At 41.4% G+C, this 127,500-nt stretch overlaps 6 protein-coding genes and 2 long non-coding RNA genes across 10 annotated transcripts in view; 4 read left to right on the plus strand and 4 right to left on the minus strand.

Annotated features, from left to right (window-relative positions):
* Positions 1 to 613: 613 nt before the first annotated feature.
* On the minus strand, positions 614 to 1,657 carry LOC138949105 (histone H1-delta-like). Its single transcript, XM_070320853.1, has one exon. It carries the CDS (start codon positions 1,325 to 1,327, stop codon positions 797 to 799), a length of 531 nt encoding a protein of 176 aa, XP_070176954.1. The 5' UTR covers positions 1,328 to 1,657; the 3' UTR covers positions 614 to 796.
* A 6,555-nt stretch (positions 1,658 to 8,212) lies between these two features.
* LOC138949106 (N(G),N(G)-dimethylarginine dimethylaminohydrolase 1-like) lies at positions 8,213 to 33,669 on the minus strand. Of its 3 annotated transcripts, none has more exons than XR_011450164.1 (6): positions 33,287 to 33,647; positions 29,965 to 30,067; positions 23,209 to 23,408; positions 20,952 to 21,083; positions 8,727 to 15,317; positions 8,213 to 8,525 (listed from the first exon to the last, which is right to left on the minus strand). XR_011450164.1 is itself a non-coding variant. In XM_070320855.1 (6 exons), exons 1-5 carry the CDS (start codon positions 33,566 to 33,568, stop codon positions 18,494 to 18,496), a joined length of 864 nt encoding a protein of 287 aa, XP_070176956.1. In that variant the 5' UTR covers positions 33,569 to 33,669; the 3' UTR covers positions 15,179 to 15,317; position 18,493. The 3 variants fall into 3 exon arrangements, 2 of the variants coding, with proteins under 2 accessions (XP_070176955.1, XP_070176956.1); XM_070320855.1 differs by lacking the exon at positions 8,213 to 8,525 and adding an exon at positions 18,493 to 18,640 and having other exon boundaries at positions 15,179 to 15,317; positions 33,287 to 33,669; XM_070320854.1 differs by having other exon boundaries at positions 8,213 to 15,317.
* Positions 33,670 to 49,763: 16,094 nt separating this feature from the next.
* Positions 49,764 to 57,668, plus strand: LOC138948099 (microfibril-associated glycoprotein 4-like). The gene is made up of 4 exons (XM_070319623.1): positions 49,764 to 50,155; positions 50,681 to 50,846; positions 52,205 to 52,296; positions 55,943 to 57,668. Exons 1-4 carry the CDS (start codon positions 49,823 to 49,825, stop codon positions 56,495 to 56,497), a joined length of 1,146 nt encoding a protein of 381 aa, XP_070175724.1. The 5' UTR covers positions 49,764 to 49,822; the 3' UTR covers positions 56,498 to 57,668.
* Positions 57,669 to 59,581: 1,913 nt separating this feature from the next.
* On the plus strand, positions 59,582 to 64,467 carry LOC138948100 (uncharacterized). Its single transcript, XR_011449883.1, has 4 exons — positions 59,582 to 60,019; positions 61,346 to 61,556; positions 63,405 to 63,539; positions 63,917 to 64,467. It is a non-coding gene; the product is annotated as an uncharacterized lncRNA (long non-coding RNA).
* A 4,389-nt stretch (positions 64,468 to 68,856) lies between these two features.
* On the minus strand, positions 68,857 to 74,554 carry LOC138947997 (palmitoyltransferase ZDHHC12-A-like). Its single transcript, XM_070319525.1, has 3 exons — positions 74,517 to 74,554; positions 73,886 to 74,166; positions 68,857 to 68,921 (listed from the first exon to the last, which is right to left on the minus strand). The coding sequence occupies exons 1-3, from the start codon at positions 74,552 to 74,554 to the stop codon at positions 68,857 to 68,859; spliced, it is 384 nt and encodes a 127-aa protein (XP_070175626.1).
* Positions 74,555 to 78,276: 3,722 nt separating this feature from the next.
* Positions 78,277 to 90,627, plus strand: LOC138948101 (microfibril-associated glycoprotein 4-like). Its single transcript, XM_070319625.1, has 4 exons — positions 78,277 to 78,808; positions 84,442 to 84,607; positions 85,922 to 86,013; positions 88,890 to 90,627. Exons 1-4 carry the CDS (start codon positions 78,482 to 78,484, stop codon positions 89,442 to 89,444), a joined length of 1,140 nt encoding a protein of 379 aa, XP_070175726.1. The 5' UTR covers positions 78,277 to 78,481; the 3' UTR covers positions 89,445 to 90,627.
* A 1,995-nt stretch (positions 90,628 to 92,622) lies between these two features.
* Positions 92,623 to 100,004, plus strand: LOC138948102 (uncharacterized). Its single transcript, XR_011449884.1, has 4 exons — positions 92,623 to 92,911; positions 94,194 to 94,404; positions 95,079 to 95,213; positions 99,178 to 100,004. It is a non-coding gene; the product is annotated as an uncharacterized lncRNA (long non-coding RNA).
* A 9,862-nt stretch (positions 100,005 to 109,866) lies between these two features.
* The window catches only part of LOC138949108 (palmitoyltransferase ZDHHC12-A-like), a 17,703-nt gene continuing 69 nt past the window's right edge, over positions 109,867 to 127,500 (minus strand). Inside the window, exons 1-5 of the mRNA XM_070320856.1 lie at positions 127,008 to 127,500; positions 125,014 to 125,156; positions 123,822 to 123,956; positions 123,244 to 123,410; positions 109,867 to 116,896 (exon numbers count right to left, since the gene is read on the minus strand). The exon at positions 127,008 to 127,500 is cut by the window's right edge and continues 69 nt beyond it. Of these exons, the coding sequence (XP_070176957.1) occupies positions 116,572 to 116,896; positions 123,244 to 123,410; positions 123,822 to 123,956; positions 125,014 to 125,156; positions 127,008 to 127,119 (882 nt within the window). The 5' untranslated portion in view covers positions 127,120 to 127,500 and the 3' untranslated portion in view covers positions 109,867 to 116,571. The remainder of the gene's footprint in view (positions 116,897 to 123,243; positions 123,411 to 123,821; positions 123,957 to 125,013; positions 125,157 to 127,007) is intronic.

The raw sequence follows: 127,500 nt of genomic DNA on the forward strand, positions 1-127,500 counted from the left end.
GTAGTTTTTAGTTTTTGTTTACTTTTGCCAGTTTGCCAGTTCGTTTTTGGAACTTTGCAAAGCAGTGTCGTGTCGTCTGTTTAGGTCTGGGGAAACGCCAATGAAAAGAGCCGAAGAATCCCCGAGCGTTTCTATTGGGTTTGCTTTTGATTTAATTATCCACGTATAACCTGCTTCCTGCAACTATGGTAACCTGGAATTTATTGCATGGGGAACATGAGATTTATTTCCCAGGTGTTTGTGAATGAAAACTCGTGAAAATGATGACAAGGACCTATGTCGAGATTGAAGTTGATTCCAGTTGATTGGATGTTTCTGTCTGCATCTCTAGCTAAAGTTGGATTCACTTTGTACATGATATGTCAGTGAGAGAACCTTGAGAGACACAGAAGAGAGAGGACGTGTGTTGTTGTGAGATCCACTAACTGACAAGATGTAGTCAACTTTGTATTGTGGCTTGTGCCACCCGGCTTCGGTCGGGTAGGCGAAGGTGAGGAGGGAAGCGAACACAGGAATAAAGTATGCCATGCCAGTATTCTGCTGTTGTCACAATGTCATCTGTTGTGTCCGTGAGTGAAAGTCCAGTGAGTCCGTAACACATCAGAGAAACAAAACATCAGTTTTCCCGAACCTTTCACAACATAACACGTATCAGTAATGGCAACGAGAGTTCCATGTCTTTTGTGAAAATGAGGGTAGTCCTAATTATAAATAGGACCTTGAATACTGAGAAGTGTCGACAAAAAGCCGACCAGCAAAAACCCAATTATTTCTTTGCTGTTTCTTGGCAGCGGCCTTATTGGGCCTTGGTGGGCTTGGTGGCCTTCTTGGCAGGAGACTTTGCTTTCTTAGGCTTGGCAGCCTTCTTGGCAGGAGACTTGGCCTTCTTGGGCTTGGCAGCCTTCTTGGCGGGAGACTTGGCAGCCTTCTTAGCAGGAGACTTGGCAGCCTTCTTAGCAGCGGGCTTCTTGACGACCTGAGGCTTCTTTGCCTTAGCGGGCTTCTTGGCGGCGACCTTCTTTTCGCCCAGACGGAAGGATCCAGCTGCTCCGGTTCCCTTAACCTGCTTGAGAGTACCAGCCTTGACGCCAGCCTTCAGACCGGTCTTGACACGGGCGTTGATCACCTCGTTGCCGACCTTGTAGTTGGCCATGATGTACTTGAGGATGGCCTGACCAGAGGAACCACCACGCTCCTTCAGGGCGCCGACAGCGGCAGCGATCATAGCGATGTACTTGGGATGGTCTGCGGGTTTTGCTTGCTTCCTGGCCTTGGCGGCCTTCTTGGCGGGGCTCTTGGCCGGAGCGGCAGCGGCGACGTCAGACATGATGATGATAGAGAAGTAGCGGTGAACTGAAATGCGGAGCGGTGTATTGACTAGCGAGCGACCTGAGCGAATGGTACCAAAATTGCATCCCCGAGAGAGAGAGAGAAAATGTAAGTTTTACGCCCTCACGGCAAAGCCATTAGGGGCATGTTACACGGGAAAACCCGGCTTTGTATGAAAATAAAAAAATAAAAATGCAGGGGGGGGGGGGGGTTGTAGACAGCTGGCTGCCGGCTGCTAGAGGAGACCTGAAATGGGCTAGGGACCGGGTTGGGTCGTCTTGGGTCAGTGCTGAAATGGTTACTTTATTGGCTGTTGGCCGAACGGACACCCGAGCTTCATATGCATCCCCCCCCCCCCCCCCCCCCCCCCCTTATTTATAGACAACGCGCGGGCTGCATTGAAAGCGGCACACAGCCGCAGCTGAATCGCCCCTCGCACGGCCTCCTCGAGCCTATTTTGTGTTTGTTGACACTTGTTTTCTTGCTCGCGCTACTCACCAGAGCATCAAATCATATAAACATTGCATATGTCCAGAAACTCCTGATAACAACCTTTAATTTGATATAATTTTTGAGTCCGAATTCGCTCTCTGCGCAGAGAAATCAGCAAAAAACGTCTCATCACTCAACCCTCAGAAACAACTTCATGACACTAAATCGTTCCAAAATACACAAAATCCGCAGGTTAATGATTATAAAATATGTTCATAAAATAAAATGACGTTTAGTTTACCCACTCATATAATTTTATTCCTTTGATCGCATAATTTTAAGTCCGTATGATAAGCTTTCTGACCTGACTAAAATAAAACACAAATCTCATCCTCGGCGGTTTTGAGCCGATTTCCTCTTTATTCTTACTATTTTTTCAGTTTCCATTTTCTTCGCTTTACGTGAGGATATTGCATTAAAAATGAACTGTGATATGAAAATGAATACGTCCCTTTCAAGTACATCAATTTAAAATGTACTTGTTGAAATAAAAGCTTGTTTTACAACGATCAAAATATTGCTGCTTTTCTCTCGCAACGATCCATTTTCCCTCGAATCTTTGTGATCCAGGATTACAAAATATTTTCCCTTCTACAGCATAATCATCGAACATTTGTATATCCATTAAAGAACAAAACACATTGAGAATTTGATGTTCATTCTAAATCACTGGTTATTTCGGGTATAGAAAATACGTGATCTTGTGAAGAAGGTTTGTTTTTTGGCTATGGTAACCGGAATTTGACTAAATAGTGTTTGGGAAAACGGCGTGAACAATTCTGGTCAAATTGCTCGGATCTTTTACAACGGATGTTTGGTACTTAAACATTTTCCTTCAGATATAGTATGGTGGTCTGCGTGTATTTAATAGTACATTTACTTTCAGGGAATAGGTTAAAAAGGGGCAAATTGCGAAAAATATTTGGTGTTTGGTTCGAATGCAAAATGGCGATCAGGATTTTCAACGTCAACATTTCTGGCGCGTCCAGGCTATACTTAATCTATTTTCACGGACCCTTCAAGATTCAAACTTATTATTGGCATATACATGTACATGGACAATTCTTAAAGGCACAGTAAGCCTCCCGTAAACCATCACAGATACTGTCAGGCTTTTACACACAGTACAAACACCCTTCCATTTGAACACTCACCAAACGGGAACATCCTAGGTGCCCTCCGTAAAGAGCGAGCAATTTTCAAAGAATTTATTTTTGCGTGGTTTATCTTACCCTTGAGCCATCGTGAACCCGTGTGATCAAGTTTCCCTTTTTCACAATGTAGTCGTCAGTTAGTAATTTGAATGCGACTCGCTGTGAGCTTATCTGCAATAGCACGTTATTGAGTACCTCTGACTATGCACGAAACAAACGGCTGTGGTTCACAAGAACTCTAGCGATGGCTTTTGACTGTTCCGAGGAACTGGCGATAGGTACATGTATAAACCGTCGTCTGCTACGAGAACCACGACCTTGCGTGACCCTGCTTCCGGGCTTTTCTTTTTTCAAACTTTCAAAACTTCGAATTGTACTGATCTTGTCTTGATGAAAAAAGAATTCTTTTATGATTTAAGAATGTTTGTGTAACAAGCTGTCAAGTTATTATTTAGATTTTAAAAGTTAGGTCTAGCGCCAAAACGCACCACGGTCCGATTGTCTCTGACACTCTCTCCGCAAAATTAATTCTTTGAAAATTGCTCGCTCTTTACGTAGGGCACCTAGAATGTTCCCGTTTGGTGAGCGTTCAAATGGAAGGGTGTTTGTACTGTGTGTAAAAGCCTGACAGTATCTGTATCTTAAGACAAAGAAAGAATTGGTGGGACTGGGATATACCCTAATGATAGGAAGTGGAACGGACACGCACCACGGCGGCCGTTTATAGCTGTCAGAATTTGTATTTTCTGAATATGTGCTTAGGGCACCAATATATAGCACTTAGCAGATATTATAAACACAAGATATCCGCTTGTGTGTGTTAAATTAGGCAAAATAATTCATTGGATGTGTTTGCTTTGATAAAATCAGCCGGAGGTAAAAGTCCGGTGACTGCGTCGAAAATATAGGTCACTGCATGTGTGTGTTGTGGTGTAGGCAGCGATGGACGTGGCATTTAAAAAAAACCATTTTTTTTTTATCCTATTGGGGTATTTATTTTCAATTCTTTCGGCACAGTTTGCTGTCAAATCATACTGGTTTTGATTGCTATCAGGTGTCATCCATTCGATCGTTGCTCATGATTTGTCAGTCTTTCGTCACAGTGCCAGTCCCTCTTTCTGTCCGTTATTTCCGTTAACACTTTCTCTTACTGAACTAAGAAAGTTCTCGTCGCGATATAACCTTCGTGGTTGAAAACGACGTTAAACACCAAATAAAGAAAGAAAGAACTAAGAAAGTTTTCTGGATCAAACTCGGTATTCATATCAACAATTATGAGAGGAAATCCTTAGAGCATCATGCTGAAGTGTTCCCCGACAGTTTTCATTGAGAAAATATGTCCTTCTTTCAAACGTTCAACAGTGCTTTAAAAAGGTTCATTACACACACACACACACACACACACACACACACTAAAACGCAGCGTCGTTTATCAGGCTTTACGATCGATCGCATTGACATTGGCATTGACTAAACACACGTTCGACTTGGATGTTACCAAGTGGAAAATAATTGCGGTACATGTATTAATTTTCACGCCGGTACCTCCGCTGCACACCAAAAATAGCCGGGGCCCCTTGCTGTGCACCGGGGCCGAGCCACGTGAGGTGAGTTTCTGCACTAAATCTTCTCTGTTTTCTCCAAAATGACATATCATCACGTAACTGGCGTTTGTACTTCGACCTAAGGTGTTATAGCATCCCATCATCGATTTTATTCTTTCCCTCGATTCAATTGTGAACTCTGAGCTTCGATTGTTTATGCTTTTTAAGTGAATTATGTGTAAATATTGACTTTCCACAATTATTACGGAAAATCAAGCTTATCAAACAAGCTGCAGAGAATTGGAATGTAATTATTGGTTATTTGTTGACATCTGGCTCAAGTGGTGTCCACTAACTTCACGCGGTTGAATCATATTTCTTGAATCTCTACTGTCACTGAACGATTTTGTTGCTGCGCACCGGGGCCATGTCTCTATTGTGAGGGCTGAGCACCGGGGCCATGTCTCTATTGTGAGGGCTGAGCACCGGGGCACTTATGTGCTGCGCACCGGGGCCAGTGATGTATGTGTAAATTCGGACCTTCCACAGTTATTACGGAAAATCAAGCTTATCAAACAAGCTGCAGAGAATTGGAATATAATTATTGGTTATTTGTTGACATATGGCTCAAGTGGTGTAATATAAATTCATGCGGTTGAGTCATATTTCTTGAATCTCTAGCGTCATTGAACGATTTTGTTGCTGCGCACCGGGCTATGTCTCTGTTTTGAGGGCTGTATACTGACCTGGGCACTAATTTGCTGCGCATATGGGCCAGTACTACCGTGAGGGAATAATTTATAAAGTATTGTCTGTCTCAGATCTATACACACACACATACACACACACACACACACACACACACACACACACACACACACACACACACACACACACACACACACAAAAGGTATAATAACGCTGACGTTCGGTCGTTTTTAAAAATGGGTTTGTTCTGCTTTGCAGGTGAACAAATGGATCAGTTTAGATGTTACTACTGCAAATTCAAATTTCGAGAGTTCAGGACGTTATTTGACACATTGTCGATGTGCATTCGAATGAACCATTGAAGATTCGTTTTTTGTCGCTGAATGAAGTGACTGGAAAGAGTACCTATTTCAGAAAAGACTTTGGCGTTCTTCCATTTATTCAATAAAAATCAGAAATAAAGAAATCCGCAGAAATCCACCCAAATTCGGATCAACGTAGGCCTCCTAAAGTTTGGCAACTTCTGTCCCCAACTGTAGCCATAGTTTGGCAACAAAGGATCCTTCTTTATCGGGAAGAAAATTTCTCAAGACGATCTCAGTATTCGTTCGTGGGATAAGCTTACCTCCAACTTCGCTGGGAATAAACCTGCGGGCACCTTTACCTGCCCGCGCATGTGTATTGCAAACAATGAGAACAAGAACTACAAGAACTCTCAGCTGGAAGAAAATGTTCCATTTTTATGTACTGTTTTAATGGACAATAAAGTGCTATTATTGTTATTGTTATTGAACTACGAGAAGAGTAGACGATGTTCTCAATAAAGCAATAGATGATTGCCACATACTGGGGAAGGGCTTATAGGTGGCTTCTTGATTGCATAATAACCGTCCTCAGGGGCGGACCTAGGGGGGGGTTCCTGGGTGCCCGGAACCCCCCCCCCCCATCCGTTTTTTTTGTGTATTTTTTTTTGTAAGTAAAAGCGCTTGTGCTTTCCTTCCTTCCAAATGCAACATGCTTGAAACTGACGAGAAACTCAAAGGCTAACCCCCCTCCGAATTATTTTTGAAATGATTAGTTATACTGAAATAGTAGTTCATATAAAATAGCACATTGCCTTCTCAAAGTCAAAGGTGCACATATTTGTACACGCATATTTACTGAATAGATACCTTGTTATCTTCCAGGAGAGGCCTCCGATTGACCTAAAAAAATAAAATTCCTTCAGCATCTGGGGGGCTTCACCCCCCAGACCCCCCACCAGGGCTTTGCCCCTGGACCCCACCGGGGCCTGAGCGGCCCCTGGACCCCTGCTCCAATTTGGAACCCCCCCCCCCTTATTCACAACTAGGTCCGCCCCTGGTCCTCTTCAAGCATGTTCAAATATTTATATTTTATTGACAGTCGTGCTTGAAGAGGGCTGTCATTATTCAATCAATTTTGTAAGGGACAGGCCTATAGACCTTGCGGAACCAAGGTCCCTGCAGGTAACAATGTGAAGAAAAACTGAATAGCTAGCAGACGACAGCTAATGTTGTGTCCCCTCGGGACAAGCTGACAAACTGGATCTGGATCTGGATAGGTTACGTTGCAGGAGCCAGTGGTGGCTATCGTCGCAACGGGTGAGAGAGCGCAGCATAAAAGGTGTTAAAATGTTTAAAAGTCTTGCTATACATGCCCTTCCAGGTTGGTGATGTCAACCGATGGAATATGGGCAGTGTTAAAATCTGGATAAAAACACCGAGTTTCGTAAAGCCTTTGCTTAGCCTGAGTAGACTCTCCACAACTCTATTCTGTTTTGGAACTCTCTACCCTGCATGTGCTTTATGGTCTATTTGTCAATGGTATCTTTGTGTGTGCGCGTGCGTGCGTGCGTGTGTGTGTGTGTATGTGTGTGTGTGTGTGTACTTTTAACATTGTACGCTAAGTTTTGCTTAGTGCTTGGGATCTTGGTGTTATGTCTCAGTTAAATGTATGCTTTGTATGCTTGTTGATTTGTGCTAGTTTATTCTATAATTAATTTGTAAAGCGCCTGGAGCCAATTGATGGGACTCGCGCTATAGAAAAGTTATTTATTATTATTATTATTATTATTATTATTATTATTATTATTATGTGAATGCGCTGGCAGTTGCTGAGGGCGCCACAGGGTCTTTCAGGTGGTTCCACTCAGCTGGCGTCCTAACAAAAAATGAGTTCCTGTACGATTCCGATCTACTGTCTGGAATTTTGAAGGGCCTCGAGTTGTTATAGGCTTGTTTTTCAACTGGATTATCTGATGTACACCCGTGGAACTTTGTTGGTCTGATTTTCCGCTTGTTCTTGTCCGCGGGGGTGAGAAAACTTTCTGGGGGTATTTCTTAAGTACGGTCGCAATCGAAAACAGTATGCTACACACTTTGAAGGAGCATGATAACACGTTTATTACTGGCCGCGGTGCGCAGCATCAATTGCACAAATAGTGCCCCGGTGCGCAGCCCAGTGTCACCGTACTTTTGTCGCGCGTGAATTCAGTAAATTCCCCATTGTAAGGAACCGACGGCATATAGCAATTAAACGTTCGTATTCGTACACACACACTCACACACACACACAAAGAACATAAAAAAAATAAAAAACAAGCAAAAACGAGACGCACAAAACCTGCAGGACACGAATTCAAAGCGTGGTCTAATGAGACAAAGCAAGTGGGGGAGACACACACATGCACATAACCACTCCTTCACACACACACATGCACATAACCACTCCTTCACACACACACATGCACATAACCACTCCTTCACACACACATAACCACTCCTTCACACACACACATGCACATAACCACTCCTTCACACACACAGTCACACGTACACTCACACAAGCTAGCATATAATCATTCACACAAGCATGACATGCGCACAAATCACACACACATTCACACACGTGCCCAAGCAAGCACACACACACACACACACACACACACACACACACACACACACCTTTTGACTTTTGTGGTTAACGCTTTTATTAAAAAATACAGTTTTATAGCATTTTAGATATAAATCTAATATAGAGATAAGATTATAAAAGTAACAATATTATTAACATATCATGTTATTGACGGTGGAATGTGCACTAATGCTAAAACAACCACAAAAATGTTACACCCATATCCCAAAAATGTGCTTGAAAATAACCTGAAAAACCCAACATAACTTTCAAGCAAACCACCAAATTCACAACAAGAACTTTTTAACCTGCATTACACGAAACTTGTGATAGAAGCTTGCAAAACTTCATATTTCTAGTTCTACTTTAAGGATGTTTGAAAGATGATAGAAGCACACATATAGTAAATAATAGTTTTAAAAATGAGAAATAAACAACTTCCAGTAAAAACACATTGATTTTGACATGCACAAACGAAAGTAGAATGGTTGTAGTTTTGTAAAAAGTAGAAAACGAAAAATCATGAAAAATCGTAATTTTTGTGTTTGACAATGGTGTCTCCTACCCTTAAACAAAATTCTTAAGATGTTCAGGTTTATCCATGTATGAAACGTTCAGCATCAAACACGCTTTGGACAGTTACTGTTTCCAGTGAACTCGAAAGGATATCCTATTGACCCAAAACTCCTTTGATCTTTGCTCCTTCAAAGCTGGAATATTACTTCCTAAGTTTTACTCTATTTAAGGACATCCTGAAACTTCATTGCATACAAGAATGGAGAGAAAAAAATCAGTAACAAAGCCATAGCTTACAAAGTATACTTCATCTACTGTGCAAGTCTAACTCACACAAAAACACTACACAGGCAAAGTAACACAAAACGCTGAAATGTGAACTTGGAAAATCCTTTTTAACCTAGGATAACTCATGATTTAAACTACTAGCAGAAGGAAAAAGTACAACTATAATCTCAAAATTCAACTAACATTAAAAAAAAATTGTAAATCAATGTATTTGACAGGAAAATGAACTGGTGGCAAGAATATAACAAGCAATACAGTAACTTGAGCTGAAAAGATGCAACTAGTAAGCAACATACATAGGAACAACTGACACACTTAACAAGCAAAGCCTTTCATAGTATTGAAAAATTACCAATTGGCATGTGATAAGGGTCGCTTGAAAGTATATTTAAGCTTCTATAAAAGATAAACACACTTTAAATATTCCAGCCAAAAAATCACTATGACGCTAAAATTCGCAATAGCCTTGCTGATCCAAAAATACTGTGGTGAAATGCATGGTTTACTTAAAACCAAACAGGTATGGCAGTGATGACTTTCAAAGCAAAGCATGCAAACCCTTCCTGACTAATCAAAAACGACATTTCTTATTGGTGTGCAGTCATACTGAGAGTCTGTCATGTTTTCTTTATTTGGTCCACTCAAAACAAACTAACAATTGTTCTCTGTCCACCAAAACGAACTAGCATTAGAATTGAGAGAAAAAATCTGACACAAGTTATTTAACAAGCAAAAAGGTAAGAGACTCTACATCTAGGTATAATTTAGTTTAGGCAGTGAATTATTTACAACAAGATTATTTGAACAAAAGAGAACCACAGAACCACTTTGCAAGAACAATGCATTACCAAAGAATGAGAGATAAAACTAAGCTTCTGTATGGAAAGCTTCATTTCAAGAATGTGTGTGACTTTTTAGATTGTAAATTGTTCAGAGCAGCAGATGAACTCAAAATGCTACTATTCATTCTAGCAGAATAATTTTGAAGATGTCATTTTTCTGTTTAACTGAGCTACCGAAAAAGACAATTCTTTGGCTCAATACCAGATGCTGCAGAACACACATTTAGAAGACACAACAACACAAAAAATAAATGAGAAAAAAATAAAACTGCAATACATAGGTGGCAAAGAAAACAAAGAAAAATAAATCACCAGAATAAAAAATTCGCTATTAAAAAAGAAAACGGCCGCATTAGGCCAAATGTCCTGCACAACAGGGAAAATGGAAAGGTGCGTAGCATTGACATAGACATTCAGATTTTACCAGATTTTGTTCTGTGTACACCAAGTCAAACATCAGAAACATGGGGAAAACACAGCGAGACAGAAAAGCAAACGTAGAATGGTTCCACCCAGCCAAGCCACAGCTCCAGTGGAACCCCCCCTTTTTAAGACCTTGCTTTTCAGATTTTCAGTCCATAATTTCTGTAAATGTACCCCCATTTTGAGACTCCTCCTTTATAATACATGTTCTTTCTTTCTTTCTTTGGTGTTTAACGTCGTTTTCAACCACGAAGGTTATATCGCGACGGGGGAAGGGGGGAGATGGGATAGAGCCACTTGTCAATTGTTTCTTGTTCACAAAAGCACTAATCAACAAGAAGAGCAAACGCTCGATCGAGTCACTTTCGCAGTTCTGAATATTATATGAGGCATCAGATGGACAGGAAGAAATTGCTATTCACAACACAATGAGTCACGTTCACATAAAATTTGAGCCCGGTCACTTTTATAGTTTCCGAGAAAAGCCCAACGTTAAGTTGTGTGTTGCCGAACAGAAAAGGCTAGTTATCTCCCTTGTTTTTCTGATAACGTTCGTAAAAGGCTACAGATGTAAATACTTTGATGTAAAGAATAATCCTACAAAGTTTCAATCACATCCGATGAACTTTGTCAAAGATATAAAATGTCTAATTTTTCCTTTGACGCTGAAACCATCGTTAAAGTGTAGAGGTCATTGGAGGTCACGACTAAACAAAATATGAGCCCGATCGCTTTGATAGTTTCCGAGAAAAGTCCAACGTTAAGGTGGTGTCTACGGACGGCCGGCCGGACGGACAGACTAACACTGACCGATTACATAGAGTCACTTTTTCTCAAGTGACTCAAAAAATTGCTCCAGGGGCTTGCAACGTAGTACAATATATGACCTTACTGGGAGAATGCAAGTTTCCAGTACAAAGGACTTAACATTTCTTACATACTGCTTGACTAAAATCTTTACAAAAATTCACTATATTCTATACAAGAAACACTTAACAAGGGTAAAAGGAGAAACAGAATCCGTTAGTCGCCTCTTACGACATTTTGGGGAGCATCGGGTAAATTCTTTCTCGTCCCAACCAATATGGGACTCCCCCTAACCCGCGGGGGGTGTACAGTACCTGATTTGTTGAGGTCTTAAAAGGGGGGTTCCACTGAACACTCCCATACAATGGTACAGTGTGTATTTCAAAAAGCAGCTACAACACAAACATTGAACACTTGTGACTCAGTTTATCTGTGCTTAAAGGAAGCGGGAGATAGTGAAACTAAAGAAGAAAGCTACCCAGTGATAAGGGCATCACCAAACACACTGACCTGCCCATTCTGGATAACCTTCACGATCTAATCAAAGAATTAATTGTGATAGATGTCATGACCACCGCTACATTAACGCGAGCAACATCATGACACACAAATGTCTGGCATAAAAATGGATGGAACCAGGGATGGACAAGTACGGCAGGAAGAAACTGAGCCAACGCTTCCAAATACATCTCCTGACTATGAAATAAGAAGCGCCACAAAGACGGTAAGCTGAGCAAGACGACAATAGAACGAGGCGTTTTGAGACGGACTGAGAAAAGATAATGTTGGGAAGGAACAACAAGCCAGTCGAGGCGCTTTTACAAAGAATATACTCCTGAGTATTAATCAGCAATCAGATATGGGTCTGAACATTGCATATTCTTCAAGGATGTATCAAACAGAAGCTAAGTCACAAACTAACCCTAGGATGTACAGTCTCTACTCAAGAGTGACCACAACGGCAATATTAATTCACATTGCAGCTATCCACTTTGTCATTTCACAATTAACAACAATAACAGGAACAAATCATTGTCACGTTTTTGGAAGATGAAGAAAAGAGGTTCAACACACAGTCACTATATACTCCGGAAAAATTCATACTTCCTCGATGAACTTAATGAAGGTCACATAATTAACACTGAAGCATCATCATTCTTGTTGTCCATATAACATTCTGATTCAAATAGTCTTGGGTGAATGAAAGATGTAAGAAACGTACTGTTTGAAATAGCCCTGGCAGCCTAAAAAACCACTTCATTCAAGTGCAGTGAAATATCCTCTCTGTAAAACTAAAAGTGGGTGCACAATTTGAAGAGTAACAATTCACAGGCTGTACATACATATCCTCAGTAAGCACCAAAGATTTTTAACTGAGAACAATTTATCATTTTTAAAGTGTATCTGTAAAACGTGCAACAGTATGAGATGCACAGTGCAGCAATATCTGTCTGACAAGTTGTCCATGGGACCAACAGTCAGGGACAAACAGCCTGGGCAATCATCAAACATCTCATTTTAAATCTTAAAGAAAGGGCTTCATCGATTAGAACATTTTTTAAATAATGATTTTATGGTATACACATTTCTCTTTAAGTGGGCTAAATCAGCCTTTGGTTATCAGGTACCATATGTCCTAGCTGTTGTCCACAGCACATAAATCATTCAAATCAAACTGAACGAGAATATCTGTCAATAGGGAGCACATATTTTTGTACAAAGGACAAATAAATAAGTGCATTGAGTTCGTTTGTGCAGTTGGTTCAATAAAATTCTGGCATAAAGTGACTGAGAGTGTTTTCTGAGACTTTGTTTGTTTGTTTGTTTGTTTGCTTAACGCCCAGACGACCACTAAGGGCCATATCAGGGCGGTGCTGCTTTGACATATAACGTGCACCACACACAAGACAGAAGTCGCAGCACAGGCTTCATGTCTCACCCAGTCACATTATTCTGACACCGGACCAACCAGTCCTAGCACTAACCTCATAATGCCAGACGCCAGGCGGAGCAGCCACTAGATTGCCAATTTTAAAGTCTTAGGTATGACCCGGCCGGGGTTCGAACCCACGACCTCTCGATCACGGGGCGGACGCCTTACCACTAGGCCAACCGTGCCGGTTTTTCTGAGACTAATGATTGAATTGCTTTGATATTTAAATTGTAATGCCCACAGATGAAATTGCATAACAGTTGACCCTTCAAAAGGATACCTTTCTTTAAACTGCTCTAGTTCTTCAGCATGTTAAAGATAACTAATTAAAAAATATATTGCTGATTCTATGTTTTGCCTATTCAAAAATATCTGCTAAGTTCTTTTTTTTTCGATTACAACACATTATAATCTTAATGCAGACAGAAACATTTCAATTTCATTGTATTCCACTTCTGACATAAGCTCGAGGAAATTAGCATAACATTTTGAAAAAAACACTACAGCAAAAAACTAATATTTCGACTAAAAAGCAGCAAATATAAAGCGTTTGTCCAACCGCTAGCAATGGAATGTTACGAATCAAACGCCAGACCTTATCTCAGATGAACGAGAACTTATGCTTCACATTTTGAAGTAACTAAACGTGACATTAGCATGAAAAACATCAGTTAACCGAAATTCACTGTCACATTTGGCACAGAGGCTGGAGTACTTTCAGCTTGCATAGTGAAGTGAGGGTCACTTACATACGAATCGCATCACAGTTCTAGAGTGTCTTCTGTTGATGCACAAGGGGGGATAACTTCCTGCTGTCAATTGATCGAAAACATTCAGTCATCTTAAATTTTGGATGAGATTCAAATGATTACGATATGACACACATTTTCATGATACAGTCATATTCTGCTAATCTACAAGTACATTCTTTTTCCATTCATTCCTCTGGAAGGTTCGTTCTAGCCAAAAGCAGCACCTGAAATGTTAATAGCTGGTTCCTTCCTCGCTGACTTGTGGAAAAATAGCATGGACAATAGACGATTTTCGGAAATAACTCTGTCCATTAGGTATGGGCTGTGGAAGAGTGACCTTTTCTTGCAAAAACTTGTACAAACATTTGATGGGCCAATCATTAGCAAGGGGTGAGTCAGAAACACGTGCATGCTTACACGTGTTTCTGACACAGCCCTCGATAGTGACTGGCATCTCCAATGTTTTGCAAGAAAAGGTCACTCTCCCACTACCCATTCAAACTCAACAGACTTATTTTCGGAATGACTCTATTAGAGAGGGTGCCATACCAATAAGAGCCGCTGAAGTTTGCAGGCCGAAACTGGAGTCAAAACTGTGATAAGAAGGCTGCCAAACCAACTACGCTGCTCAATTTGTAGCTGCTAATATTTGAGTACTTGACAGTGCTGGCGTCAGCATTGTTGATTTGTGGACAAGAGATAATGGAAGGGTTAGAAACAAAGCTGCTGAATTTGAAACTGCCAGTATTTGACTCCTTACATATGCTGGCTTCAGCACTGCCGATTAATGAATAAGTGATACTGAAAGGGCGCTGATCCCAGCAGAGCTGCTAATATAATTTGCTTCTCAAAATGTGCTGGCTTCAGCCGTGTTGCCTCACGAACAAAACATGCATTTAGAGTGTGAAATCTGTCATATTCTGGCCCCATGATTACTGGTTTGAGAGAAAAGCGTAGCTAAGAAGTGCTACGCCAAGCTAGTATTTGAGTCCCAGCAATGTTGCTTCATTGACAAAAAGTACTTGCACAGTGTGAATCTATTAACATTTTTGCCACATGATTACCGGTTTGAGAAGGGAAAAAAGGTGTAGCTAAAGAGTGCTACGCCAAGCTAGTATTTGAGTCCCAGCAATGTTGCTTCATTGACAAAAAGTACTTGAAGAGTGTGAATCTTTTAACATTTTTGCCACATGATTACCGGTTTGAGAAGGGAAAAAAGGTGTAGCTAAAGAGTGCTACGCCAAGCTAATATTTGACTCCCAGCAATGTTGCCCCACTGACAAGGCGTATTTGCCAAGAGTGAATCTTTTAAACATTCTGGCACCGCCGTTACTGGCTTGAGAGAAAAATGCAGTGGAGGCAAGCTGCGCCAAGCAGAGCTGCTGAAAGTGAAGTGAGAGAGGGGGGCGGGGAAGTTAGTAGTTGAGCCACGTGGTGTGCTGGCCCAGGTCGGCATTGGTGATGTCGGAAGAGAGCATCTTGGGGGCGCGCTGGATGTTGATGGGGATGATCAGAGAGCTGATGGTGCCCCCCACCTTGGTCAGCTCCGTCATGGCGATGTGGTGGCGGGTGTAGGGGATCTTCTCGTCAAGTTTCTGCACACACGACACAGGAAATTAGCGTGGAGTCACTTTTTGTGACTTTTCGGAAGAAGTCCATCATTTTCTCAAAAAAATGTTGGCACTAGGAGAACAAAAATTCAGCATAAATGTGTCTTTTTATACTTTTTTGCCTCAAAGTACATCAAAATACTTGCCCCCAAAATGTGCAGTCAGTCAGTTTTAGGTTTTTGAACCAGAAATCCATCATTATCTAAAACAATTTGGCACCAGGTAACAAAATGTTTTTAGCATAAATGTGTTTTTGTATGCTTTTTTGCTTCAAAGTACATGAAAATATTGCCCAAAAATGTGCAAAGAGTCATTTTTAGTTTTCTGTGCCAACTCTCCCAGTAAATACCTGTATACAAAGCATTACCTGCGTTTACCTGAATTGACAACGTACAGTGTGCCCTTGTTGTATTAATGAAACCAGTATTTAACCACACACACACATTGCTTGTTGTTTTTCTTCTTCTTCAATTGTTAATTACTGAACGGTTTATTGCCCATTAAAGCAAGTCACCCCGGACGTCTGTGGACATCCTACAGGGAACAAAAAGATTAATACATTTAAGTCTGCACAAACAATATTTGCAAAAATTATTCAGTCTTGATAACTTTCTGCATACACAACACAGATTAGCTTCCCTCATTCTTGGCAAACTACTGATACAAAGAAGTACAGACACCACTTTACTTCATAAGTCAAAATGTGTCCAGTCGCCCGTCCTCTAAGCCCCCCAAAAAAGTCTGTTTACGGTAACATAGGCAAAAAAAATAGGGTCGGTAGGTCGGGATTTTTTTTCCCCAAAAAAACATATTTTTAATTAAGTTATTTTGCCAAAAAACAAAGACTTTTTTTTCTTTTTTTCCCCCAAATGCCCAAAAAAAAATCTAGGGTCGCGCGAAAAAATAGGGTCGGTCGGGATACCGTAAACAGACTATTTTGGGGGGGGGGGCCTAAAGAGCGCAGGAAGTCCGAGACAATCAGGCATTAAAACTGGGGCACAATGTATGTTTGGAGACTTTATGAGGGTCTAACATGAAAAGGGGCGAGTCTTAAATCTGAAAGGTTCTACTTTTAAAAGGGAGATTCCACTGTATGGCAGTTTGGACAGCAAAATGTGTCAAATCTGTTTTTATCATGTTCAAGGAAAAAATTGAAATACTAGTAGTATTCACTGGAAAAGTTAATGAAAAACACACACACACACACACAGAAAGCGAGATGTATTTGTAAAGACGAAAGATTTTAGTGTAAATGCCTCCTTCCACCAGCTAATCATAGAAACTACCTAACAACAGCAGGGCCTCACATCCACGTCGGACATCGGACATATGAGGATATTTTTTTCAAATGTCCTATACATTTTTCATGCAGGAGGACAAATGTCCTATTGTTTTTGTCACAAAGTGGTCAATGTCCGATTATTCTATCATTTGATCTGGACATCGTCAGTACTTCTCAATTTACAGTAGTTTGAATGCTAATTTATCGATGTATTGCGAAGCGATGTGTAGCAGACGAAATTAGACACTTTGTGCCTCTAGTACCAAAGAGTTTCCAAGGCTCGCAACTCGGAATGCTCGAAGCCAGTTGAGAGTTGCCTCCCTTCGCGCTTTCCCCGAAAATAACAAACATGCCGCCTAAACGAAAACTGATCCCAGAAAAGGAACAGAAGAAATTACACTTCAAGTCCCTTCCCTCATCATCTGTCAGTAGCACGGAAACTGAGCTTCCTCCAGCCCCAGAGCAGTTAGAGCCCGATCGCCCAGGTGAGAATGTCGATCACGATAGTCAAGCATCGGAGCCGAAGAAAGACACTACCCCCTCCCTCACCCCCACACGTAACTTCGTCTCAAGCTTGATGCGTGTGTACCTGGAGGGGTAAAAAAAAGCAGGGTTCGACACTAGCGGGGGCGGGGGGCGGAACACCCCAGAGTTTTGTGTTCCGCCCCAAACATTGCCGAAGCTTGGGGCCCACTCCGCCCCAGGATAAATTCCAACAATGACAAACCGAAAATTCTAATGCCAGAGCCAATCACTAAAAATCGCCAGTCAAAGTCGTCACTGAAATTTGCGTTACGATCAATGCCGCAGTCAAGAAAAAAAACCATTGAAATCGTCGAAGGACAATGCCGCAAGGGAAATAACTCCCAGATTGCGCTCTTTAGCGTGAGAGATAAGTATCGCCTTCAAATGCCAAACGCAAAATGTGGCGACACATCCCTGGTGTAAAAAGACATGGAAATGAATATGAAGAACAGGGTGGAGAGAAACGAAAAAAGGAGACCGATGCAGCCAAAAGCGCTGTCGTAATTTCAATGTCAAATGGTTGAAAGAATTTCCCTGGCTTCAGTACGATGAAGAAAAACCGACAATGCATTGCCGCACGTGAATACTGAGAGTGGGCCCCAGATTTTTGTTTTCCGCCCCAGCAATTTCCATCTCTGGGGCCAGTGTGGCCCCAGGCCAAATAAGTTAGTGTCGACCCCTGGGATGACATTCACAAGTCACAGTGGGTGGTGAAGGTTGTTGAAAAGTGGACATCCACGAGGAAGCGAATGCTTTTTAAATAGCAAAAGAAAGGAACCAGCACAGTAGTTGAAGTTGAGACAGAAACACTGCACTGACTCGATGTAATTTATTTTATATTTTCTGTTACCTTTTTGCCAAGAAAAGTTGTTTTTTTTACCCTCGTGCCAAGAAACTAGTCAAGTTTAATTATATTTACGTTTTGTTACGGGAAAAAAATGTCCTATTGATTTGTTTTTGTTCAGGACAAATGTCCTATCACTTTTACATTGGCCAGGACATTTGTCCTATGCTACCTCTCATGGATGTGAGGCCCTGCAACAGTGCACAACAGTACACAGCAAAAAAACAAAGTACTGTTGTGCTGTGCTGTTGCAAAGTACCGTACATGTATAACTGTAGCATACAACAATAAAACGAACAAGAAAGGTACATTTTTGGTATGTTTAATCCAGGACAAAACAACACGCAAATTGTCCTGAATTAAACTTCCCCGAAATTTGACGTTTTTTTTTTTTTTTGGGGGGGGGGGGGGGGGGGGATTCTTCATTTGGAATATAAGCATCTATATGTTATGGATTTTAACATACGCCACCATCCTGTTGTTTCCGCCCATGCAGGGTATGCACTCACACTAAGGCAAGGAGGAGATGATGTGCTTGTAATGCTTCAGCTTGAGGAAGGGCAGCACCATCCGTGATATGGCGCGACCGTTGGCCGAAAGGTGGTTGACCTGCATCTCGTGACGCTTGAGGTCAGGGTCAGCAGCTTTCATCAGTTCCTTGAAGGACCATCGTTGGATGAACAAACGATTTATTCAAAACTCCAGCATTTTTCTCTCATTTAGTTGCAGCCATTCTTTGAGGCAGAGGATGTATCCATGCTCTGGTCTTTTCAGTCAAGGTCGCATTTTCCAGCATGCCAGGAGTCAAGGTCGCAAGGTCACAGGCAATGTAGGCCAAAGGGTCACAGGAAATGCAAGCATGCCAACTGTTATGGAGCTGATCATGCTTCTGAGTCTTTTGATTAATTATTTGCTCTTAACGAAGTGGACAGCCGTTCAGAGAACACAAGCAGGCCAACTACTCCAAGTTTGTCCTTGACCCTTCAGCACTTGAAAGTCAGTCTTGAAACTCTTCAGACTGAAGAGGAGGTTTTATTTACATCAGAAGAGGATAGAAAACATGCAAGGCCGACTTGAGTTGTTTGGGCTGCATAAATCATGCTCAGTGTTTGAGGCCTGCGGAGTAGGACTTCCTCTCAGTGCACAGGGTAAAGCAAGCAGCACATGTCATTCTGGGAGCTAAAAGTTATGTAGGCCTACTCATGAACTACAGTGTCAATTGTCTTGTATTATATAAAAACAAAAAGCATTTATGCAAATCATCAACTTTCCAGGTGGGTTTTTTTTTCTCCATTTAAACGTAGTAGAAGATAACCAGACACAGAAAAAGCACAGTTCCTCGTACTTCACAGTCCTCTTCACATGAGTCTAGGAGAAAAGGCTTCCTCACAGTTCAAAATACAAGGTTCATGCAGGAAAAGATAGCATTCCAGGCTTATCAAGGAACGACTCCATTCTTACAGTCAATCAATCAATGAGGCTTATATCGCGCATATTCCGTGGGTACAGTTCTAGGCGCTCAGCAGTGATGCCGTGTGAGATGAAATTTTATACGGCCAGTAATTGCAGCCATTTCGGCGCATATTTACCTTTCACGGCCTATTATTCCAAGTCACACGGGTATAGGTAGACAATTATTAACTGTGCCAAAGCAATTTTGCCAGGAAAGACCCTTTTGTCAATCGTGGGATCTTTAACGTGCACACCCAATGTAGTGTACACGGGGGGGAGTTCGGACACCGAAGAGAGTCTGCACACAAAGTTGACTCTGAAATAAATTTCCGCCGAACCTGGGATCGAACTCACGCTGACAGCGGCCAACTGAATACAAATCCAGCGCGCTACCAACTGAGCTATATCCCCGCCTGTCATGACCGCACGCAACGGACGCAAGCAGAGGACAGCATTCCTGCTCTTAGTTACAGGCAATCAAGCTACTTCAAAAAAATCATCAAAATGAGAAACTTTGAGCTAACAGCTCAGCAATGGTTAAAATGTACATATTCAAGTAAAAAGTTCTACAGCCAAAACTCGAATAACAAGAAGAAAGTACAATTCAGTGTATCATTTCCAAACTTATACATGCCCCAGAGAGTTTTAACCTTTCTTTTTTAACAGTAGCACTATTGATAATGTACAAGAAAGTCTACTTATCAGCATCAGCAAGGACAATAGGTTGAAATTTGAACAAACACATTTTAACAAACAAGAGAAGCAAACTTTATAGAAACATGTTATGATAGGTGCACAGCTATGGGAAACTAATTTCACTAATAGGAAGAATTGAAACAGGCAGCTTGCGCTCAACTTCAAACAGGGGTAATACTAATCATGCCTGATATTTATAATATTGCAGAATCGAGGTATTTACAAATATGCTTCACAAACATAGGCAATACTATATATATACACAAATAACCAAAATTCACTAAAATTGCTGTTAAATAACACATTTGAAACTAAGGTTAAAAACAAAATATGATCAGCCAACTTACAGAACAAAATGAAGTTCTCACATAATTATATAAGGGAAACTACCTACACTCGGACAACAGAACTAATGATTGCATCACAATCAACATGTGACAACCATGCTCAAAGGAAACACCACTCAAACGGTCCCCCCCCCCCCCCCCCCCCCCTTATTTTTTCAGGATAAATAATGAAACTCACACATAAGGGGAAGCTACCCACACTCGCACAATAAATCAAACTAACAAAGGCATGAAATGTGACAACCATACTCATAGGAAACACCGCTCAAAGGTGGCGGACATGGTGAATAAGACAGACAGACACTGACTAACTGACTTCAACACACACACAAACAGGACCGTTCACTGTTCCACACTCACCCCATAGCTGTGGTCACCCATCTCATAGCGGACATGGTGGATCAGACAGACAGACACTGACTAACTGACTTCAACACACACACAAACAGGACCGTTCACTGTTCAACACTCACCCCATAGCTGTGGTCACCCATCTCATTGCGGACATGGTGGATCAGGCGGCCATTGACGTACAGCATGTCCACGGCACGCCGGGAGTCCAGCTGCATCACTTTGTACTGGCAGCTGGCAACTTCCTGCATTTTCTGTGAAAGAAATTAACAAAGAGAGTTCAGTTTAATCGTACTTCGTGAGCATTTTAAGAATAACAAGAGGCGAAGCCTTCAAGGCTCACGTAAGAAATCGACAAACAGTAACACAAACTCAATCACTCCGTCACACATACACACACACAGTAAGCATAAGTGATACGGTGCAAGAGTGCGAGACACTAGATCTAGATCTGTCTGTCTGTAGCCTACTTACGGGGACACGACTGCCAGATGGCCAGATCGACACTGCGCTTTCGACAGCGCTTCCTCGCGCAGACACTGGAAACACGCTGTGCTTTTTACACTCTTCTTTTTATATTTAGTCAAGTTTTGACTAAATATTTTAACATCGAGGGGGAATCGAAACGAGGGTCGTGGTGTATGTGCGTGTGTCTGTGTGTGTGTCTGTGTGTGTGTCTGTGTGTGTGTGTAGAGCGATTCAGACTAAACTACTGGACCGATCTTTATGAAATTTGACATGAGAGTTCCTGGGTATGAAATCCCCGAACGTTTTTTTCATTTTTTTGATAAATGTCTTTGATGACGTCATATCCGGCTTTTCGTGAAAGTTGAGGCGGCACTGTCACGCCCTCATTTTTCAACCAAATTGGTTGAAATTTTGGTCAAGTACTCTTCGACGAAGCCCGGGGTTTGGTATTGCATTTCAGCTTGGTGGCTTAAAAATTAATTAATGACTTTGGTCATTAAAAATCTGAAAATTGTAAAAAAAATTAAAAATTTATAAAACGATCCAAATTTACGTTTATCTTATTCTCCATCATTTGCTGATTCAAAAAACATATAAATATGTTATATTCGGATTAAAAACAAGCTCTGAAAATTAAATATATAAAAATTATTATCAAAATTTTTTTTTCGAAATCAATTTAAAAACACTTTCATCTTATTCCTTGTCGGTTCCTGATTCCAAAAATATATAGATATGATATGTTTAGATTAAAAACACGCTCAGAAAGTTAAAACGAAGAGAGGTACAGAAAAGCGTGCTATGCAGCATAGCGTAACCACTACCCCGCTCTTCTTGTCAATTTCACTGCCTATGCCGTGAGCGGTGGACCACGAGTATACGGTCTTGCTGCGTTGCATTGCGTTCAGTTTCATTCTGTGAGTTCGACAGCTACTTGACTAAATATTGTATTTTCGCCTTACGCGACTTGTTTCTTTTTTCATGGGCTCAAACTCCCACGTTCACTCATGTTTTTGCACAAGTGGATTTTTACGTGTATGGCCGTTTTTACCCCGCCATTCAGGCAGCATACACTGATTTTGGGGGAAGCATGCTGGGTATTTTCATGTTTCTATAACCCACCGAACTTTGACATGGATTACAGGATCTTTTTCTGAAAATGCACTCACAAATAAAGAAAATCGGTTAATTAGGCAATACGTTTGCGTGCTTCGCGGAGACGAGATGGGCCCATCTCAGTCTTCAGGTTTAGGTTGGCGAAGTCTTAATTGGTATATGTAGTCTCAGTGTTCAATCAATCAATATGAGGCTTATATCGCGCGTATTCCGTGGGTACAGTTCTAAGCGCAGGGATTTTTTTTCTCTTTTTTTTTAATGCAATTTATATCGCGCACATATTCAAGGCGCAGGGATTTATTTATGCCGTGTGAGATGGAATTTTTTTACACAATACATCACGCATTCACATCGGCCAGCAGATTGCAGCCATTTCGGCGCATATCCTACTTTTCACGCCCTATTATTCCAAGTCACACGGGTATTTTGGTGGACATTTTTATCTATGCCTATACAATTTTGCCAGGAAAGACCCTTTTGTCAATCGTGGGATCTTTAACGTGCACACCCCAATGTAGTGTACACGAAGGGACCTCGGTTTTTCGTCTCATCCGAAAGACTAGCACTTGAACCCACCACCTAGGTTAGGAAAGGGAGGAGAAAATTTCTAACGCCCTGACCCAGGGTTGAACTCGCAACCTCTTGCTTCCGAGCGCAAGTGAGTTACCACTCGGCCACCCAGTCCAAGTGTTGGCTGTTTATTAGTGTTAATCTTCTAGTTTCAGGCTGACAGATTGACTAAATGTTTTTATATCGCTTCAAGCGACTAGTCTAATTTTACTGATCTACCCATACCTTGAGGATAAGAGTACAGTCAGTTCCTGGGGCCACAGCCATGATCTCGCGTCCAGCCATGGAAAAGCCGTCCTTCAGGTGTTCAAGCTCAGAGCCCTTGATGTCCAGCAAGGACACTACATGGTCAGAGAAAGCGTCTGCTACTGCCTTGGCTCCTTGCGAGTTTGTTCTCTTGCCCACTCCAACAAAAATCTCTTTGCCTGCAAGAAACAGATGGAGTTTAAATTTAAATCATTGCTCTTTCCTTCTACATCATTCTTACTCTCTCTTTCCATCTCACTCTCTCACACACACAACACACACTGACCTTTTAAAAACTGATTCACCAATGTTGTAGCACTGATTTTGCTTCAGTATGATTCAAAGAAAACTGAAAAACAGATACACTCAAAACAGTCCCGCTAAACACAGCTTTGAAATGTTTCAAATTACATGTCAATCCCAAATTGACAACATCTGGCCACAACTAGCATTAGTATTAGTAATACATATCAATCAATGCCTTTAGGCCAACAAAAAAAAGTTGTATGTTTCTGGTCACCCGACCCTACCTAGTTTTTTCCCGCCGACCCTAAACTTTTTTTTATTGCATTAATGTAAAAAAATAAAATTAAAAAAATAAAAAAGCGTAAAAACGAAAGTAACAGACGGCAGACGACACAAGGGGGATAACCCCGCATCCCTTTTGTCTCATTTGTTTTGTAATGTGTTGTCTTTCTCTTTGTATAGTAAGTCCAGTCTCTGTGCGTCACTGAATAGTTATTTTCTACCCTGACCCAAAAACAAGAACAAAAACAAAAACAATCCCTACCTACCTACCCTATTTTTTGTAGCCATGTTACCAGAAGCATACATGTACCACTTTTGGGGGGGGAGGGGGGGGGGGGCCTTAGAGTTTATTCCCCCACCAAGGATGAAAGCTGAGAGTTATGTAAAACATGAAAATCAGGCATGCAGTTTTGATTGTATAATTTCAGTGGTTTTAAACATTTTTCCTTCCTGCATTTGTGGAAAATCAGGAAACTAGACAGTAAACGATCGTTCAAATTACAAATTCCTGGTATTCTAATTGAAACATTTATCCTGGATAATGCTTCTTATAACTAAAGACTAATTCTCTGTTCATTTACAACACTACTACACTAAACTAATTTTGTTTTTTTAAGATCAAACAACCATGAAAATAGGTATCAACATTACAGGGATGGCCCGATCGCCAGGGGCGAGTAAAAAATCCGCCGGGCTAGCAGAAACCGCCTCGCAATTCACCCGGTTGGCCAGTGAAAATTCTTGTCCAAACTCCAATGCAACACGTTTGGTTGTAATATATATTGAATTTCAAAGCCATATATATGACTAAGTGCCAAAAGGTGCTCACAGAACAGAAGACGACTTTGTTTTACAATAAAAATGTTTCTAAAAACGTGTGTCTGCTGAAAATTGGTGTGTGTGTGGATGAATGTGCGAAGAGATAGTGGACATAATTTCGTGTGTCTGACTTAAACGGTTTTGAAGTTATCTTTGTTTAAAGTCAAAAATAACGCCAAAACCGGCCATCTGAAAACGGACATCGTGATACCTCGTGTTTTGAATATGCCACAGAAAAATAACAAGAAGCACAAATGCCTTGCATTTCGTTTGATTGAATGCTTGAAACATAGCTTAACAGACGAGACCAAACGTCAAATCTAAATCTTGAGAGAATTTTTTTTTTTCGATAACCGAATTTTAAGGTGTCGCACGCAAGATGTGTCGTCATCACGGCATACATTTTTCAATCGCAGATATTTACTAAATTTCTTTTTCAAAAACTCTGGAATTGATGTCGACACGTCAAGCGATAACGGTGTATCAAACTGCTGTCTTTCAAGTAATCCAGCAAAGACTGCAGAACTTTTGAACAGCAATTTTGAAAACGATCTGAAAATGTCGTCATATCTTGCATGCAACATAATGTTCGGTAATTAATGGTTATTTTCTTTTAAAAACAAAACTTACATGTACAAGGATCTACTTCATCTAGGGAACCATGTGACACATTCTGTGTTCAAAATTTGTGAAGAAATCACGAACCATGAATGCGCTACCAAGTGTTGAAATTATGTTGTCAACATCTTTTGAGATCTTGCGTGCGACACCATCTTGCGTTCAACATAAAATGTCACTAGCTTATCGAGTTTAATGGGAAAACTAACTATTTGTTGTCTTAGTTTAATCTTCTTAATTATAAGCGTAATAAAACAGAACTTCCAAGATAAATTTTAATTGAGATTAGCGAAAGAGCGGGTACGCAAGTCGACCTTAAAGCAACAAAATAAAAACACGAGCGTTTGTCGTGATGTCTTGCGTGCAACACGTTCTCAAAAAAGAATTTTTTTTTTTTCTCAGACTTTTTAAAGTTAAAACCTTGCAACTTCACATACATTTGGGCCTAATCGCCCCCATGCATGGTAAAAGTCTTGTTGACCCTTGTGAAATTTCAAGGTCACGGCTGGGTCACATGGAGATCAAAAAACGGAAGAAAAATATTTTTTCAGAGATTTTTGAAGCTAGAACCTTGAAACTTCAAACAACGCTTTTGCTTAATCATCATTCGACAAGAAAATTTCAGGTTGATCTTTGAGAAATTTGAAGGTCATAGCAAGGTCTCGTGTTGGTAAAAAAAAACCCACGGAAATTAACCCTTTTCTCAGAATTATTGAAAGCAAGAACCCTAAAGTTCACACACTTTTGGGCTTAATAGCCTCCATACACGGTGGAAGTCTGGTTGACCTTTGTCTAATGTCAAGGTCACGTATGGGCCAATAATTTTTTTTTAAATTATCACTTTTTTCCGTTGTTTTTAAAGGGAGAGCCTTCGAACATCATAAACGCCGTAGCTCAATGATTCTCTGACACAAAGAAGTTCAGAAAGATCCTTGTCAAATGTGAAGGTCACAGCAGGGTCTCGTACGGGTAAAAAAACAAACAAACAGACAATAATCCTTTTCACAGCTTTGTGGTAAGCTAGAAACTTGAAACTTTACACACATTCAGGGCTTGATAACGTTTTGACACGGTGAAAGTCTGGTTGACCCTTGTCAAATCTCAAGGTCACAGCCGTGTCGCTCATGGGTTAAACAAGAAGGGCAAAGCCCATACAACTCACATGCTTGACCTTGACCTTTACATGACCTTGACCTTCAGGGTCAAGGTCAAATAACTAAACCTAGCAATGACATCATACACTAAGAACTGCTTTACACATTTTTCCTACCAAAATACATGTGACCTTGACCCAAGGTCAAGGTCATCCAAGGTCATGCAACACAAAGCTGTTAATTCAAGACATAGGAAGTACAATGGTGCTTATTGGCTCTTTCTACCATGAGATATGGTCACTTTTAGTGGCTCACTACCTTATTTTGGTCACATTTCATAAGGGTCAAAGTGACCTTGACCTTGATCATATGTGACCAAATGTGTCTCATGATGAAAGCATAACATGTGCCCCACATAATTTTTAAGTTTGAAACAGTTATCTTCCATAGTTCAGGGTCAAGGTCACTTCAAAATATGTATACAATCCAACTTTGAAGAGCTCCTGTGACCTTGACCTTGAAGCAAGGTAAACCAAACTGGTATCAAAAGATGGGGCTTACTTTGCCCTATATATCATATATAGGTGAGGTATTGAATCTCAAAAACTTCAGAGAAAATGGGAAAAATGTGAAAAATAGCTGTTTTTTAAACATTTATGGCCCCTGCGACCTTGACCTTGAAGCAAGGTCAAGATGCTATGTATGTTTTTTGGGGCCTTGTCATCATACACCATCTTGCCAAATTTGGTACTGATAGACTGAATAGTGTCCAAGAAATATCCAACGTTAAAGTTTTCCGGACGGACGGACGTCCAGACGACTCGGGTGAGTACATAGACTCACTTTTGCTTCGCATGTGAGTCAAAAACCAGACTGTTATCCATTTCTGCTTTATTTCTAAAGTTAGAACCTTGAAACTTCATACAACGCAATCGATCAATTATCCTTCGACATGGAGAAGATCAAGTCGATCCTCAACAAAATTCAAGGTCACGACTGGTTCTCCTGACTGTATAAAACGGCATTTTTTTTCTCAGACACTTGTGAAGCTAGAACTTTGAATCTTCACGCATATTCGGGGCTAAATAGCTTTCTGACATGTTGGAAGTCTGGTTGACCCTTGTAGAATTCAAGATCACAGCTGGGTTGCGTATGGGTGGCATTGCTTTTGAAGCTGGAGAAATTGAACTTGGTATAACACATTTGCTTGATAATTCTCCGAGATGGAAATTAAAGCTTAAGTTGAGTCTTGTAAAATTTGAAGGTCGCAACAGGGTCGAGTTGGGATCATCAAAATGGAAAATTATCAATTTATTGACCATTTGTACATCTAGAACTTTGAAAATTCACACCAGTTGGGTGCTAAAAAGCCAGCCTTCAGGCATGGTAGAAGTATACTTGACCCTTGTCAAATTTCAAGGTCACAGCTCGGTCGCGTATGGCTTAGGCCAAAAAAAAAAAATTGTCTGTTTAGGGTAACATGACCAAAAAAAGTAGGGTCGGTAGGTAGGTAAAGTTTTTTTTTTTGGTTTTTTTTTTGTGTAAATGCTATGTTGGCTGAACATTCACTTCTTATATTTGATGAATACATGTTTCAAAACTAACGTATAAATAAAACAGAGAGAAAGGGAGAGAAAGAAACGCCAAATGTCTCTTTTTAGCATTTTTACCTCTTTTTTTTTTTCTTTTTTTTTTTTGAAATCAAAAAAAAGTTTTTGGGTCGGCGCCAAATCGATAGGGTCGGTCGGGTTACCCTAAACAGACAATTTTTTTTTTTTGGCCTTAACAAGGATAACAAATGATTTTCTGCATTGCCTTTAAAGCAATAGCCTTGGCACTTCGCACAACGCCTTTGCTTAATGATTCTTCAAATGTTTCTCGTCAAATTTCAAGGTCACAGCGGGGTCAAGTTGAGGCACAAATAATGCGAAGTTATGAAATTACCAAACTTATTGTAAGCTAGAGAGTTGAAACTTCATCGATGACCTTTACACGTGACTACAGTATGGGTGATGATACTCAAATTACAAAGTCACAGCTATTGGGGTCGAGTGCAGGCCAGAAAGTTAATTCCTTTTAAGCTTCAAAACGTGGCTACGTTATAGTCACTAGCTCGTATTTATATTTCTGAGGCTAGAACTTAAACACATGTGCATCTTTGTAGATCTAGAGCTTGAGCTCTTTCAAACATGACCCAAATCTGGTTGACCAAAGTCAAATTTCAGGGTCACAACAGGGTCAATTTGGGATCTTAAAATGGAAAATTATCAATGTTTTGAACATTTTTAAAACTACAGTTTACACTTTAACAATTTCTAGGATTGGATGCCCCTTCTGACGTGACCAAAGTCTGGTTGACGTTTGTGAAATGACACATTTATATTTTTGACCTCAACAAGACCTTGCTGTGACCTTGATGCTTGGCGTTTTCATAAAGACTTTATAAAGACTAGACAGTGTAAAGGACAGCATACTCTAGAAATGTGTGTATTTTCACAGCTCGTGCTATAAACGCATTGACGAAATGAAAATATTCCAAATTTTGAACCAAACCTGACCCCGCTATGACCTTGAAATTGACAAAGATTAACCAGGTCACTTTCTTTTTAAATGGCATCAACATTCTAAAAGTATGTAAAGTTGGCTAAAGTGTAATGTTTCTAGCTTTAAAACATGTAAGACAACGAACATTTTCCAATTTGGAAAGCAACTTTACACCTTACTGTGACCTTTGAATTTGATGAGGTTTAATGCGACCTGCGCCACACAAGGGGGTCATTAAACCTTGGAAGTGTGCCAAGTTTCAAAGCCCTAGCTTCAAAAACATGCGAGAAATCCTCAATGACAAATCTTTATGTTTGACCTCAAAGCAACCCTGCTGTGACCTTGACCTTTTCAACCTAAACTGTAATCGCGTGTAGAGGTCATCATACACTAAAAATGTCTGTATTCTCAAAGTTTGTGCTATAAACGCGCTGAATAAATTGACACTTCCAAATTTTGAACCAGATGTGACCCCACTTTGACCTTGACATTTTTAGAAAGATTAACCAGGTGGTCACTTTTGTTAAGATTTCATAAAAATTCTGAAAGTATGTAAAGTATGTAAAGTCTAACTGATCTAGCTTTAAAACATGTAAGGCGTACAACGACAATTGTCCAGTTTGGAAAGGAAATTTAACCTAGCTGTGACCTTGAAATTCAATGTGGTTTAATGTGATCTGTACCATATCTGGGGGTCACCATACTTTGGTAGTGTGCCAAGTTTCAAAGCCCTAGCTTCAGAAACGTGCGAGATAACCTGAATGCTACGTCTCAGTGCCATGTGTGTTGAATAATATAACGAACACAATTCCCGTTATTTGTGAAATAATGTGAGTGCATTTGTCTTTTCTTTTTATAATTGGGTTCCAACATCTGTTGTCTTAACAAAAATCACAATATCAGTCTTGTTGGTCAACTTTTATTTTTTAGCCCCTTTGTCCGCTTTTCGTGCGCACCTTTTGGCACTTAGTCATAAACACTGCAGATGCAGCAACTGTGGTATGCACTTGGCCAGCGACATTTCTGGCAGGCTAGTGACTTTCTTGAAGTTACTTGCCAGCCCGGCGAGTTAACATTTTCAGATTTGGTCATCCCTGCATTAAAAACTGAAAAACATTTGAATTTGACAAACCTGTGAAAAGAACATCTCCACCGTCGAGCGTGGCTTTGGCGTCACCCACTTCTTTCACAATCAGTCGCATGTCCTGCTTCAACACTCGTCTGATCTCACCAACCTGAAAAATGGAAAAGTAAGTATAACTATATAACTGTCACTTTCTTATTAAGGCCAACAAAAAAAAATTGTCTGTTTAGGGTAACATGACCAAAAAAAGTAGGGTCGGTAGGTAGGTAGGTTTTTTGTTTTTTGTTGTTGTTTTTTTTGTAAATGCTATGTTGGCTGAACATTCATTTCTTATATTTGATGAATACATGTTTCAAAACTAACGTATAAATAAAACAGAGAGAAAGAAACGCCAAATGTCTCTTTTTAGCATTTTTACCTCTTTTTTTTTCTTTTTTTTTTTTGAAATCAAAAAAAAGTTTTTGGGTCGGCGCCAAATCGATAGGGTTGGTCGGGTTACCCTAAACAGACAATTTTTTTTTTTTGGCCTAAAATCAGATCAATTTCCAGAAAGCAAGCACACATTTCATTGAAACTCATTCATTTAAGATCACAGGAAGGTGAAGAGCAGACTGATCAGACCCTATTTCTCAGCCGTGAGAATCGCAAGATATTGCAAGGAAAGCTAGGAAGAAGCGTTTCTTGTGGACCGCTTACTGAGAGGAAGGCTGGGATCTGGTGACAGTAGACAAGCATCCCTCTGATCTGAGTAGATCACAGCGGCTAATCCCATCGGCTGTTCACCGACAACAGTAGACAAATCTTTCGGTATCAACCAATCCGGTTTACTTCTTGTCTGGCTGGCACAAAACCATTTCATGTATACGCCCGTGTTGACTTGCCAAGCAAAACAAAACGTCAAGAAACGGGCGCTTGTCTGACATTGAGAAGGAGACATGACCAGTATGTTAGTATTGTTACATTACATTTACAGTGTTAATACTAATAGACCGATCTTCAAAATGTGTGAAGTCTAAAGGTATCACTATCAGGCATGGGAATTGAAAATTGTAAAAAAAGGCTGAAAATTGTTAACTGAAGACGCGAAGCGTCAAGTCGACGGCGCAAAGCGCCTAGTCTTACTAGGGGGGTCCGGGGGCATGCCCCCCCGAAAAAAAATTTCTCCAAAGAACCCAGATGGTGCAATCTGGTGTCATCTGAGCTCCAAGTTTGCCATTAAATTCTGTTTTTAGAATCAGAGTTTTTAGTACCAATTTTTGATTTTTTGAAGAAAAAAAATATACATGTATTATATGGTTGAAATTTGTAAAAAAATTGATCTGTTGAGACAAACAGGAAAATGTAACTTGTAACACAATCTGGTTTACTTTCAAACATAAAAGTTACAAAGGCTCACCAATAAGAATTGCCTACTTAAGTTACTTTCCCATGATCTCTTACAATGAGTTTTAAAAAAAAGTATAAAAAAAAAGAAGAAGAAAATAAGGCTCAACGCATAGATTTTTCTTCGATTTGTGGGTTAGCGGTTTGGGTACCAGACCAGCTCCAACCCTTGCTTAAATTTGGTAAATATAGTTCGAAGATTACGAATACGATCAGCACAGTGACATTCGAATGGAGAAAAACTGAAACAGATGCGCAAAGTTCAGATCTAGAGCGGTGTTCTTCGCTTGACTTGAGCCAAAATCTGTTCTTCTTCTGCCGTATAAAATCGAAGGAAAATCAAACAATTCAGGAGCACTGTGCCTTACTTGAGCAGAAAAAAAACCACCTGGCAAACGTTGATTGTCCTTGAGAGAAGAGCACGTTTCAATGTGCTTTTTCCTGCGGAGATGGTCAGTAACAGTTAGTAGGTGTTGCAGACGATGCACCATGCTGAACCACGAACATCAATTTTTCTAAATCGGGTGCCGACGCGCTGTTTGTCTCTATTCACTTCCACAACAGCCGATACCCACTCCCATTTCCATTTGTTCGCGCATCCAGTGTCATCGAATCTTTGACCACGTTTTATAACACGCGCGATCGACATTTTCACTGGTACACTGCGTTCAATGCTGTCGCGTGCCCGCGAATCCTATAGCGTGCCCGCGAATCAACAGCGAGCTGTTTCACTCAAAGTTCAAGTAACTGAGGCGGGCGGTAGCAGTGCGTGAACAAAGTTTTCGCGGGCTTTTGCGCTAAGGCAAAAGTAACCGGTGCTTTTTTTGTGTGCCTCCCCCCTTTATTTTTTCGGCGGACATTTTTGCTTTTCCGGCGGAACAAACAAACATTTTGGCGGACAATTCCCATGCCTGCACTATCAAGCCTAGCTTCAGCAACAAAACACAGGGTTTAATATTCTGATGGAAAACTGAAGATGTAGAAAATAGTCTTCTGTATTCAGAAGAACAAATTCCCTGGCCTGTTTTTAGGATACACTGACATTTATGACTATGAGCAGGAAATAAATGCAATTGTACAGTTGTAGATTTGTGTTCACCTATTTGTCACTGATTTTGGCGAAAGGGCTTTGCTTTATATCTCCCTGACATAGTTGCGATACATGGCACATGCTCAAGTTAAAATGCTTAAACCTCCCAGTCCATCCCCTTCCCAGACCTGACAAAACACATTGGTACTTACTTACAAACACCCATGGCATTGACTCAGCCTAAAACATACTGATCCAGATTAAACAGTCAGTGTTAATTACCACTACCACACTAAACATTCAATGTAATTTCTTCTTCTTCAGCGTTCGACGATGGCTGTGTCTAGATTCTTTGGCCCGTGATGTTGACGAAGTGGGCTGTATTCAATGTAATAAACATGGGTGCAACCTGGAAAATTCCAAAAACCGGCAAAAGTTGGGGTCCAGCTTTTTTAGTATTTAAATTTAAATGCCAAAAAAAACCTCTCCTGGAACAAAAACATCGGCAGCCGATGAAACCAAAAACCGGCTGCCGGCATGTAGCCGGCAGAGTTGCACCCATGAATCAATGAAATCATCAAATGTGACTAATAGTAATACAAATTATAAGTAATACTAATACTGTAATAGTAATACTAATACGAGTAATAGCACTTTCTCTACAAAACTTAAGTGTAACTGTAAGACCATCATCTATTTCACTCTGACTGTCAGCTGCCATTCTAAATATTCCAATTAAATCGACAGAGAGGTGAGAATTGTCACCACAAAAAGACAATTCGCCGTTGACTGCTCTCAACGCACCTAAAAATGTCATCTGTGTCAACTGCCACTGCACCGCCAAACCACCACACCCGGAAATAACACTTTATCTCGTTGATTTCACTTCTAACTCAAATCTTATTTCTTGTACAAAGCAAAGAAGCCTTGATGTTAAAAGATGATCCGTGCATTTACCTCTCCTTGTCTGGTAGAGTCACCGGGACGAGTGATGAGAGCCGTACCACCAATGACAACTGCACAGTCCTCCACGAAACAGCAGTCCGGGTAGTTCTCATCCTCCTGAAGTTCGATCAGATTCACGTCGCAGTTTTTCAACACTTCTCGGATCGTTTCGTACTCTTCCCGGGCCTTCTCTATGTCCACTTCACCGCAATCTTTTGGGCGGATAGACCTTGCAGCAAACGACTGGGGTATGCGGCAGATGATAGCATAGTTGAAATGGAAGGGGCTCGCCATTTTGCAAAAGTTTCAATGACCTAAAATCGCGTCACGCTGAGAGTTGTCCCGATTCTGATAGAGTTACCTCTCTTAGACCAGGTCGATTTTTGTCTGCTCTGTAAAAAAGACTTCAATTTGTCTAATTCACTTCACTAATAACTCTCGCATTCCACACGCATACTGAAAAAAATATGCGCCGATCAATTTGCTTTTTCGCTTGCGTGATCTAATTCAATGGATTGAATAGTGACCGGGAGCTGGAGATAGGGACACTGACGCCGCATACCGAAGTTATTATTCATCAGCCATTCATTTCCCTGTGTGACATGGGAGTGACTCTCCCACGCAAGTGCTTTGTGCCCGCGACAGAAACATGTTTAAGACTTAATTTAGGGACATCAGAACAAGCCAAACGCGAGCCGCAATGTACGTGTGCCCGAGTCAGTGTGTGTGTGTGTGTGTGTGTGTGTGTGGATGTGGATGTGGATGTGTGACAGTCAGTGTGGCCGTGTGTGTGTTTGTGTGTAGAGCAATTCCAGGAAAATGAGAAACATGCATGATTACATGGAATTTTTCTCTAGTACAGATAATACCCCGACATGTTGTTTTTTCTTTCTTTTTCGATAGAATGTCTGTGATGATGTCCGGTGTCCGACATAAGCTCGACTGAACGACAAAACGGCCTCGAACGACAAAACCTCGAATGGACATAAGCTCGATGCGACAAAAGCTCGACGCGACATAAGCTCGAACGACAGAAGCTCGACCGGACAAATGCTCGACGCGATACTAGCTCGATGCGACACAAAGATCATATTTCTCAGTCAACTTTGTCAGTGTGCAGACTCTGCTCGGTGTCCGAACACCCCCAGAATACAGGACCAAGTGCGCAAAAAGATCCTGTAATCCATGTCAGAAGATTCGTCCAAATGATGGTTAAAAACAACCTCAGTGCAGCGAACGGAAGCTGAAAACTAAAGGTACATACAGTTCAAACAATCATTCAACTGTATTTATTTGACCTTACACAGACTGTAGGAAGAGGCAAACCGTCTCAGTTGAACAATATTTTTCCCCAGGAAGCGACTCCAAGAACACAGAAGACTCGAAGGTGAGTGACGTACCTTGTAGTCTTGACCCAGCATACTTCCTCCGAAAGCGGCGTATGGCTGCCTAAATGGCGGGGTAAAAACGGTCATACACGTAAAAGCCGTGGGAGTTTCAGCCCATGAACGAACAAACAGACACAAGATCGAATGGACATAAGCTCGACGCGACAAAAGATCGAACGATGACACACACACATGTTGCTAATCTTGTATAGAGCGATGCTGTCAAAACTGCTTAGATGACGTCATATATGGCTGGTTTTTTTAGTGTTTTGATATTATAGTTTCGAGCGACAGATTGACTAAATTGTTTGATATCCGCCGGGCCGAACGCGTTGTTTGGTTTGGCTGCTGTTGTTGTTGTTGTTGTTGACAGTTGTACGGTTGTTGTTGTTGTTGTTGTTGTTGTTGTTGTAAGTACGCTGCTAGATTACACTCACACTCGGCTGCGTCTGCAGGTGACCCGTCTGCAGTTTTACTAGATATTACTCGTCCTCGGCATTTGTCCTTTGATTGTGTGCACTTCCAGTAGATCGTCACTTGTCTTTCTTTGCATCAAAATTGAGAGGACTTGGAAAGGACAGCACGTACGTACGTTTCGCCCTGCAGTCCGGACTCCGTGACGAACAGCGAACAACACGAAGAAGAAGTTTTTTTGACATTTCTAAGACACCCCAAGAATACATTGTATTTAAGTGAACCCGTCCAAACATAACATAGGCTTTCCATTTTGTGTCTTGGTTACCTCCATGGCGCAGGGAATGTGTGAAGCCGATACGCGACTGGAAATAACAACTCAATTCCGACTGTGCGTGATAGTTTCGATAATTCAAATTCTATCACAGTGGTCACACTGTTGACTCGGAGAAACTTTTTTTTCTGAATTGATACTCACAGCAAGCAAACACACAGTCGTCAATTTGCCCGTGCCGCCGGCGTGCCGCTTACCTAACTTTTTCCAGATAAACAGTCATTCCCAATTAAAACAATAACAATGACAAATCTAAACCCCGACACGATCGTCCCCCTTCTTTTTTCTCTCTTCGTTCTTCTCTCTCTCTCTCTCTCTCTCTCTCTCTCTCTCTCTCTCTCTCTCTCTCTCTCTCTCTCTCTCTCTCTTTCTCTTTCTGTCTCTCTGTCTCCCTGTCTGTCACTCTCTCTCTCTCTCTTTCTCTCTCTCTCTCTCTCTCTCTCTCTCTCTCTCTCTCTCTCTCTCTCTCTCTCTCTCGCAGACAGATTAAAAAATTTTTTTTTTAAAAACAGACAGGCTAAATAACACTGAGAAGGACACGCACAGACACGCCAGTTCGATCTTTTGTTGCGTCGAGCTTTCGTCGTGTCGAGCTTTTGTCGCATCGAGCTTTTGTCGCGTCGAGCATTTGTACTTGCATGTCCGGTCAAACTTCTGTCGTTCGAGACGCTTATGTCGCGTCGAGCTTTTGTCGCATCGAGCTTTTGTCATTCGAGCATTTGTCGTTCGAGGTTTTGTCGTTCGAGTATTTGTCGTTCGAGCTTATGTCATGTACCCGATGATGTCATATCCGGATTTTTGCCAAAGTTGAGGTCGAACTGTGGTGACCTCATGTTTTAAGGATATTCAATGAAACTTTAGTCAAACATTCTTTGACTCTGTGTGGACAATGGTATTGCATTTCACCTCTGAAGCTTAAAAATGTATTGACAAGTTTATTCATTAAAGTTGTCATTAAAATTGTATTATAGGCCTACGCCTCATAAATTCTTAATCCAAAAATGTATAGGTACGATATGTTTACTCTGAAAATGTCATCAGAATGAAACAAAAATCGTTTCATGCAAATTAGGTCTTTTTTGTGTGCAGTTCGCGCGTGTAAGGATTGGTAGGTGTAATATTGCTTGCCTGTCGGTCTGTCTTCCTCTCTGTGTTTTTGTGTTTGCGTATGTGTCATCCTATATCTGTTTGGCCTTGATTCACTGAACCTAGTTCAGTTTCGAGATTTACTTTTTACAAAAACACACACAGGTATTCCAAACTGAAGATGTAATTGGAATTGAACATGAACAGAAATGTAATGCCTAAAGAAAAGGTTTAGCACAAAATCAGTGGCTTCTGCAATAGGTGGTTAGCCTTTTTATCATCTTCATCCATACTTTTCTCTTTTCAGTCTTTTCGGCCTTTATCTTTCCTTTTTCTTTTCTTTATCTTTCCTTTATCTTTTCCTTTATCTTTTCCTTTATCTTTTCCTTTATCTTTTCCTTTATCTTTTCCTTTATCTTTTCCTTTTTCTTTCCTTTATCTTTTCCTTTATCTTTCCTTTATCTTTCCTTTATCTTTCCTTTATCTTTTCCTTTATCTTTTCCTTTATCTTTTCCTTTATCTTTTCCTTTATCTTTTCCTTTTTCTTTCCTTTATCTTTTCCTTTATCTTTTCCTTTATCTTTTCCTTTATCTTTCCTTTATCTTTTCCTTTATCTTTCCTTTATCTTTCCTTTATCTTTTCCTTTATCTTTCCTTTATCTTTTCCTTTATCTTTCCTTTATCTTTTCCTTTATCTTTCCTTTATCTTTTCCTTTATCTTTTCCTTTATCTTTCCTTTATCTTTTCCTTTATCTTTTCCTTTATCTTTTCCTTTATCTTTTCCTTTATCTTTTCCTTTATCTTTTCCTTTATCTTTTCCTTTATCTTTTCCTTTATCTTTCCTTTATCTTTTCCTTTATCTTTTCCTTTATCTTTCCTTTATCTTTTCCTTTATCTTTTCCTTTATCTTTCCTTTATCTTTTCCTTTATCTTTTCCTTTATCTTTCCTTTATCTTTTCCTTTATCTTTCCTTTATCTTTCCTTTATCTTTTCCTTTATCTTTCCTTTATCTTTTCCTTTATCTTTCCTTTATCTTTTCCTTTATCTTTCCTTTATCTTTTCCTTTATCTTTTCCTTTATCTTTCCTTTATCTTTTCCTTTATCTTTTCCTTTATCTTTTCCTTTATCTTTTCCTTTATCTTTTCCTTTATCTTTCCTTTATCTTTCCTTTATCTTTCCTTTATCTTTTCCTTTATCTTTTCCTTTATCTTTCCTTTATCTTTCCTTTATCTTTTCCTTTATCTTTTCCTTTATCTTTCCTTTATCTTTCCTTTATCTTTTCCTTTATCTTTTCCTTTATCTTTCCTTTATCTTTCCTTTATCTTTCATTTATCTTTTCCTTTATCTTTCCTTTATCTTTTCCTTTATCTTTCCTTTATCTTTCCTTTATCTTTCATTTATCTTTCCTTTATCTTTTCCTTTTTCTTTCCTTTATCTTTCCTTTATCTTTCCTTTATCTTTTCCTTTATCTTTCCTTTATCTTTCCTTTATCTTTCCTTTATCTTTCCTTTATCTTTTCCTTTATCTTTCCTTTATCTTTTCCTTTATCTTTCCTTTATCTTTCCTTTATCTTTCCTTTATCTTTTCCTTTATCTTTTCCTTTATCTTTCATTTATCTTTTCCTTTATCTTTTCCTTTATCTTTCCTTTATCTTTCCTTTATCTTTCCTTTATCTTTCCTTTATCTTTTCCTTTATCTTTTCCTTTATCTTTTCCTTTATCTTTCCTTTATCTTTTCCTTTATCTTTTCCTTTATCTTTCCTTTATCTTTCCTTTATCTTTCCTTTATCTTTCCTTTATCTTTTCCTTTATCTTTCCTTTATCTTTCCTTTATCTTTTCCTTTATCTTTTCCTTTATCTTTTCCTTTATCTTTTCCTTTATCTTTTCCTTTATCTTTCATTTATCTTTCATTTATCTTTTCCTTTATCTTTCCTTTATCTTTTCCTTTATCTTTCCTTTATCTTTCCTTTCTGTTCTTAACTTTCCTTTATCTTTCCTTTATCTTTTCCTTTATCTTTCCTTTATCTTTCCTTTCTGTTCTTAACTTTCCTTTATCTTTCCTTTATCTTTTCCTTTATCTTTCCTTTATCTTTCCTTTCTGTTCTTAACTTTCCTTTATCTTTCCTTTATCTTTTCCTTTATCTTTCCTTTATCTTTCCTTTCTGTTCTTAACTTTCCTTTATCTTTCCTTTATCTTTTCCTTTATCTTTCCTTTATCTTTCCTTTCTGTTCTTAACTTTCCTTTATCTTTCCTTTATCTTTTCCTTTATCTTTCCTTTATCTTTTCCTTTATCTTTTCCTTTATCTTTTCCTTTTTCTTTCCTTTATCTTTTCCTTTATCTTTTCCTTTATCTTTTCCTTTATCTTTTCCTTTATCTTTTCCTTTCTGTTCTTAGTTTCCTTTATCTTTTCCTTTATCTTTCCTTTATCTTTTCCTTTATCTTTTCCTTTATCTTTCCTTTATCTTTTCCTTTATCTTTCCTTTCTGTTCTTAACTTTCCTTTAACTTTCATTCAGCCTGAAAAATCGTAAAGTGTGCGTGTAACAAGCATGCTAGCAATCAATAGTGCTGTCTAGGCAATACTTTAAATCCTGCTAACTCTTTGTGAAAAGTGTGCCGCTGGGCAATATGTGGCGATGCATCAAAAAAGTATTTTAAATGGCGAAGATTTCCGACATCCTGGTAAATATTTAGGAAAATGCCATAGTGAAAACAGATGAGTACACAAATCACTATTTTGATGTAAGTGCGAACACACATGACAGCGTTCGAGATGCTGCTGGAAAGACTAAAGAGTTAGGTCTAAAGCATGTCGTTGTCGGCACTGAAGTACCCGGGAGACATTTACTTCTGACCCCCCCCCCCCCTCCCCCACCCCTTTCAACTTCTCAACACTATCTTCAGGCTATCAATTGTTCTACGTTCTTTAGTGGCAGGAATTTTAAAGGCACAGTAAGCCTCCCGTAAACCATCACAGATACGGTCAGGCTTTTACACACAGTACAAACACCCTTTCATTTAAACACTCACCGATTGAGAACATCCCAGGTGCCCTCCGTAAAGAGCGAACAATTTTCAAAGAATTTATTTTTGCGTGGTTTATCTTACCCCTGAGCCATCGTGAACCCGTGTGATCCAGTTTCCCTTTTTCACAATGTAGTCGTCAGTTAGTCATTTGAATGCGACTCGATGTCAGCTTATCTACAATAGCACGTTTTTATGCACGAAACAAACGGCTGTGGTTCACAAGAACTCTAGCGATGGCTTTTGACTGTTGAGAGGAACGGCGATATGCACTAAACCGTCGTCTGCTACGACCCTTGCGTGACCCTGTTTCCGGGCTTTTCTTTTTTTCAAACTTTCACAACTTCGAATTGTACTGAGCTTGTCTTGATGAAAAAAGAATTCTTTTATGATTAAAGAATGTTTGTGTAACAAGCTGTCAATTTATTATTTAGATTTTAAAAGTTAGGTCTAGCGCAAAAACGCACCACGGTCCAAAAACATTCTGATAATCATCGATCCACGGCTATCGCCAGTTTACATCGACAGAATGAGACCCGAAGGGAAGTAACTCATTTTTGACCTGAGTTCAGGATGGGTCCAACAAGTGTTCGAGACAATCTGCAAAATTAATTCTTTAAAAATTGCTCGCTCTTTACGTAAGGCACCTAGGATGTTCCCGTTTGGTGAGCGTTCAAATGGAAGGGTGTTTGTACTGTGTGTAAAAGCCTGACAGTATCTGTGATGGTTTACGGGAGGCTTACTGTCCGGGAATATTCATAACAGCCGTCCAGCACCAAAACGAGGCGCCATTGTTGTTAAAGACCAAGTCCACGAAAATAAATTCTTTGAAAATTTCTCACGCTCGACAGAAAGCAGCCAGGATGTTCCCGTTCGGTGAGCGTTCAAATGGAAGTATGCTTGTACTGTATGTAGACGCTCGGGGAGCTCTGTGATGGTTTACGGGAGGCTTACTGTGCCTCTAAGTAGTCTGCATTTAGTAATTCAGGTGTGAGAAAAGCGCACTACGATATAAACAAAGAAAATCGGGTTTGCAAAAGAATTATCTTTTGTTTTGTCTAACCACGGGCTACTCCATATATGTGCACCACTTGTATGGTGATCACGGAGTGGCTATTCAATCTCTACTTACGTTGACAGCTCCGGCTAACAACCAGTTCTGTTTGGTCAATAGAATGGGAATTCAGTTCCTGTCAGATTTGAGTGAGGCACTCAACTGATGTCAATCAATCAATCAATATGAGGCTTATATCGCGCGTATTCCGTGGGTACAGTTCTAAGCGCAGGAATTTTTTTATTTTTTTATTTTTTTATTTTATGCAATTTATATCGCGCACATATTCAAGGCGCAGGGATTTATTTATGCCGTGTGAGATGGAATTTTTTTTTTACACAATACATCACGCATTCACATCGGCCAGCAGATCGCAGCCATTTCGGCGCATATCCTACTTTTCACGGCCTATTATTCCAAGTCACACGGGTATTTTGGTGGACATTTTTTATCTATGCCTATACAATTTTGCCAGGAAAGACCCTTTTGTCAATCGTGGGATCTTTAACGTGCACACCCCAATGTAGTGTACACGAAGGGACCTCGGTTTTTCGTCTCATCCGAAAGACTAGCACTTGAACCCACCACCTAGGTTAGGAAAGGGGGGAGAAAATTGCTAACGCCCTGACAAGTTGTTGCCAAGTTTTATATATTCCAATAAAACCCCGTGAGGGTACATGGAAAATTAAAAAACACAATAAAAACACATTTCATTCAACACCAAATAAAAGGAACTAAAACAAAAAGAAATCAGACTATGTACAGAAAAGGGAGTTGAGGGGTGAGGGAGAGCAAAAACAATACAAGAAACAATTCAACAATAATAATAATAAATAATAATAATAATAATAATAATAATAATGATAATAATAATACAAAAAATAATAAAACATTACAAGTGCAAAGTGATTACATACATTTCTTTACTATGGGAAATGGGGGGAAGGGAGAGGGGGGGGTGATGGGTGGGTTAACATAAGGACAAAAATACTATTACAAACAACACAAAACAGATAACGGAGTATAAAGCTAAAACAGTAAAAGAGAATTAAATTTTACTCGCTTCTCAAACAGTCCATGACAAGTGTCATGAACTTTGCGAGTTTTAGCAATAAACTCTTTTTTGTAGTGGAAAAAAGCTCTCTGAATTTAACTGAATTGGGGCGGACATAATAATAGCACCGTAACAACTGTTTTCTATAATTGATAAAGAAAGGACATACAAAAATATAATGGAACTCGTCCCCAAGGTCACCTGATGAACATTTGTGACAGATTCTGTCTTGTCTGGGAATACCAAGAGTCCTACCTTTTTGTATAGGCAATTTATGATTCAGAGTTCTAAATTTTAAAACAGCGTTTGCTAAATTAACCGGCAGGATGGACAAGTACTTTTCAAACTCAAAATTCTCTTTATACATTCTATAATTATAATAAAACTCATTGTTATTTATTTCTGAATGCCAGGTTTGGACAAATTGGTCTTGTAGCCTATTTTTCATCAGTGCTTTGAAAGTATTAAAATAACCACCATCCGTTACATTATTGATAGTTTGATTGTGCCAAAAATCACTAAAGCCTAACTCATTTAGAACGCCATGGACAGAAAGCAAAAATTTTGACTTGTATACACCAGATTCATACATTTTAAACAAAAAACGATATGTCACACAAGAAAGTTTGTCAGAACCATTAGAAAATGCAAGTTTGTACCAAAAATTCAACATACGACATTTCGCTTGAATACTTACAGGGAACTGACCTAATTCACCCAAAACCATGTTTGTTGGTGTTGATTTGCCAACTTTCAAAATCATCTTAAAAAATCGTATCTGTAATTTGTTAGCTAAATCAGACATGTAAGGGCACCATACTTCAGAACCGTAAAGTAAAATAGGGACCACAGTTTTTTCAAAGAGGTCAATTTGAACATCAAGAGGCAAAAACAGTTTTCTAGTTTTACATAATAAAGCAAACATGGCCTTGGAGGCACGGTCATACAAATTCTTCTGTGCAACAGTAAATTTACCATTGTAGCTAAATTTAATACCCAGGTATTGAAAATCATACACAATATCATGTTTCCGACCATTGAATGTAAATGTCGGAACTGTTCTTACTTTCCCTCTTGAGAAAATCATTACTTTTGTTTTAGTTACATTCAATTTCAAAAACCAATCTTTACAATATCTGTCCATAATATCTAGAGCCAGGGTCGAACTCGCAACCTCTCGCTTCCGAGCGCAAGTGCGTTACCACTCGGCCACCCAGTCTTCAATGTGATGTGAGATGCATACCAATTGGCTCTTTGTTGTGAAATAAATATTCAAGCTCTGGTTAAAGGTACCGTTCGCCCAGTGTAAGCGATCGCGATGTATATGTGCTACAGTAATAGACACATGGTTGAATCCAGTGGGCTGTGATTGGATCGTCTCATAATTATAGCCCTATTTCAAGACGATCTTTGCAATGTTTTGCACTGAATCAGCAAACTTCCTGTTTCTTACACAACGCCCATTTTATGTAATGTTGACTCGAGACATTAAGTTACTTATCTAAAACATCTATTCGCGGACTCTTTTCTAAAATTATCCTTGCTCTCTCAGTATCTATATACACACTCTCCATTGCTATCATGTAAGCTTGCTGAAGCTCGCATTTCTCATGATACGCTAACTTTGACCAATATTTTAAGTACTTATCCACTTCGACTCGGTATAAGTACGAACAGGCTCGGCATGTAACCTCTATACATATACACCATCTCAGATCTACCAGGAATTGCCTTGGGATAAGAGCATCATGACGCATGCCCCAAAATAAACAGCCTGAGTGGGAATGTTTTACAAAACTAATTTGGCAGATGCATAGGTGTCCCCAAGGAAATCAATTCAGAGAAGAAGAAACAAGTCGCGTATGGTGAAATTACTACATTTAGTCAAGCTGTGGAACTCACAGAATGAAAGTGAACGTAGTCCGCCGCTAGTGCAAAAGGCAGTGAAAGTGACGAGCCTGTTTGGCGCGGTAGCGGTTGCGCTGTGCTTCATAGCACGGTTTGCTGTACCTCTCTTCGTTTTAACTTTCTGAGCGTGTTTTTAATCCAAACATATCATATCTATATGTTTTTGGAATCAGGAACCGACAAGGAATAAGATGAAAGTGTTTTTAAATTGATTTCAAAAATTTAATTTTGATCATAATTTTTATATTTTTAATTTTCAGAGCTTGTTTTTAATCCAAATATAACATATTTATATGTTTTTGGAATCAGCAAATGATGGAAAATAAGATGAACGTAAATTTGGATCGTTTTATAAAAAAAATATTTTTTTTTACAATTTTCAGATTTTTAATGACCAAAGTCATTATTTAGTTTTTAAGCCACCAAGCTGAAATGCAATACCAAAGCCCGGGCTTCATCGAACATTACTTGACCAAAATTTCAACCAATTTGGTTGAAAAATGAGGGCGTGACAGTGCCGCCTCAACTTTCACGAAAAGCCGGATATCAAAAAAAATGAAAAAAACGTCTGGGGATATCATACCCAGGAACTCTCATGTCAAATTTCATAAAGATCGGTCCAGTAGTTTAGTCTGAATCGCTCTACACACACACACACAGACACACACACACACACACACGCACGCACATACACCACGACCCTCGTCTCGATTCCCCCCTCTACGTTAATACATTTAGTCAAAACTTGACTAAATGTAAAAAGCCACTCTGCACAGGAAGCACTTATTATGTTGAATGTTGGTATGCGTCTTAGTGGAACGATGTTATCACTATACGTAAAAGCCTAGACATAATAATTTGGTTGTGGCTACATCCACGGGTCCGTGCCTCGAGTCCCCATGCTATATCCACGGCACTGGCTCGGAACCACTCGGAATCGTTCGGATTTACTCGGCAGTTTAGTCGTAGCCTCGCCATAGCTGGCACAGTTGGTGCCATATTGTTGAGATGGAAGCGGAGGAAGAAACGATTAGTCAATTTAGTGTCGGCGAAACGTTCAACTCTTTTGACATCCTACAAACCAAACTGAAAGCCTTTGAGGAGCGCACTCATGTACAGCTTTTAAAACGTTCTTGGAGATCGACAACACTCACTTTAAATAGAAAGCGTTACTTTGAGCAAGCGACACATGCATCACACTGTATCAAAAATCACCGCAAACTAGGAAAATGCAAATCCCGAATAAACATGGAAGTTTAGCTAACGAGGTTCGTATTAAGGAGGGGAAAGTGCTGCTGATCGATCTTTGGACGCTGTATACCACTCATGAAGTTTAACTTTTGATTAAACGTGGAATTTTGACTTTGATATCTGACAGCTGACGTCCTAGTCATGTCAGTGAAGAACCGAAGGCAGGAAAATGTTGGGCGAGAGTAGCGTCCCTTGAGTCAGTGCCGTGGATATAGCACCGGGACTCGAGGCACGGACCCGTGGATGTAGCCACAACCTAATAATTTGGTGGTGGTGAACATAATCCTTTACACGAGGAGCAGGGCCGGACCTGGGCCGGGGAGGGGGGGGGGGGTTGCCTGGGTTCCGGACCAGCGCCCCCCCCCCCCCCCCCATCCACCCACCCACCGCCAAATGTACCTCGTTGGAGACAATTTGGTTTCCAGACACGCGGATCGACCCAAATATTATCATTAAAATGTAAACTTTTCTCACCGTCAGGGGGGCTGACCCCCTCACAAGGCTTCGCCCCTGTACCCCACAATTTGTAAGGGGCTTGAGCGGCTCCCGGACCCCTGCCTAATTTTCAATCAATCAATATGAGGCTTATATCGCGCGTATTCCGTGGGTACAGTTCTAAGCGCAGGGATTTTTTTGATTTTTTAATTATTATTTTATGCAATTTATATCGCGCACATATTCAAGGCGCAGGGATTTATTTATGCCGTGTGAGATGGAATATTTTACACAATACATCACGCATTTACATCGGCCAGCAGATCGCAGCCATTTCGGCGCATATCCTACTTTTCACGGCCTATCATTCCAAGTCACACGGGTATTTGGTGGACATTTTTAGCTATGCCTATACAATTTTGCCAGGAAAGACCCTTTTGTCAATCGTGGGATCTTTAACGTGCACCCCCAATGTAGTGTACACGAAGGGACCTCGGTTTTTCGTCTCATCCGAAAGACTAGCACTTGAACCCAGCACCTATAGTTAAGAAAGGGGGGAGAAAATAGCGGCCTGACCCAGGGTCGAACACGCAACCTCTCGATTCCGAGCGCAAGTGCGTTACCACTCGGCCACCCAGACCCAATTTTTGGACCTGCCTCCTCCCCCCCTCCCCCACCCCCCACCTCTATTATACTTGATCCAGCCCTTAAGAGGAGGATACCTTTAAAGTTTTTGTCCTTCACGGACAGAGCTTGGAAAAAGGAGCGTCACACTCACAGGAGTAAAATTCGGCGTCCGCAACTGCTGTGGATACAGAGGACTCGTCTATCATGTACAGGGGTAGCACTGCGCAGCCTTCCTCATCTAAATGTTGTTAGGGGAACGGCGCCTGATGTGGACCTGTTCCCAACATGGACTACCTCCTGTTCTGACAAACTAATGGTGCTAGAGCGCTCAAGACAATTTCATTCACCACATTCACCCGCTCTAATAACAGTTGCGGACGCACAAACCTCAATATCGTTTGGCATTTTCTCTTATTTTGTCCCTTTCTTTTTTACATTTAGTCAAGTTTTGACTAAATCTTTTAACATAGACGGGAATCGAGACGAGGGTTGTGGTGGTTGTGGTGTGTGTATGTGTGTGTGTGTGTGTGTGTGTGTGTGTGTGTGTGTGTGTGTGTGTGTGTGTGTGTGTGTGTGTGTGTGCGCGCGCGTGCAGAACGATTCCAAGACAACTACAGGACCGATATTAATGAAACTTCACATGAGAGCTCCTGGGTATGATATCCCCGGACCATATTTTCCTTTTTTTGATAAATATTATTGATGACGTCATAACCGGCTTTTTGTGAAAGTTGACTTGGCACCCTCATTTTTCGATCAAATTGATTGAAATTTTAGTCAACTATATAGTCTATGACTCAGTCCGGACTATGGGATTGCATTTCAGCTATGAAGCTTAAACAATAATAAATTAGTTTGGTCAAATCTCAAAATTGTAATTAAAATTAATATATATATATTAGTAATCAACCCAAAAAAGATTTCATCTTATTCTTTATTATCTCCTGAATCCAAAAATATGTAGATATGCCATGTTCACTCTGAATATGTACTTAAAATTACTGAAAATATATTAATTAGTCAAAATTATGATTACATTACAATTAAAATGTGAGTAATCGATCCAAACTAATTTTCATCTTATTCTGTATCATTTCGTGGATTTTTCTGTATTTGATTTGTTTTAAATGTCTATCAAAATTAATTCGGTCTCACTATGCCCAACGATAAGATAAGATAAGATATATATTTTGTATATCGTCCTGTGAGGTTACCCTCATGGAAATTCGGGCTGCTCAGTTTCTCACTAACGGATATATACCTGAAGAGAGAACAACTACCAACCACAAAATGAAACTTATCCCCCCCTCTGCTTCTTTCTCTCTGTAAACTTGTAGGGCTAGTTATTTTTCGGTAACTTACCCAACAACCAAAATCACTTACCCAACAACGGGCCTGAATCCTCGATAGCTCATGGGTAGAGACTGTACACATTGTGGATCTACTTTTTGCGACTCAAAAGTTCAGAACACTCTAATGTACAAAATATACATTTCTGGAGCAAACAATACAACCATACCGTATTTAAACCAGCAACTACAGACTTGAACACATGAATCTCCATATAAAATCCATGAGTTTGGTTGTTTTCTGAATTCAGATCTGCCGTGCACAATCGTTTATCGCTAGCAAGATTCCAAGGAAAAGTAACTCTCATACTTTGTCTAGCGACACGAGTAGTTCCCCTTCCAGATTTCGGCTGCACCGACAAGACTGCAATCCGACGGTCAGTTTTCAACAATATTTCATTTTATAAACAGATCACACGCAATCAATTGCAAACATTTAATCAACGTAAAGAACATGCAGCGGTTTCATACACTATTTTGCCCCAGAAAACTAAACTTCATACAGTTTTTAACGTTGGAACACGGGTGTAAAACTTCGTCTGCTAGTCACATTCGAAGAAAGAACATTTCCTGAGCGATACCAAAACATGAACAGAACACACACTATCTGCCTTTACCGCCACAGCAGAATGACAACATAACTGTGTACTTGATTTTAGTTCAAAACATGGAAACTGACAAGAAGTGTTAACAAAATTGAATGATTTGCACGGAACTATACAACCGCGCATTAATCGATCGCCTGCGCAGGTAGACTGGTTGGGTGAATATGATTCGATCAAACTTTCGCACAAAAACTCCTCTTTTCTTTGAATAACTGAAGAAAGGAGGGATAAAGAGGTTACATACCTCGTCTCAGTGATTATCAAAAATAATGGTCTCAGTTCGCGGTCATGAAAAAGCTCGCTGAAGCTCGCATTTTTCATGATCCGCTAACTTCGACCATTATTTTTGATAATCACTGAGACTCGGCATGTAACCTCTACTTATCCCCCCCTCTGCTTCTTTCTCTCTGTAAACTTGTAGGGCTAGTTATTTTTCGGTAACTTACCCAACAACCAAAATCACTTACCCAACAACGGGCCTGAATCCTCGATAGCTCATGGGTAGAGACTGTACACATTGTGGATCTACCTTTTGCGACTCAAAAGTTCAGAACACTCTAATGTACAAAATAGACATTTCTGGAGCAAACAATACAACCATACCGTATTTAAACCAGCAACTACAGACTTGAACACATGAATCTCCATATAAAATCCATGAGTTTGGTTGTTTTCTGAATTCAGATCTGCCGTGCACACTCGTTTATCGCTAGCAAGATTCCAAGGAAAAGTAACTCTCATACTTTGTCTAGCGACACGAGTAGTTCCCCTTCCAGATTTCGGCTGCATCCGTCGACAAGACTGCAATCCGACGGTCAGTTTTCAACAATATTTCATTTTATAAACAGATCACACGCAATCAATTGCAAACATTTAATCAACGTAAAGAACATGCAGCGGTTTCATACACTATTTTGCCCCAGAAAACTAAACTTCATACAGTTTTTAACGTTGGAACACGGGTGTAAAACTTCGTCTGCTAGTCACATTCGAAGAAAGAACATTTCCTGAGCGATACCAAAACATGAACAGAACACACACTATCTGCCTTTACCGCCACAGCATAATGACAACATAACTGTGTACTTGATTTTAGTTCAAAACATGGAAACTGACAAGAAGTGTTAACAAAATTGAATGATTTGCACGGAACTATACAACCGCGCATTAATCGATCGCCTGCGCAGGTAGACTGGTTGGGTGAATATGATTCGATCAAACTTTCGCACAAAAACTCCTCTTTTCTTTGAATAACTGAAGAAAGGAGGGATAAAGAGGTTACATACCTCGTCTCAGTGATTATCAAAAATAATGGTCTCAGTTCGCGGTCATGAAAAAGCTCGCTGAAGCTCGCATTTTTCATGATCCGCTAACTTCGACCATTATTTTTGATAATCACTGAGACTCGGCATGTAACCTCTACTTCTTCGCAAGAAAACAAGCTAGTTATCAGCATGAAACAAAAAGTGGTCCATATTAGGAGCCCTTCCCCTATAATGCACTGTTACTGTTAGGCATTGAATCGTCTCGCTCGCGCAGTGTGGAGCCGATGGTGCTTCACACTCTGCAGTCGTCCGTTTTGCTGCCAGCAGTCTTTTTCAGGGGTGTCAGATAAAACGCTGTTGAAGGCTTAATCGTCGAAGTTTTGTGTACTGTGTATATTTTCTTTCTCTCTGAAATGTCTTAATGTTTTGAGTAGACATTGTTCCCTGCAAGATTAACATCAGTTTTACCTCGGCGTTAACAAAGGTAGAAGCTTTCAGCATTCGCTGGACAAAAATCGGGTAATTACCCGAAGAAACGTCCAAAGAATGTCTTCACAATGTGCATTATATTTCACCGTGTGTGTGCCTTTGTTTGTTTCTCTGTTTGCTTGGCCGATTGTTTGGTAGTTTGCTTGGTTGTTTTGTCCTTTGCTTGGTTGTTTGTTTTTAAGTAAGTAATTAGGTTGTTTGTTTGTTTCTTTGTTCACAGAGAATTCCCTTTTTAAGCCCAAGGTGCTGAAGAACGTAAAACAAAATGCATCAGCGACACAAACTTGTATCTGCCATGTTATGGATAACGTTTGGACTTGCCAGTGGGAGACTATTCGCATCTGCTGAAACGAAAGAAGAGCAGTACACGATTTGCCCAGAACGTTTGGTTGGCAACGATAAGTTGCGCACCCTGTTTGGCCGTTCGCCGTTGGACTGCATTCAGATGTGTACCTTGGCAGAGCATTGTTCTGGTGTGAGCATCTGTCACAGTGGACATCACGAACAAGTGACGTGTAGCCTGTCTGAGGATGTTCAGACTGCAGAGTGCGATGACCTTAATTCCGTAGCATCTCCATCCTGCCATTTTGTGAAAAAAGTAAGTTGGCTAAGTACTGAAGTTGTTTTTGTCTTTCGAGCATAACGGTCACTAGCAGGAACATTGACGGAATAGGAAGGAGATGGCATTGTATATCAGTATGAGGGAGGTATATAAGGAAGATTGGAAATATGGCTTCATGGTTGTCATTTGTACAAAGCCGAAACAACCAGAAAATAGGATGATTATGATGTTGAGGCCCTTGCTGTACTTCATGGTGTGTGTATGCGTACGGTTTGTCCCTGCCTTCAATGTATTTTCCCAATCTAATTAACTAAATGCCTCCTTGTTTTTATTTATCTAAGATGAGTTCAGACTTGTATCAGCATTCCTAAGCAAAACCATCTAACACTGACTTTGATTGCATCAGTTTCCGGTTTTGATAGGCAAGTGTCATAAGGTTTTTCCAACAGATTCATTCAATATTCAGAGCGGCGAGTAGACTTATTTGCCTCCGTATTTTTCTGTCGGTAAAAATCAATGTAATTCAAGTAGCAAATAGCAAACAAATGTAGCATTTTTCAGGACAGCAGGCTCGCAGAAGTGATGACAGAGGCTGAGGAGACAACTCTGGCCACACAGGAAGCGACCACAACCGAAATTGCATGTCAAAATGGCGGAACACCGAATGGAGAAAAGTGTGACTGTCCTGTGCACTATGGAGGGAGGACTTGTAATCGCCTTATAAGAGGTACTTGCCAGCAAATAAGTCACACACAAAATAGTTAGACAGACAGACAGCAAGTCGCGTAAAGCGATATTAAAACATTTGATCAATCTGTCGGCCTAAACATCAATACTGAATTAAAAAGTCTTCACCGAGACTGATTCCTGGGAAACCGAAACTCGTCGACCGAGACAGCGCAGCCTAGGTGTCACGTACACCGGGGACTTACATAAAACAGATTTTTGTTATTTTTGAGCTTAAATATAAATTTAAGCAGAACATATCAAACTATTTTTGGAATCAGAAATAATTGAAGCATCAAAGGAAACTAATTTTTGCGTGTGTTATTGCAATTTTGATTTAAAGCAAAGTTTTGATTAGCAATTTAATTGACTAGTTTTTAAGCTTTCAAGCTATAATGCAATCTCAAAGTTCGGAACGGGTCAAAGAATGTTTGACTAAATTTCAATCAATTTGAGAATTTACATGTAAAGTGTTATGAAAATGTGTGCTATAGTTTTCTAGGAATTGTTCACACACACACACACACACACACACACACACACACACACACACACACACACCATCACCCTCATCTCGATTCCTATTTAACAGAAAAGATCATGGCTCGATCCGCAGGACATACCACTACGAGAATGCTGCATCTCTTCTCTGTCAAACAATCTTGTACGCTAGCTAGGTTTACTTGTCGGTTAATCCCCACTTAACTCACTTAGGCCTGTCCTTAACTGGACAAAGTCGACAACGCGAAGTATACTTCGCGAAGCTGGCCGCACGAAGCTTTAGCACTGAGAGTTTGGTAAAAACACGTCGCCTTTTCACTATTCTTTCTTTCTTATTACAATTTTCAATATTTATTTGGGTAGTTTTTTTACCATCTGCCTGCATTCACATTTTGTTTCTATCTTTGTCAAATGTATACAACACCCCGTGTTTTCCAGTGAGTCTGCGCGTTGGTTCAGCTGCTGCTGCTGGTTGTTGTTGTTGTTGTTGTTGTTGTTGTTGTTGTTGTTGTTGTTGTTGTTGTTGTTGTTGTTGTTGTTGTTGTTGTTGTTGTGGCTGCTGCTGCCGCTGCTGCTGTTTTCGTTTCCAACTGGCTCGTGAAATATGAAGAAAGTCGATAGTAGTTTTCACTTTTTTTGTGTGGTCAAAGATAACATTTTCAGTGTCTAGACTGAATTGATTCCTAAGGTGCTTCATTCATTGGTTGATTGATTCATTGATTGTTTCTTTCGTTCGTTCATTAATTCATTCGTTCATTCATTGACATACCAACCAACAAAACGATCGATCGACTGAATCACTTATTGATCGTCAACATGCGAATAAACTAATTTGGGTTTCTCTCCTGCAACGTGCAGATTGCTCAGAGCCATTTCAGAATGGACACACGAACAGCGACTACGACGGTATATACGCCATCCAGCCAGCCACAGCACCGAGTCCAATTGAGGTAACTTACACAGCATCCTCCGCAAATCAATGTGATTGTTGTTCTAACACAGATAAATACAAATATATAGCTATTCTGATGGACACGTGGGGGAATTCGGGGGCTGTGATTGGATGGTCTCTTCCGATCAGTCAAAGCATAATGCTACGGAAGTCGGCCATTTTTGCCAATATCCAAAAGCATATTGGCAATAACAAAGACGCATGGTTCCGGTTTACCCATCTGTACCACACGATGTTTTAATCGACAACAGCATACACTGACAACTTGAAATTCTTCTCGGGAATGTTTTTCAGCTTTACAAATGTCGATAGCATACCCCTTTCTGCTAACTTCCCGATGAAACAGGACTAAATCAATTATTTTCTGTCCCTAAACACCACAAAATGCCCAAAGTCGAAAGATGTAGTACAAACAGGGGAGTAAAACGGAACAGCCGTTTTTGTGTGCCTGTGTCAGTTGCCGACTGACACAAACTTTCGCATTCGGCTTTTCTTATCTCGTAACTCCACACTAAATACCCCACTTCCCCTCTGAAGTATTGATGTACAACCCATGGCACTAACATTCATGTAGTCGTTTATAACTGAGGTTGAAAAATTCGCTTCATGACGAGACAAGTATAAATGCCATTCACCCAAACTGAAAACTTCGCTGCCGTCTGCTCGCGATTAGCTATTCTCTTCTCCTCCCCTTGTTGCATCCTAGTTCTTCAGTTGTTTCTAGTTTTCCGTTTATGTTGTGTTTTGGTCTTCTTCATAAGTAGTCTTGTTCAAAATTAAAAAAACTCAAACTTCTTTTTGTTGTATTCGAATGAACTAATAAAAAGCTTTTTAACAGCTGTGTTGTCAAATCGAGTTTCTTTTCCAAAGTCAGTGTGGCGCCTGCGCAAAACAAATGCGCATAAGAAACGGCGTCTGCTATCAAAACCTGAGATCAATTAACGCATCGACGCAAAAACTGTCATTTTGTAAGTTTGGAACAACAAATCAAGGTCAGAACAGCTATATAATCGCTATTGTGTTTTCAGCGTAGCAATAGGGTCCGATATTTAGACGAGACAAGTATAATGCGACTCGTCTTCGACTCGTCGGCATTATACTTGTCTCGTCTAAATATCGGACCCTCGTCTTCGACTCGTCGGCATTATACTTGTCTCGTCTAAATATCGGACCCTATTGCTACGCTGAAAACACAATAGCTGTTAATGATGATGTGATGTAGCCTATGACTGTACGTTATTGTCCTGAACTATTTAAAACGGTCAAATGTTGTCATGCCTGAAGATGCCCAAAACATTCTGATCTACGGTTTTTGCATGTTAGTTTTTTTCAACCTTTTGTCACGTAGGGGATGAGCCCCTTATATGGATGGACCACTTTTTGTCTCATGCTGATAACTAGTATGTTTTCTCGCGAAGAAGTTTCATATTGTGTCTGGTAGTTTTTATCTCTTTAGCTAACCGTTAGGCCTAATTAGAGCGAAGGAGCTTTGATAGAAGACATTCAGCAAAATTTAAATACAGGAACATTCACAGCTGGTCCATATTAGGAGTCTGAGCGCATAATTTGAACCAGTGAAGAGGCCTTCACGAATCACTGTTAAAAGCTCCGTATACTTCAACATAAGACGATACAACTGTGTGTGAAAGTAAGACTAATTCAAATATGCTGTTTCGGTTCGATGAGAACATTATTTGAAGCACAACAGGAGACTAAAGAAATGTATTAAAAACAGAGAGAAAATAAATAAAATTAATGATCAACTTTCATGAAAAATGACAATTTGGTATATTTTTTGCAAGGTTGAGGGCTAGTTATATGTTAGTTTCAGCCAGCTTCGTAATACATGACAGAAACCAGTCTTTATCTTTTATTTTCTTCTATTAATTTGTTGAAGGTGGTCCATATTAGGGGACAAACACATACTTTGAGATTTTGCTATTACCGTTAGCTACCTTCTAAGCGCCCAGTATCGAGCAAACTCCCACTTCTACTTTGGGTCAAAAACTGTGTATATGGTCTTGCACCTTGTAAACGTCCCCCCCCCCCCACACACACACACCCACCCACACACACATACACACATTTGTTCTAATGGCGTGTAAAATTTTTTTTTCACAAAATACAGATATCATTCGAGGATGCTGCAATGAAGTCATACCGTTAAGTTCATACTTTTGCCATCACAGACTCTGGATAGCCATACCAAAAGTGGAAGAAGGTGATTAGAGACTCATCCAAGGTTTAAGACGTCGACCTTGGGGGATTTAAAGATATCGATCAAGTGTTTTTCAAATACGCTGTGTTTAAGACGTATCTTACACACCACCCTCCAACCCCCCCCCCCCATCACCCCCAACCTACCCCCACCGAATTTGCTAGATGACTTTGATCAGGACAAATGCATTGGCTCTAATTATGATAATTATGTCAGTGTGTGCAAGTTTATTATTATTGCGCTGCTGCTCGTAACGCTGGGTATACCGCGAAGCAGATCTTGAGTCATTATTTTCATTTGCGATTTGAGCTTTTTTTCTAAACCTATGACACAAATGGATTGTTGTGGTTATTTTCCATGTTCCATTCTTGCGAGGCACTTTGCACACACACAAAAGCGTCTGTGTCACAGAGAAAGAGAGGGTATAGACATTTTAGCACAGAAAAAAATCCTACTATCATTCATCAATCAATCAATCAATCAATCAATGAGGCTTATATCGCGCATATTCCGTGGGTACAGTTCTAGGCGCTCTGTAGTGATGCCGTGTGAGATGAAATTTTATACGGCCAGTAGATTGCAGCCATTTCGGCGCATATTTACCTTTCGCGGCCTATTATTCCAAGTCACACGGGTATAGGTAGACAATTATTAACTGTGCCTAAGCAATTTTGCCAGGAAAGACCCTTTTGTCAATCGTGGGATCTTTAACGTGCACACCCAATGTAGTGTACACGGGGGGAGGGTTCGGACACCGAAGAGAGTCTGCACACAAAGTTGACTCTGAAATAAATTTCCGCCGAACCTGGGATCGAACTCACGCTGACAGCGGCCAACTGAATACAAATCCAGCGCGCTACCAACTGAGCTATATCCTCGCCCAATTCATACAAGTCATCAAATACCGCTCATTTTCATGAGGAACAGATTCTGCACTGGGTAAAGTACCTAGTAAACGCCCATCCCCTACTTTTGAGCGAAATTGGTGCATAAGGGGGTGGGCGCTTACAGGGTTGTTTACGGGTATTTTTATGTTTGCGCTAGAAACTGACTCGGGGCCAACACTGCCAAAATGTAACACATACGTACAGTCTTAGTAACTCTTAGCTGTCATAGATAGCTATTTTTAAGTGATAACAGGTTTGCCTCTGGACAGAAACTTGTCCGTTTTATAAAGCGGCAAGTTTAGAGTGAATGCTGCCAAAATTCTTTATTAAAAAAAACACTAAAAAAACCCACAGTTTTGTAGTTTGTGTGTCTCCAACTGTTTTGACATGTGCCCGTTATTCAGAGAGGGTAAATGCAGCGAATGAAATTATTTTTAGCACTCTAGCACCGTAAGTTTGTCACTTTGCACATTATTAGGAGCCAGTCCATATTAGGGGCACTTCCCCTCAACTCCTAGCTGTTATTCTTATACATGCAGGTCAAGTGCCAGTTTCGAGCCGGAGGCGAGACATGGCCACTTAGAAGACGTGGATCCACAAACTTCTGTCAGGACTGGGCCACTTGCAAGGCGCCCTACAATATGCAGGATCTCCTTAGTCCTCATCCTGAATATTTCATTGGCCTTGAAAACCTGCACCATCTCTTGAGTCAGGCGGAGTACAAACTGCGCGTCTACATGCTGATGATGAACGGTACTGGATATGTTTCCAAAACGATGCACTACACCAACTTTTCTGTGGATGCGGAATCCTCATCATTCGCCGTGACCCACGATGGCTTCGACTGTACAAATTGCGACGCCGATGATGCGTTTTCAGGTTCCCTTCCGGTAGTGTTTGTTTCCGGCGGACATGACGTCAACGGATGTTCTGCCCAACGTGGTGGTAAAAGCGGTTGGTTCGGAAGCAATTGTAAAGGTTCAGATCTCTTTTCCAACGGCTTGTTTTACTGGCCGGTTAACGGCACGGACACTGACGTTCGTCTGATCGAATTTGCTGTTACTCGGGTGTCAACGTCATTTTACGACGATTAGACAAAAATATGGAGTAGGGTCCGCAGCGAAGTCGGTAGCGCGCTGGCTTTCAAGTGTAACCAGTCGGGGGAGGGGGGGGGGGGGGTGATTGCTTGGTATTTTCTTGCTTCCAGTATAACCCGCTGAACTCTGACATGGATTACAGGATCTTTTCCGTGCGCACTTGGTCTTGTGCTTGCATGTACGCACGAAGGGGAATAAGGCACAAGCAGGTTTGCACATAAGTTGACCTGGGAGATCGAAAAAATCGCCACTCTTAACCCACCAGGCGCGACCAGGAGTGGAATGGAATGCTCAACCTTCTGCAAAGGGGTACGGCGTTTTATCCACTGGGTCATTGTGTCCGTCCATCAATGCATACAAATTCATCCCGTCGCGATATAACCTTGAATGGTTGAAAACGACGTTAAAGACCAAATAAAGAAAGAAAGATACAAATTCATACACAAAGACCACCGTTAGCGTTTAAAGACATCGAGTTTCAAGCGAAAACCTTTGGACCTGGCACGCACACCATCAAGGACGGTTTCAACCACCTCATAGGGGAGACAAAAACACTGGTGTGGCACGCAAAACTCTCACAATAAAAATCCTAGCAACGCAGAAGAAGGGGGAATGGACTTCAGTAATAAGATCAAAAGTGCGAGAAGGTTTGAAGTTGTTGTCTTTCACGATAATCGTTTCTCTTTGAAGAGAAGACGACCGCTGTGAGCGTGAATTAGCTGATAGCCGTGCGATTTAATTTTATGTTTCTGTGTTTTTATTTCTGCATTGAAGAAATTCAAAAGAGGACGATTGTTTTGCTCCTGTCTTTGTCTTCTTTTCTCTTTTTTGTTGTTGTTGCTTTTTTTGTGTTTTTGGTGCTGCTACCAACACCATTATAATTATGATCACAGAAGACCATGAATGATAGGGCTGGATCTAGGAGGAGGAGGGATCCTGGGTTCCGGACGCCTCTCCCTCTCATATTGTACAGTACACATGGTTTAAAAAGTTGTTTGATTGTTATGTCAGTTTTCTTTTAGTTGTCACTTTTTGTTTTTAATGTTGGTGAGGTTTTGTTGAGGCACGTACATCTCTGTGCTTTTTTCTGCTTTCAAGCTAATAAGCGAAATTTCCCAAGGTTTACACTTTGCTGGTTTTCACTTGACCAATTCTACAAATAAAGGAGGATTTGTGTATGTATGTGTGTGTGTGTGTGTGTGTGTGTTTGTGTGTGTGTGTGTGTGTGTGTGTGTGTGTGTGTGTGTGTGTGTGTGTTTATCTGTCTGTGTGTCTGTGTGTCTGTCTGTCTGGCCGTCTGTTTCGTCAAAACAAAAGTTTTTCAAGTCAGAAAAGACAGGTTCATTGATCTCGCATTACATATGGGTTTTCTTTTCTTTCTTTTTTTAAAATTTTATCAAATATATATATATATATCTACAGTATATGTGAAATTGCGTGCTTCATCACTGCAATCTTGAAGCATTATTATTGCAGCCAATCTAGGTAATTGTCCGAATCGATCAACATTATCTCTGGCATATGAAATGGCCATTGTAAACTTGAAAGTAAGCTCACAAAGCTTCACTGAAGTCGAACCATCTTCTCCGGTAACCTGGATTGTTCAACCCATGCAATCAGTCAGTCGGGCTCTTAGGCAACAAAAAAAATCTGATTCCCCAACCGAACCTATTTTTTCCTCCCGACTCTAGAACTCGATTTTGGAGACTTTAAAATGAAAGTTACTCTTCTCGGACATCCAGGGGGCACAGCTCGCACTATTTCTGACATCCAGGGGGCACAGCTCGCACTATTTCTGACATCCAGGGGGCACAGCTCGCACTATTTCTGACATTCAGGGGGCACAGCTCGCACTATTTCTGACATCCAGGGGGCACAGCTCGCACTATTTCTGACATCCAGGGGGCACAGCTCGCACTATTTCTGACATCCAGGGGGCACAGCTCGCACTATTTCTGACATCCAGGGGGCACAGCTCGCACTATTTCTGACATCCAGGGGGCACAGCTCGCACTATTTCTGACATCCAGGGGGCACAGCTCGCACTATTTCTGACATCCAGGGGGCACAGCTCGCACTATTTCTGACATCCAGGGGGCACAGCTCGCACTATTTCTGACATCCAGGAGGCACAGCTCGCACTATTTCAGACATCCAGGGGGCACAGCTCGCACTATTTCTGACATCCAGGGGGCACAGCTCGCACTATTTCTGACATCCAGAGGGCACAGCTCGCACTATTTCTGGCCTATAAGAAAACACATGCGCCTGTCAATTATTTGTTTTTTTAAACTCCATTCCAACAAAAAGTAACCGATTTTTTGTTGTTGTCATTATTGTATTTGTTGGGTCTTTTCATCGGAAACAAACATTTGGCCTTATCGAATGCGAATAGACGATGTTCGGATATAACTGTCTGGTTTGTATGGGTTTGGTAAAGAGTTAATACCCTTGCTTTTTCGGGTGGAAATAAATCCACAGGTGCTCCTTGTCCACGTGTTTCCGACACACCCTTCGCTAGTGATTGGCCCGTGCAATGTTTGTCCCCCTAAAACCAAGGGTATTCACTCTTTCCCCACCCCATACAAAGCCGACAGAGTTATTTCCGAAAATCGTCTATTAATGCCCGGACAGATCTTTTGTGGTGTGTCAAAGATCCCCGGGAAGCACAGTACAGTACCTTTAAGGGTCTAAAGTGAACGTGACATAGTTTTCCCAAGGGTTCAGCAGCGCTTATTGATCAGAAAATCCTTTTTTTTTTATTTTTTTAAATTTTTTTTATCTATCATTATCTTAGTGATATGACCATACAAGAATGAAACAATGGGTCAACCATATCTATTTTGGCTTTAGAGCTTGGTTCAATTAAGATTATCAGACATAAGCCTACACATGCGAACACACAGACACACCCACACACACACACACACACAAACGCACGCACGCACACACACATACACACACACACACACAAACGCACGCACGCACACACACACACACAAACACACACAAACGCACGCACGCACACACACAGACACACACACAAACACACACACACACACACACGCACACACACATAAACATAACTGAAAAGCTAATAAAATAAAGCCTAAGTGACTAATTGAATCTCTAAATAGACAAACCAACAAAATATGAATAACTAGCTAACTGTCCGATATCAGCGGCAATTATTTGCCTCACTGTTTCGAAGAGACACAACTCTTCCGGACCCAATAACAACCTTCCGAACATCGTCTGTTTCCAGGCCGTTATTGTTGCGAATATATGTACATCCAAAGGTATAATTTAGCCTACTTCTGTGCCAAGTACAAACATTTGACCGTTAGAAGCTAACCCCGTGGTGCACGTGTGTGACCCAGGTGACAGTGGGCAGCTTGCTGGACGGGGATAACGTGCAGAACCGCTTCTCCCCAAGCACAGCCTGGGTCAAGGTCATCAAGACAACCACCGGCACTGAAGTTCTGGACGGGACGCACCGCCGCCAAACTCCTGGAGAATGTGAGTATGCCAAACCTGTTTACCCACAAAACTTGGTTTAACAATTTTAATCAGATAATTGCAATTATCAATGCCGAATACAATCAATGAAATAAATGGAGCACAACAAGCTGAGCTTCTAAGCGTACTCATACAAGCAATATAACATCTGTTTTGGCGGACATAATTATAGAACGTATATCGAAAGGGTAATAGGATTTGTTAAAGGGGAAAAGTAGGAAGAAATAATATCAACCGACAAATATAAAAGCAACAACAGCAAAAGCAGCATGACATTAACAACACGCACATTAACACACACACACACACACACACACACACACACACACACACACACACACACACACACACACACACTCACACACAAAACGACACAAAACAAACACACACACACGCACTCACACACACAACACACACAACACACACACACACACGCACCAACACACACACACACACACACACACACACACACACACACACACACCAGGGGCGGATTAGGGGGGGTTACAGGGGTTCCGGAAAACACCCCCCCCCCTCCCCCGGCTGTCAAAAAAATTAAAAAATTAATACTAACTTTAAAAAAAATAATGAGTGGCTGCTGACACCAGTTGATCATGTTTAAAATCAAGGATAAGCCATAAATTGTTCATAAAATAGCTAAAACTCTTCAGCTTCTGGGGGGCAAAGCCATCCAGACCCCCCAACGGGGCCTTGTCCATGTACCCCACAAGGGGTCCACCCCTGGACCCCAGGTTGTAAACCCCCCCCCCCCCCCTCTGGCTTAACTGCTCCGCCCCTGCACACACACACACAACTTTACAGAGTGATGGGCGTCAAGTCAAAAATATCGTAATACTTCAAAATGGTAAGAGTAAACAAGTCTTGAATATGCTTATATATCTGAGAGGATAGTGGAGAAGAGGTAAGGGACGTACGTGAGAAGGGGTTGAGGGAAAAGTTGCTTCCGTGTGTGTGAAGGGCTTGAGGGAAAAGTTGCTGTGTGAATGTCCATGCCGAAAGTTATGCAATACTATTATTAGGGCCTTTAATGGACAATGTAGATTTGTCCCTTTCCATCCGTTGTGTGTGTGTGTGTGTGTGTGTGTGTGTGTGTGTGTGTGTGTGTGTGTGTGTGTGTGCGTGCGTGCGTGCGCCCGTGCGTACGTGCGTGCGTGCGTCCGTGCGTGCGTCCGTGCGTGCGTGTATCTGCCTTAAATCTGTCTGTGTAGAAGAAGCTTGTGCGATTTAGGTCCTAAGTAAGTCTGTAGCTTTATTTGTACATGTCCCTGACTACGTTTTGTACATTTCCCTTAATTTTTAATTCAGGCCACAAGCGAAACCGCTGTATGGACGGAGAAAGAGGGCGAGCTCTCATTTGACACAGAAGTTTATGACGAAGCTCGCCAGGCGGCGGTGTTGACCAAAGAGGATAAATTTGACATCGCTTTTTCCACTGACAGCGATGACGCAGGTGTCACCGTGACGTGTCATCTGGCTGACAAGATGACGTCAAAACCATACCCTGACTCCCTTTGTGGTAACTCAGTATGCTGTCTTGCTTTTTTTTTTTTTTTTTAACTGAACTGAACTGTTGTTGTTTCCTTAGTACATCAAAACTCAGTGTTGAATCGCATTTTTTGGATAGACTTAATTTTGCACAGCGTCAATAGGGGAAGGGCTCCTAATATGGACCACTTTTTGTTTCATGCTGATAACTAGCTTGTTTTCTTGCGAAGAAGTTTCATTTTGTGTTTGGTAGTCCTTCTCTCTTAGGTTAATCGTAAGGCCTACTTGGAGTAAAATAGCTTTGATAGATATTCAGCAAAAATTAAATGCAGAAAAAAATCACAAATGTGACCCTCCACCACGAAATGAGTCGCATGTCACCTCGCGCGGTTCTGCGCTAGGCTTAATATAAGTCCGGGGAGTGTCTGGTAACAGTGTGAGGGTCACCTTAGTCACGGGCTTATAACTCAAACAGTTTTCGCTCTTTTCTGAAACGGGTTTCACCACTGGATAGAGCATAAAACACTCGTTAGGAAAATGTAAAACTATGAAAATCATGCAAAAGTGACATGTGACTCATTCCGTGGTGGAGGGTCACAAATGGTCCATATTAGGCGCCCAGGCTCCTAATATGGACCAGTGAAGCGGCCTTCACGAATCACTGTCAAAAGCCCCCTATACTTCAAAATAACATGATACAACTTAGTGTGCAAGTCAGACTAATTCAAATATGCTTTAGATTTATCTGTTTCGGGTTGATGAGACCATTATTTGAAGCACACCAGGAAACTAAAGAAGCATATCAAAAACAGAGTAAAAATAAGTGAAATTATCAACTTCCACAAAAAGAAGACGATTTGATATTTTTGTTTGAAATCTCGAGGGCTAGTTATAGATTATTTTCAGCAAGCTTCCTAATGAATTAATGATAATAGCCTTTAGCTTTTATTTTCTTCGATTTGTTGAAGGTGGTCCATATTAGGGGACTCACACATACTTTGAGATTTTGCTATTATTTTTTGTTTGCAGTAGAAACTCGGGGTCAAAACTGCTAACATGTAACAAATACGGTCTTAGCTGTCATATATAACAATTTTTGTGTGATAAAAGCTTTGGCTGTGGACAGAAACGAGTCCGTTTTAGGCGTCAAATTTAAAGTGAACGCTGCCAAAAGTAAAAAAAGAGTAAAAGCCTAACAGTTTTGAGGTTTGTGTTTCTGCAACTGTTTTGACATGTGCAAATTATCCAGAGAGGGTGAATACAGCGAATGAAATTGTTTTAGCGCTCTAGCGCTGTTAGTTTGTCAGATCAAGAGGTGGTCCATATTAGGAGCCGGTCCATATTAGGAGCCCTTCCCCTAATTAGGCTTGTTGAAGTGTCGCTATTTAGCCATTGTCAGTACTCTGGGCGACCATAGCATGTCTGGGGTAGACAGAAAAAAAGCATACTATGATATGAATGATTAAAAAGTGCACTGGCCGTTCAAATAGTTTTCATTTTTATCAGTTTAACGAGAAACTGCTGTTTCGTCACAGCAACTCCTTTGCCGCAAACCGTGCTGCGTGTGTGTGTGTGTGTGTTCGTGTTTTCGCGCGCGCGTGTGTGTGTGTGGGGGGGTGTGTTTGTAGGTGTGCGTGTGCGTGTAGGTGCGTGCGTGCGTGCGTGCATTTTGTATTGCAAAAAAATACAACAACGATAGATCTACTACGCTGTTCTATACTTCCAAAGGTAAAACGGGATGAGAATATTTCATTTTCATTTCATTTTCATTACCTTATTGTTCCATCGCTTTCAACAAGCCTTGATCAAGATGTAAGTTTCTCACAAAAATGGGTTGTATGAGCGAGCTGTTAGTCACTGTCATTTCGTCATCCGCTAGGTGATGGAAGCAAAGGCCGAGTGCTGCCGGCCAGACGTCAGTCCCTGTTCGGTATCGGCCATGATGACGACTGAGGAGACACGGCTCCAGAACTCTCACTCACGACATCCTTACCGACAGAAGGGCCAAACAGAGGTCAGTTGCATAATTATAAGTTTGTACAGGCTACGTACCATGAGTAACGTCCCAAAATGGAGAGACTGACAAAACGACCGTTTTCGTGAAATTGTTTGACCTTTTTGTGCTTATATTTTCAGTGGGTCTGTTAAGCGTTATTTACTTTGGGACTATGTTTTTTTTCCTTCCAGTCTATCCCTTAATTCCTTTCCTCTTCCTGTACCGACCCTTCACCATCCCCAACCCTCGCCCTCAACCCAACGTCACCTCGCTTTGCCCAATTGAGTTGCCCATATGCTAGTGACTTCTCTTTTTCAAACGTACACGCATATCTTTGTTCTTTCTAGTTTTTTGTTTGTACACTTCTCAAGCACGTGTATAAATGTCTTTTACAGCAAAGTGTGTAACGGTGTGGCCAGGAGATTCCAGGGTTGTAAGGAGAAAACTGCTGACGCAGCAAGAGTGTGCAGCCCCCTCTTCGGGTCACGCAGTCTGGCCAAATGCGTCATTGGGAGCGAAGATGACGTCAGACACTTTGACGATTGTGTGGCGTCAGTTTGCGACCCCCGGCAGCGCCATCAGCACGTGCTACAGCCTGAAGACAACCATGCAGACAAAATGCGCACAAGAGCTGGCTCGCATTCCTCGACTAGGCTGTTACTGAGTGAAACTTTGTTCCACGTCATAAAAAGAACTGGGTATGGAGCAAAATGAATTGTGAATGAGCTTGTTTGACACTCCCCCATGTGTTCTTGTGGAGAAGCAGAGCAGGACACGGCCCACATCCTACGAGACTGCATGAACCACCAGGTGCTGAGAGAGGAAATCTGGCCATTGCCGGAGTCCCTGCACAACAAGCTGTACGGGCCAGTGGCTGCGCTGCAGAGGACCACTAATTATATCTCAAGATCTGGACTCCAAGTGTGATCGGTGATCGAAAAGAAGAAGAAGCTTGCATATTTCGATCTCTTACTTTCTTCGCATGCATACACTTACACCCGCACACATGTTCACACATGTACACACACACACTGGCCCACTTATTCAGTTCCACAGGTTTGCATTCCAAGCGATTTTGCCTGCACATAGACTTAGGTCTATATATGCATGTGCATGCATTCATGCACATGCTTGCTCAATATGCAGGAAGCTTTCAAACAGATGCCAATGTCTGAATTCAAGTGCATTGATCTTCTATTATATAAGTGTTTGGGCCTTATCTCAGTTAAACAAAGTGTTCATTTCTTTGGGTGGTGTGATTGTATGTCTTATTCAGAAGAGTATAGCTTAGCAAATCATAAAGACATCGATACTAAGACAACTACTGGACTCACACTGAAATATGAAACATTTCTTTTAAACACTTTACATCTACCTCGCGCATAAAGAGCAGCACATCTTGCTTATTATATGCAGTATTAAAGTCGTCAACAAGCCTCATGTTGTTTTTGTCGTGTATTCATGTTTTAATCTTTGGATGAGAAACAGACCAAGAGAAAGAGAAAGAGAAAAAGAAACAGAGAGAGAGAGAAAGAGAGAGAGAGTGTGTGTGTGTGTGTGTGTGTGTGTGTGTGTGTGTGTGTGTGTGTTCCAGTGAAGGTAAAGAACTATTTCGCACAGACATGTAAAAAATTGAAAATTAAATATTTGTATATGAACAGCATCTGGGAGGTACAGATATCACACACACACACACACACACACACACACACACACACACACACACACTGAGACGTTTCATTCATAATGATATTTGGAACACCGTTTTTTCATTGCACGAGAACACAAGTCAGAACGAAAACTGTGTTTTTCTTTTGGGTTTGTTTGGGGGTTTTTCACACACAAAATGGCAAGATACAAATACTGACAATGATGCAACACCCTTTAAATGGTTTCATGAAAACAGCTTGGGTTCATCTCAAAGCAGTAGATTTTGATCAAGCAATTCAGACTATACACATGATTTATTTTCTTCCCCATCCCCACCACCCCCCTTACAACGATGTTCACCATCATCACCTTGCTTACTTCCTCATAGATTTAAAAAAAAAAAAATTCAACTGAAAAAAAAAAATTGTGTAAAAGTGTAAAGCAGAGGAAAGTGATAGAATGGCCACTTATAAACAGTATAATTTTGCTGAATCTGACCGACAGTCAAAACACTCAGTAAGATGAATGACGGAAGACTGCTCTTCCAACATGTTATACAGTTCTTAGGTACAGAAATCAGCCAGGGTGTAGATTTAAGGTATGAGTCCAAGTGACAAGACACCTATGTGGAGGACACACACACACTAAACAAAGCCACATTTGACATGTAACAATGCAGTCGTCGCAAAACACACAAAACGCCACATTTGACATGTAACAATGCAGTCGTCGCAAAACACACAAAACAACGCCACATTTGACATGTAACAATGCAGTCGTCGCAAAACAAACAAAACAACGCCACATTTGACATGTACAGGGGTGGGACTCTCTTGTGATGAAAAGAGGAAATCCCTTTTTTCTAGGGGGGTTCGGGGGCATTTTTTTTCAAATGGTACATTAAAATCTGTGCAATCTGGTGCATTCTGAAAGTAAAATCGTACTTGTTTGGATCAGGTAAAAAAGACATTCTCCTCGCTCCCCCCCCCCCCCCCCCCCTAAAAAAAACACACTAAAACAATCCCAACCAAACAACAACAAAAAACTTTCACACAACAATGGTAACAGTGTAATGGTGCATATTTACGTAATGAACCATGTATCCATAATCCAATACTGGCAATAGTATGATCCAAGTGACGCCCCAATACATTGAAGCTCAAAATTACTGTTAGTTAGCAGGAGTTTTTAGTCAGCACAATTTAACTCTCAAGCCTCCAGTGTTCTGTTCCATCTTTACTTCTCTCCATATCATTCAGTCAACAAGTTATAGATACTGTGATGAATTCTCCAATAAGTTCTTTAGCAACCTTCTCCCCTGTCCAATCCCATCTCCACTTGTTTTTCAAACTTTCATCCAATGTTGAACATTTGCTTCGTTCGACAATGTCTTTGCGGTGCGCCATTTTGTTTCGCAAACCGGAAAAGGCAAAGGCGAAGACTGTACCAAAGACGATTCCGAACTGTTTGAGAAATAAATGCCGTTTGAGAATAAAATCGTTAAATATCATTTGACGCGGAAAAATAGATTACTCCAGCGGAATTCGTAAGTTGTGTCCACGGAAATCCGCAGATTCGCGGAAGAGTCCCACCCCTGCATGTAACAATGCAGTCATTGCAAAACACACAAAACAACGCCACATTTGACATGTAACAATGCAGTCATCGCAAAACACACAAAACAACAACCCATTTGACATGTAACAATGCAGTCATAAAACAACGCCACATTTAACATGTAACAATGCAGTCATCGCAAAACACACAAAACAACGCCACATTTGACATGTAACAATGCAGTCATCGCAAAACACACAAAACAACGCCACATTTGACATGTAACAATGCAGTCATCGCAAAACACACAAAACAACGCCACATTTGACATGTAACAATGCAGTCATCGCAAAACACACAAAACAACGTCACATTTAACATGTAACAATGCAGTCATCGCAAAACACACAAAACAACGCCACATTTGACATGTAACAATGCAGTCATCGCAAAACACACAAAACAACGCCACATTTGACATGTAACAATGCAGTCATCGCAAAAACACACAAAACAATGCCACATTTGACATGTAACAATGCAGTCATCGCAAAACACACAAAACAACGCCACATTTGACATGTAACAATGCAGTCATCGCAAAACACACAAAACAAAGCCACATTTGACATGTAACAATGCAGTCATCGCAAAAACACATTGAACACAAAGCAAAATCTGAACAAAAAATCGTACATAATGCCCTCATTGGTCTATCTGCAGAGAGGTATAGAGCAGAGATTATGAACACAAACACAACAAAATAAAGACATTCCCTGGCTTCTTTGATAGTTCAGCCACAGTGGTACCTGCAATGTAAGGCCCCTCCAAGGAGAGGACGCCTCCCAAAAAAGGACACCTTCAATTTTCCCTTTCTGTCACCTTGACCAAAATATACCTGTCATGACAGGTCACCTGCAATGTAGGGACACTTTTACCTGGTCCCAAGGGTGTCCTTTCATCGCAGGCACCACTGTTCGTATTTCAATTCTTTCTTTATTTGGTGTTTAACGTCGTTTTCAACCACGAAGGTTATATCGCGACGGCGTATTTCAATCAGTTCTTCAATAAAACCACAATATACTAGCACTGGAAGCATGAACAACATCAGCAAAAACTGAGCGTGGAATACACAAAAGAGAATCCTTTCATTGCAGGCATCACAGTATTTCAATCAGTTCTTCAATAAAACCACAATATACTAGCACTGGAAGCATTAACAACATCAGCAAAAACTGAGCGTGGGATACACAAAAGAGAATCCTTTCCTTGCAGGCACCACTGTATTTCAATCAGTTCTTCAATAAAACCACAATATACTAGCACTGGAAGCATGAACAACATCAGCAAAAACTGAGCGTGGAATACACAAAAGAGAATCCTTTCCTTGCAGGCACCACTGTATTTCAATCAGTTCTTCAATAAAACCACAATATACTAGCACTGGAAGCATGAACAACATCAGCAAAAACTGAGCGCGGAATACACAAAAGAGAATCCTTTCCTTGCAGGCACCACTGTATTTCAATCAGTTCTTCAATAAAACCACAATATACTAGCACTGGAAGCATGAACAACATCAGATGGGATAGAGCCACTTGTTAATTGTTTCTTGTTCACAAAAGCACTAATCAAAAAATTGCTCCAGGGGCTTGCAACGTAGTACAATATAATTATGACCTTACTGGGAGAATGCAAGTTTCCAGTACAAAGGACTTAACATTTCTTACATACTGCTTGACTAAAATCTTTACAAACATTGACTATATTCTATACAAGAAACACTTAACAAGGGTAAAAGGAGAAACAGAACCGTTAGTCGCCTCTGCTGGGTGGCATCGGGTAAATTCTTTCTCGTCCCAACCAATATGGGACTCCCCCTAACCCGCAGGGGGCATTTTAAGACCTGATTTTCTCAGATTTTCGGAGGTCTTAAAAGGGGGGTTCCACTGTACAGTCGACTCCGGTTAATCGGCCACTTTTGGGACTGACTGAACTATGGTCGATTATCCGAAGTGGCCGATTATCCGAACATCGCATCGGGAAGTTCCTCAGAACAAAAATGTTGGATGTTGGAAGTTACTTATGGTAGCGGAAAGCGGAAGTTTCGTGCATTGGCATACGTGCTCTACATGTCTCCAAAGAATGTGTCCAGTGTCGTCTGCTTCTGTTTGGCACTGGCACGTTTCCTCACTGCAGCACAGACAACGTTGTGGTTAACACATAACTATGAAGAAATGATTCGGTCCCAGGGAAAATTGGCCGATTATCCGGAATTGAAACTTTAACAACAACAAATCATTGAGCAGCACAGATCATGGTCTGAATGACACATTCAGTGAAAATTATTAGATATAAACAATACAAATAAAAATCAGAAACAAACTTAAAATGGTTACTCTACCTTCAGATTTCTTCTTTGTATGCACACACACACACACTCACACACATACAAATGAGTATAAAAGGCATTTCTACAAATCACAGTGAGGTCAAAATGAAAACCATGATTAAAAAGGTAAATTTTGATATGGTTGAATGAAAAAAATATCAATTTGAAACAAAAATGTTTCTGTTAATGGAATGAATTAGCCACAAAAAAAGACAATATGTGTTCCCGAAAGGTGCACAGATGATTGAACAGGTACACAGGCCTACATTTTGTTTTGGTTCCAGTCCAAAATCATGGAAAATACAGTGAGTGGTGGAGGTACATTGTAGTTTTTATTTATTTTTTTTATTTGTAGGAACAGAAGTCAACCATGAACTTATGAAGATAAAATTGTTTAAAAAAAAGTTTCACAAAAACATCTCGTGACAAGATAAAACTGCTCAGCAACAATGGCAGCAATAAAACAAAATTATCTCTATTCACAACAAAAAATAAACCACCTATATAGAAACCTTAGTGAAAATCAGGTGACAGTGACCCCCCCCTCCCCCTCCCCCAACACACACACACACTTTTAAGACTTCACTTTATACTCACTAGGGATTGACACCCAAATAACAACAAGTGCTGTCTGAAACAACAATAAAACAAAGAGCTTCAACTGACTTTAAGCAGACATTAGGTTCATAACGCAATCCAAAAAGTTTCAAGTGAAAGCATAGCTATGCTGTTATACTTCATTCTTTCAACAAATACATTTTTTGGTCCACCACCACAACTACAAGATAGCAAATGGTTTTGATTTGTTTACGACTTGTCCATTCAATTTGTGCAAATCAAGTCCTAAAAATCATCTGACAATCTTTTCAGAGAGTGAAATATAACTGTCCTTGGTGCTGGAAAGCAAGATCCAGCAAAAGTTACAGAATCCCATCGAATAATACAACCTGCACTAACTCAAACATAAACAGCCATCACTCTGGAAAAAAACCTATTTGTTCAACACTCTTATCCCAATCACTCACTGTAACACCACATTTCATTGGTGCCATTGACTTGAGCGGCAGGCACAGACTACTGATAAGCATTATGTCAGTGCGAGACATCCACATGCTAAACATGAAATGTTATACAGTGAAACCCCCCTAAGACACCCCCCCCCCCCCCATTAAAGACTTCCCCCCCTTTTAAGACTTTGCTTTTTTAGATTTTCTGTTCATAAGCTCAGTGAATTTAGCGGATAGTGCTTTTAGTTATGCGCTATAGAAATCTCCTTAATAAATAAATAAATTTACCTCCATTTTAAGACTCCCTACTTTTTAAAACCTAACCTTCTCAGATTTTTGAAGGTCTTAAAGGGGGTTCCACTGTGGTTCTTTAAAGAGAATGCATGACCGGCAAGCTTTGGTTAGTACATGGGTTGTCCAAATAAACATTGTGTCTATTGAATTCTAAACCCAAAATCAACTGAATTGTTATTACAATTATTTAGCTTAGCCATGAAAATAAGGGGAATCACATGTCATTAAACATGACGAGCATATAATAACTTTCAACAGTGATGCACCTTCATTAAAGCCTGTCCTTAATTGGACTAAGTCGACTTAGCATAACTCACTTCACAAAGCTTCCGGAACGAGAATTCATCCCTTAATTGAACTACTTTCAGCATAGCTTCGCAAAGTCCAAGGGAATGCACTCTGCTCACGGCAGAGAATAGATTTATCTTTTCTTGTCTTGGCGTCTCCAGCCCTTTCAGCCAGAATGTGCATGTTTGACTGCTAACTGACGTAAGATTAATTGTAACACAAAGTTCTTTGTTCTATTTTGGCCAGTCGACACGACATGGGCATGTCATGTGAGCACTGGGATTTTGAGTTTTATTCAACATGTCAAAGTGTCGCAGTATGAAATAATACCGGTAGGTGGTTAGTTTACGCACTTAGGGTCAACCAAAGCCGATATACACGTCCTGCATTTCGCTTTGAGTGTGATTTCTGCGTTCATCTTGAATCAAAAACCACTCTTCTGACAAAAAGAACTTCGTTGCGACTACAGCGAAGCTTCGCATGTCAAAACTCGCGAAGCGAAGTAGGGGTCAAAGTACTTCGCCGTAGCTGCGGGTTTTCGGTACAAAGACTTCGCGAAGCTTCGCCAAGTCGACTTCGTGCTCAATTAAGGACGGACTTTAAGGTAATTCGATCTGAGCTGTACAATTAGTGAAATCCAGAACATACATTGCTCCATTAAGCCACAATGAAAGTGTTTAGTGTTCATCGTTCCATGTTGAACAATCACAGATCCTGCCCATCAGACATCAGGTTATAACAGTCAAACAATGAGGAGCACTTGGACCCAGTAAATCAAAAGCTTTTTGCTTCTACTTCCTGTAAGCTTTCAGCTTCACACACAAGCTTCATACCCAAAATATGACATTTTGATCAGTTCATACTCAATGCATCCAATCAGAGACATAGATATGTATGTATTCCCCTGATCCAATGTACGATAACATATTTTGTTTCTACTTTTTGTCAACTTTCTGTTTCAAACACAAACACTGTACCATGCTTGAACGTATCATCTTTACAGTTCACAATTTATGTATACTGTACATCCCATGTACCATAAAATACCAATTTGTTTCTGCATATATGTGCTACATATATGTGAACGTCTTGTCAGCTTTCAGTTTTAAACAGAAATATAGTACTTTGAAGGCATGACAACCCTTTCAACTCAGAGCACTCTAGTCTACACATGCACATCCAACATACCGTTTCCTCAAAATCCAATATAAACTTTGTTCATCAAATACACTTACAAGTCAATGGGATTTCATTTCAAAAGTGCAACAACAACAAGCCAACAAGCACATATAAATTACATGAAAAAGGTGAAACATAAATGACGGAAAGTTACAGTGATGAAGGGATGAAGATTATTATTGCACTGAGCTTTGTTGTCTTATCTACAAGTGTCAGTAAGATACTGTATTTGTTCGTTCATTCATTAATTGTTTGTTTGTTTGTGAGTAACAGTCGCCCGAAATCAGCTGTTCTCTGTTCCTCAATAATTATGCATGTTTATATACTTCTTTCCTTTTTACATTTAGTTAAGTTTTGACTAAATGTTTTAACATAGAGGGGGAATCGAGATGAGGGTCGTGGTGTGTGTGTGTGTGTGTGTGTGTGTGTGTGGGGTGGTGGATGGTTAGGGGGCAAGTGTGTGTGTGTGTGTGTGTGTGTGTGTGTGTGTGTGTGTGTGTGTGTGTGTGTGTGTGGCGATTCAGAGAAAACTACTGGACCGATTTTCATAAAACCTGACATGAGAGTTCCTGAGTATAATATCCCAACCCATTTTTTTTTTTTTCATAAATGTCTTTGATGACGTCATATCCGGCTTTTTGTGAAAGTTGAGGCAGCAGTGTCACGCTTTCATTTTTCAACCAAACTGGTTGACATTTTGGTCAAGTAATCTTCGACAAAGCATGGACTTTGGTATTGCATTTCAGCTTGGAGGCTTAAAAATTAATTAATGAGTTTGCTCATTAAAGTTGTCATTAAAATCGATTTTTAGCAAACAGATTTATTGCGTTGTATTCCCCATCTTCTCCTGAATTCAAAAATATATAGATATGTCATGTTTATTCTAAAAATATGCTCAGAATGAAACAAAATGGGTTCAGTAAGTACGTAACGGACGCGTGCTTCGCGGAGGCGAGCGTGACCCGTCTCAGTCTTCGGTATGGTTAGACGAGACTACATTCTTGACTAAATGTCTTTATATCGCTTCACGCGACTTGTTTGTTTGTGTGTTTGTTCTTTCCCCAAAAACTAAATTCAAAGCAATTTTTATTTTTTTAAAAAAAGGAGCACACACAATCCGCTGCCTTTCTCCGAACAAGTGATTTTTTTTCTTCAACCAAGGCTGAATGCAACATGTTGAAATCACTCTTATCTCTCAGGCAACCCACTCACACAATAACAACAGACACACACTGGTACCTGCAATGCAAGGCTCCTCTGATGAGAGTACACCTTCAAACACAGGACACACTTTGTTCCCTACCAAAATACACCTGTCATGTAAGGACACCTTCATTGCATGGACACTTGTTACTGGACTCAAGGGTCACCTGTCATCACAGATACCTCTGTAAAAACTTTCAGGAAACGGAAAAATACAAAAACAGACAGACTGATAACGTTCCAAAATTCAGAATAAAAAAAACCAAGAATGGTAGGTAATTGGAACGTTTAGTATTGACAAATCATTCCTAATAATTATGGAGTTTGTTTGTTTGTTCGTTCATGGGCTGAAACTCCCACGGCTTTTACGTGTATGACCGTTTTTACCCCGCCATTTAGGCAGCCATGCGCCGCTTTCGGGGGAGCATGCTGGGTATTTTCGTGTTTCTATAACCCACCGAACTCTGACATGGATTACAGGATCTTTTTCGTGCGCACTTGGTCTTGTGCTTGCGTGTACACACGGGGGTGTTCGGACACCGAGGAGAGTCTGCATACAAAGTTGACTCTGAGAAATAAATCTCTCGCCGAACGTGGGGACGAACTCACGCTGACAGCGGCCAACTGGATACAAATCCAGCGCGCTACCGACTGAGCTACATCCCCGTCGCAATTATGGAGTAAATGTAAAGTTTTATTTTGTCAATAACAAACGTTCCAATTACCTACCATTCTTGCTTTTTCATTCTTTCAGGCCACGGATCCATTCATTTCAGCATGATTGGCATACACACCCTCCCACTTGCGAGTGCGACAAGAACAGAGGAAGTAGTAAATATTTTTGCACAAGCCCTCGTTAAAAGGGTTGTAATCCTCATCCAGGTACCTCAGGTACGTGATGCGCTCGCGGGAGGCGGCTTCCCAGGTGGTCATTCCTCGCAGCATCAGGAAGGTGTGAAATCCCAGAAGACCGACGACGACGAAGCCGCTGATGATGAGAACGAGGAGGTCGATGAGAAGGAGGATGTTGGCTTTAAACCAGTCCCCCCACAATGGTTTCCACGCTATGCCGTGCCTACAGAGAAAAAATAAAAATAAAACACGTCAGGAAAGAATATGGTTGGAAGAAGCACACGCAGCATACACTTCTTTTATTCAATGAAAGCCCCCTACACAGGCGCGACATCCTAGTAGTTAGGGGGTGGGTGGAGATTTGTTCAATCGTCTAGGTCAACTTATGTGCAGACCTGTTGATGCCGTATCCATGGTAGCACAAGACCAAGTTCATACAAAAAAAGATCCTGTAGTCGATGTCAGACTTTGATGGGTTATCGAAACACAAAAATACAGAGCATACTTGATCTGAAAACAAAGTATGACTGCGTTTATAGCGGGGGGGAAATGGCTATTCACTTAAACACTGACAAGTGCAAACATGAGTGCATGTGGGAGATGCGAACCATGACTGTAGAAGAAGAATGAAAGCCAAAGATACAGGACTCCATGGAATAACTCAACAGGTATTCAATTTCTGTGCAACATTCATTTCCACCATCACTGAACATACACATACAACAAAAACAAAACATCTTGAGAGGAAAAATAGTCCACATCCACGTACAAATACCAACTTTTGAACTAACCTACAAGTTCAAGGAATGGAACACTTTAAAATCTATAACTTGCAGAATAGTTAGTAGTTAAACACAATCTATAGTCTGTTCCATCTCCATCACTTTTCAAAACACATGCATTGACATTAGGCAACAAAAAAAAAAGGTCTGTTTACGGTAACCCGACCGACCCTAGTTTTTAGGCCCAACCCTAATCTTTTTTTTGGATCGTCTGAAAAAAAACCAAAAAACCGCATCCAAAATAGAGCTGTTTGCGCTCAAACAGCAGACGACAGAAGGGAGGTAAGCTCAAAGTACTGTTTATAGTTATGTTGGGCAAAAACAGGGATTGATGAGAAGAACTGAACTGTGAAACATCATAGAAAGACAAAAAAAACAAGAAGGGCAAAGCCCATACGACTCACATGCTTGACCTTGACCTTTACATGACCTTGACCTTCAGGGTCAAGGTCAAATAACTAAACCTAGCAATGACATCATACACTAAGAACTGCTTTACACATTTTTCCCAGATCAATAACGTGTTAACTTGTGGTAAAAGCGATTGCGGTATAACTACTTTTATGTCTTTAGAGCAGCGTTCCATCATTTCAGAAGGATATAGAAAACACAAGTATGTACCGCTTCTGTAACAGTTTACACGTGTATTGGCCCCGACGATTCAAACTTGGAAACTAGAAAACATATTTTAACACGCTTGGATTCGAACAATTTGGGAACATTCTTTGACAGTGAAGAAAACAACAGTTCAAAATTAGCAAATGTCTTTGACAGCTTCGTCTGAAAGTGGAACCTCTTCTATGTCCCACTTAAAAAAATCAACATCAAAACATGGTCATTCATCCTTACCGTACGCGTAATATTATTTTGTTGACTTTTTGTGTTTTTGTGTGTGTTTGTGTGTGTGTGTGTGTGTGTGTGTGTGTGTGGTGGAGGTGGTCAATTTAACGGGCAAACGGCATCCCTTTGCCATACAATAAACCCACATAAGCCGGTACACAACTGAATGTAGAACTACGTGAGCATTCATATTTGTCGTAGTGAGCTTATTCTGTATAGCTCTTACTAGTCTGGATTGAGATGTAAGTTTCGTTGTGTAATCAATAGCATAAAATGTGAGCACGCGTCAATTGCTTGCTTTCAATGTAGTTTCTTTTGCCTTTCTGTCAACAAAGTAAAGCATAATGGATATTGCTTTGTTTTTGTGTCAGTGTGTGTATGTACGTGTTTACGTGTGTGTGTGTGTGTGTGTGTGTGTGTGTGTGTGTGTGTGTGTGTGTGTGTGTGTGTGTGTGTGTGTATGGGTGTGTGTGTGTGTGTGAGTGTGTGTGTGTGTGTGTGTGTGTGTGTGCAAGTTCGTGCGCGTCTATGTGTGTGCGTGTGATTGTACGTGCGATTATGTCTGTGTGTATGTGTGCTGAATGTGTCTCTTCTGCTCAAACACACACACATACACACACACACATACACACACACATACACACACACATACACACACACACACTCTATCTCACCACACACATACGCACACATACACACACACGTCACAGACACACACACACACACACACGCACACTCACATACACACACGTACTCTCACAAACACACACATACACGTACACACACACACACACACACATCAACAAACACACACACACACACACACACATCAACAAACACACACATACACACACACACACCTCACACCTACACACACACACACACACACACACACACACACACACACACACACACACACACACACAAACAATTAAGCCTCATAATTTGTAAACACAATAATGCATCTTTTGTTCGTGTTTCAAAGCATCGTTGTTTCCTTTGTGAACACAACGGCCGGTGAACGGTGTGGTTTAGTGTATATCAAGCCCATCGGTATAATTTTATGTTCACGATCTGCTTTGTAAAATCATGTCCTTGTGGCAAGTACCCAAATGCGCTTCGTTGAAAAGAACAACCGTCTATCCTTTCGCGCGTGTAGAAATTGCCACGAGGAAGAATGTCGAGTTCGAACAAACAAAACCGTTTCTGAACTGAATTATTTTCAAACAGTAATTGAAAGCAAGATTTGAATAAGAAACGGAATTGTATCCTGTTCGCACACATTGTGGTCATCTTGCTTTTAATAGCTGATGCGACAGGCATTACCCGTCCATTCTTTACGGCCTCAAACTCATATATACCTGATTATTATACTGGCATCAAGTCCAAACTATGCCTCAGTATATCCAAACAAATATTGTATGCACGTTAAGAGTGGCTTTCGGAACATATCAAGCCCAGCAGTGTTCGGACACTTATTTGCGAGGTAAAACCATTCGCTAGTTTAATGTAGCAAACGCCTAAGCAAAGGTAGTTCGGTTACTTTAGAAAAAGGCCAAAAGGAAAATGTCAAGTTCGATCAAACATAACCGTGTTTAAACTGATCAATTACAAACAGTAATTGAAAGCAAGGTTTCAATAAGAAACTGAAATCTATCCCGTTGGTATCTATCAGCTTCCCTTTGTGATCCTTTTATTTTCAATCACTCTGGCCACGTACTTCAGCCCCCAAAACGTTTGTATCAAATAATTATACTGGCATCAAAAGAAAACCGAATTAAAACCGAACTGAAATGTGTAATCTGTTAAAACTTCAAGCTGACTTGACTTGACATGATGACGTGACTTGATTTCACTTGATTTGACTTGACTTGATTTGAAACTTAACGCAAAATCTTGTTATCTATACTCATGAACAGCTTATCAATATATATTTAAAAACGAACACTGGTCTCTGAGAGTGTGGGTAGAATCCGAAAATATAAAACTAAAATAAAATCATGGTTGTATTTTAATTTCTTTTTCACTTGAAATGTTCTTATGTTCGACAAATGATACTCCGACATTACTGTATAAAAAAATGGAAATATGTATTGTCACGGTTTGCAAGGCATACCATTTGCATAATTAATATTTAAAGAAGGCCTTTAAGGCCGGCCATTGAGCCCCCTTCTCCTCCTCCATCACTCTTTCCAAACTGTGCTTAAATCATCAAAACATGTGGGTGTTTTTTTGTTTTGTTTTAAAGAGAGCAAAATTACTGACGGTGGTGGACCATTAACCACTCATCATGACTACACTGGGTAAAACTTGTGAAAGTAATGGAACCTAGCAGAATTTGTCTGAATAGATACGGACTATGCAATAGCGCCTAAATACAACTTGATGTCTTTTTAGAGCATTAAGTTTGTCTGTCTTATTTCAAGAATTATGTGTCTTTCGTTTTTTTAATAAAATGTGTTTCATGATTTTGTGTGCTTTTAAATCAGTAACTAATAGTTTCCTAGACAACGTCCGCTTTTATTATAGAAAAAAGAAAGCAAAGACAGCAAGCCTTATGCACTTTTGCACAAAGTGAGTTTCATTTCAGATATAGTTTCTGCAACATTTCTTTACCGGCTGAGTATATTGATTCTCGTTAAAGCCATGGGTTATAAGCAGAGGTTTGGCTCTTTCGACCACATACATTTGCAAACGAGGGTGGTATTATACACTATATGCAATTTCATTTCCATCATATTGGAAATATCTTCTGCCGAAAAAGTTTCAATTCTAAAGATTATAAGTAAGAAATCGTTTGGTTAACAGTTATTGGAAGTCTTTTGCTTCATAGACAAAATCTTAAGAAAGGCCGCAATCAGATTTACTTCAACATTATATGATAGAATATCCAGACATAGCAAAGAATCAGTTAAAATGACGGAGATTGTCAAGAAATCCATAATTATCATCGCTACGATATTCACTATCTGTGAATTGTTAGACGCCCTGGAGGAAAGGGAGGGGAAAATATTTTTGAAGTGTCCACGAGGTTTGAAGAGTCCAAACAGTGGTTCTGAAACTAATGGACGTTCACCCATCGACTGCTTTCGGATGTGTTCGCAGAGAAGCGGATGTTCTGGTGTAAATATTTGCCAGGAACAATCGGGGCAGTTCATGTGTGCAATGACGGAGGATCCACATCAGGGTGAATGCACAGGCCTGACTGCAGCGTCTCAACCCTCATGCTACTATGCTCATCGGGTAATCTTATTGTTTGTCATTAAACCTCGTGCTTTTTATATTTAGTCAAGTTTTGACTAAATATTTTAACATCGAGGGGGAATCGAAACGAGGGTCGTGGTGTATGTGCGTGTGTCTGTGTGTGTGTGTGTGTAGAGCGATTCAGACTAAACTACTGGACCGATCTTTATGAAATTTGACATGAGAGTTCCTGGGTATGAAATCCCCATACGTTTGTTTCATTTTTTTGATAAATGTCTTTGATGACGTCATATCCGGCTTTTCGTGAAAGTTGAGGCGGCACTGTCACGCCCTCATTTTTCAACCAAATTGGTTCAAATTTTGGTCAAGTAATCTTCGACGAAGCCCGGGGTTCGGTATTGCATTTCAGCTTGGTGGCTTAAAAATTAATTAATGACTTTGGTCATTAAAAATCGGAAAATTGTAAAAAAAAAATAACAATTTATAAAACGATCCAAATTTACGTTTATCTTATTCTCCATCATTTGCTGATTCCAAAAACATATAAATATGTTATATTCGGATTAAAAACAAACTCTGAAAATTAAATATATAAAAATTATTATCAAAATTAAATTGTCCAAATCAATTTAAAAACACTTTCATCTTATTCCTTGTCGGTTCCTGATTCCAAAAACATATAGATATGATATGTTTGGATTAAAAACACGCTCAGAAAGTTAAAACAAAGAGAGGTACAGAAAAGCGTGCTATCCTTCTTAGCGCAACTACTACCCCGCTCTTCTTGTCAATTTCACTGCCTTTGCCATGAGCGGTGGCCTGACGATGCTACGAGTAAAATGGCATTGCGTTCAGTTTCATTCTGTGAGTTCGACAGCTACTTGACTAAATATTGTATTTTCGCCTTACGCGACTTGTTTCTGTCTTTCCTTCGATCTTTTCCTGTTGAGGCCCGGATTATGTGTTTTAATTTAATGTGGTTAGTGACTGTTTTTCTTCTTTTGTGTGAGAAGGCGGGATATGGGTGGGAGGAGGGCAGGGCGGTCAGCTGCGCCAAAAGATTCAACGTAGATGTATCAGAGTACGACAGAGAATTGCAATATACAATGAAAAAAAAGAACAAGTCGCGTAAGGCGAAAATACAATATTTAGTCAAGTAGCTGTCGAACTCACAGAATGAAACTGAACGCAATGCCATTTTTCAGCATCGTCAGTCCACCGCTCATGGCAAAGGCAGTGAAATTGACAAGAAGAGCGGGGTAGTAGTTGCGCTAAGAAGGATAGCACGCTTTTCTGTACCTCTCTTTGTTTTAACTTTCTGAGCGTGTTTTTAATCCAAACATATCATATCTATATGTTTTTGGAATCAGGAACCGACAAGGAATAAGATGAAAGTGTTTTTAAATTGATTTGGACAATTTAATTTTGATAATAATTTTTATATATTTAATTTTCAGAGCTTGTTTTTAATCCGAATATAACATATTTATATGTTTTTGGAATCAGCAAATGATGGAAAATAAGATACACGTAAATTTGGATCGTTTTATAAATTGTTATTTTTTTTTACAATTTTCCGATTTTTAATGACCAAAGTCATTAATTAATTTTTAAGCCACCAAGCTGAAATGCAATACCGAACCCCGGGCTTCGTCGAAGATTACTTGACCAAAATTTCAACCAATTTGGTTGAAAAATGAGGGCGTGACAGTGCCGCCTCAACTTTCACGAAAAGCCGGATATGACGTCATCAAAGACATTTATCAAAAAAATGAAAAAAACGTTCGGGGATTTCATACCCAGGAACTCTCATGTCAAATTTCATAAAGATCGGTCCAGTAGTTTAGTCTGAATCGCTCTACACACACACACAGACACACACACACACGCACACTCGCACATACACCACGACCCTCGTTTCGATTCCCCCTCGATGTTAAAATATTTAGTCAAAACTTGACTAAATATAAAAAAGTATGAATATCGTTATTTGTGACCCTCCACCACGAAATGAGTCGCATGTCACCTCGAGCGGTTCTGCGCTAGGCTTAATATAAGTCTTTTCTAAAACGGTTTTCACCATCGGATAGAGCATAAAAAACTCTTTAGGAAAATGTACAAATATGACAAGAGGCAATGCCTCCAAGGCTCACGTATGTGAAACTAAATGTTGAAAACACACACACACACACGAAGATAAGATTTTTTAACTTTGGAATTCTCATGCAATCCAAGTAATGCATAGGAATACATCTTAAATCACAAACTCACACTACATACTCGCATCACATATATTACAACACACATATGCACACTTTCAGTTTCGGAATTTATTCAATTACCTCGTGTCAACTTTAGGATACATTTTAAAATACGAAGACTAGACACAATAACTGCATGCACAATATCAATTTGTGTGGTTTTCATAAGAAGAGTTTTTGTGCGATCCGATCCCATCGATCCCATCACCCCCCCCCCCCCCCAAAAAAAAAAAAGAAGAAAAAAAAAGCACTCATGTGGGGCCTGCGGTAACACTGGCATGAAACATATTTTACATACAAAAAGAAACACAAATCAAACATACAGTCATGATCACACAACAATGCATTGGCACAGATAACACAGCACAAGGTACCTGTGAGTGTGATAAAAGGACACCTGAACTAGCTGTTGCAGTTCCACTTTTTACCTTGTGTTTTAGATATACAATATCTAAGAACACACCAAAGTTCTATTCAATACTTTACAACAGTCATGCTTCAAATCAATCTCGTAAAACACTGATGATTTGAATTGATGAATAATTTATTGGTTGGTAATATTTCCGGATTCTTTAACAAACTATTTCTATTTTAGATCTAACGAATTCGCGTTCATAATTAATTGTTCTTGCATTGACAGCTAGTTTTATGTCGAACTGGACTTATCTCAAATGGGCTGGTTAGTTACAAAGTCCGAATGTCCTGATGGAAGCCTGGATTCACATGATGACCGTAGCAGTGACGAACTGGATGATGATGATACTAGGGAGATTTAATAAACGAAACGTCGGGACGTTTCGTTTTGAAGTTGTGGTAAACGTCATCATTTCGGGGGTCTCTCGCTGGAAAGGTGAAGGTCAACTGAAACGGAACGTGGAACGTCAAAACGCAGTCACGTTTTCCACCCCCAAAAAACGAACAATATTTCGTCAACTTTTGTGAGTATTTTTGCACACTAACAGTTTTATTTGTTGGCCATTTTATGCATTGCTAGATTCATCAACCCTTTCACAGTCTTTCAGCGCTGAGAATGTGTTCATTGGAGGTAGACAACTGTTGTGAACTGAAATATTTTGAAGGGTGCTGATCCTGGTACATTTATCCAACTTCATGGTGAAGAAAGCAAATGGCGAAGCAGAAGTAGGTCATCGCATCGAATTTTTATTCTGGCTTCGTATGTGATTTTGTATAAACAAAGTCTGTGTGATTTATTTGGACTGAAAATAATCAAAGTATGCCCGATTCTGGACCACCTCCTAGGGGTTTTTTTTCCATTCTGATCGAGGACAGACGTGATAATTTCACTTGAAGATTTATCGCCCTTCCTTCATTCCGAAACGAAACGTGAATACATCTAAATCTTGTCTGCGGCCTATGCCGTCTCGTTTCACGTTCCGTTTCGCGGGGTGACTCATTCACCAAACGAAACGAGCTGCAAAACGAAACGTGCTGTCCTTTGAATCTCCCTACTTAGTAGACGAGCTCCTTTTGCTCCTCGCTGGTGGATCACACTGGTGGCGTAGCTTGATTAGTTCACCCTTATCCCAGCGGATCCTAGACGCTCGAACCCCTGGATCAAAGGTAATACTTGTTATTAACAACGGTATCCTAGGATCAAGGTTAATTTTGACTTCTTGCCCTATCTTCATGTCGGGCGGTTCGCAGACAAACCAAGCATGGTTACTGAATAAAATACTATATGCCGAACTAACTTGCAGCATGTACGTTTATGATTAACTTCATTAAACATTCTAAAACAAATATATGCGATATAGATGTGAGTGTATAATAGCTGTTCCTTGATGGACGCTCGATATTACAATACAATACAATACAATACAATACAATACAATAACTTTATTAATCTCTAAAAGAGAAATTGCATTGCTGAGCTTTTGTGTCCGTAATAAAACATACATAAAACATTCAAAAATAAACATTTGTTCAACGACACCTTACCTCTTGATGCTCCTTTCCGGACACTACTATACGAGTCTGTGCGGCTGCGGATTACATCTCAGGCCTTGGGATGGCAGCTTGGGTGCCGGGCGGCTTTTCATCGATGGTTACAACAGGATTCTTGTTCCGACTTGCGTTACGGCTTGCTTTACGGCTCACGCAAATCTTCTTTCCATTTGTGGCACTATCCTGTGTCTTGTTTCCCACTTATAGCCTCTCAGAACCCGGCAAATAGAGCGACCGTAATGGTTCTAGATCTGTTCCATTAGCGGTTCCGTTGCCTTCTCTCCAATAACTGTTTGCATCCCACAATGCAACTCCATGAGTTACGTAAATTCGCATATTAATGACGCAGTAATGACGTTGATCCAACATGTAGATTCACATACTAGTGACGTCATTACTTCGTTTCTACATGTCTCCAAGGTCTCGTAGACTCTTGCCCTAATGGCGCAACAAAATATTTCAGTCTCGGCTAAACAAGAGTTGTTTGGAGTTGAGTCGTAACACTAGAAAAGAACAACAAAATATTCCTTCAGAGAGAGCGAGAGAGAGAGAGAGAGAGAGAGAGAGAGAGAGAGAGAGAGAGAGAGAGACAGGCAGAGAGAGAGACAGAGTGAGTGAGCGAGCGAGTGAGCAAGAGTGAGAGATAGAGAGAGATAGAGAGAGTCACACACACACACAGGCACACACACACACACAGGCACACACACACACACACACACAGAGGCACACACACACACACACACACACACAGGCACACACACACACACACACACTGAAACAGACAGACACACGCACACACACGCACACACATACATACACAGACATACATATACACACACAAACCACGAGTGAGAGCGAGAGACTGAAAAAATGAGAAAGAGAGAGTCGTCAGTAAGTAGTGGTATTGACACGTAGCGATAATGACACGTCGCGCTAAAAGATGTAGTGCTGTCGACACGTAGTGATAATGAACGAATGATAGCGACTCATCGACAAATTATTTGTAGCACTAATCAACGTAGCGATAGTGGCACGCAGCACAAATGACACGTAGGACAAATGACACTCAGCACAAATGACACGTAGCGCTAGCGATACGCACCCTCGCTTATGCAGGGGAAGTTCGCCAAGTCTTTCGTCCATATACCACCAATAGCCGTTTCAAACCATACCTTCGTGCATTTCCTTGACTTTTTGTTCTGTTTTGTTGAACAAGATAATCTGTTTTCTTGCAGAATTTCTCAAAGTAATCCTCTGGCAAAGTAATCTTCGAGCATCGAAAGTGAAAGAGGTATTTCAGGCCAGGCACCTATTGCCCCCTAGTTCCGGTTATCAGAGAGAGGCTGCCGTGCCCTAAAATCTGATTGGTCGAAATGCTGGGGGCAAAGGTTATACGAAAAAGGTCTATTCAAGTAGCAAATAGCAAACAAATGTAGCATTTTTCAGGACAGCAGGCTCGCAGAAGTGATGACAGAGGCTGAGGAGACAACTCTGGCCACACAGGAAGCGACCACAACCGAAATTGCATGTCAAAATGGCGGAACACCGAATGGAGAAAAGTGTGACTGTCCTGTGCACTATGGAGGGAGGACTTGTAATCGCCTTATAAGAGGTACTTGCCAGCAAATAAGTCACACACAAAATAGTTAGACAGACAGACAGCAAGTCGCGTAAAGCGATATTAAAACATTTGATCAGTCTGTCGGCCTAAACATCAATACTGAATTAAAAAGTCTTCACCGAGACTGATTCCTGGGAAACCGAAACTCGTCGACCGAGACAGCGCAGCCTAGGTGTCACGTACACCGGGGACTTACACAAAACAGATTTTTGTTTGTTTTTGAGCTTAAATATAAATTTAAACAGAACATATCAAACTATTTTTGGAATCAGAAATAATTGAAGCGGTCAAAGGAAACTAATTTTTGCGTGTGTTATTGCAATTTTGATTTAAAGCAAAATTTTGATTAGCAATTTAATTGACTAGTTTTTAAGCTTTCAAGCTATAATGCAATCTCAAAGTTCGGAACGGGTCAAAGAATGTTTGACTAAATTTCAATCAATTTGAGAATTTACATGTAAAGTGTTATGAAAATGTGTGCTATAGTTTTCTAGGAATTGTTCACACACACACACACACACACACACACACACACACACACCATCACCCTCATCTCGATTCCTATTTAACAGAAAAGATCATGGCTCGATCCGCAGGACATACCACTACGAGAATGCTGCATCTATTCTCTGTCAAACAATCTTGTACGCTAGCTAGGTTTACTTGTCGGTTAATCCCCACTTAACTCACTTAGGCCTGTCCTTAACTGGACAAAGTCGACAACGCGAAGTATACTTCGCGAAGCTGGCCGCACGGAGCTTTAGCACTGAGTTTTCGGTAAAAACACGTCGCCTTTTCACTATTCTTTCTTTCTTATTACAATTTTCAATATTTATTTGGGTGGTTTTTTTACCATCTGCCTGCATTCACATTTTGTTTCTATCTTTGTCAAATGTATACAACACCGCGTGTTTTCCAGTGAGTCTGCGCGTTGGTTCAGCTGCTGCTGGTTGTTGTTGTTGTTGTTGTTTTTGTTGTTGTTGTTGTTGTTGTTGTTGTGGCTGCTGCTGCTGCTGCTGCTGCTGCTGTTTTCGTTTCCAACTGGCTCGTGAAATATGAAGAAAGTCGATAGTAGTTTTCACTTTTTTTGTGTGGTCAAAGATAACATTTTCAGTGTCTAGAATTGATTCCTAAGGTGCTTCATTCATTGGTTGATTGATTCATTGATTGTTTCTTTCGTTCGTTCATTAATTCATTCATTCATTCATTGACATACCAACCAACAAAACGATCGATCGACTGAATCACTTATTGATCGTCAACATGCGAATAAACTAATTTGGGTTTCTCTCCTGCAACGTGCAGATTGCTCGGAGCCATTTCAGAATGGACACACGAACAGTGACTACGACGGTATATACGCCATCCAGCCAGCCACAGCACCGAGTCCAATTGAGGTAACTTACACAGCATCCTCCGCAAATCAATGTGATTGTTGTTCTAACACAGATAAATACAAATATATAGCTATTCTGATGGACACGTGGGGGAATTCGGGGGCTGTGATTGGATGGTCTCTTCCGATCAGTCAAAGCATAATGCTACGGAAGTCGGCCATTTTTGCCAATATCCAAAAGCATATTGGCAATAACAAAGACGCATGGTTCCGGTTTACCCATCTGTACCACATGATGTTTTAATCGACAACAGCATACACTGACAACTTGAAATTTTTCTCGGGAATGTTTTTCAGCTTTACAAATGTCGATAGCATACCCGTTTCTGCTAACTTCCCGATGAAACAGGACTAAATCAATTATTTTCTGTCCCTAAACACCACAAAATGCCCAAAGTCGAAAGATGTAATACAAACAGGGGAGTAAAACGGAACAGCCGTTTTTGTGTGCCGGTGTCAGTTGCCGACTGACACAAACTTTCGCATTCGGCTTTTCTTATCTCGTAACTCCACACTAAATACCCCACTTCCCCTCTGAAGTATTGATGTACAACCCATGGCACTAACATTCATGTAGTCGTTTATAACCGAGGTTGAAAAATTCGCTTCATGACGAGACAAGTATAAATGCTTCTGAAAACTTCGCTGCTGTCTGCTCGCGATTAGCTATTCTCTTCTCCTCCCCTTGTTGCATCCTAGTTCTTCAGTTGTTTCTAGTTTTCCGTTTATGTTGTGTTTTGGTCTTCTTCATAAGTAGTCTTGTTCAAAATTAAAAAAACTCAAACTTCTTGTTGTTGTATTCGAATGAACTAATAAAAAGCTGTTTAACAGCTGTGTTGTCAAATCGAGTTTTTTTCCAAAGTCAGTGTGGCGCCTGCGCAAAACTAATGCGCATAAGAAACGGCGTCTGCTATCAAAACCTGAGATCAACGCATCGACGCAAAAACTGTCATTTTGTAAGTTTGGAACAACAAATCAAGGTCAGAACAGCTATATAATCGCTATTGTGTTTTCAGCGTAGCAATAGGGTCCGATATTTAGACTCAAACAAGTATAATGCGACTCGTCTTCGACTCGATCGTCGGCATTATACTTGTCTCGTCTAAATATCGGACCCTATTGATACGCTGAAAACACAATAGCTGTTAATGATGATGTGATGTAGCCTATGACTGTACGTTATTGTCCTGAACTATTTAAAACGGTCAAATGTTGTCATGCCTGAAGATGCCCAAAACATTCTGATCTACGGTTTTTGCATGTTAGTTTTTTTCAACCTTTTGTCACGTAGGGGATGAGCCCCTTATATGGATGGACCACTTTTTGTCTCATGCTGATAACTAGTATGTTTTCTCGCGAAGAAGTTTCATATTGTGTCTGGTAGTTTTTATCTCTTTAGCTAACCGTTAGGCCTAATTAGAGCGAAGGAGCTTTAATAGAAGACATTCAGCAAAATTTAAATACAGGAACATTCACAGCTGGTCCATATTAGGAGCCTGAGCGCATAATTTGAACCAGTGAAGAGGCCTTCGCGAATCACTGTTAAAAGCTCCGTATACTTCAACATAACACGATACAACTGTGTGTGAAAGTAAGACTAATTCAAATATGCTGTTTCGGTTCGATGAGAACATTATTTGAAGCACAACAGGAGACTAAAGAAATTTATTAAAAACAGAGAGAAAATAAATCAAATTAATGATCAACTTTCATGAACAATGACAATTTGGTATATTTTTTGCAAGGTTGAGGGCTAGTTATATGTTAGTTTCAGCCAGCTTCGTAATACATGACAGAAACCAGTCTTTATCTTTTATTTTCTTCTATTAATTTGTTGAAGGTGGTCCATATTAGGGGACAAACACATACTTTGAGATTTTGCTATTACCGTTAGCTACCTTCTAAGCGCCCAGTATCGAGCAAACTCCCACTTCTACTTTGGGTCAAAAACTGTGTATATGGTCTTGCACCTTGTAAACGTCCCCCCCCCCCCCCCACACACACACACCCACACATACACACATTTATTCTAATGGCGTAAAAAAAAAAATTCCAATTGATAAATAATCCTCTTCACAAAATACAGATATCATTCGAGGATGCTGCAATGACGTCATACCGTTAAGTTCATACTTTTGCCACCACAGACTCTGGATAGCCATACCAAAAGTGGAAGAAGGTGATTAGAGACTCATCTAAGGTTTAAGACGTCGACCTTGGGGGATTTAAAGATATCGATCAAGTGTTTTTCAAATACGCTGTGTTTAAGACGTATCTTACACACCACCCTCCAACCCCCCCATCACCCCCAACCCCAACCTACCCCCACCGAATTTGCTAGATGACTTTGATCAGGACAAATGCCTTGGCTCTAATTATGATAATTATTTCAGTGTGTGCAAGTTTATGATTCTTGCGCTGCTGCTCGTAACGCTGGGTATACGAAGCAGATCTTGAGTGCATAAGGGGGTGGGCGCTTACAGGGTTGTTTACGGGTATTTTTATGTTTGCGCTAGAAACTCGGGGCCAACACTGCCAAAATGTAACAAATACGTACAGTCTTAGTTGTCATAGATAGCTATTTTTAAGTGATAACAGGTTTGTCTCTGGACAGAAACTTGTCCGTTTTATAAAGCGGCAAGTTTAGAGTGAATGCTGCCAAAAGTCTTTATAAAAAAAACCACTAAAAAAACACAGTTTTGTAGTTTGTGTGTCTCCAACTGTTTTGACATGTGCCCGTTATTCAGAGAGGGTAAATGCAGCGAATGAAATTGTTTTTAGCACTCTAGCACCGTAAGTTTGTTTGCACATATTAGGAGCCAGTCCATATTAGGGGCACTTCCCCTCAACTCCTAGCTGTTATTCTTATACATGCAGGTCAAGTGCCAGTTTCGAGCCGGAGGCGAGACATTGCCACTTAGAAGACGTGGATCCACAAACTTCTGTCAGGACTGGGCCACTTGCAAGGCGCCCTACAATATGCAGGATCTCCCCAGTCCTGTTCCTAAATATTTCATTGGCCTTGAAAACCTGCACCATCTCTTGAGTCAGGCGGAGTACAAACTGTACGTCTACATGCTGGTGATGAACGGTACTGGATATGTTTCCAAAACGATGCACTACACCAACTTTTCTGTGGATGCGGAATCCTCATCATTCGCCGTGACCCACGATGGCTTCGACTGTACAAATTGCGACGCCGATGATGCGTTTTCAGGTTCCCTTCCGGTAGTGTTTGTTTCCAGCGGACATGACGTCAACGGATGTTCTGCCCAACGTGGTGGTAAAAGCGGTTGGTTCGGAAGCAATTGTAAAGGTTCAGATCTCTTTTCCAACGGCTTGTTTTACTGGCCGGTTAACGGCACGGACACTGACGTTCGTCTGATCGAATTTGCTTTTACTCGGGTGTCAACGTCATTTTACGACGATTAGACAAAAATATGGAGTAGGGTCCGCAGCGAAGTCGGTAGCGCGCTGGCTTTCAAGTGTAACCAGTCGGGGGAGGGGGGGGGTGATTGCTTGTTATTTTCTTGCTTCCAGTATAACCCGCTGAACTTTGCTCTGACATGGATTACAGGATCTTTTCCGTGCGCACTTGGTCTTGTGCTTGCATGTACGCACGAAGGGGAATAAGGCACAAGCAGGTCTGCACATTAAGTTGACCTGGGAGATCGAAAAAATCGCCACTCTTAACCCACCAGGCGCGACCAGGAGTGGAATGGAATGCTCAACCTTCTGCAAAGGGGTACGGCGTTTTATCCACTGGGTCATTGTGTCCGTCCATCAATGCATACAAATTCATCCCGTCGCGATATAACCTTGAATGGTTGAAAACGACGTTAAAGACCAAATAAAGAAAGAAAGATACAAATTCATACACAAAGACCACCGTTAGCGTTTAAAGACATCGAGTTTCAAGCGAAAACCTTTGGACCTGGCACGCACACCATCAAGGACGGTTTCAACCACCTCATAGGGGAGACAAAAACACTGGTGTGGCACGCAAAACTCTCACAATAAAAATCCTAGCAACGCAGAAGAAGGGGGAATGGACTTCAGTAATAAGATCAAAAGTGCGAGAAGGTTTGAAGTTGTTGTCTTTCACGATAATCGTTTCTCTTTGAAGAGAAGACGACCGCTGTGAGCGTGAATTAGCTGATAGCCGTGCGATTTAATTTTATGTTTCTGTGTTTTTATTTCTGCATTGAAGAAATTCAAAAGAGGACGATTGTTTTGCTCCTGTCTTTGTCTTCTTTTCTCTTTTTTGTTGTTGTTGCTTTTTTTTGTGTTTTTGGTGCTGCTACCAACACCATTATAATTATGATCACAGAAGACCATGAATGATAGGGCTGGATCTAGGAGGAGGAGGGATCCTGGGTTCCGGACGCCTCTCCCTCTCATATTGTACAGTACACATGGTTTAAAAAGTTGTTTGATTGTTATGTCAGTTTTCTTTTAGTTGTCACTTTTTGTTTTTAATGTTGGTGAGGTTTTGTTGAGGCACGTACACCACTGTGCTTTTTTCTGCTTTCAAGCTAATAAGCGAAATTTCCCAAGGTTTACACTTTGCTGGTTTTCACTTGACCAATTCTACAAATAAAGGAGGATTTGTGTATGTATGTGTGTGTGTGTGTGTGTGTGTGTTTGTGTGTGTGTGTGTGTGTGTGTGTGTGTGTGTGTGTGTGTGTGTGTGTGTTTATCTGTCTGTCTGTCTGTGTGTCTGTCTGTCTGGCCGTCTGTTTCGTCAAAACAAACGTTTTTCGAGTCAGAAAAGACAGGTTCATTGATCTCGCATTACATATGGGTTTTCTTTTCTTTCTTTTTTTTAAATTTTATCAAATATATATATATATATATCTACAGTATATGTGAAATTGCGTGCTTCATCACTGCAATCTTGAAGCATTATTATCGCAGCCAATCTAGGTAATTGTTCGATTCGATCAACATTATCTCTGGCATATGAAATGGCCATTGTAAACTTGAAAGTAAGCTCACAAAGCTTCACTGAAGTTGAACCATCTTCTCCGGTAACCTGGATTGTTCAACCCATGCAATCAGTCAGTCGGACTCTTAGGCCAAAAAAAAAATCTGATTCCCCAACCGAACCTATTTTTTCCTCCCGACTCTAGAACTCGATTTTGGAGACTTTAAAATGAAAGTTACTCTTCTCGGACATCCAGGGGGCACAGCTCGCACTATTTCTGACATCCAGGGGGCACAGCTCGCACTATTTCTGACATCCAGGGGGCACAGCTCGCACTATTTCTGACATCCAGGGGGCACAGCTCGCACTATTTCTGACATCCAGGGGGCACAGCTCGCATTATTTCTGACATCCAGGGGGCACAGCTCGCACTATTTCTGACATCCAGGGGGCACAGCTCGCACTATTTCTGACATCCAGGGGGCACAGCTCGCACTATTTCTGACATCCAGGGGGCACAGCTCGCACTATTTCTGACATCCAGGGGGCACAGCTCGCATTATTTCTGACATCCAGGGGGCACAGCTCGCACTATTTCTGACATCCAGGGGGCACAGCTCGCACTATTTCTGACATCCAGGGGGCACAGCTCGCACTATTACTGACATCCAGGGGGCACAGCTCGCACTATTTCTGACATCCAGGGGGCACAGCTCGCACTATTTCTGGCCTATAAGAAAACACATGCGCCTGTCAATTATTTGTTTTTTTAAACTCCATTCCAACAAAAAGTAACCGATTTTTTGTTGTTGTCATTATTGTATTTGTTGGGCCTTTTCATCGGAAACAAACATTTGGCCTTATCGAATGCAAATAGACGATGTTCGGATATAACTGTTTGGTTTGTATGGGTTTGGTTAAGAGTTAATACCCTTGCTTTTCGGGTGGAAATAAATCCACAGGTGCTCCTTGTCCACGTGTTTCCGACACACCCTTCGCTAGTGATTGGCCCGTGCAATGTTTGTCCCCCTAAAACCAAGGGTATTCACTCTTTCCCCACCCCATACAAAGCCGACAGAGTTATTTCCGAAAATCGTCTATTAATGCCCGGACAGATCTTTTGTGGTGTGTCAAAGATCCCCGGGAAGCACAGTGCAGTACCTTTAAGGGTCTAAAGTGAACGTGACATCGTTTTCCCAAGGGTTCAGCAGCGCTTATTGATCAGAAAATCCTTTTTTTAATTTTTTTATATTTTTTTATCTATTATCATCTTAGTGATATGACCATACAAGAATGAAACCATATCTATTTTGGCTTTAGAGCTTGGTTCAATTAAGATTATCAGACATAAGCCTACACATGCGAACACACAGACACACCCACACACACACACACACACAAACGCACGCACGCACACACACATACACACACACACAAACGCACGCACGCACACACACACACACACATACACACACAAACGCACGCACGCACACACACACACACAAACACACACACACACGCACACAGACATAAACATAACTGAAAAGCTAATAAAATAAAGCCTAAGTGACTAATTGAATCTCTAAATAGACAAACCAACAAAATATGAATAACTAGCTAACTGTCCGATATCAGAGGCAATTATTTGCCTCACAGTTTCGAAGAGACACAACTCTTCCGGACCCAATAACAATCTTCCGAACATCGTCTGTTTCCAGGCCGTTATTGTTGCGAATGTATGTACATCCAAAGGTATAATTTAGCCTACTTCTGTGCCAAGTACAAACATTTGACCGTTAGAAGCTAACCCCGTGGTGCACGTGTGTGACCCAGGTGACAGTGGGCAGCTTGCTGGACGGGGATAACGTGCAGAACCGCTTCTCCCCCAGCACAGCCTGGGTCAAGGTCATCAAGACAACCACCGGCACTGAAGTTCTGGACGGGACGCACCGCCGCCAAACTCCTGGAGAATGTGAGATGCCAAACCTGTTTACCCACAAAACTTGGTTTAACAATTTTAATCAGATAATTGCAATTATCAATGCCGAATACAATCAATGAAATAAATGGAGCACAACAAGCTGAGCTTCTAAGCGTACTCATACAAGCAATATAACATCTGTTTTGGCGGACATAATTATAGAACGTATATCGAAAGGGTAATAGGATTTGTTAAAGGGGAAAAGTAAGAAGAAATAATATCAACCGACTCGGAAATACAAATATAAAAGCAACAACAGCAAAAGCAGCATGACATTAACAACACGCACATTAACACACACACACACACACACACACACACACACACTCACACACAAAACACACACACACGCACTCACACACACAACACACGCACACACGCACCAACACACACACACACACACACACACACACCAGGGGCGGATTAGGGGGGGGGGGGGGGTTACAGGGGTTCCGGAAAACACCCTCCCCCCCCCCCGGCTGTCAAAAAAATTAAAAAAATGAATACTAACTTTAAAAAAAATAATGAGTGGCTGCTGACACCAGTTAATCATGTTTAAAATCAAGGATAAGCGATAAGTTGTTCATAAAATAGCTAAACCCCTTCAGCTTCTGCGGGGCAAAGTCCTCCAGACCCCCCAACAGGGCCTTGCCCATGTACGCCACAAGGGGTCTACCCCTGCCCCCCAGGTTGTACACCCCCCCCCTCCCTCTGGCTTAACTGCTCCGCCCCTGCACACACACACACAACTTTACAGAGTGATGGGCGTCAAGTCAAAAATATCGTAATACTTCAAAATGGTAAGAGTAAACAAGTCTTGAATATGCTTATATATCTGAGAGGATAGTGGAGAAGAGGTAGGGGACGTACGTGAGAAGGGCTTGAGGGAAAAGTTGCTTCCGTGTGTGTGAGGGGCTTGAGGGAAAAGTTGCTGTGTGAATGTCCATGCCGAAAGTTATGCAATACTATTATTAGGGCCTTTAATGGACAATGTAGATTTGTCCCTTTCCATCCGTTGTGTGTGTGTGTGTGTGTGTGTGTGTGTGTGTGTGTGTGTGTGTGTGTGTGTGTGTGTGTGTGTGCGTGCGCCCGTGCGTACGTGCGTGCGTGCGTCCGTGCGTGCGTCCGTGCGTGCGTGTATCTCTCAGTATGTCTGCCTTAAATCTGTCTGTGTAGAAGAGGCTTGTGCGATTTAGGTCCTAAGTAAGTCTGTAGCTTTATTTGTACATGTCCCTGACCACGTTTTGTACATTTCCCTTAATTTTTAATTCAGGCCACAAGCGAAACCGCTGTATGGACGGAGAAAGAGGGCGAGCTCTCATTTGACACAGAAGTTTATGACGAAGCTCGCCAGGCGGCGGTGTTGACCAAAGAGGATAAATTTGACATCGCTTTTTCCACTGACAGCGATGACGCAGGTGTCACCGTGACGTGTCATCTGGCTGACAAGATGACGTCAAAACCATAACCTGACTCCCTTTGTGGTAACTATGCTGTCTTGCTTTTTTTTTTTTTTTTTAACTGAACGTGATTTTTGTTGTTGTTTCCTTAGTACATCAAAACTCAGTGCTGAATCGCATTTTTTGGATAGACTTAATTTTGCACAGCGTCAATAGGCTAATTAGGCTTGTTGAAGTGTCGCTATTTAGTCATTGTCAGTACTCTGGGCGACCATAGCATGTCTGGGGTAGACAGAAAAAAAGCATATAATGATATGAATGATTAAAAAGTGCACTGGCCGTTCAAATAGTTTTCATTTTTATCAGTTTAACGAGAAACTGCTGTTTCGTCACAGCAACTCCTTTGCCGCAAACCGTGCTGCGTGTGTGTGTGTGTGCCGTGTGTTCGTGTTTTCGCGCGCGCGTGTGTGTGTGCGCGCGCATGTGTGTGTGGGGGTGTGTTTGTAGGTGTGCGTGTGCGTGTAAGTGCGTGCGTGCGTGCGTGCATTTTGTATTGCAAAAAAATACAACAACGATAGATCTACTACGCTGTTCTATACTTCCAAAGGTAAAACGGGATGAGAATATTTCATTTTCATTTCATTTTCATTACCTTATTGTTCCATCGCTTTCAACAAGCCTTGATCAAGATGTAAGTTTCTCACAAAAATGGGTTGTATGAGCGAGCTGTTAGTCACTGTCATTTCGTCATCCTCTAGGTGATGGAAGCAAAGGCCGAGTGCTGCCGGCCAGACGTCAGTCCCTGTTCGGTATCGGCCATGATGACGACTGAGGAGACACGGCTCCAGAACTCTCACTCACGACATCCTTACCAACAGAAGGGCCAAACAGAGGTCAGTTGCATAATTATAAGTTTGTACAGGCTACGTACCATGTGTAACGTCCCAAAATGGAGAGAAACAAAAACGACCGTTTTCGTGAAATTGTTTGACCTTTTTGTGCTTATGTTTTTGGGTCTGTTAAGCGTTATTTACTTTTGGGACTATGTTTTTTCCCTTCAAGTCTATCCCTTAATTCCTTTCCTCTTCCTGTACCGACCCTTCACCATCCCCAACCCTTCTAGTCTATCCCTTAATTCCTTTCCCCTTCCTTTACCGACCCTTCACCATCCCCAACCCTTCAAGTCTATCCTTTAATTCCTTTACCGACCCTTCACCATTCCCAACCCTTCAAGTCTATCCCTTAATTCCTTTACCGACCCTTCCCCATTCCCAACCCTTCTAGTCTATCCCTTAATTCCTGTACCGACCCTTCCCCATCCCCAACCCTTCTAGTCTATCCCTTAATTCCTGTACCGACCCTTCCCCATTCCCAACCCTTCTAGTCTATCCCTTAATTCCTTTCCTCTTCCTGTACCGACCCTTCCCCATCCCCAACCCTTCAAGTCTATCCCTTAATTCCTTTCCTCTTCCTGTACCGACCCTTCCCCATCCCCAAACCTTCTAGTCTATCCCTTAATTCCTTTCCTCTTCCTGTACCGACCCTTCCCCATCCCCAACCCTTCCAGTCTATCCCTTAATTCCTTTCCTCTTCCTGTACCGACCCTTCCCCATCCCCAACCCTTCCAGTCTATCCCTTAATTCCTTTCCTCTTCCTGTACCGACCCTTTCCCATCCCCAACCCTTCTAGTCTATCCCTTAATTCCTTTCCTCTTCCTGTACCGACCCTTCCCCATCCCCAACCCTTCAAGTCTATCCCTTAATTCCTTTCCCCTTTCTGTACCGACCCTTCACCATCCCCAACCCTTCTAGTCTATCCCTTAATTCCTTTCCCCTTCCTGTACCGACCCTTCACCATCCCCAACCCTTCAAGTCTATCCCTTAATTCCTTTCCCCTTCCTGTACCGACCCTTCACCATCCCCAACCCTTCTAGTCTATCCCTTAATTCCTTTCCCCTTCCTGTACCGACCCTTCACCATTCCCAACCCTTCCAGTCTATCCCTTAATTCCTTTCCCCTTCCTGTACCGACCCTTCACCATCCCCAACCCTTCAAGTCTATCCCTTAATTCCTTTCCCCTTCCTGTACCGACCCTTCACCATTCCCAACCCTTCCAGTCTATCCCTTAATTCCTTTCCCCTTCTTGTACCGACCCTTCACCAGTTCCCAACCCTTCCAGTCTATCCCTTAATTCCTTTCCTCTTCCTGTACCGACCCTTCACCATTCCCAACCCTTCCAGTCTATCCCTTAATTCCTTTCCCCTTCCTGTACCGACCCTTCTAGTCTATCCCTTAATTCCTTTCCCCTTCCTGTACCGACCCTTCACCATTCCCAACCCTTCTAGTCTATCCCTTAATTCCTTTCCTCTTCCTGTACCGACCCTTCCCCATCTCCAACCCTTCTAGTCTGTCCCTTAATTCCTTTCCTCTTCCTGTACCGACCCTTCCCCATCCCCAACCCTTCAAGTCTATCCCTTAATTCCTTTCCTCTTCCTGTACCGACCCTTCCCTATCCCCAACCCTTCTAGTCTATCCCTTAATTCCTTTCCTCTTCCTGTACCGACCCTTCCCCATCCCCAACCCTTCTAGTCTATCCCTTAATTCCTTTCCCCTTCCTGTACCGACCCTTCCCCATCCCCAACCCTTCCAGTCTATCCCTTAATTCCTTTCCTCTTCCTGTACCGACCCTTCCCCATCCCCAACCCTTCCAGTCTATCCCTTAATTCCTTTCCTCTTCCTGTACCGACCCTTCCCCATCCCCAACCCTTCAAGTCTATCCCTTAATTCCTTTCCTCTTCCTGTACCGACCCTTCCCCATCCCCAACCCTTCCAGTCTATCCCTTAATTCCTTTCCTCTTCCTGTACCGACCCTTCACCATCCCCAACCCTTCTAGTCTATCCCTTAATTCCTTTCCCCTTCCTGTACCGACCCTTCACCATTCCCAACCCTTCCAGTCTATCCCTTAATTCCTTTCCCCTTCCTGTACCGACCCTTCACCATTCCCAACCCTTCAAGTCTATCCCTTAATTCCTTTCCCCTTCCTGTACCGACCCTTCACCATTCCCAATCCTTCCAGTCTATCCCTTAATTCCTTTCCCCTTCTTGTACCGACCCTTCACCAGTTCCCAACCCTTCCAGTCTATCCCTTAATTCCTTTCCTCTTCCTGTACCGACCCTTCACCATTCCCAACCCTTCCAGTCTATCCCTTAATTCCTTTCCCCTTCCTGTACCGACCCTTCTAGTCTATCCCTTAATTCCTTTCCCCTTCCTGTACCGACCCTTCACCATTCCCAACCCTTCTAGTCTATCCCTTAATTCCTTTACCGACCCTTCACCATCCCCAACCCTTCAAGTCTATCCCTTAATTCCTGTACCGACCCTTCACCATTCCCAACCCTTCAAGTCTATCCCTTAATTCCTTTCCTCTTCCTGTACCGACCCTTCCCCATCCCCAACCCTTCTAGTCTATCCCTTAATTCCTTTCCCCTTCCTGTACCGACCCTTCACCATTCCCAACCCTTCCAGTCTATCCCTTAATTCCTTTCCCCTTCCTGTACCGACCCTTCCCCATCCCCAACCCTTCTAGTCTATCCCTTAATTCCTTTCCCCTTCCTGTACCGACCCTTCACCATTCCCAACCCTTCCAGTCTATCCCTTAATTCCTTTCCTCTTCCTGTACCGACCCTTCCCCATCCCCAACCCTTCTAGTCTATCCCTTAATTCCTTTCCCCTTCCTGTACCGACCCTTCACCATTCCCAACCCTTCCAGTCTATCCCTTAATTCCTTTCCCCTTCCTGTACCGACCCTTCACCATTCCCAACCCTTCCAGTCTATCCCTTAATTCCTTTCCCCTTCCTGTACCGACCCTTCCCCATCCCCAACCCTTCAAGTCTATCCCTTAATTCCTTTCCCCTTCCTGTACCGACCCTTCCCCATCCCCAACCCTTCCAGTCTATCCCTTAATTCCTTTCCCCTTCCTGTACCGACCCTTCCCCATCCCCAACCCTTCTAGTCTATCCCTTAATTCCTTTCCCCTTCCTGTACCGACCCTTCCCCATCCCCAACCCTTCCAGTCAGCTATCCCTTAATTCCTTTCCCCTTCCTGTACCGACCCTTCCCCATCCCCAACCCTTCAAGTCTATCCCTTAATTCCTTTCCCCTTCCTGTACCGACCCTTCCCCATCCCCAACCCTTCAAGTCTATCCCTTAATTCCTGTACCGACCCTTCACCATTCCCAACCCTTCAAGTCTATCCCTTAATTCCTTTCCTCTCGAGTCCTGTACCGACCCTTCCCCATCCCCAACCCTTCTAGTCTATCCCTTAATTCCTTTCCCCTTCCTGTACCGACCCTTCACCATTCCCAACCCTTCCAGTCTATCCCTTAATTCCTTTCCCCTTCCTGTACCGACCCTTCACCATTCCCAACCCTTCTAGTCTATCCCTTAATTCCTTTCCTCTTCCTGTACCGACCCTTCACCATCCCCAACCCTTCCAGTCTATCCCTTAATTCCTTTACCGACCCTTCCCCATGCCCAACGTGTGCGTGTAGGTGCGTGCGTGTGCGTGTAGGTCCGACCCTTCACCATCCCCAACCCTTCAAGTCTATCCCTTAATTCCTTTCCCCTTCCTTTACCGACCCTTCCCCATCCCCAACCCTTCAAGTCTATCCCTTAATTCCTTTACCGACCCTTCACCATCCCCAACCCTCGCCCTCAACCCAACGTCACCTCGCTTTGCCCAACTGAGTTGCCCATATGCTAGTGACTTCTCTTTATCAAACGTACACGCATTTCTTTGTTCTTTCTAGTTTTTTGTTTGTACATTCTCAAGCACGTGTATAAATGTCTTTTCCAGCTAAGTGTGTAACGGTGTGGCCAGGAGATTCCAGGGTTGTAAGGAGAAAACTGCTGACGCAGCAAGAGTGTGCAGCCCCCTCTTCGGGTCACGCAGTCTTGCCAAATGCGTCATTGAGAGCGAAGATGACGTCAGACACTTTGACGATTGTGTGGCGTCAGTTTGCGACCCCAGCGCCATCAGCACGTGCTACAGCCTGAAGACAACCATACAGACAAAATGCGCACAAGAGCTGGCTCGCATTCCTGGACTAGGCTGTTTGGGAAATTTTGTTCCACGTCATAAAAAGAACTGGGTATGGAGCAAAATGAATTGTGAATGAGCTTGTTTGACACTCTCTTTATTTCGATCTCTTACTTTCTTCGCATGCATACACTTACACCCGCACACATGTACACACAAACACACACACACACACACACTGACCCACTTATTCAGTTCCACAGGTATGCATTCCAAGCGTTTTTGCCTGCACATAGACTTAGGTCTATATATGCATGTGCATGCATTCACATGCTTGCTCAATATGCAGGACTGAGTTTTCAAACAGATGCCAATGTCTGAATTCAAGTGCATTGATCTTCTATTATATAAGTGTTTGGGCCTTATCTCAGTTAAAACAAAGTTTACATTTCTTTGGGTGGTGTGATTTTATGTCTTATTCAGAAGAGTATAGCTTAGCAAATCATAAAGTCATCGATACTAAGAAACTACTGGACTCACACTGAAATATGAAACATTTCTTTTAAACAGTTTACATCTACCTCGCACATAAAGAGCAGCACATCGTGCTTATTATAATATGCAGTATTAAAGTCTTCAACAAACCTCATGTTGTTTTTGTCGTGTATTCAGGTTTTAATCTTTGGGTGAGAAACAGAGCGAGAGAAAGAGAAAAAGAATCAGAGAGAGAGAGAGAGAGAGAGAGTGTGTGTGTGTGTGTGTGTGTGTGTGTGTGTGTGTGTGTGTGTGTGTTCCAGTGAAGGTAAAGAACTATTTCACACAGACATATAAAAAATTGAAAATTAAATATTTGTATATGAACAGCATCTGGGAGGTACAGATATCACACACACACACACACACACACACACTGAGACTTTTCATTCATAATGATATTTTGACCACTGTTTGGAACACATTTTTTCATTGCACGAGAACACAAGTCACAACGAAAACTGTGTTTTTCTTTTGGTTTTGTTTGGGGGTTTTTCACACACAAAATGTCAAGATACACAGGGCCGAACAAGAGGGGGGGGGGGGGGCTTCCCCCCCCCCCCCCCCAGCCAAATAAAAAAAGAGAGAGAGAGAGAAAGAGAGAGAGATGTAAAATTTCTGGGAGGTACAGATATCACACACACACACACACACACACACACACACACACACACACACACACACACACACTGAGACTTTTCATTCATAATATTTTGACCACTGTTTGGAACACATTTTTTTCATTGCACGAGAACACAAGTCACAACGAAAACTGTGTTTTTCTTTTGGGTTTGTTTGGGGGTTTTTCACACACAAAATGGCAAGATACAAATACTGACAAGGATGCAACACCCTTTAAATAGTTACATGAAAACAGCTTGGGTTCATCTCAAATTAGTAGATTTCGATCAACCAATTCAGACTATACACACGATTTATTTTCTTCCCCATCCCCACCACCCCCCTTACAACGATGTTCACCATCATCACCTTGCTTACTTCCTCATAGATTTAAAAAAAAAAATTCAACTGAAAAAAAAACAATTGTGTAAAAATGTAAAGCAGAGGAAAGTGATAGAACGGCCACTTATAAACAGTATAATTTTGCTGAATCTGACCGACAGTCAAAACACTCAGTAAGATGAATGACGGAAGACTGCTCTTCCAACATGTTATACAGTTCTTAGGTACAGAAATCAGCCAGGGTGTAGATTTAAGCTATGGGTCCAAGTGACAAGACACCTATGTGGAGGACACACACACATAAAACAACGCCTCATTTGACATGTAACAATGCAGTCATCGCAAAACACACAAAACAAAGCCACATTTGACATGTAACAATGCAGTCATCGCAAAACACACAAAACAAAGCCACATTTGACATGTAACAATGCAGTCATCGCAAAACACACTAAACAACGCCACATTTGACATGTAACAATGCAGTCGTCGCAAAACACACTAAACAAAGCCACATTTGACATGTAACAATGCAGTCATCGCAAAACACACAAAACAATGCCACATTTGAATGTAACAATGCAGTCATCGCAAAACACACAAAACAACGCCACATTTGACATGTAACAATGCAGTCATCGCAAAACACACAAAACAAAGCCACATTTGACATGTAACAATGCAGTCATCGCAAAAACAACGCCACATTTGACATGTAACAATGCAGTCATCGCAAAACACACAAAACAATGCCACATTTGAATGTAACAATGCAGTCATCGCAAAACACACAAAACAACGCCACATTTGACATGTAACAATGCAGTCATCGCAAAACACACAAAACAACGCCACATTTGACATGCAACAATGCAGTCATCGCAAAACACACAAAACAACGCCACATTTGACATGTAACAATGCAGTCATCGCAAAAACAACGCCACATTTGACATGTAACAATGCAGTCATCGCAAAACACACAAAACAAAGCCACATTTGACATGTAACAATGCAGTCATCGCAAAACACACAAAACAAAGCCATATTTGACATGTAACAATGCAGTCGTCGCAAAACACACTAAACAAAGCCACATTTGACATGTAACAATGCAGTCATCGCAAAACACACAAAACAAAGCCACATTTGACATGTAACAATGCAGTCATCGCAAAACACACAAAACAAAGCCACATTTGACATGTAACAATGCAGTCATCGCAAAACACACAAAACAACGCCACATTTGACATGTAACAATGCAGTCATCGCAAAACACACAAAACAAAGCCACATTTGACATGTAACAATGCAGTCATCGCAAAAACACACTGAACACAAAGCAAAATCTGAACAAAAAAATCGCACATAATGCCCTCATTGGTCTGTCTATCTGCAGAGAGGTATAGAGCAGAGATTATGAACACAAACACAACAAAATTAATAAAGACATTCCCTGGCTTCTTTGATATTTCAGCCACAGTGGTACCTGCAATGTAAAATGTAAGGCCCCTCCAAGGAGAGGACCCCTCCCAAAAAAGGACACCTTCAATTTTCCCTTTCTGTCACCTTGACCAAAATATACCTGTCATGACAGGTCACCTGCAATGTCGGGACACTTTTACCTGGTCCCAAGGGTGTCCTTTCATCGCAGGCACCACTGTTCGTATTTCAATTCTTTCTTTATTGGGTGTTTAACGTCGTTTTCAACCTCGAAGGTTATATCGCGACGGCGTATTTCAATCAGTTCTTCAATAAAAACCACAAGATACAGCACTGGAAGCATCAACAACATCAGCAAAAACTGAGCGCGGGATACACAAAAGAGAATCCTTTCATTGCAGGCACCACTGTATTTCAATCAGTTCTTCAATAAAACCACAAGATACTAGCACTGGAAGCATCAACAACATCAGAAAAAACTGAGCGCGGGATACACAAAAGAGAATCCTTTCCTTGCAGGCACCACTGTATTTCAATCAGTTCTTCAATAAAACCACAAGATACTAGCACTGGAAGCATCAACAACATCAGCAAACACTGAGCGCGGGATACACAAAAGAGAATCCTTTCCTTGCAGGCACCACTGTATTTCAATCAGTTCTTCAATAAAACCACAAGATACTAGCACTGGAAGCATCAACAACATCAGCAAACACTGAGCGCATTTTCCAGGGCATATTAAACCAATCAACCAATGCCTCGTCCACTTCATCGTCTTTTCCTCCTCTTTTCCTTTTCTTTGAGACAGACAAGCGTCCACCTACAGCTTCACTCCTGAGATGATCCTCGTCGTTAATCCATCGACAAAGGGTTTTTCTTGGGACCCCTAACTGACTTGCAAGCTGCAATTTTGATGTGTTAAGGCGGATATCCTTTCACTTTGTCCAAGAATTCAAGTTTTTCCAAGACGCTGTAGTCTTTCTTTTTCGTTGCCATGGTTTGTGCAAAGAGGCTTTCGGCACAAGCAAGTCAGTGTTTGACAGTCAGTTGTTTTGATCACAGTGTGTAAACTCAGTAAACTCACTGGCAGACCTTTGTGCTGTCATGTGAGTAATGATCATTGAACCACTCACAAAAACGTGAAAAGTGTGAGGTGGCCGTTTAGCCGATGTGCAAAGTTTTCGTGGTGGCCGATTAACCGAACATTTTAACACATAACTATGAAGAAAAGATTCGGTCCCAGGGAAAATTGGCCGATTATTCGTAATTGGCCGATTATCCGGATGGCCGATTAACCGGAATTGACTGTATATCCAGTTGTTAAGTGCCTGCTGGGGGTGTGACAATCACACAGGATCTTCAATGCAGCAAAATGATGAACAGTTAAAAATATCACACTCAGAGTAGTATCCATACCAAAATCAAACCAATTTTTGAATAATGTGGAAGGGAAAAGCAGCAAATGAACCAAATATTTGTTTGTCACTCGAAAGACAGTCAATGTTCTCATATACTTAAGCAGCAAATAAATAAGAGAATTAACAATTACAGTAGCGGCTTCACCATTCAGTCATAAAGGCAAAACTTGAAACCCTTCACAACACTAAAAAGCAGTTATTTCCCTTCAACTGAAATTCTAAAGGTGCCAAAGGACCGAACAACTCTGAACAGCCAGTGTTTTCCAAGAAATCCTTACTGCTGAAACTTTAACAACAACAAATCATTGAGCAGCACAGATCATGGTCTGAATAACACATTCAGTGAAAACTATTAGATATAAACAACACAAATAAAAATCAGAAACAAACTTAAAATGGTTACTCTACCTTCAGATTTCTTCTTTGCACACACAATCACACACATACAAATGAGTATAAAAGGCATTTCTACAAATCACAGTGAGGTCAAAATGAAAACCATGATTAAAAAGGTAAATTTTGATATGGTTGAATGAAAAAAATATCAATTTGAAACAAAAATGTTTCTGTTTATGGAATGAATTAGCCACAAAAAAAGACAATATTTGTTCCCGAAAGGTGCACAGATGATTGAACAGGTACATACATTTTGTTTTGGTTCCAGTCCACAATCATGGAAAATACAGTGAGTGGTGGAGGTACATTGTAGTTTTTATTTATTTTTTTATTTGTAGGAACAGAAGTCAACCATGAACTTATGAAGATAAAATTGTTTAAAAAAAAGTTTCACAAAAACATCTCGTGACAAGATAAAACTGCTCAGCAACAATGGCAGCAATAAAACAAAATCATCTCTATTCACAACAAAAAATAAACCACCTAGAAACCTTAGTGAAAATTAGGTGACAGTGACCCCCCCCCCCCCCTCCCCCAACACACACACACACTTTTAAGACTTCACTTTATACTCACTAGGGATTGACACCCAAATAACAACAAGTGCTGTCTGAAACAACAATAAAACAAAGAGCTTCAACTGACTTTAAGCAGACATTAGGTTCCCAACGCAATCCAAAAAGTTCCAGGTGAAAGCATAGCTATGCTGTTATACTTCATTCTTTCAACAAATACATTTTTTGGTCCACCACCACAACTACAAGATAGCAAATGGTTTTGATTTGTTTACGACTTGTCCATTCAATTTGTGCAAATCAAGTCCTAAAAATCATCTGACAATCTTTTCAGAGAGTGAAATATAACTGCCCTTGGTGCTGGAAAGCAAGATCCAGCAAAAGTTACAGAATCCCATCGAATAATACAACCTGCACTAACTCAAACATAATCAGCCATCACTCTGGAAAAAAACCTATTTGTTCAAGTCACTCTTATCCCAATCACTCACTGTAACACCACATTTCATTGGTGCCATTGACTTGAGCGGCAGGCACAGACTACTGATAAGCATTATGTCAGTGCGAGACATCCACATGCTAAACATGACATGTTATACAGTGAAACCCCCCTAAGACCCCCCCCCCCCCCACCCCCCCCCCCCCCCATTAAAGACTTCCCCCCCCCCCCCCCTTTTAAGACTTTGCTTTTTTAGATTTTCTGTTCATAAGCTCAGTGAATTTAGCGCATAGTGCTTTTAGTTATGCGCTATAGAAATCTCCTTAATAAATAAATAAATTTACCTCCATTTTAAGACTCCCTTCTTTTTAAAACCTAACCTTCTCAGATTTTTGAAGGTCTTAAAAGGGGTTCCACTGTGGTTCTTTAAAGAGAATGCATGACTGGCAAGCTTTGGTTAGTATGACGAAACAAAGATTGTGTGTGTGTGTGTGCGCGCGTGTGTGTGTGTGTGTGTGTGCGCGTGTGTGTGTGCGTGCGTGTGTGGGTGTGTGTGACCATGTTTGAATTTATTCGGATTTAGTTCTCTTTCCTTGTTTGTATTATGATTGTGTAAGTGTAAAGCGCTCTGGGCTCGTCACCACGAGGTTTACGCGCTATATAAGTAATCGTTATTATTATTATTATTATTATATGGGTTGTCCAAATAAACATTGTGTCTATTGAATTCTAAACCCAAAATCAACTGAATTGTTATTACAATTATTTAGCTTAGCCATGAAAATAAGGGGAATCACATGTCATTAAACATGACGAGCATATAATAACTTTCAACAATGATGCACCTTTATTAAAGCCTGCCATACTCGTAGCGTTCATTAATTAATTCATATTGTTTACATGTGCCAATAATGTTATAAAACTGTACCTAAGGGGATATAATAACGATTGGCTGTAGCTTTCGAACACAGAAAAAACTATTTCAGTATTGCAAAGTGGTGTTGATAGTGTCGAATGTAAACAGAACAGTCTCAAACGCCATCTTTGGTTTACGACACGTCAACGGTCTAAAAATAGCCCAAGTCCTGGAGAACTGTTGCTAAACAATGCAATAAAGAATTAATTATTTCTCGTAATTAGTAAGGACTTCAAACCTACAACTTTGCAGGAAGCTTAATTTAGACATCCCTGCAATGATGGGAAAAGCCCTGGAAGTAATTAAACTAATTAAATAGGACTATGTCAGCCATTAAAGCCTGTCCTTAATTGGACTAAGTCGACTTCGCGTAGCTCACTTCACAAAGCTTCCGGAAAGAGAATTCATCCCTTAATTGAACTACTTTCAGCATAGCTTCGCGAAGTCCAAGGGAACGCACTCTGCTCTCGGCAGAGAATAGATTTATCTTTTCTTGTCTTGGCGTCTCCAGCCCTTTCAGCCAGAATGTGCATGTTTGACTGCTAACTGACGTAAGATTAATTGTAACACAAAGTTCTTTGTTCTATTTTGGCCAGTCGACACGACATGGGCATGTCATGTGAGCACTGGGATTTTGAGTTTTATTCAACATGTCAAAGTGTCGCAGTATGAAACAAGTCGCGTAAGGCGAAAATACAACATTTAGTCAAGTAGCTGTCGAACTCACAGAATGAAACTGAACGCAATGCCATTTTTCAGCAAGACCGTATACTCGTAGCATCGTCAGTCCACCGCTCATGGCAAAGGCAGTGAAATTGACAAGAAGAGCGGGGTAGTAGTTGCGCTAAGAAGGATATTAGCACGCTTTTCTGTACCTCTCTTTGTTTTAACTTTCTGAGCGTGTTTTTAATCCAAACATATCATATCTATATGTTTTTGGAATCAGGAACAGACAAGGAATAAGATGAAAGTGTTTTTAAATTGATTTCGACAATTTAATTTTGATAATAATTTTTATATATTTAATTTTCAGAGCTTGTTTTTAATCCAAATATAACATATTTATATGTTTTTGGAATCAGAAAATGATGGAGAATAAGATGAACGTAAATTTGGATCGTTTTATAAATTTTAATTTTTTTGTTACAATTTTCAGATTTTTAATGACCAAAGTCATCAATTAATTTTTAAGCCACCAAGCTGAAATGCAATACCGAAGTCCGGGCTTCGTCGAAGATTACGTGACCAAAATTTCAACCAATTTGGTTGAAAAATGAGGGCGTGACAGTGCCGCCTCAACTTTCACGAAAAGCCGGATATGACGTCATCAAAGACATTTATCAAAAAAATGAAAAAAACGTTCGGGGATTTCATACCCAGGAACTCTCATGTCAAATTTCATAAAGATCGGTCCAGTAGTTTAGTCTGAATCGCTCTACACACACACACACACACACACACACACACACAGACAGACACACACACGCACATACACCACGACCCTCGTCTCGATTCCCCCCTCTACGTTAAAACATTTAGTCAAAACTTGACTAAATGTAAAAATACTGGTAGGTGGTTAGTTTACGCACTTGTGGTCAACCAAAGCCGATATACAGATCCTTCATTTCGCTTTGAGTGTGATTTCTGCGTTCATCTTGAATCAAAAAGCACTCTTCTGACAAAAAGAACAACTTCGTTGCGAGCTACAGCGAAGCTTCGCATGTCAAAACTTGCGAAGCGAAGTAGGGTACAAAGTACTTCGCCGTAGTTGTGGGTTTTTGGTACAAAGACTTCGCGAAGCTTCGCCAAGTTGACTTCGTGCTCAATAAAGGACGGGCTTTAAGGTAATTCGATCTGAGCTGTACAATTAGTGAAATCCAGAACATACATGGCTCCATTAAGCCACAATGAAAGTGTTTAGTGTTCATCGACGTTCCATGTTGAACAATCACAGATCCTGCCCATCAGACATCAGGTTATAACAGTCAAACAATGAGGAGCACTTGGGACCCAGTAAATCAAAAGCTTTTTGCTTCTACTTCCTGTAAGCTTTCAGCTTCACACACAAGCTTCATACCCAAAATATGACATTTTGATCAGTTCATACTCAATACATCCAATCAGAGACATAGATATGTATGTATTCCCCTGATCCAATGTACGATAACATATTTTGTTTCTACTTTTTATCAACTTTCTGTTTCAAACACAAACACTGTACGTATCATCTTTACAGTTCACAATTTATGTATACATCCCATGTACCATAAAATACCAATTTGTTTCTGCATATATGTGCTACTTATATGTGAACGTCTTGTCAGCTTTCAGTTTTAAACAGAAATATAGTACTTTGAAGGCATGACAACCCTTTCAACTCAGAGCACTCTAGTCTACACATGCACATCCAACATACCGTTTCCTCAAAATCCAATACATGTATAAACTTTGTTCATCAAATACACTTACAAGTCAATGGGATTTCATTTCAAAAATGCAACAACAACAAGCCAACAAGCACATATAAATTACATGAAAAAGGTGAAACATAAATGACGGAAAGTTACAGTGATGAAGGGATGAAGATTATTATTGCACTGAGCTTTGTTGTCTTATCTACAAGTGTCAGTATTATCCATATTATCATATTATCATTATAGTAAGATACTGTATTTGTTCGTTCATTCATTCATTGTTTGTTTGTTTGTGAGTAACAGTCGCCCGAAATCAGCTGTTCTCTGTTCCTCAATAATTATGCATGTTTATATACTTCTTTCCTTTTTACATTTAGTTAAGTTTTGACTAAATGTTTTAACATAGAGGGGGAATCGAGATGAGGGTCGTCGTGGTGTGTGTGTGTGTGTGTGTGTGTGTGTGGTGTGTGTGTGTGTGTGTGTGTGTGTGTGGTGTGTGTGTGTGTGTGTGTGTGTGTGTGGTGTGTGTGTGTGTAGCGATTCAGAGAAAACTACAGGACCGATTTTCATAAAACCTGACATGAGAGTTCCTGAGTATAATATCCCCACCCATTTTTTTTCATAAATGTCTTTGATGACGTCATATCCAACTTTTTGTGATCTTCGACAAAGCATGGACTTTGGTATTGCATTTCAGCTTGGAGGCTTAAAACTTAATTAATGAGTTTGCTCATTAAATCGAAAATTTTTAATTAAATTTTGATTTAATATAATATACTTACCCAATTCTTATGAATGCATTGACTTTAGTCCCACATGCTAGATGTCGAAAAACCTCTCAAATTACCTGCCCTTAGTAGGGTGGTAACCAAGCTAAAAGCGACGCCATAGCCGTTGCTATGGCCTGACCTTGCTCGGTTACCCATAACACCCTGCGCACCACGTGAGCGCCAGCATCCGTAATAATCATTCGAGACTATTAGTCAAACAAACCCCCAAGGACATAATCCAGCGGGGACGGATGGGAGGGTATTAACTATAAGAATTGGGTAAGTATATTATATTAAATCAAAATTTAATTAAAAATTTTCGATTTAATCACATATTCTTACTCCAATTCTTATGAATGCAGATTCCTCCTAAAGGTGGAGGGAACCTACTTATGTCCTTGTAAGAACCTGCCCTGCAGCAACTAAAACCAGCAATGAACTGGAGCCAACAAGCCGCGTGCAGGAGATATCCCGAAGATAGAAACCGATGAACACATCATCTGATCTCCAGTAAGCCGTTTGCAAAGCTTCGCCTAGGCGACCAGAACGCAACACGGCAATAAAAGAAGCACAAAAACTGTACCCGAGCTGTTGGCAAACCTCGCATAGGCGAGAGGAACACCACCAGCCCGAGAAGAACACCAGACTCCCGAACGCCTGAAAAGGAATAGAGGGAGGACTGAACGCCCCCCCCCCCCCCCCCTGTTCGGAACGCACCACTCATAGGACTGTCCTATGAATGTAGCAGAGCCCCTAGAGAGAGACAAATAAAAGACGTCTCTTTCGCTCCATTGTAAAGAAATAAGAACCTGAGCTACTAAAGCTCGTGGTTCCAAAAGACAGTAACGTCAAAAAAGGGATTAAAAAAGTCCAACCAGACAGTTAGAAAATCCGAATCTCCCGGAGCGATAATCCTCCCAAGAGGAGGGAATCAAACACCAGAGGATATTGACCAGGTTTCTGAAACCCCAAAACCTGGCCAAAAACCGTGAACAAACGGAACCAAAAGCCCTAAGGCTACATCCTCTGGCAAACCCCAAAAACGCATGCGCCTCACCGCCCTATAGGGCTGAGGCCCAGAGTAAGTAGAACAAAGTCCCACGCGCTAAACAAGGGGGAGCCTCTAAACCTCGTAAAACAAGGTCCCTTGATCATGCCGACAAGAGCGCCATGAGCAACAGAAGAGAGGCCTATTTGTTTCAAAACAGCTGAGATAGCCGATAAGCCGGAACCTCAAAGAAGAGGCCCAGCTGCCCAAAGCCAAAAACTGAAACAGAGGTGAAAAACCACCTGGCTTGAGAGAGGGGCGCTAAGGAGTTGCACCCCCGCTCTAAATCCCCAATTGGCCAAGGGGGCCAAAAAAGGAGCATACACAGAAAAAGTGGAGGAAATATATGCTTCGTTCCCAAAGACCAGAGTCAGAATCCATGATCTAAAACACAAACAGCACGCCTCCAGACCCGTCAGCAGAAGGGCCAACCCCTGTGCAAGCCCTGAAAGGACCTGTTGAGCGAGTCGGCCAGATCGCAGAGCTGGCCGGGGAGAAATTCCCCTGAGAAAAATGATTTAGTGTGAAACCCAATCAGAATCCCCTATACTCTGTCTGACAGGGAGCGAGAACTTGCTCACCCCAGCTAGTTCACATAAGAAGCAACAGAAGAATTGCCCGAATGCAACAGGCCATGCCTGTAAATAGCAAAAAAGGAAAGGCTAGTAGACTAAGAGCCACTGCTCCTAACCTCAGGCAAAAGAGAAGCCCAAGGATTCACGTCTACATCACAGCCTCAAGACTGCAATCACCATTGCAGGCCCCATCTAGACGAAAACGCATCCAAAAAGCGGTCTAAGTCCAGGGGGAAACAGAGCTAGGGAAAAAAGTCCCCTGAGCGATCCAAAAGGATTCCAGCCACCTTCCCGAGTGGAGGAACCCACTCTGGAGGAGGACCCTCATGTCCCAGACCTGAGAGGCCGAACCCCCCAAAAAACTTGAGGAAAGACTAGAGAGCCAGTATAGCTATCGATACCGTCCGACCGAAGATCAGGTCTAAAGACCCCGCAGAGGCCTGCTCTCGTGCCAGTCTGGCAGTGAAAAGAGCTTATAGCCTCCCTATTCTCTCTTGTGTGAAGAATAAACCTTCCAAGAGACAAAGTCGAACAGCATGCCCAGGTAAAAAACCTGGGATAAGGACAGCTCGGAATTTAGCCTGGTTACTGAGAGCACCAGGCAAAAAACCTGGTTCAACACCAAAAGAAAATGCAGCTGACAAGCTGATTGACCTTGAAAAAGCTCAACCAGCCCCCGAGAAAGTCCAGAGACCAACACCCCCAGAAACCGAGCCCTTTCCTGTGTGCAGAAACACAGAAGGAAAGCTCATGTGAGAGCACCGAGGAAAATCTCAGCCAAAGCTGAAAGCTCTAGCCCATGCCGACCCACCTCCCGCAGAGAGGGAGGCGACACTGAACCAAAACACCCCTTTGCAACTGGGAGCGCCTAAATGCGCTGCCAGAGGTCCAAGAAGGAAGGGAAAGATTCCAGCTATTGAGTAGGTTTCAACAACCCCCGAAAAAGCCTGACCCTTGCTTCCTGCAACCAGCATGAAATCAAACCCCTTGTAAAGGAAGGAGATCACACCAAGCCAAAACAGTGTGGGCCTAAAACGTCACAGAGAAACCACTCCGCTCCGTGACGACCCTAGCCCAAGCTGCCAGCAGCCTGGCTAAAGCCTTATCCAAGGCATCCTCCCTAACTCAAAAGAGCGCTCCGGGAGGATAAAATTGCCTATAAGAAAACACAGAAGAGAGTCTCAGCCAAAGCAAAAAACTCCAAACCATGCCATCCTATCTCCTCCAGAGAGGAGAGGGAGGAGTAATATCATGAAAACTCCATGTTCCCTGTGGTCTGTAAGAGAAGCCAGAAACTAACCCCTGGCCATAAAAAAGTCCGGATCAGACCCTGAGCCTGAAAAATTCCCTGCTATCTTCTTCCGCACTAAAAGTGAGGACGAAGCAGCGTGAAACCCCGAAGCCAGCAGTCCCCTGCGTAAAAAGCAGCGGGAAAGGTGTAGGCTGAAGACCACTATCCTAAGGTGCGGATCAAGCCAAAAAGTGTGGCATGTGGCAGGCAATCACCGCAGACTCAGCAAATGAAACAAATTGCGAGAAAGCCTGTGAAAACCCAAAGGCATCCCGGAAGAGGAAGGAAGAGAGACACCCCCAACCTATCCGGGCCAAAGTAAACTGCAACAGCAGCCGCTCTATGTATGGGAAGCCTACAATCAGTAGGCAACCCTATACACTCCCCCTCCTTAAACGAGAAGTCCGAACCTAACCACCAGTTGTGTAAAACACAAAAGGAGGGGAGGCAGGGGAGGTCGCGCACTAAATCTCCTGCCAATAACCCGCCAAGAGTGTGGATGAAAAGCGTGATCAGTCTCTGACTGCCAACCCAAAACCGCCCACCTGAACACGAGGTGGGGGGAAGAGGGGTTGGTAACTGGCACAGATCTTTGCCAAGAAGAAGAGAGAGTGGAAAAGCAAGACAAAGCCGGGCCCGGCGCGTCTTACCCCACCCGCTGTGCGAGAGAAGCATCTCAGTGCTAAGAACCAGACTACCTGGTATGACCACAACCCACCCCAAGTGGGGAGGGGGGCGGTCCAGCACAGCCGTAACCCCAAGACGGGGTAAGGACTGAAACAGAGAAACGGCCGTAAACGGCCGATCCCCGCTCGTCCACCTGCCGAAGTCAAGTAGCCCTATCACTCACCCACCCCTAGGAGGGGGGGGGGGGGGGTGACCTACGCTGGCTACGGACAATGACCACCGGCCAGGCGATACTAAAGCCGAGTCCCTGCAGATCATTGTGAACACAAAGAATGGGAGACTGGAGAGAAAGGGTACGTTCTGTCTCCGCCTGACCATGTAGCCAGCCGGCACAGCCCGTGCAGAGAACAAAACGGAGCAAAGCTCATTGTTCCCTGACCACTGTGCGAGACACCCTGCCGAGAACAAAAGAGAGTCAAGCTCATTGTTTCGCGACCGCTACCCGCGACAAGCGCGGGCAGCTAACACAGCCACCTGCCCCAAACGGAGCAGAGAAGGAGTATGTAAGGTAGCCTGGAAAGCCGTACATAGCACCCCCACTGTGTAGCAAGGCCTGAGCCAAGCCACCCCCAGATGAGGAGGGGGGTGGCTCGTCGCAGCAGTAAGAGCGACGGAGAGAGACGAACCGAAAAACGGCCGACCCCCCTCCGTCCACCTGCCGTAATCCTATAGCCCACCGACCACACAACCCGATAGGGGAGGAGGACGACTGTCGGGCCAGGACAATAGAGGCACAGACTGTGAAGACAGTCCAACAGCGCCCACCCAATCCTGCCCAGCGGGCGGGAAAGAGTGAGCCACTGACACCCCCCCACCCTGCCCCAAATGGAGCAGAGAAGGGGTATGTAACGTAGCCTGGAAAGCCGCCACCCCAACGCGCCCGGGGGGCGGGAAAGGGTGGGAAGCTAACACAGCCCCCTGCCCGCAAAGGGCAGAGTGGGACAAGCCCAGACTGTGACTTACCGAGCCCCCTCTCTCCCTCTCCCACCCGGGGAGAGAGCTGACTTCCCACCGCAGCAGTGCTAAAAGCAAGCCGAGCGGGAAGAGAAAAGAGAGGAAGCAGCAGCCCCCCCGCCCCCAATGGGACAGGGATGGCCAAGGCCAGGCTGCGACTTACCATGCCCCCCCTCTCCCTCTCCCACCAGGGGAGAGAGCTGACTTCCCACCGCAGCAGTGCTAAAAGCAAGCTGAGCGGGAAGAGAAAGAGAGGAAGCAGGCCCCCTCTCCTTACGGAGAGAGTGCTCGCGAACAACCCAGCCTACCAGTGGCAGAAAGGACTGAACCGAGCTGGCCGTTTGCACCAGGCGACGGTGCGACGCAGGAGCGCCCCCCTATCCCCCCCCAATGGCGGGGGGCTGCGTAACACACTGTGAAGTACCGGCGGTAATCAGAGTGGTTAGACGCAGGCAGGGAGCAGGCCCCCCCTCCTAAAAGGAAGGGGTGCTCGAGAACAGCCCAGAGCCACCAGAGGCAAAAAACGGGCTGAACCGAACAGGCCATTTGCACTAGGCCACAGTGCGAAGCTGACGAAACGGGAGGGCGGGAACCGCCGATCGCGCCTGAAACAGCCGAGAATATAGACACAAAACATCGTTAAGTCCCCCCAAAAGGAGGACATTGACTGATTCCTCTTACACAGAGAAAGGGGAAAGAATAGCCACACGGCCACTCCCCCCCCCATCAGTCGCACCGACGACGATCCAACAAAAAGTCTATAAGGAGCCTAAAGGCTGATTAACCCCAACAGGGGAAGCGAGCTGTGAAAGAACTGAACCCACCCTCGGAGGGATAGGAACATAAAAAGAAGTGCTGTTTGACGGATCTACGACCCGCATAATAGGCAAATCAAAGTTCTTAGGCTACTCTTAGGAATAGTTACTAAACCAGGCTAAGAGCTTTGCCACCTTCCAGTCTCGCGCCGAGTTTAGCTTTGTTGTCGGCCATTTTAAGACCGGCGAAAAACAGTCACCCAGAACAAAAAACTTCTGCGTGCATGTTCAACACAAAGCTAACACCATTCAACCAAACATAAACAGGAAAGATCTCACCAAAAGGTAGACTGACAGGTAGACCCACAGGAAACCGGCTAGTCTCACGGACAAGCAGGCATGTGAAGGCCAAAAGTGAGAGCGAAATTCTGACACGTCCACCGTGTGTTGTCGAAAGTCGAGAATGATTATTACGGATGCTGGCGCTCACGTGGTGCGCAGGGTGTTATGGGTAACCGAGCAAGGTCAGGCCATAGCAACGGCTATGGCGTCGCTTTTAGCTTGGTTACCACCCTACTAAGGGCAGGTAATTTGAGAGGTTTTTCGACATCTAGCATGTGGGACTAAAGTCAATGCATTCATAAGAATTGGAGTAAGAATATGTGATTAAAGTTGTCATTAAAATCGATTTTTAGCAAACAGATTTATTGCGTTGTATTCCCCATCTTCTCCTGAATTCAAAAATATATAGATATGTCATGTTTATTCTAAAAATATGCTCAGAATGAAACAAAATAGGTTCAGTAAGTACGTAACGGACCCGTGCTTCGCGGAGGCGAGCGTGACCCGTCTCAGTCTTCGGTATGGTTAGCCGAGACTACATTCTTGACTAAATGTGACCCTCCACCACGAAATGAGTCGCATGTCACCTTGCGCGGTTCTGCGCTAGGCTTAATATAAGTCCAGGGAGTGTCTGGTAACAGTGTGAGGGTCACCTTAGTCACAGGCTTATAACTCAAACAGTTTTCGCTCTTTTCTAAAACGGTTTTCACCACTGGATAGAGCATACAAAACTCTTTTGGAAAATGTAAAAATATGAAAATCATGCAAAGATGACATGCGACTCATTCCGTGGTGGAGGGTCACAAATGTCTTTATATCGCTTCACGCGACTTGTTTGTTTGTGTGTTTGTTCTTTCCCCAAAACTAAATTCAAAGCAATTTTTATTTTTAAAAAAAAAGGAGCACACAAAATCCGCTGCCTTTCTCCGAACAAGTGATTTTTTTTCTTCAACCAAGGCTGAATGCAACATGTTGAAATCACTCTTATCTCTCAGGCAACCCACTCATACAATAACAACAGACACACACTGGTACCTGCAATGCAAGGCTCCTCTGATGAGAGTACACCTTCAAACACAGGACACACTTTGTTCCCTACCAAAATACACCTGTCATGTAAGGACACCTTCATTGCATGGACACTTGTTACTGGACTCAAGGGTCACCTGTCATCACAGATACCTCTGTAAAAACTTTCAGGAAACGGAAAAATCCAAAAACAGATGGACTGATAACGTTCCAAAATTCAGAATCAAAAAAACAATAATGGTAGGTAATTGGAACGTTTAGTATTGACAAATCATTCCTAATAATTATGGAGTTTGTTTGTTTGTTCGTTCATGGGCTGAAACTCCCACGGCTTTTACGTGTATGACCGTTTTTACCCCGCCATTTAGGCAGCCATACGCCGCTTTCGGGGGAGCATGCTGGGTATTTTCGTGTTTCTATAACCCACCGAACTCTGACATGGATTACAGGATCTTTTTCGTGCGCACTTGGTCTTGTGCTTGCGTGTACACACGGGGTAGTTTGGACACCGAGGAGAGTCTGCACACAAAGTTGACTCTGAGAAATAAATCTCTCGCCGAACGTGGGGACGAACTCACGCCGACAGCGGCCAACTGGATACAAATCCAGTGCGCTACCGACTGAGCTACATCCCCGTCGCCATTATGGAGTAAATGTAAAGTTTTATTTTGTCAATAACAAACGTTCCAATTACCTACCATTCTTGCTTTTTTATTCTTTCAGGCCACGGATCCATTCATTTCAGCATGATTGGCATACACACCCTCCCACTTGCGAGTGCGACAAGAACAGAGGAAGTAGTAAATATTTTTGCACAAGCCCTCGTTAAAAGGGTTGTAATCCTCATCCAGGTACCTCAGGTACGTGATGCGCTCGCGGGAGGCGGCTTCCCAGGTGGTCATTCCTCGCAGCATCAGGAAGGTGTGAAATCCCAGAAGACCGACGACGACGAAGCCGCTGATGATGAGAACGAGGAGGTCGATGAGAAGGAGGATGTTGGCTTTGAACCAGTCCCCCCACAATGGTTTCCACGCTATGCCGTGCCTACAGAGAAAAAATAAAAATAAAACACGTCAGGAAAGAATATGGTTGGAAGAAGCACACACAGCATACAGGCAAATCCAGCTAACTCACAAACGGTTAAGGGCAGACCGGGTAGGCAAAATGAGTTATTTTTGGTCTCATACACCTTTTTGGGGTTGTTGCATTTTTCACACCTTTGAACATCCTGGAATGCATTCAATAATCTGCTTTTGTCATTTTAGACATGTATTCATGTAAATAAAACCATTTTCAAACCGATGTTTTGTTGTTTTTGTCTGTGTTTTATCAAAAAAATCGAAAAAATGGTCAACTTTGGATACTCCGTGCTGGTAAATGTGCGCACATGACATGACCCTTCGCTGTTCAAACTGTGTGGAAATTTCCGTTCTTCAAGATGACGTCATCACCGTTGGGGAATTTCCGTTGACATAGGCACAAAGAGAGAGAATCCGTTCCAACCGAAACCCCGGAATTAATATATGCAAATATATGTAGGTCAAAGGCATTTGGCGCAAGCGCAGTAGACAACTTATCAGTCCCCCGGTGTCAACAAATCCATGACGTTTTCACCGATTCAGCAGCATTTTTCAAAGTTTTGAGCTGCGGAGAACAACCCTAACATTGGAAATGTTCGGCATAGTGGCAAGAAATATCAGAGAAAGATGAACCAGCAGCAGCGAACAGTAGAAGGAAGTAACAACACTCCGAAATGAACCAACATGATCGTATTTAAGCAGACGACATTCTAAGATTCTTGACTCGACGAGGTGGGTTTTGCTTCTTTCTCTTTTCGATCTTGTTTGTTTGACAACGTGATTTATTGCACATCGTTATGTTGTTGTTGTTGTAAGAATGTGTTAGGGTTTGCAGGTAAATGATAAACAGTTTGTGTCTGAAGTATTTTGCGGGTTTCTTGATCCAATTTACTGACCATGCCGCCGCCGCACACCCCCCTCCCCCTCCCTCCCTCCCTCGATCATCTCTGTGATATCGTCTTCACAACCCCTATTTTATTGTTCTTCGCTGGCCAGTCCTTGAGAGCTTACTATGGTGTAACATGTCATCAGTATTCTTTGTCTGGGGTCAAACTGAGAAGCAGCATCTGAGCGATGTAAGACTGACACAGTTTATGTTTCTGGTCATTGACCGTAGGAAAATAAGTACCCTACTAGAGAGCGTTCTCTAATTCTAAAGGATTGGTTTACACCAGCATGGCTGACCAACCTATCATTGACAGCAATATTGTTGTCAAATCTTTTCCATTAACTAAGGAATAAAAAAAATAGATCCAATTTACTTCACCAAAGAAAAAAAAAGAGTTAAACTAAAGGACTGGGGATGCAACTCATGAATCAAAAGCATAAAGATCACCTGCAAACAGTGCTAGGTTTAGGAAATCTGAAAATGTATACACACACACAGAACACACACACACACACACAAAACAGACAATTGACAAGAAACAAGCAAATACATAGCAAGTGTGATGAAATAAATTAATTTTAAAAGAAAAATATGAAAAGAAAGAAAGAAAATAATTCAGCTAGTTTCAGTATTAGTTCCTGTGTGTATGTGATTGTGTGGTTACTCAAATCCCATAGTAAACTTGACATGTACATTTTGTGATAGGGGCCAATTAATGAATGTCTTTTGTGTGTGTGTGTGTGTGTTCGTCAACCGACATATGTGGGTACGAGCCGCTGAGGTGGTTGTAAGAAAACCCGCCTGGTTCAGTGGTTGGGGGCTGATTGGGATTTCTGATTTACCAGCCTAGCCAAAAAGTTGAGGTACACCCCATGTAACATGGTCATTTGCAAAATAAAGTACAAGCACTTGTTGACGTTTATATTGAGTCTTAAAATTTGCAGCTTATTACAAACAAAAACCATGGACAGTTGTATCAAATATTAAATCAGTGTTTGTGTATTTATTAGGTTGGAGCAAGGGGAGAGCCAGTCCTCCTGTGGTGGCAGCGAGGAGAAAGATTGACCTGATGGAAAAGTTTGCTAAACCGGAACTACCCTCTTCCACAGCAGAAACATCAGCTTTGCCATCTTCTGACCAACCATAAGAAGATACAGATACTTTGCCATCTTCTGACCCATCACAAGCAGATATGGATACTGGTACTGGGCAACGTCACTCCGCTGACATGTGTTGGGCTTTTGTCAACATTGATCAGCTCAATCTATTGCTGAAAGGTTTATATCCTGTACTGAATGCTTGTCTGATAGCAGTCTCAGTATGAAAGAAGGTGATGCATCAGCCCAAGGATTTGCACAGGCCCTGCATCTGGAGTGCATATGAGTGTCCATTCAAGTCTGCAGTTGTTTACTCTTCTCCCGGTGTTTGCAACGCTTCGGGTGGTAAAGTTGCATTTTAAATAATCCGCGTATGACCATGTTGGTACATGGAAAGGGACATTCAGCTTTACAGAAATTTGCTGCAGTGTTAGGATTGAGCACAGAAATACTGTAATTAAAATGTTGCAACTTTTGAATGGCTTGATAGCTTTGTTCCATTTGTGTATATATAATTATGTAATGTTGTTGATGATTTGTGAAGCGTCATTTCTATGCAATGGAATAAGAAATCAGTGCATCCGTTGGGTTTTTATGAGTCTGACAGTTTGGTTCTGATCAATATTTTCATATCAGCACAAACACAGATAATTGACTTTTTTAATGTTTTCATATGATTTTTTTTAAATAAAAAAAATCTGATAATTTGATTATCAAATCATTTCCCCTTCATAGTTAAAGTGTTATTCTGGTTAAAAAAAAAACACCCCATTAATTCAAGCTCTACTGTGGTACTAGTTTACCGGGGTACTAGTGAGACTCTTTTACATGCTGTTTTCTCTACATGTAATTTGAGACAAAATGTGGTAATTAAAATGTTGTAACTTTTGAATGGCAAGATGGATTTGTTCCAATTTTGTATATGTTGTTTATGATTTGTGAAGCACCATTTCTGTGCATGGAATAAGAATACAGTGGATTCCTTGTGTTTTTATGAGTCCGACAGTTTCGTTTTGATTCATATCTGCACTAACATAGATGAGTTTTCAAATGATTTTTTTTAAAAAGTCTGGATAATTTGATCGTCAAATCATTTCCCCATCATAGTAAAGTGGTTATTCTTATAAAAACATATCAATTCAGGCTGCACTGTGCTACTAGTTTGAGGTACTGGTTGGAATCTTTCAAATGCTGTTTTCTCTGAATGTAATTTTCAGACAAACATCTGTAATTAAAATGTTGCAACTTTTGAATGGCTTGATGGATTTGTTTCATTTTTGTTTATGTTGTTTATGATTTGTAAAGCGTCAGTTTTGTGTATGGAATAAGAGTTAAGTGCATTGGTTGGGTTTTTATGAGTCTGACAGTTTGGTTCTGATTCATGTTTTCATATCGGTACAAACAAAGATGGCTGTTTTCATATGATGTATATAAAAAAAATCCTGATAATTTGATTGTCAAATCCTTTTCCCTACATAGTAAAGTGGTCATTCTGATAAAAACATATGAATTCAGGGTGCACTGTGCTACTGGTTTTTTTATGTACTGGTTCAAATCTTTAAAATGCTGTTTTCTCTGAATGTAATTTTCAGACAAAACGCTACAATTAAAATGTTGCAACTTTTGAAAGGCTTGATGGATTTGTTCAGTTTTTGTATATGTTGTTTATGAGTTGTACAGCATCAGTTCTGTGTATGGAATAAGAGTTCAGTGCATTGGTTGGGTTTTTATGAGTCTGACAGTTAGGATCTCATGTATTTTTCTTATCAGAACTGAACCGGTAACTGAAAATGCTAAATTAAAATAATATATTGCTTAGAAATGCTTTTCGATACACAGAATTATTAAACACACACATATTGCTGCAAAGAAGAAAAATTGGATCAAAACATGCACTGGTTCACAAACTGCAACATTTTAAAAAAAGCACATTTTATAACGTTTTTCTCACATTTTGGTGAATAAAACCCCCAAAAATTGCTTTTCACTCAAAATTTAAAATGGTTTCCCTTAATTAGGTTATTCTGCTTGCAAAAATCAAACAAGCAGCAAGCTGTTTCCAAAATAAAAAAAAAAAGTGCTTGCCTACCCTGTCCCCCCTTAAGTCAAAAATTCGCTTAGCACACAAAGAAATTCTGGTCCGGAATTATCCCTCTTTATCTATGTGTACAAAGTACCCTGAGCTCGAAATGGGATTTCTCTTACGTAAGTCGAAAGACGGATAGCACACAACAGAAAGTCAGTCCCAAAGACAAAGTTTACTCTATATTTACTACAGCAACTCGAAACACGAAACTTGGCGTCTCACACTAGCGCATTGTGTAACCTTATTCCCTTCTTCTCTACACGGACGCCACACCAGTCGGCAAGCAATAAAGTATGAACTGAAGTTAGGAGGGGGCGAGGAGTAAGGAGGGGGCGAGGAGTAAGGAGAATTATCCAACTCCAAGAAAACATTCTGAAAAAGGTGGGGAAGTGGTGACAAGGCAGTGAACGCACTCACCATGCACTGACATCATACGAAAGCAGCCACACAAACACAGCACAGATGCAGGTGTGCAGATGCTTTGTGAGAATAAGCGTTGAAAACCAGTTTGAATAAAAATTAAAAAAAACCCAGCAGATAGAGCCGCATGTCATAATCATTCTTCTTGTCTGGCTTTATTGACTGCATGCCGATCTTGTGGCAGTGACTTTTCACTCTTCAGTCGGACTGTACACAAACCGCTCTCACTCTCCCTCACTGACTACCCTAAGCCCTGACAACTGATCCTTGGAAATTGTTTGGAAGAGTACACCTCTCTATTTCTCTCCAATGCTCTTCCTGCTGACTTCAGTGACACCGGACACCCCACTGAATTTAGCCTGCTACCCCCCCCCCCCCCCCTCTCTCTCTCTCCCCCCAGCCATGTACTGTTTGGCTGTGGCCAGAGAGGTGTCACCGGCCAATTGAGGCCAGCTGCACTTTTCACTCAGAGCAAAACTAGTTGACTGTGTCTAACTTTTGACAAAGCAACACAACTGAAGGGTTCACAGATTAGGTAACCGACTCACTGGTCAAGGCTGCAGGGAAACAAGAGTATCTTGTCAATGAAAGAGGTTACACACAGATACGCGATGCTGAGAACGGTGGCCGATTTTTCACTCTTTCTCGGAGGGCCTTCATCATTGCAGGGACTGCTGTAAAGAAATGCTTGCTCAGAAACTAACTCTTTTTGCATTGAAACATGCACCAGAACTGGTGGACACCATCGACAATGTCAAACATGAAATCGAAGCAGTTTGCTTGAGGAAACGTTCGTCAGCAACTCAAACTTCTCTGTTTTCTTTTTTTAAGAAAATCTGAGGTGACTTTCTTTGTGGCCCCGCCCCCTCCCTCTGTAAGGACCCCCCTCCATAAGGACCGATTTTTGTCAACATTTTCAAGGTCGCTAGAGAGGGGTTCCACTGTACTATGACCAAGTCGAAATTTCGGATAGGACACAATAACAATTCGGTCCCTTCAATTTCGTCTTATCCGGATTTGCCTGTACACTTCTTTTATTCAATGAAAGCCCCCTACACAGGCGCGACATCCTAGTAGTTAGGAGGTGGGTGGAGATTTGTTCAATCGTCTAGGTCAACTTATGTGCAGACCTGTTGATGCCGTATCCATGGTAGCACAAGACCAAGTTCATACAAAAAAAGATCCTGTAGTCGATGTCAGACTTTGATGGGTTATCGAAACACAAAAATACAGAGCATACTTGATCTCAAAACAAAGTATGACTGCGTTTATAGCGGGGGGGAAATGGCTATTCACTTAAACACTGACAAGTGCAAACATGAGTGCATGTGGGAGATGCGAACCATGACTGTAGAAGAAGAATGAAAGCCAAAGATACAGGACTCCATGGAATAACTCAACAGGTATTCAATTTCTGTGCAACATTCATTTCCACCATCACTGAACATACAAACATACAACAAAAACAAAACATCTTGAGAGGAAAAATAGTCCACATCCACGTACAAATACCAACTTCTGAACTAACCTACAAGTTCAAGGAATGGAACACTTTAAAATCTATAACTTGCAGAATAGTTAGTAGTTAAACACAATCTATAGTCTGTTCCATCTCCATCACTTTTCAAAACACATGATGCATTGACATTAACACTTGACAAAAATAAAATCAAACTCCAAAACTAAAAACAACCAGAAACAACAACAAAATACAGTACGAGATGAACTCATTCAGGCTATTTGTTTTGGTTCATCTTGACAATACACTGAACATGTAACAATGTAATGCAAATGTTAATTTCCCCTTCACAGAAACCCACCAGGTAATGAAGAGTGTGCATGGAATGAGAACTGCAGTGGAAAAGAGAAACATCCAGAAGAACTTGTGGTTGCGTTCACCGATGCAAGCCTCCAGCCATGGGCAGTGATGGTCGTACTTGCGAACGCACCTCCCACAATCCTCACAGTGCTTTGTGCGCATGGGTTGCTATTGAGACAACAAAATGTACACATTCTCAAACCATGCACAAGGTTCTGTGAGCATTTACAGAAAATTATAAATCCCAAACGGTAGTTTAATTTGATTCGAAGTGCTGACACCAAAAGTATTTTTTCCCTTGAATTTTACTTTAGTTTGTCTTGATTTAACCCTCAGAAACCTCTCACTTTTGTCATCTACTGAAACCTGACTTTGGAATAATGACACCAAATGAAATGAAAAGAAAAGAAAAAGAAAAACAAGCCACTCAAATGACACACGTCGCAAAAACTAAAGTTTACATCATCTCTCTGATCCTGCACTTTTCAGAAAATATGCACTTTAGCTTTGGCCTTTGCATATTCTACTGGGACTGGCTTTTTCCTCTTCCTAAATTCAGCCTTTTCGTAGACTTCTAACCTCAATTTCACAGTAGTCACAGAGGCGGTACTTGAAGTCCCCATCTTCTGTGTTGAACTTGAGCATGGTGGATCCTTCATCGCTATCTGAGGCGTCGGCATCTTCCATGTTGTTGTTTTTGTTCACTGTTTTTTGCTAAAAGAAAATTAAACAGACAAATAACATTGTTGCTTTGACATTTTTATACAGATGCATATTATGCAGAGGTATCATCCCTCATAGTCTTAACTAACATTGAATCAAATGGTTAGACATGTCCTGCAACATTTTCAGTCTGAACATAAAGTTGCTAACTTTTTAGTGTACTCAGCTATTTTACAAATTAAGTTCCAGAAATACAACAAGGAAGAAGTGAAATAGTGTTTTACAAGCCGTTTCTGATCTCAAAATACTTGAAGCTCTGGTGGTAGCTAGCTAGATTTGATGACAGAAATTGACTTCATTTCCTAATCTTTTTTAAATTTGAACAAAGCTGGGTTTTACAACGGAAGCTTCCTTGATTTCTTGCGCTAGACACTTCTCATCTTCAGGGTCAGCTACATACAGCTACAGTTACAATGTTTTTGTTTTGTCTATTACGAAACATTTCAATATTTAACCTTTCATATTTGTTGATTGTTAAGCAAACAGACTGGAAAGCGCAAGAGGCAGACCCACGAACACCTGGCGACGAATGGTGGAAGGGGAACTGAAGACCCTCAACAATACGTGGGGTACCATCCAAAGACTCGCCCAGAACAAACAGGAGTAGAGGTCCTTCATTGCTGCGCTCTACATGCCAACGGGCATAACGGGCAGTAAGTAAGTAAGTAAGTAATCTCTTCTTCTTCTTCATTCATGGGCTGAAACTCCCACGTTTACTCTTGTGTTTGCAAGAGTGGGTTTTTACTTTTATGTTCGTTTTTACCCCGCTAATCAGGCAGCATAAGCCGATTTCAGGGGAAGCATGCTGGGTATTTTCGTGTTTCTATAACCCACCGAACTCTGACATGGATTACAGGATCTTTTTCGTGCGCACTTGGTCTTGTGCTTGAGTGTACACACGAAGGGGGATAAGGCACCAGCAGGTCTGCACATAAGTTGACCTGGGAGATCGGAAAAATCTCCACGACCTTCCAATTAGGAGGCCGACGTCTTAACACTGCGCCACTTCGCCCATCAAAGTAAGTAAGCAAACAGACAGAACCCTGACCTGTTTCCAGTGTTTGCGGACACGCAGGTAGCCAGGGTCTGTACAGCAGGCCAGGAAGTACATGACCAGGGAGAAGACCAGCAGTGAGGCGTACAGGATCCCCACAATCAGCTGCTGGCCTCGCAGCAAAGCATCCGACAGCACTGCAACACAGAATGACAGTGAAAGAAACTTTAAGTAACTGTGTTCACAATCAGCTGCTGGCCTCGTAGCAAAGCATCCGACAGCACTGCAACACAGAATGTTAGTGAAAGAAACTGTGTGCACTTGATATGGTGGTACTGGAAGCACAATAAACAGCTTTTGAACAAAGTTTTACTCAAAAGAAATGAAAAGCATCTGGCATTTAACAGGACTTTTAAAAGTGTGTAATTAAGAACAAAGCATCTTATATAAGTGACTACATCAGTACATGCAAACAATTTTGACAGCACTGATATGAAAAGCTACTATTGCTTACGTACTAAAAATTTAATAATAAAGCAGATGCTATACAGCTGACTGAAAGTGAAACAAAACTCGCATATTATCAATGGAGCATTATATACCAGCAATTCACCTGCGAACAATTATGTGCACACTGAGGTTTACAATGAATGAAACCCCAAGAAAGCCTAATATGAGCCAAATGAACACCTTAGTTTATCTTACCATTCATAATACCAAAGAAGAAAAAGTTTCAAGGAAATAAACAAGAAGAGCAAACGCTCGATCGAGTCACTTTCGCAGTTCTGAATATTATATGAGGCATCAGATGGACAGGAAGAAATTGCTATTCACAACACAATGAGTCACGTTCACATAAAATTTGAGCCCGGTCACTTTTATAGTTTCCGAGAAAAGCCCAACGTTAAGTTGTGTGTTGCCGAACAGAAAAGGCTAGTTATCTCCCTTGTTTTTCTGATAACGTTCGTAAAAGGCTACAGATGTAAATACTTTGATGTAAAGAATAATCCTACAAAGTTTCAATCACATCCGATGAACTTTGTCAAAGATATAAAATGTCTAATTTTTCCTTTGACGCTGACCTGTGACCTTGAAAAAGGTCAAAGGTCAACGAAACCATCGTTAAAGTGTAGAGGTCATTGGAGGTCACGACTAAACAAAATATGAGCCCGATCGCTTTGATAGTTTCCGAGAAAAGTCCAACGTTAAGGTGGTGTCTACGGACGGCCGGACGGACGGCCGGCCGGCCGGCCGGCCGGACAGACTAACACTGACCGATTACATAGAGTCACTTTTTCTCAAGTGACTCAATAACACCGGGGGGTCAAAGTGGCTGCATGTATTATATATAGGTTCCCTTGGCAGGTATTAAATACACACTGAGCTCTGTCATGCAAATCTCATTCATGTGTCAGACAGTGTCGTTTTACAGGGACGTAGGACGCGGTACAGCGGGTACGGCGATCGCCGTACCAAATTTCAGACTTTTTTTTTTAAAGAAATATCCGATGATGATCACATCCTCATAAATCAGTCAGGGGTAATAACTAGAACAAAAGCAGATGTGAGAAGAAACAGTGAGTTCACAAACACATCCACATTACGTCGATCAATGGACCTGGGAAGCAAATCGGCTTTTTTTTCCCCCTCGCCGTACCAAAAATGTGGGTCTGCTACGTCCCTGTTTTATGGTCAGTCACACACACAAACAATAGACTGGTTACTAACTATGAACATAAACTATGTATCATCAACCTAACGGGGTCTGCCCGCTATTGCGCGGGTCCGCTATTGCGCGAGTCTGCTATTGCGGGGATTAGGGTTAGGGTTAGGGTTAGACCCGCGCAATAGCGGACCCGCGCAATAGCGGCCCAGCCCCAACCTAACAGCCTCATATTCCACATGAAACAAAACTTTTCACTGTGTGTGTGTGTGTGGTGTGTGGTTGTGTGTGTGTACATATGTACATGTGTGCATGTGTGTGCATACCGTGTCTTTGTGCATACACACATGTGTTAGTTGAAGAATCATGTCAAATGAATTCTCACCTGTCTCTTTGAAGAGAAGTGACAATGGAACCCCGACACACAGGGCAGTATGTGCCAGACGAACGAACACCTTGGCACCACATTTACACTCACATCTGGAGCACCCTGCCATACCCTCAATGTTACTTGCAACACAGATCTGCTTTCTAAAGTCGCTGAAACACTCTCCCGTCAGTTAATGTATCAATGTTGAATGTATGTATGACAAAAATAATCTTGTGTGCGAACGTCTCGATCGTAGCATAAACGATCATGACCCGATCATGATAGCATGCCATGCCGCTGTCAGAACATGCGACTAGCCACCCAAAGTTACGTAGTAAAGCCCCTAGGACTTACAGTTACAGATCGAAGAAATAGTTTATTTCATATTTGCTTTTAATTTCAAGCCTTGGCAGTGCTCCAAGCAACCACAGACCACTTTCTCTGACGCAATGCCGTCGCAGAAATGTGTTATAATATACCAGAGGCCGAGTATACTCCTTGTGTTTCA

The sequence above is a fragment of the Littorina saxatilis genome, linkage group LG15 (genome assembly GCF_037325665.1).
Source record: "Littorina saxatilis isolate snail1 linkage group LG15, US_GU_Lsax_2.0, whole genome shotgun sequence".
In the NCBI taxonomy this organism is placed as follows: domain Eukaryota; kingdom Metazoa; phylum Mollusca; class Gastropoda; order Littorinimorpha; family Littorinidae; genus Littorina; species Littorina saxatilis.

Coding starts and splice junctions, on each gene's coding strand:
- LOC138948099 (XM_070319623.1), top strand. CDS start 49,823: ATGCATCAGCGACACAAACTTGTATCTGCCATGTTATGGATAACGTTT. Junction 50,156..50,680: donor CCTGCCATTTTGTGAAAAAA/GTAAGTTGGCTA, acceptor AGCATTTTTCAG/GACAGCAGGCTCGCAGAAGT. Junction 52,297..55,942: donor CAGCACCGAGTCCAATTGAG/GTAACTTACACA, acceptor TTATACATGCAG/GTCAAGTGCCAGTTTCGAGC.
- LOC138949105 (XM_070320853.1), bottom strand. CDS start 1,327: ATGTCTGACGTCGCCGCTGCCGCTCCGGCCAAGAGCCCCGCCAAGAAG.
- LOC138948101 (XM_070319625.1), top strand. CDS start 78,482: ATGACGGAGATTGTCAAGAAATCCATAATTATCATCGCTACGATATTC. Junction 84,608..85,921: donor TTGTAATCGCCTTATAAGAG/GTACTTGCCAGC, acceptor TGCAACGTGCAG/ATTGCTCGGAGCCATTTCAG. Junction 86,014..88,889: donor CAGCACCGAGTCCAATTGAG/GTAACTTACACA, acceptor TTATACATGCAG/GTCAAGTGCCAGTTTCGAGC.
- LOC138947997 (XM_070319525.1), bottom strand. CDS start 74,554: ATGGTTCGCATCTCCCACATGCACTCATGTTTGCACTT. Junction 74,167..74,516: donor ATGCACTCATGTTTGCACTT/GTCAGTGTTTAA, acceptor TTTTCTCTGTAG/GCACGGCATAGCGTGGAAAC. Junction 68,922..73,885: donor TCGCACTCGCAAGTGGGAGG/GTGTGTATGCCA, acceptor TCTGTGCTGCAG/TGAGGAAACGTGCCAGTGCC.
- LOC138949106 (XM_070320854.1), bottom strand. CDS start 33,568: ATGGCGAGCCCCTTCCATTTCAACTATGCTATCATCTGCCGCATACCC. Junction 21,084..23,208: donor ACTGTACTCTTATCCTCAAG/GTATGGGTAGAT, acceptor TTTCTTTCACAG/AAAATGCAGGAAGTTGCCAG. Junction 15,318..20,951: donor TGGGTGACCACAGCTATGGG/GTGAGTGTTGAA, acceptor TCGTGTGTGCAG/AAACTTGACGAGAAGATCCC.